This window comes from Cupressus sempervirens, chromosome 10, assembly GCF_028749045.1.
Source record: "Cupressus sempervirens isolate cs-2001-9-10 chromosome 10, ASM2874904v1, whole genome shotgun sequence".
Classification (NCBI taxonomy): domain Eukaryota; kingdom Viridiplantae; phylum Streptophyta; class Pinopsida; order Cupressales; family Cupressaceae; genus Cupressus; species Cupressus sempervirens.
In genome coordinates, this window is record NC_143127.1 from 817,405,387 (window position 1) to 817,549,565 (window position 144,179).

The window sequence follows — 144,179 nt, forward strand, 5'->3', positions numbered from 1 at the left end:
TCTTACATTTTATTTGTGCCCATAAGACCCTTATTTAGAGAAATTATGCATACGGTTATTTACCTTTGTTGGGATCATCCCTCCTTTCCCTTGCTTTACATGTATGTTTGTGACTAAATATTTCTTATATTTGTATTACATGATAATATTTCTTACCATAATTATGTGAAGTTTTCATGATTGTATATTTTCTTATTTCTTCTTTTTTTTTGCATTTTTATATGCAATCAATTGGTGAAGATAATACATGTTTGGAATGTTCCCTTTTTAGAGTTATTCATTGTAGTGACAAACTCATATTCGTTCTCATGATTAAGGAAGTTATAAAAACCGATTTACATTGTTAGAATATTTTCTTTGGTTGGAGTTTAGTCATACTTATGCCTACTTAGACCTTTTCCAATTTTCACTTTCATTGAAATCTCTACATTTCTCATTTTTAATCTTATTTTTACAAAAGATGTTTTAAGCAAGTTTTAGGTAGCATCTATTTAAATGTTTAATGAAGGTTTACCTCATGATTTTTATTTTTATTTTGTAAGATCTAAGGCAACACTCCCTATTATGATAATTGTATAATGACCAACCTTATTGATATCCTTTGAGCATATCAATAGTCTTCAAGTGTTTTTCTTTAAAAAAGCTCTATGATATTTCTTTGACAATTAAATTTCACATGCACATAAAAATGAGGGTGAAATGTAATGGTAAAATATACATATTCATGGCCTTTCCTTGTCTCAGGCCTACTTTGATTAGTAAGTCATATATGTATTATCAAGCCTTCACAAGACATGTTCTTTTAACATATTCAACTTGTGAGACCATCCTCTCTTAACCCAATCATCATTATGCCTAGAGGTTGATCTCAACTCTTAGATCTTCCATTCACCAACCAAGATTAGATCCATGAGTCTAGATTTTACCTTCATCATTTTTTGTAGTCACAAACTTGAACCTTAAACTTCTAATTCAAATGAAATTTCATGTTTTCTCTCTTATTAGAGGTTTGTCAGTTGACCTAGTGCATGTTTGTGAATTGATTATGCATTATGTTGTATTTACAAGCATTTATTTATTCATTTCAAAATTTCAAAAAAATCATTAGAATACCATGTTAGGATTCATTCATATAAATAATGAATAAAAAATACTAAGATAATGTAGAAATAGAGAAGAAGAAAATGCATAACATAAATATTTAACATAACTCGTCCAATATGGGCTACATCCACTAGAAACAACTGTCCTCTTATCTTATTATCAAACAAAGAGAAAATAGCAATATGATAAATTTCTATTACACTAAAATTTATTTATAGGCCTTTTAGGTGGTTTACCAATGTTACTTAACAAATTAATTCTAAAAATTGCTTAACAAGTTAGCCTAGGGAGATGCTTGATGAGTTAACTAAATTTTTTTTTGTTACATGATGAGTATACAATACTTTCTTGATCTATCACAACAAAAAAAATACCATTAATATATATCTATCACAATGTTTCCAGACTTTCAATCTATTCCTTTTGAGCTTCTAGTTTGATGGTTTTCATCGCAATTATATTCAGTTGCTTGTCTAGACTGCCCCTAGGTGGCTCTCTTCTCATCAAGCTTCCTAAGGCTCTCACTTTGTGTCTTTTCTAGATTTTCCTTACTCCACTTCCACTTATACCTTCATGTGGGATTCTTATCATTCCACTGTATTAAGGCCTTAGGTGATTTAGGTATGGATGGGATGTTGTATGAGCATCGTCCTGATGAGAAGAGAGTCGTACTTATTTCCACAATTCTATTCCTACCTTAGAAGGCGTGTTTGCTACAAATCCATTCAGCTAGTTATCTACCTTTGCCAAAATTCATCGAGTAGGAATCTAAAGAATAGAATTATGACAGCATCTGCAAATATACACCCACTCATTTTATGGTGAAAAGACCAAGAGAAGAAAAGGCATAGAGCTAAGAAAATCTCATATCAAAATTCATTTTTGTGCAGAAAATTGCGCTTCATGTTTTTAGTTGGTCATCCACTGGAAACAAACATTTTCTATGTTGTTCCCGAAGCTAAGAAATCCCACACTCCATTCAAAATATTTCATGCATTAATTAGAACCCAGGTGTAGTGTTGTAGAAGAATTTTATTCATGCCCTTGATATGCATCACTAAGATGATGAGTCCACAGTCAACAATTCATTTCTAGGATATATAGGTAAGCGGCCAAATCAAAGGAAAATACTTCAAAATGTTTCTCTCTTTGGAAAGTGAAGGTCTCAATGGTAGTTTTTCATCCTTTGGAAATGTCCAAGGCTTCTTTTCCAAAAGACAAGAAAGGTAAAGAATTATGCAAGCATAAAATAAAGAGATTCTATGGAGATTCCAAAAAGATGCTTCTAGTGAAGTCAGTCATAAAGGTGTGTCCCCGATGTAAAAGAAATCAAGTTTTCAAATGCTCAATGCAGAGAATCCATTTCGTGGCTTCCCTAAATTAGGTTGTGAAATTAAGAGAAAGAAGACTTGCGCAAAAAACAACAAAACAAAGTGCCTACGGTATCAAAGGAGTATTTTTTATGCTACAATCTCGAATCAAAGAAGAAGGCAAGCTTGCAGAAAGATAATTTTATGCTTTCTCCTCTGCATATAAAGAATTGTTGTGTAAGCCCTTATTTAGGATTCAAAAGTAAATAAGGGAGTTCCCATTAAATTAAAAATCAATTGATTCAATAAGTGGCTAATCTCACTACTATATGACTTTTAAGTGAGTAATATGATTATTGAATTTATGAATCCTCATATGAGTGGAAGTGGAAAGTTTTAAATAGTCATTAACTATCAAGTTTATTACAAATCCTACCATTACGATCATTGGTTATGATTTATATCATTTGTGTGGAGCCAACGTTTAGATTTCTGCATGTATATAATCAATTTTTTCTCAAACATACTTCCTCATTATTTTAATGGTTGTTTATCGAGCAATTTGTCCCCTCTATGAAATTGTAAGAAAATAACAATCAGAGAAGCAGGGTATGATCAACTAATTGGCTTGGAAAGTGAATTGAAAAACTTCATGGATACTTCATTCAAATTTTATGATTTCGGTGATCTCCATAGAAGGCTCAATTCTTAACCTATTCACCCAATAACCCAGAAATTGAAGGAAAGTGGATTGGTTGAAGTTGTCGAATTCCCCATGGTCATGCAAGCACTAGAGATAGTAAAAGAATGTATCAAAAAATATAATCCATAGACAAAGAAAATATTGCTACCTAATTAGTCTATTCTTCTCTCTATAAATAAGGCCTTGATGCAATATGCATTTAGCATACTGGTGAAGGAAGAACACTATGACATCGAATTCTCATCCTCTTAATCGATGTTTAATGAAAAGAAAAATCTAAGAAGAGAGGATATGCATGAAACCTATTTTCAGACAACCCATTCCAAAAAGAGTAAAATGCGAAGGACTCTTTTTGGAATAAATTTAAAAAGAGAGATTGTTGACATCTTGACATTATTGTTGAGATTGAAAGGAAAGGAAGAAATTTTAGATTTCATTGGGCATCACTTATTCTTGGTGCAAGCCATATGCACCGAGGGACTACAGATCAACTAGGCCCAAATCATATGTGAAGAGCTTGCTTCATGGTTAAATCCAGCTAAGGCATTTAGGCAATTCTATATATCTTCATATTTGATGTATGCCTTAGCCACACATCGCCTCTAGCTAGGTCTTCCCAGTATCAAAGACTGAGATGAGAATAAGAGGGTGTATGAGTTCTATCCCCACCTATAGCTACAAAGGAGTTTCAAAGAGTATGTGAAAGTTAATGATGCCTTCACAATGAGGTTGTGTTGAGACTTGCAAGGCTACTCCAAATGAAGATTTTCACTTGAAGCTATTTTAGCTATAGGCCAGTTTAGATGTTCTTTCATCCAATTCCTGACCTTCTCCTACTTGAGGATTGGTGAATTTGATGGTTTTTCCAAAAGGCTTCCCAGATATCTTGAGGACATGGTTGTTCTTGCTAAATTATGTCAAAAAATAGTAGAAGTGAACACCTTCTATTCCAATGAGAAGAAGATAGCCAGGATTTCCTTTCCAATAATGGTTGGACCTTACTCCTGTGCTTTTATATCTAATGCCCAGAATCTAGTTAAAATTTTTGAGAACAAGATTAAACTAGTTGATTATGAGGTGATTAGCCCTTGGTGTGACCCAGTGAACTTTGTGAGAGATCATTTGAAGCTTGGATACATTCATAGACATGTTCCAGTTATTGAAGACTATTGGGGTGGATGCTATGATGAATATCAGACCAAGAAGAGGTATTGGTCCAGGCTAACCATTGATGCAGGTAAAATGTATAATGACAATGTTGATGTTTTTGATCTTGCAAATGATGTCTCCTACATGAATCCCTCATCCCATGAGAAAATCAAGAAGACACCCATTGTGTCAATTCCACTTGAAGGTCCTACTGTTAATACAATGGAGGTCCTAATGCATGGGATCATCAAAAAGAAAAATAAGTGGGTTGAATGGACCAGAGCAAGGAAGAAAACATGGGAAGTATAGGCTCTACTGGTGGAGTAGCTTCTGGGACTTCTTAGTCAATTATGGCTACATCCACGACCGTTGCTACCTCGACATCAGTACGTCCAACCTAGTCTGTCGGTGGAGGGGGAGATCAACCTCCTAAAAAGAATTTCTAGATTACCCCAACTTGTGGAGGAGGATCTCTATCGGACATAGAAAAGGTTGGGGATAATGAGAAGAACAAAGAGGAGTGGGAGAAGTTAGTGGCTAAGCCTTCCTCCCCTATGCAAGTCATCAATCTTGATGGTGAAAACAATCCCCTAAATGGTCAAGAGAAAGATGCATCTTAGTAAGGTGATACTCTAGCCCTCTTAGTTACCAAGGTAACTACTTTCCCCACTACCACTCAGAGCAAGGAAATAGCCCCAATGGCAAGGAAGCTCTTCAACCCCACAACCCTTTAGTCAGTAATCAATGTCCTTTCAACTAAGTCATGGTTGAAAGAGACTATTGATCGGAAGAAGCGAAGATGTGAGGAAGATGCCCCATCCAAAGACCTCATCATGAAGAAAATTTGTCTCAACCACAATGAAAGAAGATGAGGAAGTAGAAGACTCTAGTAGCATTGGTCATTGATTCTTATACTGGTCATATGCTAATGAAGATAGCAGAATCTCAGAAGGAGGGTAAGTTTCATGAGCTAACTGCTAATGATTTCCATATTAGAACTATCGATATTGGTATTCATGTACATGATTCCATGGTCAACATATGAATCAACCAATGAGAAGATCAAAGATAGACTAGAAGAGTTAAGGGTAGAGAAATAAGTACTCAAGGCCTCGAATAGGGAGCTGATGAATTACATTAGAGTTGCACTTGGAAGCACCTCTACAAGTACATTTGACCCAAGTGTAGAGGAGAACAAGAATATGTTATTGAAGCTACAACATGAGAGGCAATTTGGTCAAGTTGGTCATGCATGGATTGATCAAATGAAGGCCCAAGGTTCCCCTCTCATTGAGAACCTTGGAAAAATTTTGTTAGACACTGACAAATTGAGGAAAGCAATGTCCAGTCATCAAATTACAATGCACAAAGTATTAGAGAATTTGACAAAGAAATTGGCTTTGTTGCAAGAGGTGATTTATATGAAAACTAATGTCGCCATGACCCATGGGATTCTCAAAATAGGCTAAGAACCATTTCTTATTTGGAAGAAATCATTGGAATTCATAGTGGAGAGCTCGGTAAGATCTGCAAATGAGCTAAAGGATGTACATGATTTAGCACAGAAAGTCATGGAAAAGATATTTGAGCATCTAAAGGTCTTACATATTGAACCATATGTTCTTAGTAATGGTCAATTGGTTGACATCAAGTGAATGAAAACTAAATTCCTAGCATTTGTAAAAGAATATGCCAATCCATCCAACACCCATATATCAAAGATCTTGGAGCTTTTAATGGTAGATTCCATTCTAAGGTGTGCATCAGAAAAGCTCCAATCAAAGATCACCAGAGTTGAAAATTTGATAGAGATGCATGATTACTGGATGATTTGAGCTGATAACATTATCATCTCAGGCATCAATGAACTAAACAATGTAGCTGATGCAATGAGAGAATATAGAGCTAAGGTTGTGACCCCATAGAAAATTTGATACTCTGAGCTCTCTTTGACAAGTGTCACCTCTTCTCTTTCTCAAATTATACTATTGTAGTCATTTTTGGCATTCTCCTCATAAGCTTAAACTCTGTAACGAATGATGACTCGATCAAATCCTATTTTTAGTAGCTATCTATTGAAATATTGTCTACAATATAATCATCAAATGTAAATGGTCATCCCTAAGAGGCCTATAAATGTAACTTTTTGAGAAATTAATAAGATGGAAAAAATTATTTTGTGGGAAAACCCCAATATCTGGGACTATTGTGTGAGACTCTGAGTCTACATTTTAATTTTGTTGTTCGTTTAGTTTCTATATTGTACTTGGGATGAAATGTGTTGTAAATAAAAATTGAAAGATTGCAAATAAACTTGGTTTTGTTTCTTTCATTTCAGTAGATTGTAAGCTTTACTATCTTTGCTATAGTATTACTTTATTCCCCTATGTTGTTTGTGTTAGTTCATATGCATTTCATTGTTGTATGAGAAGTTTGGGATTTGGTTAATGAAAGAAACTAAGTAGGAAGCAATTTGGGTATTGTCAAATCTAAGTCACTTGAGCAATCCAAGCATTGTCAAGTTAATCATTCTTTCTCCTATCATGCAGTGGTAGATAATCTTGCATTGTTACAATGTTGCATTCAAAGGTAGAATAGATTGAATTTTACGTATTAAATCTAAAATTGCCTAGATTGCTTGAAACGTTAGGCAATCTAGTTATACCTCTTAAGCTCTATGGTTAAGAGCATACCCTAAAATCTAAACAAATTCATTGCAAACATTTGAATCATAAGGGAGTTGTACTGTTCAATTCAGGGATCTCTGATAGATCACTACATTGACCCATTATGTCGTTAACTATTTTTTTCCCATCACTATTGGGCACATTAAGAGTCAAGGTACAAACCAAGAAACTAAGAAAGACAAACTATTAACCAACACACAACAAACAAAAAAATCATTAGAATACCATGTTAGGATTCATTCATATATATGATCAATACAATTTTTTAGATAATCTAGAAATAGAGAAGAAAAAAATGCATAACATTAAGATTTAACATGACTCGCCCAATATGGGCTACATCCTCCAGAAACAACATTCCCCTTATCTTATTATCGAACAAAGAGAAAATATTAATATGATAATTTTGCATTATACCACCACTTATTTATAGGCCTTTTAGGTGGTTTACCAATGTTACTTAAAAAATTGACTCTAAAAATTGCTTAACAAGTTAACCTAGGGAAATGCTTGACGAGTTGACCATTTTTTATTTATACATGACAAGTATACAATACTTGCTTGATCTATCACAACAAACAAATATACCATTAATATAATATCATAATTAAATCCTAAAACATTATAGTTTTATCATCAACTTTTATAATTATGTTAAGCATATTTATCTTAGTTTATTATTATTCGAGTGGTTTTTTATAGATTTAAAAAAGGAAATAAATATCTTTTTCATTCATACAATCACCTTGATTTTTTATATTAAATATGAAAACTTCTTATTGTGATCTAGACATCAAACGATTAATGCAAATCAATTTTAAAAATTAAACTTATACCAATTTATTCTTGTAATAACTCACATTCATGTTCATGCATCAATTCAATTAGGTGTAATAGGTATAGACTTGAACCACACTGAAACACAAATAATTTTTATATTTTGAGATATTCATTTGATTAAACTTAACAAATACAATGCAAAAAAAGTTAATTTGAATGTCTTTAATCTCATTTTTATCAAATTTCTCATTCATCATCATTAGATGGGTTCTTATGAATGCTGACCTTGTGAAACATGGGTCAGTGAGTTTGACTCAAAAACTACATAGTTGAATCTTGATATCAATATCACAATTTGTATTGTTGTGAAAAAACCCACTTATAAATTGATGAGATAAAAGGGAATCGATAATGAATTATTCTTAAGCCATAACACTTTTTGAAGGTTTTGTAAATGGGGTAGCAAGATAACTTGGAGTAAATTTCATGGTTAAGTGCACTTGAGCTAGAGCAATATTGAGGTGGCTGAGCTCCTATGAAAGCCCATTGCTTCGCCCATGTGAGAACCACCTAGATGAAATGAGTTCTAAATATTCTATTCATTCTCATAAGAAATGGGTTCTTGTGAACCACTACTTATGAAACATGGATTTTTGAGTTTGAATCAAAAACTACAAAATTGAATCTTGATAGCGATATCAAAATTTGACTTTTGGAAAACTCTTACATACTAATCATTTTCATCTTTTTTTTTAATCAATCAACATCCCCTACCCCCTTATAAAGTTATTAACCAAAAAGGCCATAACTGGGGGACCTTATTCCAGTACGAACATAACAATCTAAACTTGCAAGCACAATAGGCTAGTAGGGGCATAAAACCTGCAAGCATACCAATCTAGTGATGGAATGAAGCATAGATATGAACACTTTTCAATAATAACACCAAAACTAAAAACTACAAATCATATTGAATCAACAAAGGAACAAGCCTATAATTACAATAAGCCAACAAGGATTTGAACATTTTTTACCAAAACAATATGACCACCGCTTAACCATTATCCTATAAGATGAACCCCAAAATTTTCTCTAGATTTTAAGTAGTTAAATTCAATTCACTTGAATACCATTCCTCATATATTATTGTAATTCAATTTATTAATGATTATAATTTAATTATGTAACTAAAAATGAGGAACACCCCATAGCACAACAATAGGTTATGAGGCTCTCATTTGAGAGGTCTTGGTTTTGACATTACTTGAGCCTCATGTTTATATTGACTTTTTTCCATTACTGATCCAAAAAATATATCTAACTAAAAATATTTTTTATATAAAATTTCATTTTAATTATCACCATAAACCAATCAATTGATGCAATATATTCAAGTGATTTATGATAGACAAATTCTACTCTATTTGATGACATTTTTTCCTCCTTTATAACACACATAGATATGCAAAAACCTAAATCTCCTGAGATATAAAGAGAATCTAGAAAGAAAAGAAGTGTCCCCTTTTGTAAGATATTCTTTTTCATTTTTTGCTTAGATGTTTCCCTTTATAACTATTAAATTAGAAGAAGGAAAATTTAAGAATCACTAGATGGGTAGAAATTGAGAATAAAAGAGCTAAAGGGTAGCCTAGTTTTGACAAAAAACATTTCACTGCTGATCATCATGTTACCCTTATATTCATAGTTGAAAAAATATGGAACACCCTTGATATGTTGAGATCTTTTGTTGTTTTGTAGACATTAGCAAGGTCGTTGACACATTATAGTGTTACAAGCTTTGGGATAGAATAGAAGAGATGAAAACTATTAAGGAGCTCACAAATAGTAGGCACACCAACTACCCAATCATTAAAACATATACCATGTCCTCTTTAGTTAGTAGACAATTATAGTTCACACTTAAAGTGACCCTACTACATATACCATGAAAAATATAAAATAATGATCCAATCATTAATACCCATATACCATACACCCTTCAAATAGTAGGCATCAAGAAATACACATGCCATACCAAATCTAGTAATATTTTGCACTTAAAAGGTATCAACTATTAGACAAGTGGAAAGTGGTATTATGTACTTTGAAAAGTCAACACTAAAATTAGAACCATAGATAGGATGTCAAAATGATGCAACAACAATATTGGGTTCAAACAAAACTGCCTTCTTTCTCCAAATTTCTCTAGGATTTTATGTAGTGCCTTTCGTGTTTGCATTTTGTAACACTAACACTAACACTAAAACTAACAGTAATTATAACCCTAACCCTAATGCTAACCCTAACTCTAACCATAACCCTTATGCTAACCATAATCCTAGCCCTAATTCTAACCCTACCTCTAACTCCAACTCTTGTTCTAATTCTAATTCTATCTCTAAATCTAGCTCAAATCCTACCTCTAAATCTAACCCTAACTTTATTTGTAACCCTAATTCTTGCCCTAACCCTAATTATTACCCTTACCCTAACTCTAGCTCTAACTCAATATGTAACCTAATTCTAACTCTAACTCTAATTGTAACTCTAATTCTACCCCTAATCTTAACCCAAACCTATATAACCCTAACTCTAACCCTAATTCTAACCCTAACCCCAATTCTAGCTCTAACCCTAACCTAATTGTAACCCTAACTATAACTCTGCTCCTAACTCTAACCCTAACTATAACTCTAACTCTAATTCTTACCCTAACCCCAACCCTAACCCTAACCCTAACTCTAACTCTAATGCTAATTCTAATCCTAACCCTGATTCTTACCCTAAATCTAACTCTAACTCTAACTCTAACCCTAACTCCAACTCTAACTTTATCCCTGATTCTAACCCTACCTCTAATTCTAACCCTAACTCTAACTTTGACACTTTTTGTAACCCTAAACCCAATATTAACCCTCACCCTAACTTTGACTATAAACCTACCCCTAATCCTAACCCTAACACTATATATAACTCTAACTCTAACACTAACCCTAATTCTAATCCTAATCCTAGCCCTAACTCTTACCCTAACCCTAAATCTAATAAGGTAACTTTAACCCTAACCCTAATCTAACCCTGATCACAATTCTATCTCTAACTTTAACTCTAACTCTAACTTGAACCCTAACTCTAATTCTAATTCTAACTCTAACTCTAATTCTAATTCTAACTCTAACTCTAATTCTAATTCTAATTCTAACTCTAATTCTAATTCTAATTCTAAATCTAACTCTAATTCTAATTCTAACTCTAATTCTAATTCTAACTCTAATTCTAATTCTAATTCTAACTCTAACCCTAACTCTAATTCTAACCCTAACCCTAATCTAACCCTGATCACAATTCTATCTCTAACTTTAACTCTAACTCTAACTTGACCCTAACTCTAACTCTAATTCTAACTCTAACTCTAATTCTAATTCTAACTCTAACTCTAACTCTAATTCTAATTCTAACTCTAACTCTAATTCTAATTCTAATTCTAATTCTAACTCTAACTCTAATTCTAACTCTAATTCTAATTCTAACTCTAATTCTAATTCTAACTCTAATTCTAATTCTAATTCTAATTCTAACCCTAACTCTAATTCTAACTCTAACTCTAACTCTAACACTAATTCTAACTCTAACTCTAATTCTAACTCTAATTCTAACTCTAATTCTAACTCTAATTATTTCTCCATGATGATGTGAGAACATTATATATTGTTGAATTTTTAATAATGCTAATGCAATTTTTATTGCAATGATTAAGAATTGTAATCAATAAATCTCCCTATCATTCTAACCCTAACCCTAATTTAACCCTAATTTAACTCTAATTCTAACCCTAACCCTAATTTAACCCTGATCACAATTCTATCTCTAACTTTAACTCTAACTCTAACTTGACCCCTAACTCTAACTCTAATTCTAACTCTAACCCTAATTCTAATTCTAACTCTAACTCTAATTCTAATTCTAACTCTAACTCTAATTCTAATTCTAATTCTAACTCTAACTCTAATTCTAATTCTAATTCTAATTCTAATTCTAACTCTAACTCTAATTCTAAGTCTAACTCTAATTCTAATTCTAACTCTAATTCTAACTCTAATTCTAATTCTAACTCTAATTCTAATTCTAATTCTAATTCTAACCCTAACTCTAATTCTAATTCTAACTCTAACTCTAACTCTAATTCTAACTCTAACTCTAATTCTAATTCTAACTCTAATTCTAACTCTAACTCTAATTCTAACTCTAATTCTAACTCTAACTCTAACTCTAATTCTAACTCTAACTCTAATTCTAACTCTAATTATTTCTCCATGATGATGTGAGAACATTATATATTGTTGAATTTTTAATAATGCTAATGCAATTTTTATTGCAATGATTAAGAATTGTAATCAATAAATCTCCCTATCATTAAGGAATCTATTTAGACTTATGATTTTCTTTCTTAATTAATATATTTAGTAGCCACATATATAATCTAATTAAATAATGACAATATAAACTAAATATATGATTCGTTTATTTTAAATTAATCACTAACTTTAATAAAATACAAATTTTATTGATAAGGTGAACTTCTTGTCAGCATCAACGATTAAATTTAATTATGAAACATTAAAAATATAAATATTTTGAAACATGCAAATATAAAACTATTATGAAACATACAAATCTAAACATGGAAACCAAAAGTATTTTGAAATATGTAAATCTAAAACTAATTCTTACCCTACCCCTAACCCTAACCCTAACCCTAACCCTAACCCTAATTCTAACCCTAGCTCTAACTCTAATGCTAATTCTAATCCTAACCTTGATTCTTACCCTAAATCTAACTCTAACTCTAACTCTAACCCTAACTCCAACTCTAACTTTGTCCCTGATTCTAACCCTGCCTCTAATTCTAACCCTAACTCTAACTTTGACACTTTTTGTAACCCTAACCCCAATATTAACCCTCACCCTAACTTTGACTATAAACCTACCCCTAATCCTAACCCTAACACTATATATAACTCTAACTCTAACACTAACCCTAATTTTAATCCTAATCCTAGCCCTAACTCTTACCCTAACCCTAAATCTAATAAGGTAACTTTAACCCTAACCCTAATCTAACCCTGATCACAATTCTATCTCTAACTTTAACTCTAACTCTAACTTGAACCCTAACTCTAACTCTAATGCTAACTCTAACTCTAATTCTAATTCTAACTCTAACTCTAATTCTAATTCTAATTCTAATTCTAATTCTAACTCTAACTCTAATTCTAATTCTAACTCTAATTCTAACTCTAATTCTAATTCTAACTCTAACTCTAACCCTAACTCTAATTCTAACCCTAACCCTAATCTAACCCTGATCACAATTCTATCTCTAACTTGAACCCTAACTCTAACTCTAATTCTAACTCTAACTCTAATTCTAATTCTAACTCTAACTCTAATTCTAATTCTAACTCTAACTCTAACTCTAACTCTAATTCTAATTCTAATTCTAATTCTAATTCTAATTCTATCTCTAATTCTAATTCTAACTCTAACTCTAATTCTAACTCTAACTCTAATTCTAATTCTAACTCTAACTCTAATTCTAATTCTAATTCTAATTCTAACTCTAACTCTAACTCTAACTCTAATTCTAACTCTAACTCTAATTCTAACTCTAATTCTAATTCTAATTCTAATTCTAATTCTAATTCTAATTCTAATTCTAATTCTAATTCTAACCCTAACTCTAATTCTAATTCTAACTCTAACTCTAATTCTAACTCTAATGCTAATTCTAACTCTAACTCTAATTCTAACTCTAATTATTTCTCCATGATGATGTGAGAACATTATATATTGTTGAATTTTTAATAATGCTAATGCAATTTTTATTGCAATGATTAAGAATTGTAATCAATAAATCTCCCTATCATTAAGGAATCTATTTAGACTTATGATTTTCTTTCTTAATTAATATATTTAGTAGCCACATATATAATCTAATTAAATAATGACAATATAAACTAAATATATGATTCGTTTATTTTAAATTAATCACTAACTTTAATAAAATACAAATTGTATTGATAAGGTGAACTTCTTGTCCACATCAACGATTAAATTTAATTATGAAACATTAAAAATATAAATATTTTGAAACATGCAAATATAAAACTATTATGAAACATACAAATCTAAACATGGAAACCAAAAGTATTTTGAAATATGCAAATCTAAAACTAATTCTTACCCTAACCCTAACCCTAACCCTAACCCTAACCCTAGCTCTAACTCTAATGCTAATTCTAATCCTAACCCTAATTCTTACCCTAAATCTAACTCTAACTCTAACTCTAACCCTAACTCCAACTCTAACTTTATCCCTGATTCTAACCTTACCTCTAATTCTAACCCTAACTCTAACTTTGACACTTTTTGTAACCCTAACCCCAATATTAACCCTCACCCTAACTTTGACTATAAACCTACCCGTAATCCTAACCCTAACACTATATATAACTCTAACTCTAACACTAACCCTAATTTTAATCCTAATCCTAGCCCTAACTCTTACCCTAACCCTAAATCTAATAAGGTAACTTTAACCCTAACCCTAATCTAACCCTGATCACAATTCTATCTCTAACTTTGACTCTAACTCTAACTTGAACCCTAACTCTAACTCTAATGCTAACTCTAACTCTAATTCTAATTCTAACTCTAACTCTAATTCTAATTCTAACTCTAACTCTAACTCTAACTCTAATTCTAATTCTAATTCTAATTCTAATTCTAACTCTAACTCTAATTCTAATTCTAACTCTAATTCTAATTCTAACTCTAACCCTAACCCTAATCTAACCCTGATCACAATTGTATCTCTAACTTGAACCCTAACTCTCACTCTAATTCTAATTCTAATTCTAACTCTAACTCTAACTCTAACTCTAACTCTAATTCTAACTCTAACTCTAATTCTAATTCTAACTCTAACTCTAACTCTAATTCTAACTCTAACTCTAACTCTAACTCTAACTCTAATTCTAATTTTAATTCTAATTCTAATTCTAACCCTAACTCTAATTCTAATTCTAACTCTAACTCTAATTCTAACTCTAATTCTAACTCTAACTCTAATTCTAACTCTAACTCTAACTCTAATTCTAACTCTAATGCTAATTCTAACTCTAACTCTAATTCTAACTCTAATTATTTCTCCATGATGATGTGAGAACATTATATATTGTTGAATTTTTAATAATGCTAATGCAATTTTTATTGCAATGATTAAGAATTGTAATCAATAAATCTCCCTATCATTCTAACCCTAACCCTAATTTAACCCTAATTTAACCCTGATCACAATTCTATCTCTAACTTTAACTCTAACTCTAACTTGAACCCTAACTCTAACTCTAATTCTAACTCTAACTCTAATTCTAACTCTAACTCTAACTCTAACTCTAATTCTAACTCTAACTCTAACTCTAACTCTAATTCGAATTCTAATTTTAATTCTAATTCTAATTCTAATTCTAATTCTAACTCTAACTCTAATTCTAAGTCTAATTCTAAGTCTAATTCTAACTCTAATTCTAATTCTAACTCTAACTCTAATTCTAATTCTAACTCTAACTCTAACTCTAATTCTAACTCTAACTCTAATTATTTCTCCATGATGATGTGAGAACATTATATATTGTTGAATTTTTAATAATGCTAATGCAATTTTTATTGCAATGATTAAGAATTGTAATCAATAAATCTCCCTATCATTAAGGAATCTATTTAGACTTATGATTTTCTTTCTTAATTAATATATTTAGTAGCCACATATATAATCTAATTAAATAATGACAATATAAACTAAATATATGATTCGTTTATTTTAAATTAATCACTAACTTTAATAAAATACAAATTTTATTGATAAGGTGAACTTCTTGTCAGCATCAACGATTAAATTTAATTATGAAACATTAAAAATATAAATATTTTGAAACATGCAAAGATAAAACTATTATGAAACATACAAATCTAAACATGGAAACCAAAAGTATTTTAAAATATGCAAATCTAAAACTAATGTAAAACATGCAAATGTAAAACTAAATTGAAACATGCACATTAAAAATTTGCAAAAGAAATGTATTATCAAATATCTAAATCAAAAAGTTTTTGAATCCTAAATCTAAATCAAACATACAAGGCTAAACTATATGAAACTTTAATCTACTCCTGTTAAAAAACTCTAATTGCTCCAATAATCTCCATCTCTTCCTCTCTGCAAAAACACAAAATGAAAATGAAATGAGGAGCATTTGTTTTATAATTTATGAGAGAACCCTCATATCTCCCAATAGATGTCTTTTGACATTCCATGAATTTGTTTCAAATTCCCCCACTCCTCACAAAAAAAAGCATGAATGTGCATGCAAAAATATATTTAACAAAAAGAAAATGTTTTATATTTAAAATTTTAATTAAGTTATTTCAGCTTTATTTTCTTGCATTCTATTTTTTTGGCCTTATTTTTTCAAGTTCTATTATTTCAGCATCCATTTGGCTTAATATTATTTTGGCTAGCTATTATTTTGAAAATTTTATTTTATTTTATAATTCAATAATGTTAAAATATATACTAAATATATGCTTTATCTACTTTAAATAAATCATTAACTTTAATAAACTATAAATTGTATTGATATGGTGGCATTCTCATCCAGATTAATGATAAAATTATGTTTTGAAATATGAAAATATAAATACTTAGAAACATGCAAATGTAAAACTATTGTGAAACATTCAAATCTAAAACATGCAAACCAAAACTATTTTGAAATATGAAAATCTAAAACTAATATGAAACATGCAAATATAAAACTAATTTGAAACATGCACTTTTAAAATATGTAAATGAGAAGTATTATAAAATATATAAATCAAATAGATTTTGAATACAAATCTAACTCTAAATCAAACATGCAAGACTAAACTATTAAATGCAAGCCTAAATAGTTATGAACAGAATTCTAAATCTAAATGAAATTAATTAAAATTGAAATCTAAATCAAAGTAGAATATTATAACTAATTTTGAATTTCAATTTATATTTACATCTAAATCTAAATGAAAATGTAAATAAAAAATAGAAATTTCACCTACAAAAATGTTACTCCAAAACTTCAATCTACTCCTATTCAAAAACTCCAATCTAATCCTCCAATAACCTCCACCTCTTCCTTCCTGCAAAAACATAAAATGAAAATGAAATGGTGAGCCTTGGTTTTATAACTTCTGAGAGGCTCCTCATATCCCCCAACAGACGTCTCTTCACATTCTACAAATTTGTTTCAAATTCCCCCACTCCCCACAAAAAATAAGTATGAATGTGCATGCAAAATTATATTTAACAAAAAAAAAATCATATTGAAATTATTTCGCCCCTATTTTTTCAGGCCCTATTTTTTCGGGCCCTATTTTTTCGGGTCCTACTTTTTCGGGCCTATTATTTCGTTTGTAACTCTCACCAAATCTTTTTGATTGCCAAATGGCATTCCATATTTTACTTTCGTTTGTAACTCTCACCAAATCTTTTTGATTGCCAAATGGCATTCCATATTTTAATTTCGTTTGTAACTCTCACCAAATCTTTTTTCCTTACACGGATTATTCTTTGGAATATTCTTTGTGTTGGGAAGTGTTGCTGCCATTGTATATGCCTCTCGGCATAATTAGGTTTATATAAACTAAGTATTAAAATTAAATAGTAATATTTTATTTCTTATTTATTACATCATATTTATTCATCAACATCAAATTTATATGTATTACATCTATTTATTATTTATAAATGTACATATTAAATTATATAGATATTATTTCATAATTAAAAATTACTTAATTTTATTAAAAATTTGGAAATACAAAACATTAAATAGTAAACCTTCTCTAATTGTGTAAAATTAAACAATTAGTTTTACTTATAAAATATTTTAATATTTCAATACATTTCATTTTTTCTTATAAAAATGTGAGTTTTAATATAAATATTAAATTCTTAGTTTTATTAATTAAAATATAATATATTTTAATTCTTTATTATAACCATGATTTTATTTTGACTATTTGTTTTATTAAGAAAATTAATTATATTTAATTCTCTCTCTCACACACACAACTTATGTTGGTATCGCTCTATCTTACTATTTTCTCTCTTCCTCTTCCTCCTATATATTATCCATCCTTTTTTCCTCTGCATATATGTTTATGTTGTTATTGTTGTATACTATTATTTATCTCTATCTATATCTTTATCCTAGTTTTTGTCCAGTGCTAATGATAAAAAATAGTGTGAGTTCCATTTGATAATCAAGATGAGAATAATACATAGTTGGAGGAGTTATTCCAACTACTTATGGTTGTCTAGTAGCATGCATAGTATGCTTAAACATATAATGTGATACTCCAAATGCTTCATCACTTCTTTAAGTTCTATAATTCAAATATTGGTATGTATATCTTTCCTCATTGCACATAATTTAAGTTGTCAACTTAGAAAGTGCAAATTTGTCTAAAGCATATGTATTGATCATAGTATGATATTAAGTACTTAGTGCCATATTGGAAACTTTGGCCTCTTATTCTTGGGCTTAAATGCCCAAAGATATAATAATATAGCACGAAAACTTAACAACAAAATATTAGACATCCTATCAAATCACAAGTGCATTTCTAGGATGAGAATTTAACAACAAAATATGAGCAATCCTATTAGATCACAAGTGCATTTCTAGGCAAAAATTAATGCATTCATAATGTTAATTTAGATTCTCACTCATCTACACCTCTACAACCATTATGCGTTAGGCAGGAACTATGACGCATTGTTTCTCTTGTTTTAATATAGATACAATAAAGATTGAAGTTGATAGTGCTCTAATATATCTACAAATGTTTTTTCAATAAATCAAAAGACTTTTATAATACATGACTATTGACATAATCTTTTATTGTTATTATTATTTTTCTTTAAATCATCAACTTACAATAAAAATCACATAATTTGATATTATATTGGAAAAAAATATTTTCATACTTAAAACACTATAGATAATTTTAATTTTTTTTTAAAATAATATAATAAAAAGTTATATCAAATAATAAATATCGCTAAATATTCATACAAATAAGTATCTACTTAGGGGGAGCCACAAAACCAAAATGAAGTATTTACTCATGGGGAGTAACATAACAAAGTATTGGGAACATTTTTTGCAAATTTTGAAGATTCTGAATTTTTTTATATAGATCGAGCAAAAGATTATACATTGTCTGACTTATGCATGAAGTAAGATTGTATATGCCATAAAGTGTTTTTTGACTCATATCAAAGGGAGAGATTGTTAATCTCATTATGGTTTTGACAAAGTAGTGACAAAACCCTTAATCATCATTTAGCATAGTTGGTTGGTCATCACTACAATTGAGCCACTACTTAGGCCAAGTGCATAGTGTATGTCGAGCATAAGTGCCTAGACAATATATGCCAAGTGATATGACAGCTAGTGTCGAGCAATCAGTGTGTGTTGAGTCACTTAGGTGCTGAGCAAACAATGTGTGCCAAGTGATTCAAGTGCCGAGAAATAGTATGTGCTAAGCCATTTAGAAGCTGAGTTATAGCATAAAGAGCACAGTTAAGGCCAAGCATTAGAAGTCTATTGATGTTGAGTAACTAGTTAATGACATAGATGTTTGTAATAGAACAAAATCCTATGTAAACCATTTTTGGCTGACATGGACGTTAAATTTTGATATTAAGAGATAAATATCAAGTCATATTACACATCCCTATGCAATACATGCAACCAATCAGAAAAAGGGAAGTATTAAGCAGCAATAACAATCAACCAGAGTCGTTGATTAAGATCTAGATCATCTCCATGATGCCTAGTTAAGAGGTAAACCCTAAGGGGAGTAGTATGAGTGAAGAGAGATACTAAGGAGAGTATCATGTGCAAAGAAAAGCATGGAGAGGATGCTTAATTAAAGGTTATGCATTGCAAAACCAGTTAATCATAACATATCAGTTCTGAAGACAAGCACTAAAAGGACAGAGAAGATATATTAGATCACAAGGATAAGGATACAAATAGTAAAGACGAGATTTGACATCTAGCAAAGAGGTGCTAACCAAAGGATCAATTATTTATTCATTTTAACAGGTGATACAAGGTAAATCTCTTAACAGAGTAGTCCTAATAGGCTTTTGTAAATCTCCTAAGAGGGTGCTTAATTGTGAGTTAAAATCGTTTAGTCAAGGTGAGATCTAATAGTCTTTGTAAGTCTTTAATAGGGCAAACCTTTCACAGGGTAGTGTAAGGAAACTTAGGTGTGGAAACAGCTTCCTACACTAATCTCATAAGGAAAGTATGATGCAAATCCTATTAAAATCTTCTTCACTTACAGATTCAATATCATGTAAACAACAATATTGCAGCCAACCATGCATACAGAAAATAGACAGAGAAAGGAACACATAACACAAGGATTTGCCGATGGGGAAAAACCTTTCGGTAAAACAACCCCACCCCTTCAGAACCTGCACAATGTATTATCTTCAACACAAGGTTACAATACACTTGAAATGCAAGTTCAACATCGACAAAAGAAGACTCTAGTAGCTACTCGCAGTACCAACAATACACCTTTTTTTGCATCGCATCTCTTCACAACCCTAAAATCACTTATAACATGCGCTTCACTTTTAGGGCTACTCCCAAAGGTAAAACCGTATTAGGGTTTTACCATTCTTCGAGAAAATAGGAACCCCAAAAAATTTTAGTTGCCACATGTCTTCACTTGTCATTGAATCTTCCTAACATAGCTCTTGCGTCTCATAGGAATCCGTCATAACCGTTTTAGTCATGATCTCCTTATACATAATTCAAGATGTCGACACATCAACATTATTTGAAAGAAATACATTTTACAAAACAAATAATAAGAATAGGAATTATACAAGGTTGAGACACCTTATTCCTAACATTCTCCCACTTGTCAAACACCTTGTAAGAGCAATAGGAACATAACAGGAACTAACCGCTATAGGCCGAAAGGCCCATAGACTCTGAACACCATATAAACTTCTTAGTGCCCACTGGTTTTGTTAATGCATCTGTAACATTCTTCACAGTATCTACCTTTTCCAAATTTACCTTTCTATCTTCCACCATATCTCTCACAAAGTGATACTGCACATCAATGTGCTTCATTCTAGCATGGAAAGTTGGATTCTTTGCAAGGCAAATAGCACTCTGACTGTCACACCAAACAGTAATCTGTTCTGCATCAACACCAACATCAGAACACAATCTCTTAAGCCAAATGGCTTCCTTACAAGCATGAGTAGCAGCCATGTACTCAGCTTCTATAGTGGACAAAGCAACCACAGGTTGTCGCTTGCTCATCCAACTGATGGCACCACCAAACATAGTGAACACATAAGCACTGGTGGATCTCCTATGGTCAATATCACCTGCCCAATTTGAATCCACAAACCCATGAATACAAACTGAATGCGGAGATCTAGAAGAGCTACCATGATAACATATGGAGTAATCTGATGTACCCCTCAAATATCTGAATACTCACTTAACTGCATCCCAATGTATCCGTCCAGGATTAGCCATAAATCGACTCAGGACTCCCACTGCTTGGGCAATGTCTGGTCTAGTACAGACCATAGCATACATAAGACTGCCAACTACACTAGCATAAGGTACTCTACTCATGTCCTCCATCTCACTAGGAGATTTTGGACAATCATCTACAGATAACTTTGTTCCCACAGGAATAGGAACACATAGTGCTCTACAATCTACCATGCTGAACCTGTCCAACACAGACTTCACATACTTACTTTGGCTCAACCAAAGTTTTTTGTTAGACCTATCTCTACTGATTTCCATACCCAAGATGTACCTAGCTGCCCCAAGATCTTTCATCTCAAATTGTGCTGACAACTGAGATTTAAAATCAGAAATCATACCCTTACCCTTCCCAAATAGCAACATATCATCAACATATAATGCAACAATAAGAAGACGATCATTTTCAACTCTGAAATAAACACAATGATCTGATTTCAATCTTACAAATCCAATTGACAACAAAAAGGCATCAAACTTAAGGTACCACATCCTAGGAGATTGCTTCAAACCATATAGAGATTTCTTTAATCTGCAAACTAAGAATTCTTTACCTTTAACAATGTAGTGCTCAGGCTGTGACATATAAATCTCTTCCTCCAAATCACCATGAAGGAAAATTGTCTTCACATCCATTTGTTCTATCTCTAAATCATATGATGCAACAAGAGATAATAGAAATCTAATGGATGTCAACTTTGCAACAGGAGAGAATATTTCACCATAATCTATTCCCTCTACCCGTGAATACCCCTTTGCAACCAATCAAGCTTTGTACCTTTCAACACTGCCATCTGCACATAATTTCTTCTTGAACACCCATTTACAGCCAACAGATTTTCTCCCTTTAGGCAAAGGTACAAGGTTCCATGTTTTGTTTTTCTCTAATGAAGCCATCTCATCATCCATAGCCTCAATCCAAGAACCTGCATCTTCCATGCCCAAAGCCTCTTTCACAGATCTAGGCTCATCAGTGTTAGTAATCAAAGCAAAAGCACAACTGGAATCTAACATAGAATAACCAAACCTTTCTAGTTGCTTTCTTTCTCTCGTGGATCTCCTCAAGGGCTGAGGTTGACGTTGTTCTTCCTCTTCTTCTGAACTATCAGAGCTGCTAGAGCTCTCCTCATCATTAGACCCAACATGGTCTCTCTGTTCAGTCTTCTCAGGGGTAGGAGGCAACTAAACAACATCTTTTTCCTTTTCTTTTTCATCTGGTTGTAGCACAATAGGAGAAGATGTTGCTCTCTAAAAATAACATTTCTACTATACAACACCTTACTAGTCACAGGATCCCAAAGCTTGTATCCTTTCACACCAGCATTGTACCCGATGAAAATACATTTAACAGCTTTGTTTTCCAACTTAGATCTTTTCTCCATTGGAACATGTGCATAAGCTTCACAACCAAAAACACAAAGATGTCTAATTGAAGGCTTCTTACTAGACCACACCTCCATGGGTGTCTTACCAACAAGGGCTGATGTAGGAGATCTGTTAACCAGATAGCAAGCAGTGGCCACAGCTTCGGCCCAAAACCTTTGTTCTAAACCACCTCCACTAAGCATACTCCTAGCCTTCTCCATCAGTGTCTTGTTCATTCTCTCTGCAACTCCATTTTGCTGTGGGGTATATGGAGTTGTCTCATGCCTCTCAATACCTTGTTCTTTACAGAACTATTCTAACTCTGTTGAGCAAAACTCACCACCATTATCAATTCTCACACACTTAATCTTCTTACTAGTCTGATTCTCTACAAAGGCTTTAAATTCCTTGAATCGACTAAAGACTTGTGTCTTACTTTTAAGGAAATAAATCCATGTCCTTCTACTGTAATCATCTATGAAAGATACAAAAAATACAGACTTGGAGATTGAAGGAACTTTTACATGACCAAATACATTAGAATGAATAAGATCCAAAACATCAAAAGATTTGTGAGAACTAGAGTAAAACTGAACACGATTTTGTTTACCATAGACACAGTGTTCACAAAAGTCAAACTCGAGATTGCAATCGTTTAACCCCTCAACAAGATTTTTATTTTTTAGGGTTCTCAGACCCTTTTCACCAATGTGGCCAAATCTCAAATGCCATAACAATGTCTTTTTTGCAGGAAGCTTACCTTCCAAAGTGTTTGCATTGCCATCAGAACCAATAACCACAGTATTCTTCACTGCTCATTCAGATTGTGAGGATGAACAACTATTACATAGAGGAATACATGCATCTAGCTAAAATAAGGTACTTCTCCTAGTACCCCTTGCAAGCACTATTGATCCTCTTATCATCTTGCATCCTTCTTTCAAAAAAACAACTTGCACACCTACATCGTTTAGCATACTTACATATAATAGGTTTCGTGTCAAACCTGGAATGTGCATAACTCCATTGATTCTCTTTACTCGTCCATCAGGAAATTTGATAGTGACCCTTTTGCGTCCAACTATCTTTAGGTGAGAATCATCACCCAAGTACACCTTTCCACCATTGAACTCTTCATATCTTAAGAACCAGTTTCGATGAGAGGTCATGTGAAAAGATGCACTCGAGTCAACCAACCACACATCATCAGATGCATGGGTTGCCAAAGCTACAATGAATGCATCGCCATCTTCTTGAGATTTTTCAGAACCAGAATCTGAGGCTTTCTTCTTCTTCTTAGGGTCTTTACAGTCTTTACGGAAGTGCCCAGTCTTATCATAGTTCCAACATTTTGCCTTGGACTTATTGGAAGTCTTTGACTTCCCACGGGATTTGGATCTACCCTTATTGTCAGACTTATTGTCATTTTTCTTCCCTCTTTCTGTGGATCTCCCACGAATAGCAAGGGCTCCTTTTTTTTGAAACAGAAGCCTTTCTCCGCATCTCCTCTAATAGCAGCGAAGACACCACATCATCCATTTTGAAGGTGACTAATGTGCTTCGAAGAGCCATCACAAGATGGTCCCATGAATCCGATAAAGAACACAAAAGTGTGTAGCAACGATCCTCCTCCTCTAAATTGACACCAGCTGATGTCAACTGTGCAGCCATCAGATTAAATGCATTTAAATGATCCGTTAAGGATCCACCTTCCTCCATTCGCAGAGAATACAACTTCTTCCTCAAGAACAACTTGTTCACCAAAGATTTGGCCCGATACATGGCCCCAAGTCTCTCCCACAAACTATATGCAGTTTTCTCATCTAGAACATTCAGAAGGACTGCATCGATTAAACAGAGTCTTATGAGACCCTTAGCTTTACGGTCTTTGATATCCCAATTTGCTTGAGCTATAGTTGCTGGTCTTGTAGTCACTTCCCATAGGTCACGATCTTCCAACATGTCTTCCATCTTGAGTTTCCACAACTCAAAATTAGTGTCATTAAATTTCTCCACCTCCATTCTTCCATATGATGAACTCGCCATCTCAATCTGCAAATAAGATTCAGGATGCTCTGCACAAGACTCCCACTCAACTTGAGATTAGCTCAAAAAACCCTACCCAACAACTAGGATCAAAAGTTGATCAAGCTCTGATACCACTTGTAAGGAAACTCAGGTGCAGAAACAGCTTCCTACACTAATTTCATAAGGAAAGTATGATGCAAATCCTATTAAAATCTTCTTCACTTACAGATTCAATATTATGTAAACAACAATATTGCAACCAACCATGCATACAGAAAATAGACAGAGAAAAGAACACATAACACAAGGATTTGCCAGTGGGGAAAAACCTTTCGGTAAAACAACGCCACCCCTTTAGAACCTACACAATGTATTATCTTCAACACAAGGTTACAATACACTTGCAATGCAAGTTCAACATCGACAACAGAAGACTCTAGTAGCTACTCGCAGTACCAACAATACACCTTTTTTCGCATCGCATCTCTTCGCAACCCTAAAAATGCTTATAACATGCGCTTCACTTTTAGGGCTACTCCCAAATATAAACCGTATTAAGGTTTTACCATTCTCCGAGACAATAGGAACCCCAAAAAAATTTTGTTGCCACATGTCTTTACCTGTCATTGAATCTTCCTAACATAGCTCTAACATGTCATAGGAATCCATCATAACTGTTTTAGTCATGATCTCCTTATACACAATTCAAGATGTCGACACATCAACATTATTTGCAAGAAATACATTTTACAAAACAAATAATAAGAATAGGAATTATACAAGGTTGAGACACCTTATTCCTAACAGGTAGATCATAGTTTATGATCAAAACTTTGTAGCCATAATTGGCCACACTTTATTGCTACAGTAGTGAAGAGTTGTGGGTGTCATCCCCACCCCAATTTTACCTTCTCATTGGAGGGTTTTTGGTTAACCAAAATCTTTTGTGTTATGTGTTGATTTATATTATGCTATGGATGTGATGCATGCTTACATTTTTTAGTTTACATGTTAAGTAATGAGATGGATGAATGGTGAAATGTTTTAGTGTATAAGTTTTAAGTATTGATTGAACTTACTTTCTCATTTATATTTCCAACAAGCTGGTGGTAGCTGATCTTCCATCCAACACCACATATGTGATCTTTCAACAATGTCATTGGGAGTATAAACATTAACTATGCCAAAAGAATGATTATTGAATGACAAAAAATCCAAAGGATTCTCTGTATGGGGTCAGAACTATGTGAAATAATAGAAGAAATCAAATGAGGAGAAAGAAGAGTAACAATACCACGTCAACCAACTTCATGCTATGAAGAGAACACAATGCCATTCGACCAAACAACAGGATGAGAAACATTGAGCGTAAACCTAATAATTTTAACTTCTTGGAAATAGAGGATATCTAGGGTACCAAGTTTGTGTCTAGTATCTCTAGCAAAAAACATTTTGGGGGGGTCTAGGAGACCTTGAAAATTCCACGAGAGAATGATAAAAATGCTTGCATGTCATCCTCATCCCCAAGAGAGGAAAGGCTATTTTTCAAGAAAGTTGATTTGGTTTTGAAGTTAGGAGAGGAATCTCCTTCAAAGATGGTTCTCCTCTTCTCCAAGTTGCTATTTGAGTCCTTAGTATGCCTATCCAGGCTACGAGACTGTTGCAAATATTGAGACACTATCACAGAAGTTGATTATAGAGTACATACCCAACCAAGCTGAGGAACACTCATAGATACCTCCATCCCTTGTGAAACAGGGTTTGAAATAAGTGGTAATGGAAGAGGAACCACTAGAGTAATTGGAATAAAAAATGGAACCACTTGAGAGACTTTCGTGGATGGTTGCACCAAGTTGTTAGGGTTTTCTTGGGGGCCAAGATGGCTTTACCCTTATGCACCAAAGTAGTCTATTCATCTTTTTTTTCTGCCTCTATAGGCATGGAAGGAGTCACCTTAGGAGGAGACTTGGTGCGAAGCACAACCAGTGGGCAATCTTTGATCTTGTTTTTGACTGGTTGACACCTATAGCAAGTGTTAGAAATGTTTAAGTAAAGCACCTTCATAGTGAACGTGTGAGCTCCAATTTGAATATCAACCATCTCTTAAGGTCGCATGAAAGGTTGATCTCAACACAAACCCTCTATTGAGGGTGAGTGTTGACAAATTGGTCATGCTCCATGTGCATCACCTTACCAAGGGTTTGTATAATGGCTTGAATGAAAGACCAACATGACAAGGGAAGACGTGAAAACTCAACCCACACAATGACCCTTAGCTTTTAGTCATTTAAGACTGTAAAGTCTCAAGACCAATGCTGTAAAACTAGTAGAGAAGACCTAATTGTCCAAGGCCCACAATTGAACATCGTGTTGGCCCGGGTAGGGTTTTCAAAATGAAAGAAAAAGAATCCCTTGGTGAGGCTTTGAACACCATCAAGTCGAACTCCAAGAGGAGTCTAAGCTTTGGCAATTCATTCTTTTAGCATACTTTTAGGTGGAGTTCTACCCACAAAATATCCTATCAAAGCATGCTTCTCCAACCAATTGCACACACTATCAAACTCTTGAATATTAAGCACAATATTAAGGGAGGGCTTACCTCATGAAACTCTTTTAAACAAACTTGCGAGGGCATTTGTTCACAGGAGGCATCCTTTGCAACAACTCCAACACCACCATCAATTGGTGGGTGAAAGTTGGCTAGAGCCATTATAAAACCCCTAATAGTTCCACAACGGATACAACATGACAGATGCAAAACAAAAAGATAAATTTACAGGAGAGCTGTATACCATGCAAAACCATAAAAAGAACGCATCCAAAAATTTCATCAACCAACTTATCATACACCTATGTTACAACATGAGAGTAGTATAAACAATGTCATTTTATCATAATTTGTTCTAGACAACTTTAAGTTCTTACTTGAAAGAAAAATAATTAGACAAAATAGCAATCCCTATGATTGAAATCTACCGTCTACTTACATAACAAGAGTTCTGATGGAGCTTGAGTCCTTGCCTTTTGTCAAAAACAAAAACAAAAAAGTAGATTTGTGTGATGGTTAAATCATAGTTATTAAATAGTTAAAAGCATAGTAACACAACTCTTACACTAAAACTTCTCACATGTAAATTATACTAATTACACTTGGGACAATCGTTAATGATTTGTAGAAGTTAATGAACATTGTTTCGATACATAATCGACTCCAATGTCTCCTTAAAATGAAACTTCTAAATTATTAGTCCTTGCCTTTAACTAGACATTTTTCTAGTTCATAAAAAACTAGCTTCAATATGATTTTACTTTTTGACATGAATCAATTGACTTTCGACTTAAGAGTCATATGACTCATTAAGAATATGAGTAATGATGATGGATTTGTGATAGGTTTGTTTTTATTTTGTTAAAATCTAATAGATCTATAGAATATTGAGATAATACTTGAGAATTTTTTTGTTAAATGTTTACTAAAAAGGTAAAAAAAGTATATATAAATAATAATAATATAATAATATCTTGATCAGAATTAATATAAGTTATAGTAGCATAATATATATATTTTTTGTTAAAAAATAATAAACAAACATATATCTTTTGACTTGAAATGCATATATTCACTATTATTGTAATAAAGTAGGTTATCTAATTAAATTGACATTAACAAAAATATATATTTTAATTGCTTTAAAATTTGAAAAATTAAATTTATAAATCATAAATATCTTCATCCCAACTCATTCTATTACAATTAAATGATGATTGGTGTCTTTGAATGAGATAGAAATTGAGTACATTTTATATTTAAATAATTTTATCCTCTGTTTGAAAAAAGATCGATTAAAAAACAAAAGGGGAAAAAATAGTTGAGGTGGAGACTGCTAGAAAAAATCAAGAAATTGTGAAATATATAGGTAAATGAGGTTGACTAAAAAACTATGCGTTGAATCTAAATACATATTAATTTTGCACAATGCCAAGAATGCCACTTACTTATCAAGAGAAATAATCACCTTGAAATTATATTATCTATAAATAATGATCAAATTATGCCTTGGGATGTTCTTAAGGATAAATATGCTATCTCGGATTCCCATAGAAGAACTTATAACATGATTGTGCAAGCTTCTGTTGGTCTTCCCACTGTTTGTCACACTGATTCTCTCAGGTTCGTGAAGTGCAAATGGCCTGGTGGTATCACTACTACTCTGCTCAAAGCTAAGAATATTTATAAAATCATTGATTGTAATATTGATATTATCAATCATATTAATGTTGTTTGGTACTGTTCTTATGATGCTGATGCTTTGAAAAAGTATTTTGATATCTTGTGGAAGAATCCTGTGGAACCCAAGATTAGATGTTTCAAATGGTTAGTTTTGTTGGACAAGCTACCTATAAAGAGAGATTTTGTTAATTCTGATATTTGTAACTTGTGTAGAGTTCCTGAAACTGGTAGACATATCCTTCTTGATTGTATTTTTGCTAAAGAAATATGAAAAATGTTTGGCATTGTTTATCCTATTAATGTTAATATTTTTGAGATTATTTCTGGTCATATTAATGGTCTTCCTAAAGATACCAATTTATTTTGGAATATATTGTCGTCTAACATTCTCTGGCAGATTTGGAAGTGCAGGAACGAGGAAAGGTATCAAAGTAAGCATAGGGATCTTACTGAGTTTTTTCGAAAACTCACTTACTTTAAAATCTTCTTATAGATGCAGACTACTATGATGATTGAACGAGACAATATGAGGAGGTTCCTTCGTGATGGGCATGTTGCGCTTTACTACCTTGAGCTTAAGCATGGGTACCAGTGTCGTAATACTTTGGATGATCTGCATGTTTTTGAGCAAGCTTGCAATAGATTGAACAAAGATATTAGAGAAAAAGGGAATGCTAAAAAAGAAGAGTTATTTATGATAGTGCAGATTCAAGGGCATAAAAGTATAGTTTGGATGGAAGGTCCCTTAGGCTGGACTGCCTAGGTTGACAATCATTATGATCTTCTCAGCTAGATAGTTTTGCTTTTCCTCCTTTTGTTGCTTTGTGTGTTCAACTGATACTTTCTCTTCTGGGTGAGGCTTGGCCTCCTTGTGTTTATTCGTATTGATACTCTAGTGTTTTTTTCTGGTTCTGAAACTCTTATTTCTAATATAAAAAAAAAACTTGCAATCTCTAAAATTAAATTGTAATTTTTATAACAATTTGTTTAACATATAATTGTTTAAACTTGAATTCTAAAGTCTAAATCATCAAATATTTCATATCAAACATTCAAATATATAAAATGTATAAATTTTTTATTACAATTTGATATGTACCAAATGTTTATATAAACAATAACTATTATGAAAAAAGAAACAATTATAATACTTATCTTTAAATTATAAATAAATAAATATAATTTTCTTATCCTTACCATTTAATTACTTGAATTATTTATCTAATTTACATTATCTATCTAATTTACATTATCTTTAATACTTAATAACAAATTAAACATATCTTTAAATTAGAAATAAAGAAATATATTTTTCTTATCCTAACGTGAACCATTTATATAATCTACATTATCTTTAAATACTTAAATAACAAAATAAACATGCAATTTAAAAGTTATACACGTTATACACCAAATACTTTTTACTTAAATTTATTATTTTAGTTACATATTTTATTAAACTAAAGCCCTAACTGTAAAAAGTATCCTAGGTTTGCTCTAAGCAAGATCTTGGTTATGGCAATTTGAGATCTTCAACCCAAAAATTGTTAATGTTGACTTCCAATGATTCCTCATGGGGAAAAACTATAGTGAACCCAATGATGTGAGGAGTACAGTGAAATGGCAACAAAAGCAATGGAGTTGAGCACACGTCATGTAGACAAGATATTTCTTTTTTATCATTTTGTTGATTTCATTCCGCCAACTATTTTCTTAAAACTTTTTTCATCTATTCGCCCCAACCATTCCAAGGAATGAAAGCACCTAGGTGTATCCACAAACATGTCTCTTCCTTCGTCCAAGTGAGTGCCGAGGAAGAAGGGTCCCCGACATGGCATCAGCGGATCACAAATGTGATGGAAAATGTGGTTGTGGGAGTGTTCAGCAGTTGCTACTGTCATCCAATAAAATCTAGTAACTAAGATTTTCTAGTGAAATACAGTGCGAAGGAGCTGGTGAAGGCCAGGATCAAGTTCAAATCGTTCAATGACCAAGGTGATAAAATCAGATTTAACACGAATGCATTTGTAATAAATGCAATTGTAGAATTGCTGACAGTTAAATAAATTCCTTCTTTATCACTACACTTTTTTTCAAAATTTTTGTATTTAAAAATAAAATTAACCCCAGCAAAAATGCTTTTAGCCAATAAAAAAGAATTTATATCTTGAAAAAATGATTTTAAGAATAAAACCTTGTGTCAAATTTTTTGCCATGCCAGTTAATCAAAAGAGGGGTCCCTAGACTAATTTACAACGTAATTAAGATTCTTGGTAAGAGAGTGATAATTTTTGTAATTCATTCGTTGAAAAAGCTTTATGCCATGAAAAATTGAGCCCACATTTTATATCAATGCCCCATACCCTCTTTCTCAAACAACCCCCGTCAACAAGAACTAATGACGTTATCATCAAAACAATCGACGACAAAATTGTCTCTACTATGACACTTCAGATCTTTAAAGAAATTTGCTTTGCGTGGCACTTTTAAACGACTACGTGTGGCATCGACCTGTCTCCTGTTCGAATTCCACCCTATTGCTTTGCGCTATGATTTATTTGAGCTTTGAACTCTGGACTGAAATTTCTTAGGTACTTCAGGTAAGCTGCTTACTCCGGTCTTCGCTGTTGAGACAGGCTATCTACTGACTGCCTCAAATTACTCAAATTCTACTAATATATATTGTTTTTCCTACTGTGCTTACATCTGATGAATTGAGGTCATGAAGAAGTGATTTCTGTTTTAAGCGGAATTCTGCTCAGAAATTTGAGGGTTTCGATGGAGAGGGAATCGAAAAGACAGTTGGTAGTGGCACAGGATGGTCGCGGGGACTTCAGCAGTGTACAGGACGCCATAGACGCCGTGCCGCTGCCCAACAGGGACAGAATTATTATTGAGGTTTTGCCTGGGGTTTACAAACAGCCAGTTCATGTGCCCAAGACTAAGGATTTTATCACACTGCGGGGGTTTTGTGCAGAGGATACGATTTTGACATGGAAAAACACCGCCACTTGCATCGAACATCATCAGGTACCAAACATATCGTATTCTCAGCCCGCTGATGTATCGTGTAATATGGTATGGTACACACTTTTAATTTAGCCATGGATCACTCAGTCTTGTACTAAACGCATCAACGAGATTGTGACAATGGATAACATAATGTGATAGAAATGCATTCACCATGAATCATGTATTTTGATACGCAGAAACCCACTATTGTCCAATAGGGAATCCTGTACACATCCTCTCACTGTTATCTATTGGATACCTGTACACATCTTTATATTGGTGATGAATTGCCAAGTGCAATAGAGATGATCTCATCGTCACATTCTGATGATTAATCATGTAGTTTGAGTAGGAACTCATGTTTGTGCCGAAGATGGCTATTACAGACATACATCCTAATCCCTAAGATTGTTGATACAGAGAGAAATCCACATCCTGATGATGTATGATGTATCCTGATACAAAGACCTACATAATGTAATAGGAGAATATCCCCATCCTGATGGGCTAACAGTAGTTTGTTAAGAGACAACTCGTCCTGATGACGAATTACTTAGTGGAATAGTTGACAACCTTGTCCCGATGATGGACCACCCCTTGTCACGATGAATGATCATACAGTTGCTGATGGATCATGTTGTGTCATGCAAAAATCCTTTTTCGCTGGATTACATTGTGTGTGTAAACATTGATCAATTGAAGATTGTCAGTTACTTTTCACCTCGTCAGTATGCTACACTCGTTTCTTTTTTTAGGATTGTTGTGCTGCAAGTTACATATAGGTAATCATGAATTTCATTTTTGGTAATGTTGACATGTGGAAACACAAAAACTTTATTTCTTTGTTTTGTTTAATTTGGATCACACTCAGATGTACTCAACTGGACACACTCCATGTGTCACTGGAATGTATCCCACATCAGATCCACTATAAGAGAACAATGTTGAACTTGGGTCACACTCAGATATAGCCTATTTAGTGTTAGGATATAACCTAGATACGTTTTTGATGGGATATGCACAGCCTTTATTGTATTGAGGGCATAGTAGTATTTTATTTACAGGACAATGTCATGGTATTCTAAAAGTATATTTGGATTTCAGTTAGATTCAAAATGGTAAAATCCCAACACAAAACTATGGAATTAAAAAACAATGTTTCATTTGTAAACTTAGAGATTTTTATTTTCTCACTCAAGATTTTTTTGTCGGCCACATGATCTGGGTGGTCTTGGCCTTACTAATATTTACACGCAGGATCTGACCTTGTGTGCCCAATGGCTGATTTGTGCCCTAGAAGTTAGAAGGTCGGGAAACCTGCAAAATCCTTCAATTATTGTGCTACTTTTGGGCCTTGATTCAATCCTCACCATGGACGAGCTGGTGCAAATTCAAGGCACTTTTGTTGATAAAAGTATATGGAAGGCTTGGAAAGTCATCAAGTTATGGCATACCAAGAAAGCAATGATTTTATGATTGGGATCTCCTTCTGCCAGGAATTATTTTGGTGATCTCCTGTGGTCACTTGCTTGGATTGACCTCTTGTCAAAGTTCCCTATGTCTATATGATTATTTTTTAGTTAGCGGGATTGTTTCAAACTTATTCAAAGACACTGTGAATTATTTATCTTGGCAGGAATTTAAGGTTAAATATAGGCTTGGCAATCAAGATTCTGAATCCTTTTATACCATTATGGAGGCTGTGCCTCTAGGAATATTATATAAGGTTGTGATTTAATGTACAACTTGGTGGAAGGATTGGAAGTGGCATTTAGATATTCCATGTAGTAACTACACACACTTCCAAAGGTATTCTTGGTCTTCTCCTCAGTTGCTCATGGTTGAAAAACTCAATTTTGAAGTGGAACATATAGTTCACTTGAACTGAATGTTGCCACATGTTTCAGTTAGTTTGGTCTGCCATTTTTGAGCCCAAATTGGTTCATTTTTCTTGGTGTCTCCTATATCAAGGTCTTCACAGTGGATTGTGTTATTAATTCGGTTGTTTCCAGACCCCATTGGCTTTTCCACAGACATTTGAAAAGCATTCAAGCATCTTGTTTGGTTTTGCCCACAAGCTCAAGTTGCACAAAATTGGATAGGTTATTTTGTCAAGCCTTTCCAGCCAAACTTTTTCCCTAGCATATGACTATTTTAAGGGATTGGTCTTGGATGCTTGTGAGATTTACCCAAGTTTATAATTCGTTTAGAGTCAGAAATCTATTAAGCATATGGAAAGATAGAAATATTGCCTTATTTTATATTTCTGACATGGATTGTCATTTCTTTACATACATTAAAGCCATCGTATGTTCTAATGTTATATCATACATCTAGGTCCAGCTCATTAAAGTTGCTGTGGAGATTTCCCACCTGTAGACACTTGCTGAGTGTTAGTAAATAGATTTGTCCTTCAAAGAAATAATGAAATAAACTGACTTTTAAATGCCCACAAAGAAGAACAAACAAAACTAAAAGTTGGATGAGTTATCATAGGCTGATAACCGTCCTCTGAATTGAGAGGTACAACTCCCTCGTTGACAGATTTACAACGAATCGAATAATAGGATGTATCTTTAACCTGAAGATACCAAGGGTTTCTGACATTCATTCATAAACATGAAATGAATGCGATTGCTAGATTTATAGGTTAGAATAAAGAGAGAAAGATCAGCAAACAGCCACACGACCATTCATTCAATCCTTCTTTAAATTGCAGAGGAAATGAAGGATTATGTTATTTATTCTACAAACTATGAGCAACACAGGATTGCATTCAAAACACGAAAGATATGACCACATGATCAATATCAATCCAAGAAAGATATATTCAGATTGCGCCATCTGATAAATATAAACTTCTCTTCGCTTTATACACAAAACACAAGAAACCACGCGATTTCCCTGTCCCTGTGAATACGATCAACATTTGCAGAAAAATAAATAAAATCTTCTCCTATCTCCCTATTACAAACAGAAAATGTGCCCCCTCCCTTGGCAGCCACCTGACATGTAGAAAAAGGACCCCGTCTTTGTTTCTCTTTTGCATATTTATCTTTTTCTCTGCCGGATAAGTCTTCCTCTTCAGTTTATTAAACTGATTCTTGCCAAACTCTTCATTTCCTTTCTTTTAACTTTTCCATCCCTTAATGTGGTTATGGGTTCTTATAATTATCTCTTTTCAATAACCATAGATTAAATGGTTAATCACACCTATGTTAGAGACTTCCGGAATGAGTACTGAGGCGTCTCTCATTCTCGTATTTGAAACAGGTGTCGACAACCCCTGCTTAACAATTATGACACTCTTAATCATTTATTAGTGAGGATATTCCAAAACCTGAAATTGGCTTAAACATGGATCTGCGGTATTTGGCATGATTTAATCACAGCTCCGTTCTCCTTATGTATTGTATTTTGATTTAGAATGGATTTTGCAGAGTGAAGGAGATCAATCACAAACATATTGGGCATTGGATGGATACTATTTAGTGATGCTTCTTTCCTAAATGGCCACCTTGCGGGTTGTCAGAAATTTAGCTCAACACACTTGGGTTCCTTCTAAAATGATGTCATTTGTACCAAAATATTGCCTAAAGTAAAACAATTCTTCAGCGCCCACAAAGTATTCACGAACGCTGCACTCCATATTGACCATCAAATGTCTGAATTCCATATTGCGGTTCTGTGAGGTTCCCATTGGAATTGACTCTTGCGAAAGCGATGAGGTTCATACTTTGGCATCGAACTTCACACTATTTGAATATGGAGACCGGGGGACATTACCTTCGCACTTACGATATCATTAGACTTTCGCCACGGATTTGCATGAAGAGGCAGTTATGAGTTTGAGTCTTTAAGTTCCAATTTAGAGGAAACCATGTTCAGGCATTTTGTCGAATAGTTCACATGCATTGGCTATGTTTTGTGATTTAACAAACATATGCTCGTCTTGACTGATAGGTTGATCCTTCTCCACAACAACTTCTAATGGATGATCTCCTTAACAAACCAATCGCATGTAAACATACACCAAAGCTTTTTTTAAAAATTGAATTGCAAGTTGATGTTTTATCCTCCATGCCGAGAGAATATTGCTCTGTTTGTGGAAATAGCCACCTATCGAGACAACTTCCATCTTGAAATTGTGACCACACTCCTAATTCTCTACCTGTCAATGAACTTTTCCCAATAATGTAGCGACTATTGATGCTGGGATCAAGTCCATACCGAGATACATTTCGATCCATACTTTACACATGAGTCCACATGCAGTGCTTAGCATTTGGTCAAATAGTTCTTAAGCCTCCTCATGAGTTTTCACCAATATCATAAGGACCTTATGCGAGCTGTGATACCAAACCCGAGGTCCATCTTTGTACCTTTATTTACACTTTTTATGAATTTAGGTTCGATGACCCATCATCAAACATGTAGCTCATCCATGGCTTTTGTCCCTTCCTGCAAGTATTCATATATTTCAACGAACACACAATACTAATAATATGCTACGTGTGTCCTTAGGTAGAGGCTCCGAACTATGGAAGAATCCACTTGGAGACCTAAAACACATCTTTCCCTGCAATCTGAAATGGGTGGGTTGAGAGTCTCTGATTCATTCTTTATATAGCCACAGGACCCCTTTGGTGACATGTACGTGTTCCTTCCCAATCAGTATAATGCTCAGGTTCCTGTCAGTAACTAAGCAAGGAGTACTGACAATATAGATACCAGATGTAACAACACATCCTTGTTTTGAAGGTTTTGCATACAAGTTGACCTCGAATATGCTGATAAAAATGACTTAAGAGTTGTGGAACTGCCTTGTTTAGAAAGAAAGAGCTGGATAGCTAGGAATGGATCCACTATTGTTGCTACTTTGTGCTTGTGGATTGAATTCTAATCATAAAACCAATCTACATGCTATGTATAAGTGTTTCTTAGTATTTTTGCACTTCGAAATCTGACTTGGCATTTTGTTGGACAAGCTACCACATCACTAATGCTCTTGGACAAACATTCTTACAAGGCTCCTGACCCCCAATCCATAAGCACCAAAGTCATCCCATTGGAAATCATGACCTGTCTCCAACTGTTTGGATTTGCAATTGTGATGTTGAGTCATAGAGTTTTTATTTAGGAAGCTAGACGTTGAATCTTTTAACCACTGAACCTGAATCTGTATTCTTCTGAACTGGTGAAACTTGAACCTCTGAATTTTGCTTATACACTTTGATCTTTGAACTTAGAACCACTGAATTTGAACTAGGATTTGAACCTTGATTCTCTGAACTGCAAGCTCAATTTTGAACTTTGAAGTTGAACCTCTGAACTTTGAGTTTCAAAGTTTAAGTTCAACATAACCTCAAAACACTGCCCTCTTTACAAACCGAGATTTACAACAGCATCATTAGCAATAAAAATCACTGGAAATTCTTCCTATGGGGAAATTTTGAAATTTAAAATTCGGGTGTGGCGTGCTAACAGCTAGCTCTGACTGGGAGTGTGTGTTGTAAGGGACATGAAGAATTCAGCAATCTCTGGTAAAAGACCAGTGTCTATCCATTGGGAAACAGAGACATGGGTAAAACAGAGATCAAAGGGGCTACCTGTGGAGAGGGGAAGAGCAGGAGGACAAGGAACACCAAACACCTAAACTACCAACAACACAAAAGCGACAAACTAAAACCAAAACCAACAAAGCAAACAAAACCAACCAGCAAAACTAAACAGCACCAAAAGCTCAGAGAGCAGCAAGCTATTTACAAGTATATACAGGTGAGAGGAACTCATCACAAGAACCAGAGCTGGGAGAACTTACACAAAGCCATTCACCGACTGAGAGAAGAAAGATCCCTTTTGGAATAATGGGCAACTCCTGAATGAGATAGCTTGGCGTGACCTACACGTGACAACTTCCTTATTGTTGCAAGCTGAGCAGAATACGTGGAAGAGCCTTGTGAACCAATGCTCAGCTCCAAATAAACATAGCTCATCATAGACCTCTGCCTTTACTTGAGTCTCCAGTATAGAACTCTCGAGACCATCTTCAATTGGTGACTGAAAAATATTAGGCTTAAAGATTTTCACAAAGAAATTCATTTCATCTATATTGTTAGCATCCGTGAAAACTTGACTTTTGGAAAGACTTTCAGCATTAGTGACATACTCAGAATAGGGAAATGCTTCATCTAGCATACGATCAGCTTGAAATAGGTAGGCTTCATCAAATTTTGCTGCTACTACTTCAGAAAATATTTCATCCAAGCCAAATGTATCAATCAAATCAGCATTTAGATTTTTATCTCTGGAATCTTCATACTTGATCACTGACAGGAGTTCTTCAACAATTTCTTCCTCATTTGAAAAAATATTATCACTTGTAGCTGCTAGATTTGGAACTCTCCTTGCGTGCTACTTGTCTCAGCTCTTTCTATCCTGAGAGAAAAGAGACAGTCTTCCTCATCTAAATATGATAGCTGGAATAGAGGGTTATCTACGTGTTCATAAGATTTATTGGCAGGTATAAAGGATTAGGACTGCTCTAGGTAACCCTATCCTTTAGTTCTATGCACAATTCCTCTACCTTGCTTGCTGCTGCATCTGGACTTGAAAACTCCTTGACCAGGCGGGCTGCATCATTATTATCAAAGCATTTACCTTTGGAATCTTCTCTGTTGATTGCTAACAAGAACCCTTCGATAATCTCATCTTCATTCAAAGAATCACCACCCAACTGAGTTGTGGATGCTTGAGCATGCTCAACCTTCTTTCCATCACACAATACTACATACACCTTAGCTTTTTCTTTTGCTATTAAACTCATGGAATCTAAAGGACTAATATTTTTAGATTGCATGAGTGGCTGAAAATATTCATTTTTGAGTTGGTGAGAGGAAGAAGAAATACCAACACTTTTATCCTTAGGAAGAGGAATGGACTCAGGAAGATTTCCTCCACTTATGCACTCAAACCTTGCTGGTGGTTGATATTCATGAGGCTGCACCATTTCTTTGTTGGTGGGCATGAGCATCTTCTTTGCAATTTCATCTTCACCACAAGCCTCATCAAAAGAATGCGAGAGAGCATAATCAAGAAGGTCAGAAATCTTATTATCTTCAAAGGAGAAAGATTCTAGAATATGGTCATTATAGACCTTTATGCTAGGAGGACTCTCTGTATTATTACCTTTGCGTTGTGGAAGTAGAAAAGGGTCACATGCAACATTCTCTTCCAAGCTTACTGTGTTATCAGAACCTTGCTGATTTGGCTTCACCAATGCTTGTTCTTCGGGAGTTTCAAAGATTTCTTGCTGAACCTCTCTTTCATTCATAATGAGGTAGCTGTATGAGAGGGAGGAGATTTGAATAACTGGGGCTTCAACGTCATCCATTTCTAGTTCTTTTTGAAACTGTAATACTCTTTTCTTATATTCTTTTAGGTCTTTCAATTTGTGGAACCTGTGACACAAGCTCCTCCATAGAAAGGTATAAGTATGATCGTCTTCAAGGCTAAGATTGGTTTTCACAGCATGTGAAATACTCTCTTTGCAATGCTTCCAGAAGTCTTGCAACACTTTGTCATTGATCTTGTTGATGTCCAAGATGGTAGGGTCGGGTCTTTTCCTCTTTAAGACCCTTCTTTCAGGCATGGTTCTTATACAGAGTCGCTAGTCTCCTATACATAGAGACGAAATAAAATCCAAGAAACCAAAAGACAGACACAAAATCCTTGTTTCCAGTTCCCAGTAGTCGCCAAAAATTTGTTAGTAAATAGATTTGTCCTTCAAAGAAATAACGAAATAAACTGACTCTTAAATGCCCAAAAAGAAGAACAAATAGAACTAAAAGTTGGATGAGTTATCATAGGTTGATAACCCTCCTCGAGATTGAGAGGTATAGTTCCCTCGTTGAAAGATTTACAATGAATCGAATAATAGGATGTATCTTTGACCTGAAGATACCAAGGGTTTTTGACATTCATTCATAAACATGAAATGAATAGGATTGCTATATTTATAGGTTAGAATAAAGAGAGAAAGATCAGCAAACAGCCACACGACCATTCATTCTATCCTTCTTTAAATTGCAGAGAAAATGAAGGATTATGTTATTTATTCTACAAACTATGAGCAACACAGGACTGCATTCAAAACACAAAAGATATGACCACACGATCAGTATCAATCCAAGAAAGATATATTCAGATTGCATGATCTGATAAATATAAAGTTCTCTTTGCTTTATACACAAAACAAAAGAAACCACAAGATTTACCTGTCCCTGTGAATACAATCAACATTTGCAGAAAAATAAATACAATATTTTCCTATCTCTCTATTACAAATAGAAAATGCGCCCCCTCCCTTGGTAGCCACCCGAATGCAAAAAAAGGACCTCGTCTTTGTTTCTCTTTGGCATATTTATCTTTTTCTCTACCCGATAAGTCTTCCTGTTCAGTTTATTAAATTGATTCTTGCCAAACTCTTCATTTCCTTTCTTATAACTTTTCCATCCCTTCATGTGGTTATGGGTTCTTATGATTATCTCTTTTCAATAACCATAGATTAAATGGTTATCACACCTATGTTAGAGACTTCCAGAATGAGGAGTGAGGTCTCTCTCATTCTCTTAATTGAAACAGGTGTCGACAAACCCGGCTTAACAATTATGACACTCTTAATCATTTATTAGTGAGGATATTCCAAAACCTGAAATTGGCTTGAACATGAATCTGTGGTATTTGGCATGATTTAATCACATCTCTGTTCTTATGTATTGTATTTTGATTTAAAATGGATTTTGCAGAGTGAAGGAGATCAATCACAAACATATCGGGCATTGGATGGATACTATTTAGTGATGCTTCTTTCCTAAATGGCTACCTTGTGGGTTGTCAGAAATTTAGCTCAAGACACTTGGGTTCCTTTTAAAATAATGTTCTTTGTACCAAAATATTGCCTAAAGTAAAACAATTCTTCAACGCTGACAAAGTATTCATGAACGTTGCACTCCATATTGGCCATCGAATGTCTGAATTCCATATTGCGGTTTTGTGAGGTTCCCATTGGAATTGACTCTCGCGCAAACGATAAGGTTCATACTTTGGCATCAAACTTCACACTATTTGAATATGGAGACCGGGAGACATTACCCTCGCACTTGCGATATCATTAGACTTTCGCCACTGATTTGCATGAAGAGACAATTATGAGTTTTGAGTCTTTAAGTTCCAATGTAGAGGAAACCATGTTCAGGCATTCTGTCGAATAGTTCACATGCACTGACTGTGTTTTGTGATTTAACAAACATATGCTCGTCTTGACTGATAGGTCGATCCTTCTCCACAACAACTTCTAATGGACAATCTCCTTAACAGCACCAGTCGCATGTAAACATAGACCAAAGCTTTTAAAAAAAAATTGAATTGCAAGTTGATGTTTTATCCTCCACACCGAGAGAATATTGCACTGTTTGTGGAAATAGCCACCTATCGAGACAACTTCCATCTCAAAATTGTGACCACGCTCCTAATTCTCTACCTATCAACAAACTTTTCCCAATAATGTAGTGGCTATTGATGTTGGGATCAAGTCCATACCGAGATACATTTCGATCCATACTTTACACACGGGTGCATCTGCAGTGCTTAGCATTTGGTCAAACAGTTCTTGAGCCTCCTTCTCATGAGTTTTCACCAATATCATAAGAACCTTATGCGAGCTGTGATACCAGACCCGAGGTCCATCTTTGTACCTTTATTTACAGTTTTTATTAATTTAGGTTCGATGACCCATCATCGCTTTTGCCCCTTCCTGCAAGTATTCATATATTTCAACAAACACGCAATACTAATATATATGCTACATGTGTCCTTAGGCAGAGGCTCCGAACTATGGAAGAATCCACTTGGAGACCTAAAACACATCTTTCCCTGCAATCTGAAATGGGTGGGTCGAGAGTCTCTGATTCATTTTTTATACAGCTACAAGACCCCCTTTGGTGACACGTATGTGTTCCTTCCCAATCAGTATAATGCTCGGGTTCCTGTCAGTAACTAAGCAAGGAGTACCGACAATATAGATACCAGATGTAACAACACATTCTTGTTTTGAAGGTTTTGCATACAAGTTGGCCTCGAATATGCTGATAAAAATGACTTCAGAGTTGTGGAACCACCCTGTTTAGAAAGAAAGAGCTAGATAGCTAGAAATGAATTCACTATTGTTGCTACTTTGTGCTTGTGGATTGAACTCTAATTATAAAACCAATCGACCTACTATGCATAAGTGTTTCTTAGTATTTTTGCACTTCGAAATCTGACTTGGCATTTTGTTGGACAAGCTACAACATCACTAATGCTCTTGGATAGACATTCTTACAAGGCTCTTGACCCCCAATCCATAAGCACCGAAGTCATTCCATTGGAAATTATGACCTGTCTCCAACTGTTTGGATTTGCAGTTGTGATGTTGAGTCACAGAGTTTCTAGTTAGGAAGCTAGACGTTGAATCTTTTAAGCATTGAACATGAATCTGCATTCTTCTGAACTGGTGAAACTTGAACCTTTGAGCTTTGCTTATACACTTCGATCTTTGAACTTAGAACCACTGAATTTAAACTAGGCTTTGAACCTTGATTCTCTGAATTGCAAGCTCAATTTCGAAGTTTGAACTTGAACCTCTGAACTTTGAGGTTCAAAGTTTAAGTTCAACATAACCTCAAAACACTACCCTCTTTACAAACCCAGATTTACAACAACATCATTAGCAATAAAAATCACCAAAAATTCTTCCTATGGGTAAATTCTGAAATTTAAAATTCGGGTGTGAAAGCATGCTAACATTGAGCATTGGGCCAGTGGCCTTTAAACTAGTGCTTTTGTATCAATGTTTTCTTTGTTTTAGTGTCATTGTTGCCATAGCCACAATGATTTTTCAACACATGGCTCTCATGGGTCTCAAGGATCCTCTCAATTTTGACATTATGATTGGTGTCCCCCACCATGTGAATAGTCTGTTACCCCTCAGCTCGATTGTGATTTCCCTCGTTGGCATTGATAGTGGGAAATTCCCTTGATTGGACCTTGCTAGTTTATTGGTTCACACAACTCTTGTTGAACTAGAAAAAGAAATTGACAAAGAGGACACCATTATGGGTTTGGAAGCCATTTCTGATGAATATGAACTCCTAGATGTTTGGGTAAACCCCTTCATAATGCCCTCCTCCTTTTGCTACTATAGCTCCTATTGTTTAGTAAGGTTTCTGCTTTAGTTTGTTTTAGGGCTCTAGCTTTGACTTTTGGGGGTGGATTCCATTCCACTCATCTTTATGCAACAAACGGATTTTCATAACAAAATAAAGGTAATCTAGAAAGAGCTTTCCTCAACTATAAATTGAATTCCTTTTCATGAGACATTAACTGCTTTAACTACCAACGATTATCTGAGATAACGAAGCTCAACTAAAATAACTATAACAATGATCAACTGAAATATGTGTAACAATGATCAACTGTAATAACTATAATAACGATTAACTGAAATAACTGAAATAACTATAACAATGATCAACTGAAATAACTGCAACAATGATCAACTATAATAACGATTTACTGAAATAACTATGATAACGTTCAATTGTAATAACTGTAACAATGATCAACTGTAATAATGATTTACTATCCTTTCATGCATATAAGTGAAGTAAATGCATAACATGAAAAAGAAGAACATACAAGAAGTATCCGGTGAGTCTTTAATTGGTTGTGCAAGCCTCGGCTTTCGGTAAGAGGAGAAGCATTGACTTAGGCTTAACCTCCCAACCTCAGACCATATTTATCCGCACATAATCTATTGAATAGAAAGGCCCTCCCTACCCCAAGATCAGGCTTGGGATAATTTTAGTGCAGCCACCTGAGCATTTCGGTGTTTAGAATGTCCGCATAGTTATCGATGGAGATGTCTAAATAACTAGCTCTACTGACATCAAGTGATCATAGATGGCAAACATGCCTTAAAATGACCTTGGCCAAGGTTTTTTAATGGGTTCAATGACCTGATCACTACCACTTGACTTGACAACAGGGAAACATTAATATGAACGAGCATGGGCTATTAAATGAAATTAATTTAGATTTATTGTGTCATGTCTGACTTTTATTTCCATGTCATTGCAGATTCCATCTCACCTCTTCACCTTTTCCATGGCTATACAGTCGGTGAGTCCTAGGTGCTCGAATCTCAGAGCAATTGGCTCTGTCTGTTGATGCTCAACCAATTCGTGAATATTATATGTTTCTAGCTTATCACAATCTATGATTTGAAGAATGTGTTCTTAAAGACTTGTAGAAAATGTTCATTTGATTATGACTATCAATGGCATAAATAAATTATGATATCATGTCATGGATACTTGACTTTTATTTGTCATAAACAACTCATAAACAACTCCTTCCTAGAGAGGGTCTAACCGATGATACTGAAGCATGATGAACATAAACTGTAGCTTAGTGCTATGGTAATTGGAATGCAATAACAACCAATAATGAAAAATATATAACAATACTTGGAATAAGATTGACCACATAACCTGGTATAATCTCGAAAAGAATGGAGTCTTGCTAGATGCTAATGATTCAACTCTTCCTCGGAATAATCTCCAAGTGCAAACTAATTGTGACTTATAATCATGTCTTCAGCAGGGAAAATTAATAAAAGGCGAAATGTGGAAGAGATTGGCAATGTTTATAATGCAAAGATATTGTGTGATATCTGCAGAGGTATCGGGCAGTAAAAAGAATAGAGATCGGGTGATAGAAAAGGAAGTCGGGTGATGAGAAGGAAGTCGGATGATGAGTTAATGCCTTCTATCTCTCTTGACTTCATGATATAAGAAGGTTCTAAGTATCTTTGGCTTCCAAGAAGCCGTAACTCCTAAAGAAGAGACTTGGCTCTTAGCAAGAAAATGAATAAATATGGAAAAAGATTTGAAGGTTATAAATCGAGAATAATTATAGTTTATATCTATCTACTTGCACCTAGATATATTACAATAATAGATAAGACGTCTATTATTAGTTAATGGTTATCTTGTAAATATCTTTAGCTTTAGTTTGCTTTCGTTTTTTGCTTTCTCTGGAATAGAATGTTTCTATTCTTTACGATCGTTTCCTAAGGAAACATCGTCTCTTCCTTTTGTATAAATTGACCTTTCGGTCTCTGTTATTAATAAGCAAGTATTTACCAATTACCTCGTAATATGGTATCAGAGCTAAATACTTAAATTTTTTCGGAAAAATTTATAATTTCTTCTTGAAATTATTTGTTTAAATTTTTCTAAAATTATTTCAGCTAATTTCTCCAAAACCCACCTAGGGTTTTTCTGCTTGGAGAAATTCTCGAATTACGGGTCTGCAAATCGCGTGGAAATCGTGGCCATTTTTTGAAGACTCGCGTTTTAGGGGTGAAAATCTGCATGTTTCTGTATCAAATCTTCATGCTCTTAGCCGTCTCAGTCTGTCATCGTGCTCTTGGAAGCAGATTCGACCATTTTTCATCAAGAAATCTGAAATTTTTTCAAGCTTTTTTCAGCTAGGGCCATTTTTTTTCGAAACCCTAATTTTTGGGGTCGAAATTTTTTTTTGTTTGCAAATTCTTGGTGGGTTTTTCGAGAGCTCAACTGGGTTGTCGTCCGTTGTTTTTGGGTGCCTCGATTTTTGTGCCTCGATTTTCGAGCCAGCGGATTTAGAAAACGACAGCAGATTCCTTCTGGGTTTTTCAAGCTCTCTTTTGGGTCATTCTCTGATTCTTCTGGGTCTTCCGTATTTTTGCCTCGAAGGACGTGCCTTCACAGATTTTCACAGTTTTTCATTGAACAACGTGCCATGGCATCTCTGACAAATATTCTGCTCAAGCATAATTCCAAATTCAATGGTCGCAATTATGGAACCTGGAAGCAACGCATCATCGCAATCTTCGAATATCGAAACACCGATCAACTTGTTCCGGGTGTTAAGCAGCGTCCGACTTCTCCGGGTCCTGATCAAGATACATGGGATCTGAACAATCGAGAGGCAGTAATGCTTCTCAAACTATCCGTAGCTGATGACCAGCTTTCTCAGATTCCATCCGGCAAGACAGCGGCCAAAATCTGGACACATCTAAAAGGTCTTCATGAGACTTCCGACAAGAGCAGAGCCTTCTTTTTGAAAAACACTCTGTTTTCTATTGTCATGGATGAGCGCACCTCGCTCCAGGCACACCTGAATCGGATTCAGGAAATCCGTGATCAGTTACTTGCCATCGGTCGCAAGATGGAGGAAGAGGATATTGTGGTAATCACTCTTCGGAGTTTACCAAATTCCTATGAGCATTTTATCGAGACTCTCAACATCACATCTACTGGTGTTGATCTAAAGTTTACTAATCTCTGCACTCTGCTACTTCAGCAAGATCGGTGGAAACAACAGTTCGGTAGCAGCTCCAGTTCCACCTCCACTGAGCAAGCCTTTGCTGCGAAATCCTTTCAGAAGGATAAGGGCAAGTTTCAGCAACCATCTCAGCAGAAGTCTTCTGCTCCAGCATCCGATGGTACCAAAAAGAAGAACATTCAATGCAATTATTGCCACAAGTATGGTCACATGAAGGTTGCATGTCGGAAACGCTTAGCTGCCCAGTCTAAGCAATCAGGTTCGCAACTCAAAGCGAACAGTGCAGAGCACACTGAGTAGGCGGAATCTGCCTTTTACGCCTTCATGGCTAAAAGACCCGCAGATCATGTACAGTCATCTGCCTGGTACATTGATTCAGGTGCCTCTCGACATTTTGCTCACCGCAGAGATTGGTTTACTGACTACTAGCCTTATTCAGATTCTGTTATCTTTGGTGGTGGAGAAGAGTACACGGTTGTTGGTAAAGGCAACATTCAAATTTAGTCTGTTGGGAGGAAGCTCATATTCCTTGATGTGTACTACGTTCCAGGGATGGAACTAAATCTACTCTCGGTCAGTCAGTTGCTGCGACATTCTCCACACTTGGCAGTCACCTTCAGTTCACATCAGTGCACCATCACTGATCGGGCGACTAAGTCTACTATTGCAGTTGGTCTTGAGGATCATGGTCTTTTCAGACTTATTGATTCTGGTGATTCTCAGGATTTAGCTATGGCTGCTCGGCGATCTTCCATCAGCACACTTTGGCATCAGCAATATGGGCACTTAAATGTGCATTATCTCTCACAACTTGCTCGGGATGAGCTTGTTCTTGGTTTGCCAGAGATTCAAACCCAACACCTTGGAGTTTGTGACGCATGTCAGGCTGGGAAGCAACATCGCACACCTTTCCCCAGTGGCGATTCTTGGCGAGCTTCTCAAGTACTTCAGCTTGTTCATGCTGATATCTGCGGCCCTATGGCCACTCCTTCTGTTCTTGGGTACAGGTATTTTCTGTTGTTTGTAGATGATTTCAGTAGAAAAATGTGGGTGTATTTCCTTAAAAAGAAATCCGATGCATTTATTGTATTTCAAAATTTTAAACCCTTAGTTGAAAAAGAGTCTGAGAAATCTATTATTACTCTTAGATCAGACAATGGGGGGGAATTTTGTTCTAATGTTTTCTCCAGCTTCTTGGATACACATGGCATCCAACGCCAGTTCACCACACCCCACACGCCACAACAGAACAGTTTAGTTGAACGTCGGAACAGGACAATCACCGAGATGGCTCGTTCCATGTTCGAACACAGACATATTCTGAAGCGTTTTTGGGCAGAAGCAGTTAACACTGCAGTTTATCTATTGAACCGGTCACCCACAGTGGCGGTCAAAGGTAAAACTCCGGAAGAGGCCTGGTCAGGTCGCAAGCCCAGAATCAGTCACTTGAAGGTTTTTGGCTCTCTTGCTTTTGTTTGGATCCCTGATGCTTCACGCACCAAGTTGGATGCCAAGAGTCAAAAACTGATGCTTGCTGGATATAGCAGTCTTCACAAAGCCTACCGCCTTATTGATGTTGAGACATCTCGTCTCATATACAGCCGCGATGTAGTCTTTGATGAGCAGCGAGGACCATTCATGCCTGTTTCTCCTGTTCCGGATCCAGCAGACCAGCCTATGCAAGTTCATGATTTGGGAGTTCGGCTTCCATTAGGTCCACCTGATGGGAGGGCTCCAGTAGCTCCTACAGCTCCAGTCCTGCCAGTGATACCTGTACAGCCACCTTCGGCTTCTCCTGCAGGATCACCTTGTTTTGAAGATGCTTCACCTGAGTTTGATCCAGATTCTTCTGATCAGGATCCTGCTGATCAAGCATCTCCTAGTACTACTGTTGGTCATTCTCCTCTCCGGCCTAAGTGGTGGGCTAAGACACTTGCTGATCTTCATGATGATGAGCTCATTGATGGGAGAACTACTCGGAAAAAGAGCAAAACTATAGATTTTGTTAACTTTGCTCTTATGGCCAACATTCACAGTGTGTTTGAACCTCAAACATATTCCGAGGCTAAAGGAATTCCAGAGTGGGAACAGGCCATGCAATTTGAACACCAGAGCCTGCTGAAGAACAACACTTGGGTCCTTTCTGATCTTCCCCCAGGGAAGAAACCCATTAGCTGCAAATGGGTCTACAAAATCAAATACAAATCAGATGGTACTTTGGATAAATACAAAGCTCGTTTAGTGGCAAAGGGCTTTTCTCAGCGTCAGGGCATTGATTATGAGGAGACCTTTGCTCCTACTGCAAAGATGAGCACCATCAGATTAGTCCTAGCCATGGCAGCACAGTTTGGCTGGAAGGTCCATCAGATGGACGTAAAGAGTGCTTTCCTGAATGGTGATCTCCATGAAGAGGTCTACATGACGCAGCCTCCTGGTTTCAAGGTTGCTGGTAAAGACCATCAGGTTCTCAGATTGGTAAAAGCTCTCTATGGTTTGAAGCAGGCCCCTCGGGCATGGTACATCAAGATTGATACATACCTCAGTGATCAAGGCTTCAAGAGGAGTTCTTTAGACTCAAATCTGTACATCAAGACTACTGACAGTGACATCATCCTTTTGGTTATCTATGTGGATGATTTGATCATCACTGGCAGTTCGGCATCTTTGATTCAGGGAATCAAACAACACTTATGCCAGTCTTTTGATATGATTGACCTTGGCCTCATGCATTATTGCTTAGGTGTTGAAGTTTGGCAACAGTCTTCTGGTATATTCATCTCTCAGTCCAAATATGCCAGAGCTTTGTTAGACAAATTCCGAATGTAGGATTGGAAACTTGCATCTACACCTATGGAGAAAGGTCTCAAGTTATCAGCCAAGTCTGATTCTCCTTCCGTTGATGATACTACGTATAGGCAACTAGTAGGCAGCCTCATCTACCTATCTGCTACTAGGCCTGATATCAGCTTTGCAGTCAGCTATATTTCATGCTTTATGACAGCTCCTAAGGCTGATCATTGGATGGCAGCAAAGCGTGTGCTTCGTTATGTGAAGGGCACTTCTGATTATGGACTTCTGTATTCTCGGAGTTCTAATCCTAAACTCAGTGGGTTCACAGATTCAGATTGGGCAGGCTCTGTTGATGATAAAAAGTCAACATCTGGATATGTGTTCAGTTTGGGATCCGGTGCAGTCACATGGACCAGCAAGAAGCAGCAGGCAGTTTCTCTCTCTTCTAAAGAGGTTGAATATAGAGGGACTGTTAAGGCAGGATGTGAAGCTGTCTGGCTTCGTCGGATGCTTGGGGATATGCAGATGTCACCAGCAGGACCGACTACTCTATTTGTTGATAACGAAGGCGTTATCAAGTTAGCACGGAATCCAGTCTTCCATGAACGAACCAAGCATGTGGATGTTCATTGTCATTACATACGACAGCTGGTTGAAGACGGGACTATAGATCTGCAGTATGTTCTTACTTCAGATCAGATTGCAGACATTCTCACCAAGCCTCTTGGTCCTGATAAGTTTGTCAAATTCAGAGGACAGCTTGGTGTGTTAGATAGATTAACCATTAAGGGAGGGTATTACAATAATAGATAAGACGTCTATTATTAGTTAATGGTTATCTTGTAAATATCTTTAGCTTTAGTTTGCTTTCGTTTTTTGCTTTCTCTGGAATAGAATGTTTCTATTCTTTACGATCGTTTCCTAAGGAAACATCGTCTCTTCCTTTTGTATAAATTGACCTTTCGGTCTCTGTTATTAATAAGCAAGTATTTACCAATTACCTCGTAATAAGATATACTTATGAGGTGGCATCATATTATTTATAAAAATAATATTATAGTGTCACTTTATTCTTATATCTATGTGTACGTACATAGGTATACATTATAATGATGTGGTGGAAAGATTAATCAAATTTTTTTTGAGGTACGTATTATTTTTAATTAAATTAATTTATGTTTTAAAATGTTTATTTAATAGCTCATGCGGGTCCATCAATTGTATCCCGAAGTTCAAGTTGCTAGGTCCTTACCAAGGCAATTTAAGGTCATACTTGTCAACCTAATAATTGGACTAAGCTAGTATCCCATTCCGTTGATCCTGTTTAGCAATGCTTCCCCCCTTCATCTTCTCCTACAATCACTCGTGCAATATTTCCACGATAATAACAAGGTCCATAATAATTTCATAATAACATTTAATATAGATAAAGAATTTAATTACTAACCATAATTCCAAAATCAAGCAACATCACATGATAAATAATGGATAACAACCATCTTCATTAAACAGTTAACATAATGAATACAATGGATATATTTAAGTACCTTTTTCACATGATTATGAAAGAAATTTTGTTTAATCTAACAACTATAAATAAATTTAAAATTAGGTCAAAATTTGGAATGTAACATACCCTTCCCCTTAAGTATTTCATCGTCCTCAATGAATATCACAACAAAACTTAAAACAATATCTATTCAGATCATTTCAAGAAAATAAAAGTTCAGGCTCTAGCCCTGGAGAAAAGATGAGGGTATTTTTGATAAATTTCGTGATAATCTCCCTAGGTAGCATTATCCTTTGCATATTGATCCCACTGGACCTTGCATTGAGTAACCTCTCGATTTCGTAAGTGTAGCTTACACACCTTGAGTGGTTCTATTTCCACCACCTCTGGTTCTCGCACCTGTAATAGTTTCCAATCAATTATATGATCATGATGAGTGATGTATTTCTTAAGGTGTAACACATGGAAGACGTCATGCATCCTTGCAAGAGCTGGTGGTAAGGCAATTTTGTAGGCTATCGCGTTCATAATTTCCAATATTTCAAAGGATCCCACATACCTTGGCGAGCTTCTCAAGTACTTCAGCTTGTTCATGCTGATATCTGCGGCCCTATGGCCACTCCTTCTGTTCTTGGGTACAGGTATTTTCTGTTGTTTGTAGATGATTTCAGTAGAAAAATGTGGGTGTATTTCCTTAAAAAGAAATCCGATGCATTTATTGTATTTCAAAATTTTAAACCCTTAGTTGAAAAAGAGTCTGAGAAATCTATTATTACTCTTAGATCAGACAATGGGGGGGAATTTTGTTCTAATGTTTTCTCCAGCTTCTTGGATACACATGGCATCCAACGCCAGTTCACCACACCCCACACGCCACAACAGAACAGTTTAGTTGAACGTCGGAACAGGACAATCACCGAGATGGCTCGTTCCATGCTCGAACACAGACATATTCTGAAGCGTTTTTGGGCAGAAGCAGTTAACACTGCAGTTTATCTATTGAACCGGTCACCCACAGTGGCGGTCAAAGGTAAAACTCCGGAAGAGGCCTGGTCAGGTCGCAAGCCCAGAATCAGTCACTTGAAGGTTTTTGGCTCTCTTGCTTTTGTTTGGATCCCTGATGCTTCACGCACCAAGTTGGATGCCAAGAGTCAAAAACTGATGCTTGCTGGATATAGCAGTCTTCACAAAGCCTACCGCCTTATTGATGTTGAGACATCTCGTCTCATATACAGCCGCGATGTAGTCTTTGATGAGCAGCGAGGACCATTCATGCCTGTTTCTCCTGTTCCGGATCCAGCAGACCAGCCTATGCAAGTTCATGATTTGGGAGTTCGGCTTCCATTAGGTCCACCTGATGGGAGGGCTCCAGTAGCTCCTACAGCTCCAGTCCTGCCAGTGATACCTGTACAGCCACCTTCGGCTTCTCCTGCAGGATCACCTTGTTTTGAAGATGCTTCACCTGAGTTTGATCCAGATTCTTCTGATCAGGATCCTGCTGATCAAGCATCTCCTAGTACTACTGTTGGTCATTCTCCTCTCCGGCCTAAGTGGTGGGCTAAGACACTTGCTGATCTTCATGATGATGAGCTCATTGATGGGAGAACTACTCGGAAAAAGAGCAAAACTATAGATTTTGTTAACTTTGCTCTTATGGCCAACATTCACAGTGTGTTTGAACCTCAAACATATTCCGAGGCTAAAGGAATTCCAGAGTGGGAACAGGCCATGCAATTTGAACACCAGAGCCTGCTGAAGAACAACACTTGGGTCCTTTCTGATCTTCCCCCAGGGAAGAAACCCATTAGCTGCAAATGGGTCTACAAAATCAAATACAAATCAGATGGTACTTTGGATAAATACAAAGCTCGTTTAGTGGCAAAGGGCTTTTCTCAGCGTCAGGGCATTGATTATGAGGAGACCTTTGCTCCTACTGCAAAGATGAGCACCATCAGATTAGTCCTAGCCATGGCAGCACAGTTTGGCTGGAAGGTCCATCAGATGGACGTAAAGAGTGCTTTCCTGAATGGTGATCTCCATGAAGAGGTCTACATGACGCAGCCTCCTGGTTTCAAGGTTGCTGGTAAAGACCATCAGGTTCTCAGATTGGTAAAAGCTCTCTATGGTTTGAAGCAGGCCCCTCGGGCATGGTACATCAAGATTGATACATACCTCAGTGATCAAGGCTTCAAGAGGAGTTCTTTAGACTCAAATCTGTACATCAAGACTACTGACAGTGACATCATCCTTTTGGTTATCTATGTGGATGATTTGATCATCACTGGCAGTTCGGCATCTTTGATTCAGGGAATCAAACAACACTTATGCCAGTCTTTTGATATGATTGACCTTGGCCTCATGCATTATTGCTTAGGTGTTGAAGTTTGGCAACAGTCTTCTGGTATATTCATCTCTCAGTCCAAATATGCCAGAGCTTTGTTAGACAAATTCCGAATGTAGGATTGGAAACTTGCATCTACACCTATGGAGAAAGGTCTCAAGTTATCAGCCAAGTCTGATTCTCCTTCCGTTGATGATACTACGTATAGGCAACTAGTAGGCAGCCTCATCTACCTATCTGCTACTAGGCCTGATATCAGCTTTGCAGTCAGCTATATTTCATGCTTTATGACAGCTCCTAAGGCTGATCATTGGATGGCAGCAAAGCGTGTGCTTCGTTATGTGAAGGGCACTTCTGATTATGGACTTCTGTATTCTCGGAGTTCTAATCCTAAACTCAGTGGGTTCACAGATTCAGATTGGGCAGGCTCTGTTGATGATAAAAAGTCAACATCTGGATATGTGTTCAGTTTGGGATCCGGTGCAGTCACATGGACCAGCAAGAAGCAGCAGGCAGTTTCTCTCTCTTCTAAAGAGGTTGAATATAGAGGGACTGTTAAGGCAGGATGTGAAGCTGTCTGGCTTCGTCGGATGCTTGGGGATATGCAGATGTCACCAGCAGGACCGACTACTCTATTTGTTGATAACGAAGGCGTTATCAAGTTAGCACGGAATCCAGTCTTCCATGAACGAACCAAGCATGTGGATGTTCATTGTCATTACATACGACAGCTGGTTGAAGACGGGACTATAGATCTGCAGTATGTTCTTACTTCAGATCAGATTGCAGACATTCTCACCAAGCCTCTTGGTCCTGATAAGTTTGTCAAATTCAGAGGACAGCTTGGTGTGTTAGATAGATTAACCATTAAGGGAGGGTATTACAATAATAGATAAGACGTCTATTATTAGTTAATGGTTATCTTGTAAATATCTTTAGCTTTAGTTTGCTTTCGTTTTTTGCTTTCTCTGGAATAGAATGTTTCTATTCTTTACGATCGTTTCCTAAGGAAACATCGTCTCTTCCTTTTGTATAAATTGACCTTTCGGTCTCTGTTATTAATAAGCAAGTATTTACCAATTACCTCGTAATAAGATATACTTATGAGGTGGCATCATATTATTTATAAAAATAATATTATAGTGTCACTTTATTCTTATATCTATGTGTACGTACATAGGTATACATTATAATGATGTGGTGGAAAGATTAATCAAATTTTTTTTGAGGTACGTATTATTTTTAATTAAATTAATTTATGTTTTAAAATGTTTATTTAATAGCTCATGCGGGTCCATCAATTGTATCCCGAAGTTCAAGTTGCTAGGTCCTTACCAAGGCAATTTAAGGTCATACTTGTCAACCTAATAATTGGACTAAGCTAGTATCCCATTCCGTTGATCCTGTTTAGCAATGCTTCCCCCCTTCATCTTCTCCTACAATCACTCGTGCAATATTTCCACGATAATAACAAGGTCCATAATAATTTCATAATAACATTTAATATAGATAAAGAATTTAATTACTAACCATAATTCCAAAATCAAGCAACATCACATGATAAATAATGGATAACAACCATCTTCATTAAACAGTTAACATAATGAATACAATGGATATATTTAAGTACCTTTTTCACATGATTATGAAAGAAATTTTGTTTAATCTAACAACTATAAATAAATTTAAAATTAGGTCAAAATTTGGAATGTAACATACCCTTCCCCTTAAGTATTTCATCGTCCTCAATGAATATCACAACAAAACTTAAAACAATATCTATTCAGATCATTTCAAGAAAATAAAAGTTCAGGCTCTAGCCCTGGAGAAAAGATGAGGGTATTTTTGATAAATTTCGTGATAATCTCCCTAGGTAGCATTATCCTTTGCATATTGATCCCACTGGACCTTGCATTGAGTAACCTCTCGATTTCGTAAGTGTAGCTTACACACCTTGAGTGGTTCTATTTCCACCACCTCTGGTTCTCGCACCTGTAATAGTTTCCAATCAATTATATGATCATGATGAGTGATGTATTTCTTAAGGTGTAACACATGGAAGACGTCATGCATCCTTGCAAGAGCTGGTGGTAAGGCAATTTTGTAGGCTATCGCGTTCATAATTTCCAATATTTCAAAGGATCCCACATACCTTGGCGAGCTTCTCAAGTACTTCAGCTTGTTCATGCTGATATCTGCGGCCCTATGGCCACTCCTTCTGTTCTTGGGTACAGGTATTTTCTGTTGTTTGTAGATGATTTCAGTAGAAAAATGTGGGTGTATTTCCTTAAAAAGAAATCCGATGCATTTATTGTATTTCAAAATTTTAAACCCTTAGTTGAAAAAGAGTCTGAGAAATCTATTATTACTCTTAGATCAGACAATGGGGGGGAATTTTGTTCTAATGTTTTCTCCAGCTTCTTGGATACACATGGCATCCAACGCCAGTTCACCACACCCCACACGCCACAACAGAACAGTTTAGTTGAACGTCGGAACAGGACAATCACCGAGATGGCTCGTTCCATGCTCGAACACAGACATATTCTGAAGCGTTTTTGGGCAGAAGCAGTTAACACTGCAGTTTATCTATTGAACCGGTCACCCACAGTGGCGGTCAAAGGTAAAACTCCGGAAGAGGCCTGGTCAGGTCGCAAGCCCAGAATCAGTCACTTGAAGGTTTTTGGCTCTCTTGCTTTTGTTTGGATCCCTGATGCTTCACGCACCAAGTTGGATGCCAAGAGTCAAAAACTGATGCTTGCTGGATATAGCAGTCTTCACAAAGCCTACCGCCTTATTGATGTTGAGACATCTCGTCTCATATACAGCCGCGATGTAGTCTTTGATGAGCAGCGAGGACCATTCATGCCTGTTTCTCCTGTTCCGGATCCAGCAGACCAGCCTATGCAAGTTCATGATTTGGGAGTTCGGCTTCCATTAGGTCCACCTGATGGGAGGGCTCCAGTAGCTCCTACAGCTCCAGTCCTGCCAGTGATACCTGTACAGCCACCTTCGGCTTCTCCTGCAGGATCACCTTGTTTTGAAGATGCTTCACCTGAGTTTGATCCAGATTCTTCTGATCAGGATCCTGCTGATCAAGCATCTCCTAGTACTACTGTTGGTCATTCTCCTCTCCGGCCTAAGTGGTGGGCTAAGACACTTGCTGATCTTCATGATGATGAGCTCATTGATGGGAGAACTACTCGGAAAAAGAGCAAAACTATAGATTTTGTTAACTTTGCTCTTATGGCCAACATTCACAGTGTGTTTGAACCTCAAACATATTCCGAGGCTAAAGGAATTCCAGAGTGGGAACAGGCCATGCAATTTGAACACCAGAGCCTGCTGAAGAACAACACTTGGGTCCTTTCTGATCTTCCCCCAGGGAAGAAACCCATTAGCTGCAAATGGGTCTACAAAATCAAATACAAATCAGATGGTACTTTGGATAAATACAAAGCTCGTTTAGTGGCAAAGGGCTTTTCTCAGCGTCAGGGCATTGATTATGAGGAGACCTTTGCTCCTACTGCAAAGATGAGCACCATCAGATTAGTCCTAGCCATGGCAGCACAGTTTGGCTGGAAGGTCCATCAGATGGACGTAAAGAGTGCTTTCCTGAATGGTGATCTCCATGAAGAGGTCTACATGACGCAGCCTCCTGGTTTCAAGGTTGCTGGTAAAGACCATCAGGTTCTCAGATTGGTAAAAGCTCTCTATGGTTTGAAGCAGGCCCCTCGGGCATGGTACATCAAGATTGATACATACCTCAGTGATCAAGGCTTCAAGAGGAGTTCTTTAGACTCAAATCTGTACATCAAGACTACTGACAGTGACATCATCCTTTTGGTTATCTATGTGGATGATTTGATCATCACTGGCAGTTCGGCATCTTTGATTCAGGGAATCAAACAACACTTATGCCAGTCTTTTGATATGATTGACCTTGGCCTCATGCATTATTGCTTAGGTGTTGAAGTTTGGCAACAGTCTTCTGGTATATTCATCTCTCAGTCCAAATATGCCAGAGCTTTGTTAGACAAATTCCGAATGTAGGATTGGAAACTTGCATCTACACCTATGGAGAAAGGTCTCAAGTTATCAGCCAAGTCTGATTCTCCTTCCGTTGATGATACTACGTATAGGCAACTAGTAGGCAGCCTCATCTACCTATCTGCTACTAGGCCTGATATCAGCTTTGCAGTCAGCTATATTTCATGCTTTATGACAGCTCCTAAGGCTGATCATTGGATGGCAGCAAAGCGTGTGCTTCGTTATGTGAAGGGCACTTCTGATTATGGACTTCTGTATTCTCGGAGTTCTAATCCTAAACTCAGTGGGTTCACAGATTCAGATTGGGCAGGCTCTGTTGATGATAAAAAGTCAACATCTGGATATGTGTTCAGTTTGGGATCCGGTGCAGTCACATGGACCAGCAAGAAGCAGCAGGCAGTTTCTCTCTCTTCTAAAGAGGTTGAATATAGAGGGACTGTTAAGGCAGGATGTGAAGCTGTCTGGCTTCGTCGGATGCTTGGGGATATGCAGATGTCACCAGCAGGACCGACTACTCTATTTGTTGATAACGAAGGCGTTATCAAGTTAGCACGGAATCCAGTCTTCCATGAACGAACCAAGCATGTGGATGTTCATTGTCATTACATACGACAGCTGGTTGAAGACGGGACTATAGATCTGCAGTATGTTCTTACTTCAGATCAGATTGCAGACATTCTCACCAAGCCTCTTGGTCCTGATAAGTTTGTCAAATTCAGAGGACAGCTTGGTGTGTTAGATAGATTAACCATTAAGGGAGGGTATTACAATAATAGATAAGACGTCTATTATTAGTTAATGGTTATCTTGTAAATATCTTTAGCTTTAGTTTGCTTTCGTTTTTTGCTTTCTCTGGAATAGAATGTTTCTATTCTTTACGATCGTTTCCTAAGGAAACATCGTCTCTTCCTTTTGTATAAATTGACCTTTCGGTCTCTGTTATTAATAAGCAAGTATTTACCAATTACCTCGTAATAAGATATACTTATGAGGTGGCATCATATTATTTATAAAAATAATATTATAGTGTCACTTTATTCTTATATCTATGTGTACGTACATAGGTATACATTATAATGATGTGGTGGAAAGATTAATCAAATTTTTTTTGAGGTACGTATTATTTTTAATTAAATTAATTTATGTTTTAAAATGTTTATTTAATAGCTCATGCGGGTCCATCAATTGTATCCCGAAGTTCAAGTTGCTAGGTCCTTACCAAGGCAATTTAAGGTCATACTTGTCAACCTAATAATTGGACTAAGCTAGTATCCCATTCCGTTGATCCTGTTTAGCAATGCTTCCCCCCTTCATCTTCTCCTACAATCACTCGTGCAATATTTCCACGATAATAACAAGGTCCATAATAATTTCATAATAACATTTAATATAGATAAAGAATTTAATTACTAACCATAATTCCAAAATCAAGCAACATCACATGATAAATAATGGATAACAACCATCTTCATTAAACAGTTAACATAATGAATACAATGGATATATTTAAGTACCTTTTTCACATGATTATGAAAGAAATTTTGTTTAATCTAACAACTATAAATAAATTTAAAATTAGGTCAAAATTTGGAATGTAACATACCCTTCCCCTTAAGTATTTCATCGTCCTCAATGAATATCACAACAAAACTTAAAACAATATCTATTCAGATCATTTCAAGAAAATAAAAGTTCAGGCTCTAGCCCTGGAGAAAAGATGAGGGTATTTTTGATAAATTTCGTGATAATCTCCCTAGGTAGCATTATCCTTTGCATATTGATCCCACTGGACCTTGCATTGAGTAACCTCTCGATTTCGTAAGTGTAGCTTACACACCTTGAGTGGTTCTATTTCCACCACCTCTGGTTCTCGCACCTGTAATAGTTTCCAATCAATTATATGATCATGATGAGTGATGTATTTCTTAAGGTGTAACACATGGAAGACGTCATGCATCCTTGCAAGAGCTGGTGGTAAGGCAATTTTGTAGGCTATCGCGTTCATAATTTCCAATATTTCAAAGGATCCCACATACCTTGGCGAGCTTCTCAAGTACTTCAGCTTGTTCATGCTGATATCTGCGGCCCTATGGCCACTCCTTCTGTTCTTGGGTACAGGTATTTTCTGTTGTTTGTAGATGATTTCAGTAGAAAAATGTGGGTGTATTTCCTTAAAAAGAAATCCGATGCATTTATTGTATTTCAAAATTTTAAACCCTTAGTTGAAAAAGAGTCTGAGAAATCTATTATTACTCTTAGATCAGACAATGGGGGGGAATTTTGTTCTAATGTTTTCTCCAGCTTCTTGGATACACATGGCATCCAACGCCAGTTCACCACACCCCACACGCCACAACAGAACAGTTTAGTTGAACGTCGGAACAGGACAATCACCGAGATGGCTCGTTCCATGCTCGAACACAGACATATTCTGAAGCGTTTTTGGGCAGAAGCAGTTAACACTGCAGTTTATCTATTGAACCGGTCACCCACAGTGGCGGTCAAAGGTAAAACTCCGGAAGAGGCCTGGTCAGGTCGCAAGCCCAGAATCAGTCACTTGAAGGTTTTTGGCTCTCTTGCTTTTGTTTGGATCCCTGATGCTTCACGCACCAAGTTGGATGCCAAGAGTCAAAAACTGATGCTTGCTGGATATAGCAGTCTTCACAAAGCCTACCGCCTTATTGATGTTGAGACATCTCGTCTCATATACAGCCGCGATGTAGTCTTTGATGAGCAGCGAGGACCATTCATGCCTGTTTCTCCTGTTCCGGATCCAACAGACCAGCCTATGCAAGTTCATGATTTGGGAGTTCGGCTTCCATTAGGTCCACCTGATGGGAGGGCTCCAGTAGCTCCTACAGCTCCAGTCCTGCCAGTGATACCTGTACAGCCACCTTCGGCTTCTCCTGCAGGATCACCTTGTTTTGAAGATGCTTCACCTGAGTTTGATCCAGATTCTTCTGATCAGGATCCTGCTGATCAAGCATCTCCTAGTACTACTGTTGGTCATTCTCCTCTCCGGCCTAAGTGGTGGGCTAAGACACTTGCTGATCTTCATGATGATGAGCTCATTGATGGGAGAACTACTCGGAAAAAGAGCAAAACTATAGATTTTGTTAACTTTGCTCTTATGGCCAACATTCACAGTGTGTTTGAACCTCAAACATATTCCGAGGCTAAAGGAATTCCAGAGTGGGAACAGGCCATGCAATTTGAACACCAGAGCCTGCTGAAGAACAACACTTGGGTCCTTTCTGATCTTCCCCCAGGGAAGAAACCCATTAGCTGCAAATGGGTCTACAAAATCAAATACAAATCAGATGGTACTTTGGATAAATACAAAGCTCGTTTAGTGGCAAAGGGCTTTTCTCAGCGTCAGGGCATTGATTATGAGGAGACCTTTGCTCCTACTGCAAAGATGAGCACCATCAGATTAGTCCTAGCCATGGCAGCACAGTTTGGCTGGAAGGTCCATCAGATGGACGTAAAGAGTGCTTTCCTGAATGGTGATCTCCATGAAGAGGTCTACATGACGCAGCCTCCTGGTTTCAAGGTTGCTGGTAAAGACCATCAGGTTCTCAGATTGGTAAAAGCTCTCTATGGTTTGAAGCAGGCCCCTCGGGCATGGTACATCAAGATTGATACATACCTCAGTGATCAAGGCTTCAAGAGGAGTTCTTTAGACTCAAATCTGTACATCAAGACTACTGACAGTGACATCATCCTTTTGGTTATCTATGTGGATGATTTGATCATCACTGGCAGTTCGGCATCTTTGATTCAGGGAATCAAACAACACTTATGCCAGTCTTTTGATATGATTGACCTTGGCCTCATGCATTATTGCTTAGGTGTTGAAGTTTGGCAACAGTCTTCTGGTATATTCATCTCTCAGTCCAAATATGCCAGAGCTTTGTTAGACAAATTCCGAATGCAGGATTGGAAACTTGCATCTACACCTATGGAGAAAGGTCTCAAGTTATCAGCCAAGTCTGATTCTCCTTCCGTTGATGATACTACGTATAGGCAACTAGTAGGCAGCCTCATCTACCTATCTGCTACTAGGCCTGATATCAGCTTTGCAGTCAGCTATATTTCATGCTTTATGACAGCTCCTAAGGCTGATCATTGGATGGCAGCAAAGCGTGTGCTTCGTTATGTGAAGGGCACTTCTGATTATGGACTTCTGTATTCTCGGAGTTCTAATCCTAAACTCAGTGGGTTCACAGATTCAGATTGGGCAGGCTCTGTTGATGATAAAAAGTCAACATCTGGATATGTGTTCAGTTTGGGATCCGGTGCAGTCACATGGACCAGCAAGAAGCAGCAGGCAGTTTCTCTCTCTTCTAAAGAGGTTGAATATAGAGGGACTGTTAAGGCAGGATGTGAAGCTGTCTGGCTTCGTCGGATGCTTGGGGATATGCAGATGTCACCAGCAGGACCGACTACTCTATTTGTTGATAACGAAGGCGTTATCAAGTTAGCACGGAATCCAGTCTTCCATGAACGAACCAAGCATGTGGATGTTCATTGTCATTACATACGACAGCTGGTTGAAGACGGGACTATAGATCTGCAGTATGTTCTTACTTCAGATCAGATTGCAGACATTCTCACCAAGCCTCTTGGTCCTGATAAGTTTGTCAAATTCAGAGGACAGCTTGGTGTGTTAGATAGATTAACCATTAAGGGAGGGTATTACAATAATAGATAAGACGTCTATTATTAGTTAATGGTTATCTTGTAAATATCTTTAGCTTTAGTTTGCTTTCGTTTTTTGCTTTCTCTGGAATAGAATGTTTCTATTCTTTACGATCGTTTCCTAAGGAAACATCGTCTCTTCCTTTTGTATAAATTGACCTTTCGGTCTCTGTTATTAATAAGCAAGTATTTACCAATTACCTCGTAATAAGATATACTTATGAGGTGGCATCATATTATTTATAAAAATAATATTATAGTGTCACTTTATTCTTATATCTATGTGTACGTACATAGGTATACATTATAATGATGTGGTGGAAAGATTAATCAAATTTTTTTTGAGGTACGTATTATTTTTAATTAAATTAATTTATGTTTTAAAATGTTTATTTAATAGCTCATGCGGGTCCATCAATTGTATCCCGAAGTTCAAGTTGCTAGGTCCTTACCAAGGCAATTTAAGGTCATACTTGTCAACCTAATAATTGGACTAAGCTAGTATCCCATTCCGTTGATCCTGTTTAGCAATGCTTCCCCCCTTCATCTTCTCCTACAATCACTCGTGCAATATTTCCACGATAATAACAAGGTCCATAATAATTTCATAATAACATTTAATATAGATAAAGAATTTAATTACTAACCATAATTCCAAAATCAAGCAACATCACATGATAAATAATGGATAACAACCATCTTCATTAAACAGTTAACATAATGAATACAATGGATATATTTAAGTACCTTTTTCACATGATTATGAAAGAAATTTTGTTTAATCTAACAACTATAAATAAATTTAAAATTAGGTCAAAATTTGGAATGTAACATACCCTTCCCCTTAAGTATTTCATCGTCCTCAATGAATATCACAACAAAACTTAAAACAATATCTATTCAGATCATTTCAAGAAAATAAAAGTTCAGGCTCTAGCCCTGGAGAAAAGATGAGGGTATTTTTGATAAATTTCGTGATAATCTCCCTAGGTAGCATTATCCTTTGCATATTGATCCCACTGGACCTTGCATTGAGTAACCTCTCGATTTCGTAAGTGTAGCTTACACACCTTGAGTGTTTCTATTTCCACCACCTCTGGTTCTCGCACCTGTAATAGTTTCCAATCAATTATATGATCATGATGAGTGATGTATTTCTTAAGGTGTAACACATGGAAGACGTCATGCATCCTTGCAAGAGCTGGTGGTAAGGCAATTTTGTAGGCTATCGCGTTCATAATTTCCAATATTTCAAAGGATCCCACATACCTTGGGGTTAACTTGGCATTCTTACCAAACTTGATGGTACTCTTCTAAGGTTACTCTTAATAGCACCTTTTCTCCCACTTAGAATTCTCTAAGTGTTCTTTTTGCATCTGCATAACTTTTTTGTCTGTCATTGGCTTCTTTCAATCTCTGACGAATTTGGATTATCTGCTCTTCCATTTTCTTAAGCATTTTGGGTCTAACAATAATTCTATCCTCCAATTGATTCCAACTCATAGGAGTTCTACATTTGCAGCCATATAGAGCCTTAAAGGGGGCCATTTTAATGGTGGATTGATAGGAACTATTATAAGCAAATTCTGCCAAGGGTAAATACATTTCCCACTAGTATTGCCAATCCATACAGTAAACTCTTAAAAGATCTTCTAATACCTAGTTTACTCTTTTTGTTTGATCATCAGTCTCAGGATGATAAGTTGAGCTGATGTTTAGTTTAGTTCCTAATGCTGAAAATAATGTTTGCCAAAATTTAGAAGTTATCCTAGCATCCCAATTTGAGATAATTTTCTCTGGAACTCTATGTAATCTGAAAATCTCCTTTATGAATCTATGAGCGATTTTTGGTGCTCCATCGGTTAGATTTTCTGGTATAAAGTGAGCAACTTTTGTCAATCTGTCTACTACTAGTAGAATGGTGTTGTGTCTATCCCGTGTCATAGCTAATCCTTATATAAAATCCATGTAAATTATCTGTCATTTCCATTCTTGTACCTCATTTGGGTGTAAAAGGCCAGTTGAGTAATGATTTTTTACTTTTACTCTTTGGCATTCCAGACATCCTGCCACAAATTCTGTTATTTCCTTTTTCATTCCTTTCCAAAAATATAGGGGTTTCATATCTGACAACATTTTAGTTACTCCAGGGTGTCCCGAATATGGAGCTGAATGAGATTCTTCCAGAATCATTCTCCGAAGTTCAATTTTGTTGGGTATATAAATCCTTTCATGATATCTTAACAAACCATCCTCTTCTATCCTAATCTTGTCATGATATCTTAACAATCCATCCTCTTCTATCCTAAATTTTGAATACTTGGGATTTTGTAGGTCTCTAATGAGAGCTAGGCTGATCTCTATATAAAATTCATCATGCTCTAGATGTTGTAAAATTTGATCCATTAATCTAAAGTTTATAGTAGCCATTGCAAAAATGTGTCTCCTCCTACTTAAGGCATCTGTCACTTTGTTTTCCTTGCCCTTGATGTAATTTATGTCAAATTCATAGTTTGCTAGAAATTCCAGCCATCTCCTTTGTCTAGCATTAAGATTGGGTTGAGTAAAAATGTATTTTAGGCTGTGGTGGTTAGATCAAAGATCAAAAGGTTTTCCAATCAAATAATGTCTCCACATCTGGAGAGCATGTACAATAGCTACTAATTCTAGATCATGAGGGGCATAATTCTACTCATAATTCTTCAATTACCTAGACTCGTAGGCAATTAATTGCTCATCGTGCATTAGCACACCTCCTACTCCTCATGATGCATAAGTTCTAACAACAAATTTCTTTTGTGGGTTAGGTACTCTTAGTATGGGTGCTATAGTTAACTTTTCTTTCAAACATTCAAAAGGTGATTGACATTTTTTAGTCCATAGAAACTTCCTTCCCTTTCTTTGAAGTGATGTGATTGGGTAAGCTATCTTGGAGAAATTTTTGACAAAATTCCTATAGAACCCTGCCAATCCTATGAAACTTTTGACTTCTGTCACATTTTTAGGTATAGGCCATTCCTTAATTGCCTTGATTTTTGATGGATCTACAACTATTCCCTGAGCTGATATAATGTGTCCTAAGTATTGGATTTCCTCTTGATAGAAAGTACACTTAGACAATTTTCCATATAATTTATGTTCTCTCAGCCTTTGTAAGAGTTTTTCCAGATGTTCTTGATGTTCTTTCTCGTTCTTCGAATAGATTAGGATATCATCTATAAAGACTAGTACAAACTTATCTAGACAATCCTGAAATATGCTATTCATTAAGTTCATAAAAGTTGTTGGAGCATTGGTTAACCCAAAAGGTAGCACTGTGAATTCATAATGCCCATACCTAGTTCTGAATGCAGTTTTGTGAATATCTTCGTCCTTAATACGAAGTTGGTGATATCTTGACCTCAAATCAATCTTTGAAAATACTGTAGCACCTTTCATTTGATCAAAAAGGTCGTCAATCTTAGGGAGTGGGTATCGGTTCTTGATAGTAACCTTGTTGAGCATTCTGTAATCTATGCATAATCTCATAGTTCCGTCCTTCTTCCTAACAAACAATAGTGGAGCTCCCCATGGTGAAACATTGGGCCGAATCAATTTCTTATTTAACATATGCTGCAATTGTATTTGCAACTCCATTAATTTTGTGGTGGTCATTCGATAAGGTGCTCGAGAGATGGGTTCTGCTCCTAGCAACAAATCTATAGTAAAATCAAAGACTCGAGATGGAGGTAAACTAGGGAGTTCTTTAGGAAACACATCTTAATAATTCTTTAGGTAGGGATACTTTTCTTCGAAAGATTCCTTTAATTTTTCTCTGATTTCCCCATCTTCAAGAATGTAGTCATCTCCATATGTGGTGTATATAGGATCTCTCATGTCTTCAACTCTGACTGCAAAAATCTCGCAGCCTTTTCTTCCACATTTCTTAAGTTGCATGGCAAATATCTGTTTTGATTTAATTTTATGTTTAATCTCTATAATGCTTGTAGGTTTGCCTTGGTCATCCAAACAATCTACGGTTTAGCAAGACAATCAACCTTGGCCTTATTCTCACTGAGCCAATTAATGCCCCTGTAATAATATCGCAAGACCCAAGAGGTGCTACATACAGATTCAATCCAGTGGAGAAACTTGGCAAAACAACCCGAGCCTCAAATAGACACCGCTCTACCTTAGCTCTTGACTGGTTTGCATACTCGACTGTCCATGGTTTGGCCATAAAACCAGATCTCTTTGGAAATCTACTTAATAGTCTAGGCGATATAAAACATTCAAAAGCTCCAGTATCAATTAAAATAGAAACGGAGTTTCCGTAGATCTTACTCGAAGTTTCGATTGGGCCTATCTGTTGTTCTGCTTGTCTATTGTCAAGGGCTGCGTGGATCCTTTGCTGATAAACATGCTGCTGTTGTGGAAGGGGTGGTCGGTGCGGCTGATTGGTGTTGGCCTTGATAGGGCATTTATTAGCATAATAATCTCCATAATTGAAACATCCTGAAGATGGCCCCTTCTTTTCATTGCTCTTATTATTCTTACTTTGTACTGAAATTACTTTTAAAATCCTTGATTCCATTCCCTTTTGATTCTGGTTTGCTAAATTTATAATCCTTAAACTGTTTCTTCTGAGATCCACTATTTGTACCTTCTGTATTCCAGTTTGTTTTTCTTTTATCATCTTGGATGGAGTCATCTCTCTTGATTTTATATTCCTGTCGAACAACCTTCTCTAAAGCTTCTTCCATGGTTCGAGGAGTGAGAACATCAACTGTTCCTCCTATTCTATTATTCATACCCATGATGAATTTCCTCACTTTCAAATTCTTATTTTGTTGATATGGTGGTACATAGTTCAGTAATCAGGTAAATTTCTCCTAGTAGTACAGTCATATCTCCTTGCTTCAGGTTTTGGAAATCCAACAACTTTTGGTCATAAAAGGTTTGAGGTAACCAACGGTTCCTAAAAGTGGTTACAAATTTTTCCCAAGTAATCTTAGTGGTTTTAATGTTTAGCTCAACCTTGGTGTTTCCCCACCATCTAGCAGCTTCTCCAATAAAGTGGTATATTCCCCAAACTGCTTTTGGGGTTTCTGAAAAGCTCCTAATTTCAAAGTATTGTTCCATTTCGGTTAACTAGGCCTCTGCATCCTCTCCGGATTTAGAAACAACAAATTTGGGTGGTTTGATCTTCTTAATATCTACGGACATGTCACTCACTATCTCTTGTTTCTTTTATTTTTTGGTTTGAGTGGGTGAAGCTTGTGAGGTTTTCTTGTTGTGTTCAAAGACTTCTGTCTCCATTTTGGGAGGAGGCGAGGATTGCATTTCCTCTTGGTTCTACCCCATCTGGGCTACCATCTCATTCATTCTTTTTTTGATATTAACATCCAACTTCAGTTGTGTTTCTTGCAAAATCTGAAGTAATAAATCAGTGGACGATTGTGTGTAATTTTTGGACCATGTCATGACCTGCAACGTTCTCATCGTTGCTCATTTTGTTTGTTTACTGGTTTAACCTGGAAATTACAAAATATTTGTGTCAATTTGTTGTATATGTAATTTATTTATTTTAATATGTCTACAACAAATTAAAAGAGTTTTGCGAGCGGATATAACACATGAATAAACCAATTTATTTAATCAACTTTAATACTTTTGTTGCTGCATTTATAGCAGCCTTTATTTACAAAAAAATCCTCTTTTGAGGATGTTTACATTATGAAATCTAAATTCTGCTTCTCAGCATATAGTTCTGATTCAGATTTGTACATATCCCGCACCATCCAAGATCTATGGAAGTGCATAAGAGAATTGCCTTGATGAGTGTTCCAATTTTGAATTAGTTTGTTTCTATATGTTGCTTTACTAGCAGGAGTCCACCTAACTCTTTCCTTCATTTGTTGCAAGGCTTGTTTCAGAGTTTGATTGTCTTGAGGCATGGAACAACAAGTGTAGTCGAAGTTTGGCATGTTCTTAATTAGGTGCAAGAAGATGGGATGTCGTGCCTTCTTGTGAGGTGTTTTACGTACTTGCATCTTGTACAATTATTCTAGGAATTTTCAGGGTTACTAGAAGTAGTGTGCCCTAGGTTCAGTGTCGAACCCAACGCTTTGATACCATATGTAACAAACAGATTTTCATAACAAAAGAAATGTAATCTAGAAAGAGCTTTCCTCAACTATAAATTGAATTCCTTTTCACGAGACATTAACTGCTTTTAACTACCAATGATTATTTGAGATAACGCAGCTCAATTGAAATAACTATAACAATGATCAACTAAAGTAATTAAAATAACTATAACAATGATCAATTGAAATATTTGTAACAACGATCAACTGTAATAACTATAATAATGATTAACTGAAATAATTGAAATAACTATAACAATGATCAATTGAAATAACTGCAACAATGGTCAACTATAATAACGATTTACTGAAATAACTATGATAATGTTCAATTGTAATAATGTAACAATGATCAACTGTAATAATGATTTACTATCCTTTCATGCATATAAGTAAAGTAAATGCATAACATGAAAAAGAAGAACATACGAGAAGTATCCGGTGAGTCTTTAATTGGTTGTGCAAGCCTCGGCTTTCGGAAAGAGGAGAAGCATTGACTTAAGCTTAACCTCTCAACCTCGGACCATATTTATCCTCACACAATCTATTGAATAGAAAGGCCCTCCCTATCTCGAGATCAGGCTTGGGATACTTTTAGTTTAGCGACTTGAGCATTCTGGTGTTTAGAATGTCTGCATAGTTATGGACGGACATGTCTGAATAACTAGCTCTACTAACATCAAGTGATCGTAGATGGAAAACATGCCTTAAAACGACCTTGGCCAAGGTTTTTTGACGGGTTCAATGACCCGATCACCACCGCTCGACTTGACAATAGGGAAACAATAATTTGAATGAGCATGAGCTATTAAATGAAATTAATTTAGATTTATTGTGTCATGTTTGACTTTTATTTCCATGTCATTGTAGATTCCATCTCACCTCTTCACCTTTTCCATGGCTATATAGCCGGTGAGTCCTAGGTGCTCGAATCTCAGAGCAATCGGCTCTGTCCATTGATCCTCAATTGATTCATGAATATTATATGTTTCCAGCTTATCACAATTTGTGATTTGAAGAATGTGTTCCTAAAGACTTGCAAAAAAATATCATTTGATTATGACTATCAATGGCATAAATAAATTATGATATCATGTCATGGATACTTGACTTTTATTTGTCATAAACAACTCCTTCCTAGAGAGAGTCTAACCAGTGATACTTAAGCATGATGAATATAAACTGTAGCTTACTACTATGGTAATCAGAATGCAGTTTGACACTTGCTCGGTGCTGGAAGGAGAAGTGTAGCTTCAAATGGAAGCCTCGGTAAACGGCGGTAGTAACTCTAACTGTCCTAAGGTAGCGAAATTCCTTGTCGCATAAGTAGTGACCTGCACAAATGGTGTAACGACTGCCCCGCTGTCTCCAACATGGACCCAGTGAAATTGAATTCTCCGTGAAGATAAGGAGTACCAACGGCTACTTGGAATAAGATTGATCACATAACTTGGTATAATCTGGAAAAGAATGGGGTCTTGCTAGACGCTAATGATTCAGCTCTTCCTCGGAATAATCTCTAGGCGCAAACTCAATGTGACTTAACCATGTCTTCAACAAGGAAAATTAATAAAAAGCGGAATGTGGAAGACATTGGCAATGTTTATAATGTAGAGATATCGTGTGATATCTGCAGAGGTATCGGGCAGTAAAAGGAATAGAGATCGGGTGATAGAAAAGGAAGTTGGGTGATGAGAAGGAAGTCGGATGATGAGTTAATGCCTTCCATCTCTCTCGACTACATGATATAAGAAGGTTCTAAGTCTCTTTGGCTCTCAAGAAGCCGTAACTCCTAAAGAACAGACTTGACTCTTGGACGCCAAATAAATATGCCAAATGTTCATTCGGTTTTTAGCAAGCAAATGAATAAATATGGAAAAAGATTTGAAGGTTATAAATCGAGAATAATTATAATTTATATCTATCTACTTGTATGTAGATATACTTATGAGGTGGCATCATATTATTTTTAAAAATAATATTATGGTGTCACTTTATTCTTATATCTATGTGTACATACATAGGTATACATTATAATGATGTGGTGGAAAGATCAATAAAAAACCTTTTGAGGTACATATTATATTTAATTAAATTAATTTATGTTTTAAAATGTTTATTTAATAGCTCATGCAGGTCCATCAATTATATCCTGAAGTTCAAGTTGCTAGGTTCTTACCAAAGCAATTTAAGGTCATACCTGTCAACCTGATAATTGCACTAAGCTAGTATCCCATTCCGTTGATCTGTTCAGCAATGCATTCCCCCTTCATCTTCTCTTGCAATCACCCATCCAATATTTCCTCGATAATAACAAGTTCCATAATAATTTCATAATAACATTTAATATAGATAAATAATTTAATTATTAACCATAATTCCAAAATCAAGCAACATCACATGACAAATAATGGATAATGACCATCTTCATTAAACAGTTAACATAATGAATACAATAGATATATTTAACTAGCTTTTCCACATGATTATGAAAGAAAATCTGTTTAATCTAACAGCTATAAATAAATTTAAAATTAGGTCAAAATTTGGGATGTAACACTTTGTGAATCGTGTTTTTCATTTTTATATTTTTAATATAGAACTCGACAGTTCATTTTGAATAATAGTGCTTATGAACACGTATTGGTCACTTTTATTTGCTGCTTATTTTTTGACTTCCCTACTGAGAGGTATTTTGTAGCCAATTTGCTTGCTAGCAATACCAGTTTTATATTTAAACAGATCTCTTCCTAGTTATGCATGAAATGGAATGATTGAGCAATAAATAACATTTGCCAAAACACTTAAAGTACAATGATTAATTCATAGTTACAAGACTTGGACTCACCTCGGACTTGGCAAGCTGATTTTTGTCTCGGACTCGGACTTGATGTCCAGACCCAGCAAAATCTCAGCGAATTGAAAAACTCAAGAAATTCAAAGATTTAAAACTTTTTCATGCATCATTTAATCAATTAACATCAATGACACAATAATTCAGATAAACAGAAGATACTTTGCACACACAAGTTTACATTGATCATATAAGTATAAATGCGTTTTTTTGAAGGAAATAATTTAAATTAAATAACACATTAGAAATAGAATTGTGTCACTGTCAAATGTCTCAACCTCAGTGTCCTCCACTGGGTCTCCTTGCACACAAACAATCAGCAACTGATATATGAGAGCCTCTTCCTTGTGTTTGCAAATGAAGGAATGACCTTTTTAGGCTTTAGAGAAGCCAATAAGGCAAAAAAATGTCAAACCAAACTTTAAAAAATATTTTTTTTTGCCTTTTAGTGGCTGACTGGGGGGGGCAAAGCCCAGGTCACAGGACTCGGCGAGTCAGCTGAGTCTGGCTGACTCAGTGAGTCAGCCAGAACTCGACCTGACTTGGCTGAGTCAGAGTCCAGAGGCAAAAAGATTCTGGAGGCCTGGTTCGGCTTGGGACTTGCAAAGTCCTGGAACAGTGCCCTGTATCTATGGTTTAATTAAGGATTCCAATGACACAAGTGCTGATAAATGAGATCAGAATTTCCAGAACTAATCTGATTGTAGTTTCTCTGGTTCAATCATTACATCATACATTTGAAATAGATAATGGCTGCAAAGAGAAATAGGATTCAGACCTGACCTTTTCTTTGTGAGACTCAGCTATAAAGAACATACAACATTCAGAAACATAGATCAGCAGATAAACTTTATAAACATAAATAAGTAAATATTATTGTTGTGCTCATAAATGATGGACAGCTGGTTCAATCATCCAAAGATATCCACCCTCTACATCCAACCCTCAAAATAAGCCTTCATTCCAGATTTGTTGCAGCAATACAAATTGCAGTCAGTCATTGGCCACATAAGATGTTTCAAGATCCATTAGCCCTTGCAAGCATCCTGGGTTAGTGATAGGATCTTTAGGCTCTCCTAACCTCACTAAGCTCTTTAAATATGTCTAGAAATATGAAACAACTTTGCCCACTTCAATAAATTTGTCCGAAAGTTTGAGAACTTACTCAGAATATCTGTTGCAGTTAAAAAGGATCTAAGAATGTAAAGCGCGAGGGTTGATCCTTTGAAAACCACAGCAAAGGTTTAGGAACCCCCAACAAACAAGAAGTGATTGCATCTCCAAATTCAATGCCAAAAAAAAAGGTTCACAAGCCCTCAAAATATCTAACACCAGGAAAGATAATCTGAAACCTGCACTTCATCCACTGAAAGAAACCACCAAAGATCTCAAACTACATGAACTGTGAGATATGTTCAACAAGCACCAGCTGGGGTAGATCTTCCACCACTGAAACTGTTTTCCAAAAGAGTGTTTTCATCCTCCAAAGGCCTGAGATAAATTACGTTTGATCTCTGAACCATGTTGGAGTAATTAGGACATTATCTAATCATTTAATTATTAAGATCTTTTAATTACTTTATTTTCTTATATTAAACTTGGGTGCTTGTTTCTTTAATTAAATTATAATAGCTTCAGTTGTCTTTCATCATTTTCACAAGGATTCATTCACTCATTGTAACATATTCTTTTGTAATTAGCATAGAATTCTGAAGCTGTTGAGTAAAATATTCTTGCCTGATCTCCATTTTGGGCAAGTGGCGTGCTTGCAGATGATTCACGAGCTTTTGGGGTTGAATAATCAAGTTCAACATGGTACTAGAGCAAATCTACTAAACTCTTGTCCAAGTTCTTGAGGAATCCAACCTTGAAAGAATTTTCTGTGCACTTGGGGCTCAAACAAGTGTTCAATTGCATTTGCAGAATCCCAAATCCTACACAATTTAGAAGAAAGAATATTTCAGAACCATGTTCAATCTCTAAAGCACACACAGTTTTTCTTGTCAGCCAGAGATAAAATATTAGAAAATAATAACTTTAACACAAAAAAATGGGAGTCAAAACTCCCATTTATAATATCTCTTAGAAATATAGGCAACACAAGTTAGGGCAACAACCCTTTAACTCTCCTTAATTGGACGTCCCATTTTGCACTTAAAATATCATTTAAATCGTTTAGCTTCTTTTTCTCCAATTCCCTCGACCTCCTTTGAGGGTAAAATAAATCAATAAAAAAATATTATTCTATCCTTAGCTTTTACATCCACTTTATTTCACCTACAGTTAGAAAGTCACTTTCTTAAAATATTTAAGTGAAATATTAAATATTCTCTCTTAGCCTGAATTCGCCAAACCTTGAAACTGAAGATATTGCACTTTGTGCTCGAGGAGGAGAGACTGAGACTAGGCCTAATTACCAGAAACAGCACTTATTATAAAAAATAATATTTCAAAAATAGAAATGTTCCTCAAAAATCCTAAAATTGTTTCTAGTTGCACAATATAGTTGAGAGGATACCGGAGCTAAGACCAGCTGCCAAAAATAGTGGTTACTATATTTTAACTTCTAAGAGTAGCAACTGCTCAATTTAGTATGTCAGCCAAAACTCCTACCTGACCATACTGACACTATAAATAATAACTTACTAAAACTAGTAAGTCCCAAACAAGATGTCAGAAATCACTTCAGAAAGTGTCTTTTGTCACCATTGATCCGTCTAAACACATTGGCAACAGAAAAATACCCGTCTGATTGTTCTGACACCAACCCAGAAAGTCAACACCAGTTGCACTACAAGAGAACCAGAAAATGGAGAAATCACAGAATTATATAATTAACATGCTACTTGTAAAAAAAATACATAGTAGTCCAAAAGATTCTATTTTATTTTCATATGAGAGAGTGTACGTTATCTACAAATGGCTACAAGAATAATGCTCATTGTGGTTTGAAATTAGACTTACAAAAAAATCTATTTAAATTAAAAAAAAATTGAATACCGGAATTTGAACATTAAACCAAAAATGTCTGGACTATCTTTTCTTTGTATCTTTGTTTGTTAAATTTAACATAATAATATGTATATTAACAAGTTAAAAGTACTTCTTGAAAAGCTTGAGAAATGGCATGATAAACATGGCAGGTTGTGATTACTTGGGAAAACCTGACAGTAAAGTTACTTAGGTTGACAGTAATTTGAACTGGGTACTGTCATAGGGATGTTTTGTTTTTATGATTTCCCTACGATTTTTTTAACTACCAATGAGTTTTCTAATGTGTTTTGGTTCATTTAAAAGTTTTAGATATTTTTTGGTTTCAAACTTTTTTCATTTCACTGGAGAGATTTTATAGATTGATCTAATGAATTTGATTTGGTATGCTTGGAAATGCATCTGAAATTACTGCTTCGCCTGCAGTTTTGCAAAGCTCATTTATTAACTAAAAATTAAAATGATAAATTATTAACATAAAGATTTCACAATAAACATCAATAAATAATACAGTTTTTGGAAAAGGCTGTATGGTAGATTTTAGTATCAACAATCTGGGTTACCCAGTGATCCATCATCAGGATAACTGAGTGTTTTGGATCATACTGTGTGATCCATCAGGATGATAACAAAATTGAGTGAGGAAGGCAAACTCATTCAAGGAGTTTTTGCATTGCAAGTTTGAAGCCAGATTTGTATTTGTTTCTTTCAAATAAGAATTATTATGGAGTATACTGTAGTTTATTTTGTGGGCAGCTTTCATGATTCCCACTTGTGCTTCAAATTTCAGATATTTTTGGATAATAAAATATGTTTTTTTGGCCCGATTTTTATCCTGTTGAACCTATTAATTGTTATGTTTTCATCTCATCAAATTTTTATTTCATGTATTCCAGTTCCACTGGAAGTATTTTTTTGATCAAATTGATAATGCTATATTGTGTGAGCTTGGACAATTAGAAGTGGTATCCTTGAGTACTTTATACTATTTTATCTGGATTAAATCAATAACTTTTACCTGCACATATTTATTCATGTCAGAACTAGGGAACTTGTGCAACATTTTTATTGTACATGCTTTTCATGCAGGCAGCACGTGTGATAGGTACAGGAACTTTTGGATGTGGTACTATGATTGTAGAAGGACACGATTTTATAGCTGAGGGAATTACATTTGAAAATTCTTCACCACAGGTATGAGCATCCACTTTTGACTCATTTTTCTCTAAGTTATGGTTACAGTTTCTTGGTGTAATCTGACAGTGGTGATGGCTTTCCTTCTTCCTACAAGTTTTGACTAGAAGATAATCATGTCCATTTCAGACCTCCCGTGCATATAACAAACTTCCAGAATGGTTTCTGACATTCCATTGGAAGAGTAAGAAAACTCAAGAGGTTACACTTATAAACAGAATGCTATTCAGAACAAATAGTGAAGGGGACTATTTACTAAAATTATAGCCTATCGTCTGTTGGTATCTCTCTGATTTGACAACACACATCCAGTTTAGAAGTTATGAGATGTTTTCAGGATCTTTCTGCCACGATTTTGTAGGAAAGGGTGGTAAATATCAATTAACTGGGAGCTACTGTTGGTGGTTGATAGGCACCAAGTAGTCATTGATTTATCAGACCAAGATTTTTTCTTATCTGACATATAACTTTGTATCTGATCATCTGTAATATTTCCTTTAAGTCTGTTGATTATATCCTTTTGAACAATGAAGGAAGCAATACAACCAGCATTTATTTTCATAAGTTATTTACTAAGGTTAAATATTTCATCATTCTGTTTCATAAGAGAAGGCAATTTATTTGTTTTCATTTCTTGTCCATTGTTATATGAAGTCATTTTTGAACAATTTGAAGTTTATGGTTGCTGTTTGTTAAATGACAATCACATAAAAAACAAATGAGTTGTGCTGTATGTTTGCTCTGCTGATTTTCTCGAACTACTATACATATAATTTTTTTTGTTTCAGCAGCTATAGTATAAGAACTTTTTTGATAGTGCCACACTATTTTTGACTGCAGTCTAATAAGAAATGCCAATTCATGCATCTTTTATGGAAATCTTAGGAATACTTGAAAGCTGGATTGGATGCCTATTAAACTTGCTGGATATTGTTTTCTTTTGGGCTGTTTCAGTTGGCCTTTCATTCCATGCATGTAATGTTATAGATTATTTCAGTTTATTTATATGCTCTTTTTAAATGTATAATTGGAATTATGATATGGGATTGATTGGACATGATTTGTGTTATGACATTTAATTATTTTTAAATGAGTAAATTACAAATGGAGATTGTGGTCTCCTTATATAGAGAATAACTGAGAACAAAATATTAAATTTCTAAAATGCAAGAAGAATGTTTCTATGTTATTGAAAAACTAAGTAAGTATGTCTAAATGACCATTAATATAATATTAAATACTTTATTGCCCTCCCATAATGGTCATTTTACTGACTACCCTATAAAAGACGCAATCTCTTTTGTTCACGAATACAAAGAAGGATAACCCCTTCTCATTAGAACATTCTGTTACAGCTGAGACCCTCAGATCTACAAAATGTTAATGACCAAGAATCTGTCCAACCTGATGCTGGGTAACAAAGCTATCCCTCTGAGATCAGCTGCTAAAACCTAAAACCGCGATTTTGTGCAATAATCATTAAACCCTTATGTGCAAACCACTTTTCTAGAAAATCTAGGTACAATCCAAAACAACTAGAAAACCAAACATGAATATCAAGGAGAAAAATTGATCAAAACCAGAAATGATTTTTGAGGGTTTAAACAATCAAAACTCAACACAAAATCTGAGATAGACCAGAATACAAAACTTTGTTTTTGAGGAAAACCGGTAAAATTCTTTTACAAAACAGTTTTTGAGGCAAAAAATTGCACTAAACCCACAATATTTTTTCATGGACAAAATATATAAAAGCAACCCAATTTTTTTTGAGAAATGGTTTTTTGAAAAACCCATCCAAAATCTTTTTAAGGAGATTTAAAAAAGATAAAAAACTCGAGCACTATTTTATTTTCTGGAAAAATATTAGAAAATCCACCAAAAAAACCTTCACGTGGGAAAATACAAGACTTGCATGGTAAAAATGGGGTAAAAAAATGAAAATATTTTGCACGAAAAACAACACATGAAAGCAACATGCAACTCACATGCAAGCACATGGAAGTACATGCAACCCATAAAATTCGTAAACTTTTGCTCAAATCAAGAAATCACACAGCGAAAACCGTCAATTAGGCTCGCAATTTCCAGCAAAAAGTCCTCAAATCTCCCAATGAATGTGCAAATTTTTTTCATAAAAAATGATTAAAAATCCCTTAGAATAAATTCCACAACAAAAGGGCTGTGAGTTTTCCTTTTAATAATTTGCCAAATCTTAAAGAAGCCTATTGACTCGTTCTGATGCCATGTTACAAAATTTCAGTATTCATAAATGAGTAATTACAAATGGAGATGTAGTCTCCTTATATAGAGAGTAACTGAGAATGAAATAGAAACTTGCTAAAAGGCTGACATGAATGTTACCTTGTTATTTTAAAAACTAAATAATGAACTAAATATGCCTAAATGACCATTAATATAAGATTAAATACTTTATTAATCCTCTTTATCAACGAAACTGTTTGCAATAGGATAAAAAAATATACAATTATGTGCTCTGATTCCTTTGGCTGCTATTATTATAGGGTTCAGGTCAAGCTGTGGCCATTCGTGTGACAGCTGACAGGTGTGCTTTCTACAGCTGCAGATTTCTGGGGTGGCAGGTATCTATATGTGTTCAGTTTTACAGGAAAAATGCTGCAATTTATTTTTTTCAGACATATGTATGATCATACACATGAAGTGCTTTTAATCCATTTGTTTTGCAGGACACTGCTTATGATCATACACATGAAGTGCTTTTAATGCATTTGTTTTGCAGGACACTGCTTATCTACATTATGGGAATCACTATTTGAGAGATTGCTACGTTGAAGGCAGTGTAGACTTTATTTTTGGCAATTCCACAGCACTGCTAGAGCATTGCCACATTCACTGCAAGTCACAAGGGTTTGTCACTGCTCACAGCCGAAAATCTGCAGAAGAATCAACAGGCTATGTATTCCTCAGGTAACTTTACAAATCTTTAATGGACCTTAACATCAGTTCACATGTCCTCACTTCTATTGTGAGTTTTGTAGCGAATTGTAGTGTTCTATTGGATGATGATTCCAATGCAATGAACCGTATAGAAGTTAATTCATTGGTTTATATAGTAATTTTTGACCGTCACTATTGCATCTTGATTATGGATCCTTCTGGTGGAAGTTTGGAGCTGATTCTGTAATACTCCCTTATTGAAATAGTATTTAATAAAAAAAATAAAACCAAAAAACAAAAAATATAATATAATTACAACTTAATTAAGTTTAATGAAAGGTCAAGAGGCATGACATGAAGAGTTGTGACTCCCTCAAACATAAGATATAAAAGGGAGAAGAGTTCATTTGATAGGGAGAAAGCAAGAAAGGTGCATAGGAATTATGGAAGGATTAATGGAAGAAGAGAGGAAAGGGAAGAGAATAAGGAAGTAACTTCCAAAAGGGCAGCAATGATGAAGGTTCGTGACTCATTCAAAGCGTGGTAATTGTGAAATGTTGTGACCATTTGTTGATGTGTTAGTTTGATAAGGATATAAAACATCCTTAATGTTTTACTTTATTTTATTTGTTGACATGAGATATGTATATAATCGAATATATATATATGTATATATTTATATATTAAATTGACTGAGTGTCATATTCAATCTAGGATCATTTCATATTGCTTATGAGTAAGTAAATCATCGCCAAAGTAAGGTTATGTTTTAAGTCCCATCGGGAGTCACGTGCCCAATGGGATGTGACTCCAATGTGGAGTCACGTCCCATTGGGGACATGACTCAGTCCTCATGTGAATACTTCCTTGCCCAGCAAAATGTCAACTACGGAATTCAGATAACATCCAAACACGCTTTCATTACACCGAACATATTGAATTACGTCATCCTCAAGTGTTGATAAAGCTTTTAGTCTTCACCCAATCAAATCAAAGGTCAACGAATTTTCTTTGTATTGATAAAGATCGAACATATACATCATGACTGTTAAAGTCTTTGACTACTGGTCAACAGTGTGGTACAGCTTTCCTTTACATCAAATGCAACAGTGATCATACAAGCGTTTACAACTGACTCCAGTCTGTCAGGACTGGTTGTCAATAACTCCATGTCAGATAATCATATGAAAGTCAGACCATACAAAATCAAGTAAATTTTCTTAAAGTACCGAGTGAGTGGGCTCATAACCTGTGGTCTACAAAATCAGGATAAAGATAAGCAAGGTCTCTTTGTGTAAAGTTCCAATCAAGATCAATATATATAAGACTTTATATATTTAATTATATCTATTAAAAGTCTTTAAGTAAATAGTGAGATAATTTGGATAAATCTGATTATCAAATTTAACGTGCTATCAGAGCTAGGTTAAGAGACGATCATAATCAGATTTATCTAAGAGCAATCAAGTTTTCTTAAATCTCACATTTGCAAAATGATGAGCGGTATGAGGCTAGAAGATAGGCTCAAGGGCGATTCGGATTTTGTGGGATGGAAATTGTGAATGAAGTTAACCTTGAAAGAGAACGGGTTAAAACAATTCATTGAAAAATCCGAATCACCACCCAAAGGAAGTAATGAATTGGAAAAGTGGGAAAGCGATAACACCAAAGCCATGAAGTTAATTGTGGACGGTGTTAGAAACCATTTACTTCCAATCATCTCAGAGCTAGACACAACATATTAAATGTTTAAAGCACTTCAAGAAATGTTTGATATACACAATACCACTAGACTTCTAGCTCTGAAAGACAATCTCTGCAACATTAAGATGAACAAAGGAGAATCTGCCGCTTCATATTTCATGAAGATAACTGAACTAAGGAACCAACTTCTTTCTACGATCGGGCAAATCTATGATGAGATAGAATTAACCATGATTGCTTTAAAGGGACTGCCACCATCATAGAAAACCTTTAGACAAGGAGTATGCGCTCGTTCCAAACTTCCTAACCTTGCTTGACTAAAGGCTGATTGTATACAAGAGGAGGGTATGTTAATGTCTCAAGATGATATGTCTATTGGATGTGATGTTCAGGTTTTCACAGCCCAAGTCAATAAAAAGAAGAAACCTAAATTCAATGGAAAAAGGAAACATATGGACTACTCTAAAATACAATGCTTTAGATGTGACAATGTCGGTTACTTAGCATCTCATTGCCCTGATAAACTGAAACATCAAGCACCCTTTGCCAAAATCAGCAATCCGGATATAGATTAAGAGAGATATCTATTCTAAAAGAACTTCAAAATATCCATAACATGTGTGAAATATTGGACTAAGAGGGAGTTCTCTATTTTTCTTATCATCTTCATCAAACTGTGAAATAAATGTGAAGTGACTTCAAAGTGAACTTGGCATGGTTACAATTTCTAAGATAAGAGTCTTAGAATACCAAATTATTGTAATATATCTTTTATAAATCTATTTTTAAATCACATTTATTTGGTTGTTTTTTTGATACATACTATAAGAGTCATGTGCTTTGATTTTTCTTCTGAGAATGTTATTGCAGGAATAGGGAATCTGATACTTCTTCAAAGGCAATCTTGAATGAAGAGCTTAGATGATTGATATTAAGAGGGAGTTCAAAGTCTTTGTGAGTGACTATGATTTTAATGGGCCTCTCCCTTGTGTACATCACGAGGAAGTGACTACTTTCAAATGATGTCACTTATATTTGTAGAAGTTATTGAAAGGTGACAATCTTACAATAACTTAATTTTCTATTATGATGGATATCTTACGATGTCTATGTAGATCATGATAGATTATACTTTAAATGGTAGATGTTTATATGGTATGCATTATGAGAATGCGTGTGCACATACCTTATAAACATTTTATGGTGAATGTTGTTTGAATTGATGTTCTAGAGGCCATTACATAGAGCATGTGGTGAATATCATACGATTTGATATTCAGGAGACCATTACTCACAGTACTTGGTGAATATCTTACATCTCATTCTGGAGGCCATTACTCAAAGAGTATTTGGTGAATATCATATGTTGATATTCTGGAGACTAATACTCAAATGTGATAGCAATGGTAAATATCGTATGTTGATATTCTACAAACCATTGCCTTATTGAGTATATGGTGAATATCAAATGTTGATATTCTGGACACCATTACTCAAGAGTACTTGGTGAATATCATTCGATTGATGTTCTGATAAGCCAGTGCTCATGTCACTGATATCAAAAGTGTATTTGGTGAATGTCATGTGTTAACATTCTGATAGGCCAATACCATATGATATCATGTAAAATAAGTCTTCTAATCAAAGACTTCTTGAGATAGTTCACATCAAATTGTGTCTTATTTTTCATGTGTTATCCTTCCAAAACTAAGAGGGAGTGTTGATGTGTTAGTTTGAGCGTTATCCTTAATGTTTTACTTCATTTTATTTGTTGACATGATACATATATATATATAAAATTGGCTGAGTAACGGAGATATTAAAATTATATATTTAATTATATCTAATAAAAGTCTTAAGTATATAGTGAGATAATGTGGATAAATTTGATAGGGAGAAAGCATGAAAGGTGCATAGGAATTATGAAAGGATTAGTGGAAGAAGAGAGGAAAGGGAAGAGAATAAGGAAGTAACTTCCAAAGAGGCAGCAATGATGAAGGGTCGTTATTTATTCAAAGTGTGGTAATTGTGAAATGTTGTGACCATTGACCATTGCAAAATGATGGTTTTTGCAAGGAAAGTTGGAGATGAGGAAGGGAAGTTCAAAAAAGAGGAGCAGCAATAAAATAATATTTTTCAGATTTTAAGAGCAGATTGTGAAGATGAGCAAGACCAGTGAGCAAGACCAGGCATTAAGGAAAGAAAATATAAGAACTCCATTTGATGAAGGAGATCGATCCAATCAGCATAAGCATTCATCCAAAGAGCAGTGACTAGCATCCAACAAGTGAATCAGTGTAAAGTGAGATCTGCCTAAATTTTAACAGCATATTGAAAGGCAAGATTTTAGGGCAATCCCTAAAGGGACACTACAAGTGGTATAAGAGCATCATTCCTGCCAGCCCGAGAGACAGACTGTGGTTAATGCAACTTAGTCAAAGAGCATTAAGGGCTCTAGAAAGTGAAACAAAAGAAAATTACACTATACCAAAGATGAGCTGTTAATTCCACAATTTCCATTAAATGGAGAGCCAAATGAAAAAGGATGTATTTGAAACAAAATTTCTGAAAGAAATGGACTTAAAAGGATTGAAATTGGTTTAGAAGTGCTTGGTTGAAAATTAGATTCTAAAACCAAGGAATGTGAGGTAAAGTTACAGATATCCCTTGACCAATGTAAAAGTTCATAGAAACATTTTATTGGGAATCTTATGAAGAAAAATTCTCTTAACATATAAAAATGATGTGTCTCTTTGTAATAAAAAACAAGATTTAGGATAGAAAAATCTGTGAAAGAGGCAAAAGTAAAGACAAACACCATCCACTAAAAACCAGGAATGACTGCAACACCCTCTTTATAGTAAAACAACTTTGTTGGAGGCCAGGAATATTTTGATTTATAACTTATGCATTTGGAAATGCTGGTAACTGATGTAAAGACAACCCCAGATGTTCATATGAAGAGTGGAAGATATCATATAATTTTGCAACAAAAGTATTTGAAAGAAATGGAAGAGGATCCGTGAAGTAGGCCTGATGCAAATTGACCTAGTCAATATTCTGTGACCAATCTATCTCATAAGATTGCCAACTTGAGGGTTAGATATAAAAGGTTATAGAATTATAATAAGTAAGCTTGAGGGTTATGTCAAGAAGGACGCTCCTCAATATAAAATACTGCTGAGCCCCTTTTTGTTTGTAAAGGAAATGAAATCATGGCCTAGAAACAAGAAGGAATCTTCATCGGTGTGGGGAAAAGAAATAGAGCGAATGGGATGTACGAACCACTTATCCCATCCTCTTGAACAAATTAGAAACAAACAAAAAAAAAACCATCCCAGGAAGTTGGGACTTAACAGTAGCTTCGAGAATAAGGAAAGACACTAATGACACTCCAGTGTCCTTGTGAATGAGAGTGCAAATCCTTGCTCCAATGAGGCCAAAGGGAAAAAAAATTGCAGAATTACAGTACATTCGCGAACCCGAATTGGTATTCAGAAGATTTCTGTAATATTGTTAATGCAATATGTCAAATTTAGTATGTGAAGTTTTAAAATTGAAAAGTAGAAACAAAAGAGAGAGATTTTTAATTTCTGGATTTGATTGTGTGGAGTTTTTTTAACCATCAATGTTTCAGATCATACTACATGATCCATCATTAGGATGCAAGATAACATGAAGAACAAAAAATGATAGGTTGCAGATCTAGCAAACCACATAAAGATAACAGGGGGGGGGGTGGGCGGGGAGTGAGGAGAGAGAAAAAGGTACAAAGGTGACAAGACAAGACTCTGACCTCAAAATAAAAAAAACATTTATGTGGTCTGCTAGATCTGCAACCTATCATTTTTTGTTCTTCATGTTCTTTTGCATCCTGATGATGGATCATGTAGTATGATCTAAAACGTTGATGGTAAAAGAAAAACTCTACACGATCAAATCCAAAAATTAAAAATCTCATTTTCATGGAATGTGGAAATCTAATAGATCTGAGAAACAAAAGAGTCGAAATAATGATAATCACAGCATACAAGACAATTATGAATGCTAAATTATATATGCTTAGTAGTATGAGAGGAAGAAGACATTTTAGCATTTTATAACTCAGTAACAAAAATATGACAAATTGAAAAAATATTCTAAATTTATGCTGCTTGTGGGATAAGAAGCAAGATAGATTACCCCAAGAGATGGATCTAGTCCTAGTTGGACAGTCCTTCCTCTTGTAGGCTAAGTGATGAATTGATTACCCTAAGAGATGGATCTAGTCCTGATTGAATGTTCTTGTCTCTTGTGGGCTAACTGATGAATTGATTACCCAAGAGGTGGATGTGGTGTTGATTGGATGTTCCTGCCTCTTGTGGGCTAAGTGATGAAATGATTATCCCCCAATAAGAGGGACAACCCCCCTAAACAGAGAGAAAAAATGCCCCCCTTCCAAAAGTTATAGAGATAGAATGAAAGACTAAGGAGCCCCTTTTGAAATAGACACCTATTGCATCCCAAGGAAATCTCACAAATGAAGGAACTTGCTTTTGGTGAAGGGTTCTGTGAGGATGTCCATTGTTTGCTTCCTTGTATAATAATATTGCATGTAGTGCATATGCATCTCAATGTGTTTTGTCATTTGATGATGAACTGGATATCTTGAGATCTGTATGGTACTTTGATTATCACAAAAGATGATTGTAGGCTTCCTAACTGGTAACCAAACTTAGCTAGAATATTTAGAAACCAAATAGCCTTACTGGTGACATTAACTGCTCCTCGGTACACAAACACTGTAGATAAAAGAGAAATTGTGGACTACTTGCTCGGCCAACAAAATGATCAGAAGCAAGTGAGAAGCAATACCTTGAAGTAGACCTACAATCTCGAGAATCACTAGCCCAATTTGAATTTTTATTCATGCAACACCAGTACAAGGGTATGTCGGGTGGCGAGACGCTGTGACGAGTTTCCAGGATGGGGAAAAATAAGCCTCATTTTTGGGACGACGGGGGACAACCAAGGGATGGCGACAAGGGGAGGACGGGGAAGGAAGGGAGGGGTGTTGTATAGAATACATATGGAACTTGAAATGCTAGTTATGAAATGATGTTGTAGTAGAACATACCAATTTAAAATACTTGAATATAGAAAAATTGTAACATGAACTAAAACCATTGAGCATTCAACGTAGTAATATATTACATACCCAATAGTAACATCCAAAAATCAAAATTCATGTACCTATCCCAGCGGTGGCATGGTTGCGGAATGGCAGAGGAGGGGGTACTTGGGTACTCAAGTACCTAGTGTGGGGATGTCTTGGGGACGAGTACTTCGAGGTTTGGGAGGGGGGTGCGAGTCCCCATGTTACATTGATTTTTATATCTCACCAAGTCAATATCCAAACTTGTTGCATATTGAACTCCATAAATGGGAGTGTTCTAAATATAGTGGAGGATTTGCCTAGCTTCTTTCTAATGCAACTCATGTGGTTCCTATATGAAACGATTGACCATGACCACAATATATGAAATGTTTGGTCTTATGAGTCAAGTGGATGAGACTTGACATAAGCCATCCGCATAAATTGCCATCAACCAAGGGTGAAGAGAACTTAGCCTCAAGTTTGACCCCAAGAAAAATTGGAGTTAGTTCAAGCTTACAATTAGCCATTCGAAATCTATAGAACATATCAAATGCATACTTAGGTTGCCAAAGGAAGTTTGAAGGCAATTAAGCAATCTCAATACCCAAGAAATAATGCATGAGACACAAGTTAGGCTTAATTTTTTTATCATGTAGAGTAGTTTTTGCTACCTACCTAGTGGATGAGTGACTTCTTGTGATCAACTAGTCATCAACATAGAGAACCAAAATGTGAGTGTTAATCTTGTTGTAGAATGTGTAAGTTTGAATGAGAATGACATCAAGTGAAATCAATTGTTGGAAAGAATGAGTCCATCTTGGCATACCAAGGTCAAGGAACCTGTTTGAGGCTATGAAGAGATTTTCAAAGTTAGGACACTAGTGAAGGATCTTGAACAAACCCCTACGGCCAATCCATTTGGATTCCCTCCTGAAGATCACCATTAAGAAAGACACTCTTCACACTGATTTAATGAACATCCCATTGAGATGCTTTAACTATATCTGGGACAAGTTAGATGCAATTCATCTTAGCAACTTGTGCAAGAGTCTCAAAATAGTCAATCGCAGGAACTTGGGAGAACCTTTTGCTACCAAGCGAGCCTTGTGCTTATCAATTAGATATCGAAGATCTTATGACAGTGATTGACCAAATCAGACTTGAGGCATAATCTGATTAAAAGAGATGTCATAAACATCAGATTACATGAATTGACAAGGAATAACAATTAAGAAGTATAGACCAACGACTATCAACTAATCATAATCTATTGTTAAGATAATGATTGGAGTGATTAACGAAGAATGATTGTATTAGTCATAGTGATGTACTATTTGAATTTAAATTAATTTTGGATTTCGGTGCATAAGGCATCTATTTTCTTTTTAATTGGTAATATTGGTTTGTATTAATATTGATAAAAAGAGTACATTATATCGGCATGGCATCAAGCCTTACATTTGAAGCTACCCTTCCCCCTACATAAAACATTAGGTAAATATAATCCAAAAAAGAGTATTAACACTCTAAAACTACCTACACCCATCCATACATTAACCTAAGAAACAGTGCCACCATCTCCATCGCTAGCTACACCTTGAACCAGTTGGCCACTTCCTCGCGAGTAAATGTTGGGGTAGCATGATCATCCTCCACCGATAGTCCTAGCCCCATCCTGCGCTTCTTTCCCTTGCCTTTTCCCTCCTCTGGCAGCAAAGAAGCATCAACCCACATCCCCTCTGTAGTTGACACCCCTTCATTCAGTTGAGATTTCTTCACAATCTGATGGTGGATTTTTTGTCCAGGGGCCAAAGTGCTTTTCCTCGCCGTTGCCTTCATAAAATCGTGCCCCTCCTCCTTTGGCTCCCAAAGGTTCTTAGCCATGTAATCCAGGATCAATTTCCATCCCTCGACAGTTTTTGGGGCATGCACTCCCTGCGGGTTTGAAGACGGCCAAACCACCAACGGTTGGATAGAGGAATCCCCTCCGCCAATCAATCGCTAGGGTTCGGTGCCCATTTCAATTCCCACCCCCAAAACCGCTTGTTCAATGATTTTGTCTAGTCCCAGAAGCCATTGCCTGTCAATGCTTGCAGCAACCATCATTCGAAATTCATCTTTTGATCCCCCCACCAATAGAGCAAGCGCCACAAACAGAGAGGCCACGTCCAGATTGGACTGCCTCTTCAAGAAATCGTCCAAATAATTTGGCCCAAAAAGCAATTGAACACCCTTCATAAAGCTTGGGTCCTTAATAACAAAGATGTGTTTTTGTCCCTCCAGAGAAATCCGACCTTCATAAGTTTGAATTTGCGAATTCGAACCAAGAGCAAAATTCGCCTCCATTTTTGTCTCTGTGAAAAACAATGACCTTTTCTTAACTTCCGCTTGAATTTAACATCCTCGGAACTCTTTGGAAAATGTACCAAAGCCAACCATACACTTCTTTGACACGAATGAGGGATGCTTTGATATCATGATCAATTCTACTTACCTTGGGGTGGTTAATTCCTCGTGAGTGTAAATCATAATGTTTCAGACATCAAATTGTGGTACCATGAGTGGGATATTTACACTAATGTTCATCTAATTTCCTTTCTTCATTTACTCTCCAAGGTGGCGGAAGTCCTTACAAATTACATATTGAGGACCCAATGTTGAATTGGCACCTAAATTGACTAGCCGATCTGCCACTTTATTTGCTTCCCTGTAACAGTGGGAAACTTCAAAGTCCTCAAAGTCCAGCAACAACTCCTTGATTTGTCATATACTTTGATCCAAATACCATGCTTCCATCTTTCCTTTCTTGATACCATTGATGATTTCTGAATCACCTTCCAAATGTATACGTTGACCTCCAATTTTTACTCATAATCCCAAAGCTTCCTTGGCAGCTAAACATTTTGCAATATTATTTGTTTCGTCCGGCAATCTTTTGGCTGTAAATGCAATTATATTGCCTTTGTGGTCTCTTGCCACACATCCACACCCTGATACACCTGGGTTGCCCCTTGCAGCCCCATCAAAATTAATTTTGATCCATCCCTCCTTTGGAGGTATCCATAACGCCTTCTCCCTTTTCGAGATTCGATTAACCCCAATACACTCATGAACAAGCCTAAGATAAGGCATCTATTATTACCACTCAGCAAGACTTGTTAATGAAGAAGTCAGTGGTCCAAAAAGTTATATTAATCTTGAATTTCATGCTGTAATACTGTCCACACAATCATATCATCACCAATAATAGTCAGCGATTATTATAATGGAGCAAATGGTAGCAATTTTGATGGAATAGCAATAAGTTATGAAGAGGTGTGATTGAAGTAAACAAATTGATCTACTATGAAATGGTGTGTTTAAGAAAAGATATGCCTCTTAAATGGTTTAAGAGTGGAACTCTTCATGTCCACATCTCCTCATCGCATATAAAAGAGACTTTAAACACATTCAGTAAAACACCATTGGTTTGGAAAATGGAAAGATCAATAATTATATAATTACGACCCATCAAAGGAGATAAATCATATTATATTGCTGGAAAGCATTGTGTGATCGAAAATTAGTATGTTGTAACCTATCTATGCATGAATACTGATTTATAGAATACTGTATTAGAATGCAATTAGGAATAAGGAGCCTATATGGTCTAGCATATATGTATTGTAGCTTTAACATCAGTTATAATAGTAAAATCAGATTCTATCTAGTACAGTCGTAGCCTATTTGTTAATCATTCTCTCTTGCCCCATAAGAGGATAGGTTGGTTCTGTTATCTTCACAAGGTAGATAAGTCTCAAGATGGGGAAAAGACATGCATTTTGAAGCAATGGGGGAGAAGTCCAATCCTGAGATGGGTATGCAAATGGGTTCCCAAAACCTTGAGGGAGCCTATTTGTAGATTAGTTTCCAACTGCCCTATGAAAAGTGATTCTTCGTCCTTAGGGTTGATGATTAGAAGGGAAGTAAAGAATTAGGGCTCAGGTATGTTAATTGTTAGATGTATTATGAATCGTTAATTGTTTCTTAGTTTAATATGACTTAATGCATAGTAATGTATCTTAATCACTAGAAATCAATAGCCTCCCAATAAGGTATATAACACAGGCTAATTTAAATTTCCATTTCCAAGCACAATCTAAACTCTAGTTGGGAATTTTAGGGTAAATCAAGTAAAGTCCCAGTATAGGACATTACAACACAAAATCTTGATGAACTTCCCATATTGTTTTTACACAAAAGCTTTGAAGTCCAGAAGATTTTCAAAGAGCCTAGACTTTTGTTTGAGAAAGTAAACTCATTTGTATACAGAAAAGTCTTTAATAAATGCCAATACATATCTAGCCCTACTCAAAGATGGCTTTGGAAATGGTCCTGCCAAGTCTCTATGTACTGCTCCAATAATTGTGTATTCTCCATGCTTTACTTTATCATATATCCTTTTGGGTCCTTTTAGGATGCTTACTAAGAATCCATCCTTGGAAAACTCCATCAGAAAACCAAATAGAAGGCAACCTTGAAACCATTTCTTGTTGATTGAGCTATTGCTGGTAATGGTAGTTCAAATGCCCAAATTGCTAATGCCACAAACGACTCAGCTCATTTGCATGACTAAGATTGTCAAGGGAGAGCCAGGAAAAAAGTGAGAAAATTAGTATAATCTGGATTGCTATTTTATTTTCCCACAAGAATACTAGGCCCATTATGCATTTTGCTAATTAGCACTAATCTGTGCGATCTCAACTCGCTTGTCTGAACCAAAGTGAGTGATCTAATAAAGTTATAGGAGATTATCTGCTAAAGATGGAATAGAAATGACATCCTCAAATGTTCCTTCACCCACATCAACATGCCCTCAGTTGTGCACTTTAACAAGAATATCATCACCCATTAGTATGGTAGGCATAGAACATACTTCTAAAGAGGTGAAATCATCTTTTGAAGAAGCTATGTGGTGCAAAGATCTGAGTGAATTATTCAAGAATTTGATTGAGAAGAAGCAACAACTAGTGTCTTACCCTTTCCTCTCCCCTTGCTTTTGTTTGTGTCCCTAGAAGATCCTTCTGATGAACATTGTTTAAGTCATTCATCTTGATACTGTTCCTTTCTTGATATGAAAGGTGATCTATTTGTTTCTTTAAACACTAATATTTATCACGATCGGACCTTTTATAGTAAGAACACTTGGCCTTCTTTTTCTTAGGTTGTTCACCTTTGATGAAGAGGTTTGATTGCTTGCTTTTGTATTATGTAACATCCACATTTTTCAGGTCTTAACTAACAACTAACATATCAAAGAAATACAGTTATTACTTCATTTTCATAGGAAAACAGTTATATCAGTTACGTTCATGTAAATGAGATTAACGGTTACAATCAGTTAAACGGAAATTTCATAATTAACAATTGAAAACACCATCAATGAATTTACCAAGGAATTTAAAATCTACATACTGTAGAATTCAAAACTGAAAACCATCTAGGGATGCTTTTGTAAAACCCAGGTTAGTCCATAAAATACCTCTTAAGGAACAAATAGCTATACTACTTTATCGTAATGACAAATACCAATGTTTCATTTAGGGCATCAAATACCACTGTATCAATTAGGGCATCAATTACCATTGGATCATTTAGGGCATTAGATGCCACTGTATCATTTGGAGCGTCAGATACCACTATCATTTAGAGCATCAAATACCACTTTATCATTTAGGACATTAGATACCACTGTATCATTTGGGGTGTCAGATACCTCAGTTTCATTCCTTTTCTTCCTATTGCTAATTGTGGCAATAACATAAGATTAGAAGATAGGCTCATAATCAGTATTTTTATAAATGAAAGACTGAAATAACAATCCTATAGATATATTCCATATTCAGTTGGAAGGTCAACCGATCTAATTACATTGACAAGAAAGGTTGCTTTTATCAAAGGAAATAACTAAATTCAATGATATAAATTAATCCATCATATCTTCTACTTTTATAAATATCATAAAAGTAAAAATTCCTATTACCAATAAATGTTTGAATGTTCAACTTATCTTTATCTAATACACGTCTTGACATCTTGTGGAGAGGGGAAACATTGTCAAGGGCTTAACCTCCCAACAAACTTATCCCCACACTTTCTCTAACTAGAAAGGCCCTCCCACTCGGAATAGACATAGAACACGTGGTCAACCACTGAGCATTTTGGTACTTAATCACACCACTCGACTTGACAACAGAGAATGAATTGGACATGCATGCGCTATTAAATATTTTTTTAAAATGTAATAAATTTATTATTCTCTTCAGATTCATATTTCATGTTCAGGCAGATTCTCTCTCATCTTTTCACCCTTTGTCTTGGCTATTCAGCCGGGTGAGTCCTAGGCGTTAAATCTCAGAGTAATTCAACTCCTTCACTGAGCTTCAGCTGGTGAAAGAATAATATGGTTCCATATTGTCATAATACAATTCCTATCACACGAGAACTTCTTCTCAAGAATTTACAGATCAACAGATTGATAATGGAATCCGATTGGAAAAAAGAGACATCTTGGCATAACATTACATTTAACTTAGACTTAACTCAGGGAGAAAATGATTGATCGAATACTCAAGTCGATATACAGTCAATAGTGAGACATCGATTAATTCTTACATTTGCAATTTCAAATGCATAAATAAAGCAATACGAAAGGGAAACACAAACCACATAACCTGATCACAAAAGTATGAGTTCGGTTTGATTTCTGAATAGTCGGCTCCTTTGAGTTATGTATCCAATGCAGAGGTTATATTAGATAAGACTATGACTTGGTTTATCCTCCAACCAAACGTAGCAAATAAGAATAATGAGATAAAAGGAGGGAAGTGGATGTAACAATGCAGAAGTCTCATTTTCTCTGCTCTTCCGACTGGTATATAAAAGAAGACATGAGCCTTGGCTTAATTCTAAGCAATTGGTTCCTTAGATGTGAGCAATCCCAATGCAAAACTCAGAGTAGATATGGATTACAACTAGTCTGAATCACTTGCAACATAAGGCTAAAAGCAGGAAATAATCGTAAGAGAGCAGAGGTAAAATCGTGGGAAAGAATATCTCTTTGGCCTCACCCGACTTCCATAAATAAGGAGGCATTCAAAAATACCAAAGGCTTCCAAGAAGTCGTACTTTTGAGCAGTTAAAAGATTTGTCTTTTTGACTCACTGATATCATATGCCAAGTGTACATTTCAGCCTCTTATAAGGAAAAACATAAATATGAAAAAGAACTTGAAGGTTATATATCAAAAGGATAAATTATAAGCATATTTGTTTACTTGCTCGTAAATATTTTTTTATTAAGATGACACCATATTAAATGTTTATCCAAGGTCATACCTTTTAAATATGTATATCTAAATACATGTTTCATCTGGAAGATTATTTTATCTTCTTGTACATGCATTTAAATGTACGGATTAAATAGATAAAATCTTGTATAAAAATAATACTATGGTGTCATTTTAATTTTTATATCTATGTGCACACACATAAATATTTATTATAATGAAGTGATGGAAATGTCAACCATAATCCAATAAAGGTATGTACTTTAATTAAGTTAAGATCATTAATATTTTTAATGTTTATCTAATAGCTCATGTGTGTCTAATGTGTGTATCTTGTTATGCAATCGTTAGGTCGTCAACCATGGTAATTCATGATTCATAACCATTTGCCTAGTGATGGTGATGCTCTTGTGCCCAATTCTTTTCTAACAATGCTTCCACCCCTTTGACGTGCTCTCGACAAGGAAATTTTCCACAGTTAAATCGTATTACCATAACAAGTTATTAATTATAAATAATCATAACGGCTAACCGCCTTTTCAATTCCATGAATTCATGATAAATAATCAATTAGCATGTTATATAAAATTATAATGACTAACCATCTTACCATTTCATAGGATTATATAAAATTTAACTATCAACTGACTTCATGTGAACCTCAACGGCTATATGAACATTGTAAATTGGGTCGAAAATTGGGATGTAACATATTAGCATATTTTTGATCTTTCTTCTTCTCTCCTTGGTTCTTTTGTTTCTTATCTTGCTTGGTAGACCTTTTCTATTCTTATGTGCCTTAATGGTAACTTAAAGGGTTTGATTGTACCCATTTGAACCTATTTGTCCTACTCTGTAGTGAGTTTTGCAGCAAATTCATTCTAGAGAATGCATTTTGTACATTGAACCTAGACCATAATTTTTCTGTCTAAAGGCTAAGATTAATCTTCATGCTATCATATTACTTTGCATAATTGCTCTCCACTTTTCTCACTAGAATAAGATTTTGTTGTAAAGCAAATTAAATTAGCTTGTTTGTTTCTTTGTTTCTCTTTCATTTATATTTTGTTAGTAATTGGAGCATTTTTAGTGTGTAGAGGCGTATTATGCTATTTGTAATCAAAATAACACTTTTTTTAGTAAATCCAAGAGTATAATAAAACCTTGTTCCAAAACGCGGTGTTAGTTGTCGACGGTTGGCCAACTTAATCGATTGCCAAGCATTATTTGTTGGAGGTTAGAACAACTCATGGTGTTGTGGATTGTAGGGAAATACTATGCTATGAAAAGATCTATAAATCTGTTACCTATTGTACTCTGTTATTTTGTGATATCTTTGGTTGTTCATGTTATGCCATTTATGAGTTATACTTATTCATGACTATTTGAATGATTATTGTTGCATTGTACGAAACAATACATTTATAGTTAGGTAACTAACATTTTGGCTTTATTGCCTACTTCGAATCTGGAGGTCTAAGGAAGTCAAAATAGGCAAGATGGAGGAATAATGGGTCACACCTTTTGATGTAGGAGTATCCTAGGTGTAAGGGCAATCTTGCATCACACAAAAATATTTCTATTTCTGTCTTTTCAATACTGGTCATTTTAGTGCATAGTTCAGTGCAAAGTTACTATTTGTGGAAGCTTACTATTTAGTAAGTTGGTCATATGAGCTCATAATGTTCTAATTTCATAGGTGGAGGTCCATCTAGTATATATTAGCCTGCCAAACGAGTTTCATTGCCATATTTTATGTATTGGTGAAGTTATTGCAGATTTTTAGTACAAGGTATGAAATTTTGGTATAAAAACTTCAGGCTTAGTTTTAAAGGCCTAAATGGCTTTGAAACGAGGTCAAACCTCTGTTAATGGACGCTTGCGCTATAAATAGTTGTAGAAGAGGAGTTTCCATTTCCAAAAAAGGGTTATAATAGCTAATTAGGACAATAGTTTGTAAGTTATGGTCTCCAAAAGTTGGGCTGCTTGGAAATGTAATTTGTAAATTGTCTTGAGCTGATTCTATGTAACAAAATGTAATAAAATAATATAATTTTAGGTTGGTCGGCCTCAAGAGTTAGGTCTATGTGTTTAGAACCTTCCTGGGTAGTGGAAAACACCTATATAAGGAAGGCCTGTAGGTTGTCGAGGGTAGTTTTGGGTGGTGGTTTGCAACTCTATCTTGCAGAATATTGTAAGGAAGGTGCCCATGTGGCTTTGCATATTGTATTTCAGAAATTTGTAATTCCATTCTTTTGGAGATAATAAGCCCATTTTGAGTTCTTGCAAAATTCTTTTGTTTCTCTATTTTCTGTCGTGTGTTTGTGGTATTAAGGGGAACACCCTTCATCACCTTCAACCAACAAGTAGTGTTAACTGATAGTGATGGACAATGATGAAGTGACCTAAGAAGACCAATTGACATAGGATCTAGTGTAGGTGAGGGACGTTTTGTGTATAGAGGGAGGCTCAAGAGAGCGGTCCTGACTAACACAGTACGTGCGGAACTTTCGACGAGCACCCTTGTGATGTCTTGAGTAGCCTTCCAAGATTATTGACTTTCACATTTTCTAGTTTTCCAAGAACAATGTGAGGCAAGAGAGGGAACATTGTAGGGTAACAAATACTACAACAATATGAATAGAGGAGTCATGTGACACAAGTAGGTGCCACAACTCCAACTCCAATAATTAATTCCCCTTCTGCTAAATAAGGACAAAAGGTGACATACGAGGGAAGAGACACAAATAGAAACAAAAGTAGAAATTGCAGTAAGGAGGTCCCTGTAGATTGAAGAATAGATTGAGAGGCAACAATGGTTGTAATAACTAGCAAAAAAATGTCTCAGTCCTTGCAAACAAAATTGTACTTGTATGAACATTGAAGGTGGAACACAACCCATGAGATCAAAGTGGGAAGAGGTTGTGAGAGAACTACCAGTACTGGGCATTCCTTGGGTAGAAGAAGGGTTTGACACAAATAGTTGGAAGGGTGACTTGGTATCAACCAAACCATCTATACACTTTGAGGAAGACAATAACGAGGAGAGAAATATTGAAGGAGAGGTAGCCGACTTGTTTGAAAGTACCTTGCGGGCATTGGAAATCTCACTAAATAGAAGAGCGGAGAATGGGGAGAGTAGAACTAGAAATGTCGGGGAGGAGGAAGTACTCACACTGTAGGGGAGGATACCAAGGCATATACGATAGAGGTGGGGGAAGAAGACTTGTGCATGCTTGAAGGTGTAAGAGAAACACAAGGATGTGAGTAGCAGCCGATCCACATGAGTCTAACACCGCATATAGTGCTAACATAGGAGAAAAATATTGAACACCCCACAAAAACATACACTTGCCAAATTTAGTGTGGATGGATTGGAGGACCTGACCTGCCATTGTAAAACGTGCTTGACAACTAAGATGACTAGGAATATTGGATGAAGGCTTTCCTTGCTACCTTACAAGGAGTAGCAATTGACTAGTACATAGTCTTGCTAATAGGCCCCAAAACAACTTGGAATAATTGAATCAAGCATTTCAAATAGAATTCAAATTATTTTGTGATCATGGCGAAGTGGTAGTGAAAAATTATAATACTTGCCAGGTGAAATATGAGATTGGATGGACCTTACCATCATAGGTGGAAGGAACTCATTGACAAGTTAGATAATGAGCCAACAAATGGCTTGAAGAAAAAATGACTCATCGAGAGATTGACTTTGTTCATTTGAAAAAAAATAAAGGTGGTACCCTTGTCGTCTTACATAAAGGCTTACAGGTGGGTGATAGATATTGATAGCGTGAATAAGAGATCTAGAGGGAAGAAGAAAATCAGCAATGATGAGTGTTATGATGGATACCTTGAGGGGGAGTCCCAGACCATATAGACACTCCAGAAGGATACAATGTGAAAAATCAAAGAGATGTGAGGAGAGAAGGAAACAAAGGAGGGCAAGGAATTGTGGTGCATCGATTGCAAAAATGAAGGACTTCCCGAGGCCAATTTTTGAAGAAATCTTTCCGTGACATCTGCCAAGTAATAAGACACTCCAGTAAGGAGTGCCCCTACAACATAAAGGCGAGTAGCCCTCGAGTGCTCTTCACCCAGGGAGAATAGGCAATGCCACCCACCACAACACCAAGATTGATAAATTCTATTGCCTCTATATCAACTGATGAGGAAGCAATAATAACAACATTAACAAACCAAGAAGCCACATCCAATACAATGTGAAAGGACTTCCGATGATACAATGCCGTAGATGCGATGAGTGGGGCCACTTTGCGTGAGACTATTTGAGTGAGTAAGGTGGAAAAAGCATGCTTTTCAAACGATGTAGTCCAAAAAACCAAGAGGATGCTGATTGTCCCAAGGGAAAGCAAGTGAACATAATATATGTCACACATCCAGAGGAAGAAGTCCTAGCAATCAGAAGGTTGTAGGCAAAAACAGCCACGCATCTTTACCCTCGCACATGGAAAGAGAGATTGAAGGAAGTGAGCAAGGACATTGAACGAGCAACAAAAGAATGGATTGGTCACCTGACATTGTTAGTACAACCCTATGATCAACATCCGAAGAAAACATCATACAACAAATGTTACAAGCCACTATACCAGTATGAGTGGCAGAGCTCCTGGAGACATTACCATAACTAAAGGTGGTAAACACCTATGTAGCTGATAGAAATGGCGATCAAGAGAACGACAAGCCCATTAACAAATGTTGGACAAATGAGGCACAAAATGAAGACTCCATAAATGGTACTTCCACAAATGGACCACAAATTTGATGTTGTTGGCAGTCAGTGTTGGAAAGACCTCGAAAATAGTCGAGATGGAAATCATGGAGTGTACATTGACCAACACCATTGCGGATGGTGGATCTAGCATAAATTTATTGCTAGAGGAGACTTGGAAGGCCCTTGGCAAGCCAACACTCTAGTCGCCAACCTTCTATTTGTTGGGTGTCAACCAACACAACATTAAACAAATTGGAACACTTATGGCCCAAAAGGTTATTATTGGGACCCAATAATTCTTCCTAGACATTGTCATCATCTCGCTGGAAAAGAAGGGGTATGACGTGTAAAGTTTTAATATGTTGAAGTCTTCTTATTGGTGTAAATCTCAATTTCAATAGATTTAGAATATGCAGGATTTGAATCACAGTGAAGGACTGCTTACACTATAATCTCGTGTTGCTGATTGTTGAAAGGGTTAATGAATTCGGAAAATAGAAGACTGAAATGATAATAAAATAGATATTCAAATATTAATCTGTGATAAGAGAGTTTGAGTGCCGTGTTGATTGTTCAAACTTCCATCGCAGATTATATCATATAAATAAGGGCACGGGAGGTGGACAATTGCCAAATAGTCACGATGGTCTGGGATAGTCACGTCAGAAGGAACCCGATCATACATGGCAATCATGATTGTTTCTTAGTATTTACGTGATTATCATCATTTGCCCAAAACAAACACTTCACGGTAAATATAATGTGCGGTTGGTAATATGATTAATATTAATATTGCATTATTTTAATTCTCAACATAATCTCATGTATATATATATAATCAAGGTTGCATGGGTACGTGGGTACGGGAACGGGAAGGGTATGGGTACGCATATTTTTCAAAATAGGGGACAGGAGTACGTGTGTATGCCTAATTTTTTCTATATTATTAATATTTTATAAAAAATATAAAATCAAAAAATATATATATGCTATTGCTGAATGTTTAATGTTTAAAGTATTTTTCATAATAGGGGACGGAGGTACTTGGGTATGTCAAACTTATTCAAAAATTATACTTTTATATTTATAAAAAATCTGAAATTATTAGTCATGACAATGGTTTTTCAAAACAAGAACACTGATAAAGTTTGCAAATGTAATGTATTGTTTTCAGTTTTAGATTTGCTATATGTTTGAAATAATACATGATAAATGCTTAGATGCATAACAAAGAAGGCAGAAAACTTATGACTTGAACAGTGATAAAGTTTATTGTTAATGAGTATCAAAGTTTCAAACTGATTTGGTATCGAATTAAGTTTGATAAACAACAAGATAATACAAAAATAAAAAACTAAAAAAAAAATCAGAATCTTAATCAAGGTCCTTAGCTATGATGCTCTCCACCGAGTACCCGGTACATGGGATACGTGTACCCGGTACTTGGGTACGTGGGTACGAGTACCCATGCAACCTTGTATATAATTAATGAATCAATTATGTAATATAAAACTTGAGTATAGATCTATAGGCACAATAGTATAGATTCAATTTCTCACATAGGTAACATTCTTAACACTCCCTCTTTAGCAAGGGAAATTGAAATAAATTTAACTTACACAATAAGGTGTAATCATCATAATGTTTTAAACTAATAGAGAAAAAAACACAATGGATTTTCATGGTGTCCGGCAAAATCCGGCCCGAAGAACAAGGATAACCGTAACTTCAAAACAATGGGTTTTCATGGTGTCCGGCAAAATCCGGCCCGAAGAACAAAGATAACACTAACTTCAACCATTGTTTGAAGACAGATCAACTAAAATAAAGTCGTCACTTTATAATAGGATCAGAACACATGAAAGGTCGTCACCTTTCATAAGAAAAGTCGTCACTTTTCACAATACAAGCTTGCAAGAAAAAACAATTTATATTCATGAATATTAGATAATAAATGCATTTACAACAATGTCATACCAAGTTTTCCTCTGAAGTACACAATTTTCAACTTCGCAAGAGGTTTGGTGAAAATATGAGCATTTTGTTCATTTGTACTTATAAAACTTAATTTAATAATATCTTTGCCAACCATGTCTCTTATGTAGTGATAAGGAGTCTTGATATGCTTTGATCGATTGTGGAAAATTGGATTTTTTGACAGCTTGATACAACTTTGATTATCGCAATGAATCACTGGGGGATTTAGAGGTTTTCCAAATAGCCCAAATAGTAGTTTCCTTAACCAAACTGCTTCACGTGCTCCAATGGAAGCAACTACATACTCAGCTTTAGTAGAACTCAAGGCAACAATTGGTTGTTTTCTGCTGAACCAAGATATCATTGCTGATCCAAGACTAAAGCAACAACCTGTAGTGCTTTTGCGGTTAGAGGAGCAATCTGCCCAATCTGAGTCAGTATATCCTTCCAGATTTATCTCAATGTTTTCATACTTTAGTCTAAAGCCAATAGATCCTCGTAAATATCTTAAGATATGTTTTGCAGCCATTAGGTGAATCTTCTCAGGTTTACACATAAAATGACTAAGGACATTGGTAGCATAGCATATGTCTAGTTTGGTATTCACAAGATACATAAGAGATCCAATTATCTGTCTGAAGAGAGTAGGATCAATGTCCTCAGATTTTGTTGCTTCTTCTTTTAGCTTGTGTAAGTTTGTTTCCATCGGAGTAGATAAGGGCTTACTATCCATCATTCCAAATCTAGTCAGAATATCTTGAGTGTACTTTCCTTGATGTAAGAAAATGTAGTCCTTCTTTTGATTAACTTCTAATCTCAAGAAGTAGTGTAGTAACCCTAAATCTTTCATTTCAAATTCAGCTTATCAAATCTTGTTTACATTTTTCAATTAATTTATCATCTCTTGTTATTAGTAAATCATCAATGTGTAGAACAAGTATTAACATCTCATCATTTGAGGTTTTGAAGTATATGTTTGAGTCGGCTTCATTCTTTGAGTATCCAAGTTTGGATAGATAGTTGTCTATCCTTTCATACCAAGCTTGAGGGGCCTGTTTGAGACCATAGAATGCTTTCTTGAGTTTACATACATACAATTTTTTATCCTTCACGGTGAACCCTTCAGGTTGTTCTATGTAAACTTCTTCATTAATGACCCCATTTAGGAATGCAGTTTTTACATCTATTTGATGAATTGTTCATCCTTTGGATGCTGCAACTGCAATAATTGTTCTTACAGAAGTGTAACAAGCTACTGGAGCAAAAGTTTCTTCATAGTCAATGCCAACTTTTTGAGAAAATCCTCGAGTAACAAATCTAGCTTTGTGTTTTTCAATGCTTCCATCTGTGGCGTATTTGATTTTGTATAACCATTTTGAAGATACAACTGATTTGTCTTTAGGCCTAGGTACAATATCCCAGACATCATTCTGCATTATGGAATTGTATTCTTCCACCATGGCATCTTTTCACTCTTGTGAATTTAGAGCTTCTTTAGTTGTTGAAGGTTCAATTTTGTTTAGTTTAGTTATAAGAGCAGTGTAACATGATTGATTTCGAGTTCTCTTGCTTTCTTTTGAGATCTCATCTGGTTCTACATTGCTTTCTTCAATCATCTTCCTTGCCCATAATGGTCTTTGCTTCCCATTAGTTATATCTAGTTCTCTTTCTTCAGATGTGTGCTCCCTCTAATTTTCAGTTTGTCTAATTTCCTCATCATCTGAGTTTGGTTCATCTTCTATGCCAGTTGAAAGTTTTCAAGCAGAGTGCTCTTCAAAAATTACATCTCTACTTATTTCAACTGATCTTTGTCCAGGAATATAAATTCTATAACCCTTGGAATTTTCACTATATCCTATAAATATACTTCTCTTCCCAAAAGGTTTGAGTTTAGTCCTCTTTTCTTTGGGTATGTGTATATAGATTGGACATCCGAATATTCTGAGATGACTTAAATCTGGTTTGGTCCCTGAGAAGACTTCTTTAGGTGTGGCATTCTTTAGAATTGAATGTGGACATCTGTTTTGAATGTATACTGCAGTATTAGAGGCTTCTGCCCAAAATGAGGCATGCATATTTTGATCATGTAACATAGCTTTTGTAGCTTCAACAATGGCTCTATTTTTTCTTTTTGCGACTCCATTTTGTTGAGGATTATAGGGTACTGTGTACTCCCTCTTAATCCCAATAGAATTGCAAAAACTTTTGAAGATTTCAGATGTATATTCCCCTTCATTGTCTGATCTTAATGTTTTAATCCTTTTACCTGTCTGATTTTCTACTAATGCTCTAAAGGTTTTGAATTTTGATAGAATTTCATTTGATTCTTTGACTTTCGAGAAATAGATCCAAGTCTTCCTAGAAGAATCATCAATGAAGGATATATAATAAAGGAATCCTCCTAGAGATGGTGTGGGCATGGGTCCACAAAGGTCTAAGTGGACTAGTTCCAAAACTGATTTTGACTTATGTTCACTAGAGGGAAAAGGTCGTTTTATGATTTCCCCTAGGGCACACCCTTTGCATGATCCTATATGAGTTGAGTCTAGTTTAGGAGTACCATAAGTGATCTTATCTAAGTTTGGAAGTGAACTAAACCCAGTGTGCCCAAGTCGTCTATGCCATAACTCATTAACATTTGATGTTTCATGATTGAGGGCTTGCATTTGAATATTGCTTAATCTATATAATGTTCCAAATCTAGACCTTATGGTAATAGCATGTTTCATATTTGAGTTATTAGGCCAGTATAGTACTTTGTCTTTGTTGAAGGTGACATGATATCCATCATTGGTTAGACTTGAGATAGAAATTAGATTTCTCTTTATACCTGGTACAAACAAAACATCTTTAAGATTAAGTGTAGTTTCATCTTTTAATTTGATAGAACAGGTCCCAATATCTTTTACAGGATAGGTGGAGTTGTCTCCAATTGTAACTCCTTCAATGATACAAGTTCCAATTCTATCAAACATATCTCTGAATCCAGAGATGTGACGAGATGCACCATTGTCTACGATCCAAGTTTCTTTATTTGAATTTACTTCACTTGAAAGTGTGGAATAGTATAGTTGATTTTCATTTTCTTTTGTTTTAGCAAGGGAGGCTAGAATTTTCTCTCCGGACAGTTTTTGAAGGTATGTCCCATCTTGTCACACTTATCACACTTAACTTGAGAGTAATCTTTATTTTAAAAATTTCTTTTATTATTATTGAATTTCCTTTTATTGAATTTTCTCTTTTGTTTATTCGAGATAGTGTGAAGAGCTTGATTTTCTCCCTCTTGATTTGAAGTGATTCCTGTGGAGATTAACCTTGATTCTTCTGCTATGCATTCATTTTTCAATTGATTAAAAGTAGGAATTGAAGGTCTGCTTACCACTTGTATGAAGGTATCCCAAGACATTGGTAGCCCTCTCAGAATTATTAATGAAAGTTTTTGATCTTCTATTTTGTTTCCAATGGACGATAATTGTTTCTTCATTTCAAAAATTTTCTCGAAATAAGATTGAATAGAATCTCCTTTTTCCATTTTAATATTCAGTAATTGAGATTTTAAGGTTATCATTCTACTTGAATTATTTATCTCAAATGTATTTTTTATGATCTTGAATACTTCATATGCACTTTTGATATTTGATATAGAGGGAAGAATGTGATCCTTTACTGAATCGACAATTATTTTCCTTGCTTTATTATTTCGTCTTTTCCAAGTGAGTTTTTCTGATTCATTTTGAGGTACTAGGATTTCTTCTTCAATGTAGGTTTCTAGTTCTAGTTCTTCCAAAATTGTAGTAATACGAGTTTTCCAAGAGAAAAAATTTGATGCACCTTCAAGTCTATCTTCCACTCTGACGTTATTTGACATTATTTCTTTCCTTTAATTGAAATTTGAGATTTCTCTACCAATTTGGCTCTGATACCATGTAAAGTTTTAATATGTTGAAGTCTTCTTATTGGTGTAAATCTCAATTTCAATAGATTTAGAATATGCAGGATTTGAATCACAGTGAAGAACTGCTTACACTATAATCTCTTATTGCTGATTGTTGAAAGGGTTAATGAATTCGGAAAATAGAGGACTAAAATGATAATAAAACAGATATTCGAATATTAATCTGTGATAAGAGAGTTTGAGTGCTGTGTTGATTGTTCAAACTTCCATCGCAAATTATATCATATAAATAAGGGCACAGGAGGTTGACAGTTGCCAAACAGTCACGATGGTCTCGGACAGTCACGTCAGAAGGAACCTGATCATACATGGCAATCACGATGGTTACATTAGAGAACCTCATATTTGAAAGTGTTACACAAAGCGAGTGTAGGGCTTGGTGGGAAGGACTCCAGACAACCACCCTCTAAAGGATTCACTCAGAAAAGCGAAGATAGACATAATCATCTTATGCCCATTTTCAGCCTCAAGAAGTTTGAGCCTGTGTTGTGCACTATGGTCTATGGATATAATCAGGATACACAAAAGTCCTCCATATAGTACTTTCACTAGACAATGGTAGTATCTTTTATTCTCAAAGAATTCAATAAGGTATTTGATGTGCCATATAAAGGGCACTCGACAACAAAGCCCTCTTCGAAGATGTTGGCAGAGGATAGGAAATTATTATTGAAAATAATTAGCAGGCAAGACCTCTCTAAGCAACAATGAGACAACTCGTGGAGTAGCAACATTGGCAGGGGGTTGAAGAAATCTTTTCATAACTTCCCCCGAATGGAAGTGCATGATGAATGTTCTATAAAGAAAACTCACGGCAGCAAGTAGGGCATCAAATATTGCTATATGGATGCTTAGGTTGATGAATGGCCTTAGTAATGGCATGGTTTATAACTGGGGTTATGTCTTGTTTGATTGCATCAAAGACTTCTTGTAGTTGAAGCATAAAACTTTCTACATGTCACACCACACCATTGCTTTAGTTTTGGAGGCATTGCGTAATCAAGTGGCACCAGAGCATAAGGGGAAGCTCATCCTAGCCAACCTTGTGGAGCTTTATAAGCCCACCATGCACTACTGGCTCCACCTTGATACCCTCACTCCGGGCAGTTACGAACCACTTAGGAAAAGGATTAGTCAAGAAGTTACAAGTAGCGCTGAGTGAGAGGGGAAGAGGATGAAAACTCCGAGGAAGAGGAAGAAACATCAATTGGAGGGACAATTTCCCCTTTAGAGAGTGACAACTTAAAGGATGAAGGGTTCCTCATGGAACCATGCCATAGGGACCTTATGCGGGCAGCAAAAGTGTGGGCACAGGCACACGCAAAAGAGGCCATGGGTGTACAAAACAATAAAGTATGGTAAACATCGAAAGAAGTAGAGTTTGTGCCAATACGAGAACGACCCTTGCCCTAGCTAGTCCCAAAAGTGGAATGTGTATGAGAGGAAGAATTTGGACAGGAGGCCACACATGAGATTGCATAGGAGGTTGTGCAGACGAAAGGTGTATTGAAGGAGGTTGTATGTGTGGAAGCCGTACGGGTAAAGACTCCAAAGGGGGTTACACATGAGGTTGTACATGAAGTTCCACAAGAGGTTGTACAGGGAGTTAAACCAATTGTTGCAGAAAGGTCATTGGTAGTGCCTAACTTAGGGAAAAGATATTTGCAGTGCCTAATACTCCACCCTAGTTGTCATCCATGACATGCTTAGGCAGTTACGAACCACTCAGGAAAAGGATTAGGCAAGAAGTTACAAGCGCTGAGGAAGGAGGGGAAGAGGATGAAAACTCGGAGGAAGAAGAAGAAACAACAACTAAGTATTATAAGTAAACTTAAAGGATGAAGGGTTCCTCATGGAACCATGTCGTAGGGACCTCATGAGGGTAGAAGAAGTATAGGCACAGGCACACGCAAAAGAGGCCATGGGTAGCCAAAACAACGAAGTATGGTAAACATCAAAAGAAGTAGAGTTTGTGCCAATACGGGAACAACCCCTACCCTAGCTAGTCCCAAAAGTGGAATGCGTAGAAGAGGAAGAATCTGGACAGGAGGCTATACATGAGACTGTATAGGAGATTGTGCAAACAGAAGGTGTATTGAAGGAGGTTGTGCGTGTGGAAGTCGTACGGGCAAAGACTCCAAAGGGGGTGACGCATGAGGTTGTACATGAAGTTCCACAAGAGGTCGTATAAGGAGTTCCACCAATTGTTGCAGAAAGGTCACTAGTGGGTCGTGCTTAACATAGGGCAGAGATATTTGCAGTGCCTAATACTCCACCCTATTGTCATCCATGACATGCTTAGTTCCACTACAACAAATACCACTTATCAAATTTGTTGATCTCAGAAAACATAAGGGAGGCTCACACTATTTGCATCACCATTGAATATAGAACAGAGAGAGCACAACCTATTGCAGTTGTAGTCACTTCGACACCCCCAATTGGAGTAGTTATCCCAACCACTATAGTCACAACTTTAGTTCTAGCTACAAAGGTGGTAGAGGCCCCTAGGGTGACAACAATCAACTAGGACAGGGGAGACATGTATGCAGAAGTAGATAGCTTGTTGGTGACATTTCAGATGGAAGTGAATGACACTTCCACTTCACCAACATTGCTAATGGGACACTATGTTGAAGGAGAAAGTAAGGAGGTACCATCAATCACCCAAGCTCAACTAGAAGTTGTGGTGGGAGGGAGGCAACATAGGGAAGAAGTAGGGGTTGGAGCCATGGAAGGTGGCAGAGCAGAGAGTTCCATCCCTAGATTTGGAGATTCTACACAACAATTCTCTTTGGAGCTAGAGGCCATGGAAACTACATAGGATATGGAAGACCAGGCAAGAGAGTTGGATAGGGGCCAGTTACCATGGTAGTGGAGGCACCTCTGAGATGTGTGACAAAGGAGTGTGAAAGGGAATTCACTAAATGCCTCACAGTGCAAGGGTGGCTAGAGATGGAGATACCAAAAAGGGTAGAGGCATGGAGTATGCCGCATGTTCTCGCATGACACAGAGGGCACACAAGGATAAGTACCCTTTCTAGGATGGAGTAGACATTTTGCGCAATATTCCTATAGCTACAACACATGACATGGATGGCTCCAAAGGAAAAGGAGGAAAATACTGTCACCGTGGAGAGAGGGGCAATCCTATAGGGGAGAGTAAGGGAGCTCAAGAACGATCTGACACGAGAAGATAGCTCGTGTGGGAAAGGAACAACAATTGGCAATTGCCTAGAAGGATTTGACGAATGCCTTGAGATTATTGAAGGCGGCATGTGAAAAGGAAATGGTAGCAAATGGGGACTTGAGGATCCTTTGCTAGCAACTTCCACATGCCACATCCTCGACTATGCCAAGGACGTCTTCTCACCCATTCCAATAGATTTACTTTATATATTTTTTGCCCCATTTTTTTCTATCATCTAGAAGATGATAAGATTTGTGGGGGAGATGGTGTAAACCAAGTAGTATAATAAAATAGTTGTTCCAAAATGGTGTTAGTTGACAATGGTCGGTAGACTTAACCAACTACTGAGCATTATTGATATGGTCAGAACAATTCATAGCATCATAGATTGTATGGAAATACTATGCTGTGAACAGATCTATCATTTTGCCACCTGTTGTACTGTGTTATTTTGTGATCTCTGGTTGTTCATGCTATAACATTTATGATCTGAGTTATTCATGATTACTTTGCATTGTACAAAACAATACATTTATAGTTAGCCAGCTAACACTGTGTAGTATTCATTAGATATTTTTATTTCATGGCATCTTTTCCTATGTAAAGTATTTAATATTAAATCAAAAAATTGTGAAGTAATGGACCCCACAAGCAACAAACACCTCCAAGCGTTGGTTGGTAAGAGGATGAAGGTGAAGCAAGCTGATTTCTTGAAAATTCACTGCTTTGAGTTTTCATCCTTTTGCCTCTTCCAATCGGCAAAGTTCTTGGTTTATGCTATACCTTATAAAATATAAACCTATCTCGATCCTTGGTCGTTATCAGTGAGATATTTGTACTCAGTATCTTCTTTGCAATAAGATGGACTTCCATATCATAGAACTGGTGAGATTTGCTTGATTTGTTTTTCAGTGTGGAGTACTTTTAATGTTTAATTATCTTTGTGATGATTTCTTTCCATGATTAGTCATTTCTCTTTGACCCTTTTCGCTCTGTACCTTGGGGAATAATCACAATAGATGGAGACCTACAAAGCACACTCACACCTTTAAACATGTGTTAGTATGGGAGAGGAATGGTGATTCTGAAAAGAGTCCTTGGTTTATGTAACGCATTATAATTTATAAACCTACCTTGATTCTCAGTCATTATCAGTCTTAGATATTTCTACCCAATATATTATTTTCAAAAAGATAAGTATTGAATTAGTTAGATATTTTTAATTTGTTTTTCACTATGTGGAGTATTTTTAATGTTTAATTATCACAGTGATGATTATTTTCCATGATTAGTCATTTCTCTGTGACCTTTTAGCTCTGTACTTTGTTGAATAATCACAGGGGACCTTCAAAGCACATCTTCAAAAAATTGTTAGTACGGGAGAGGAATGCTGATTTCTGCAAAAATTGACTGTTTCGGGCTTTTTACTCTCCAGCTTCTTTCCTAATTGACAAAGCTTTATCCTCAAATATTTCATCTTTATTAAATTTACCTTAATCCAATGTTAAAAAATGATGAACTATTATTGCACATCATCGTGTTTCAAATACATCTGACTTGGTTTACAAAATCTGTCTTTTCCAAAAATGCAAATTTGTGGTTCCCATATGGTAGCAGTGCAAAAACTTTACTGCTCTGTTTTGTTGTGTTGGATAATGAAAAGAAGGCTGAGATGTGTAAAATTATTGCAACATTTAGGTGTATCATCACTGGTAGTGGAGGAAACTGTTGCATGCATCTTGGACGGCCATGGGCACCATTTGCCAGAGTGGTATTTGCATATACATGGATGGACACATGCATCAAACCAGAGGGCTGGAATAACTGGAATAAACCTGAAAATGAAAGAAGTGCTTGCTTCTATGAATACAGGTATGCTGAAGTGATTTTTGACAGGGTTTCTTTTTGATAAAATGGCAAGCTATTCACTCATACACTGTTCTTGTTGATGTTGTAGGTGTTCAGGCCCAGGAAGCGACCCATCAAAAAGAGTCCATTGGGCAAGGCAGCTGATGGATGATGAGGCAGCACAATTTGTTGCTTACTATTTTGTTGATCCAGATCAACAAAGGCCTTGGTTGAAGAACAAACATTCTGTCAAAATGCCCCTCTCAGCTTAGTTTTATGACCAATATAAGGACAATTGCTTAAGCTTGTTTTTTGTCAAAAGAATCTAATCACAATAAGACTATTTGCCCTCCATGATAAGTCTAGATTTATATCAATAAATTTTGGGTTAAGGTTAAACCTTCTGCAATGTTCTCAGCCAACCCTCTTTGGCTGTGATCATAGGGGAAAGTTGTAAGAATCCCAGCCAGTTCCAACACCAACAACATCAAATACTTCACTTTTTAGATGTTGACATTTCGTCAAACACTTTGCATGACACCTTTATCTTGCTGCACTTTATTTTCAGTTGATAATGATTGCTTGAAATGATGTCAAATGCGATTTAAATACTTCCAAATGATTTCTAAGTTGTCTAGGCAGATAATGATAGTACCATTACAATTCTTTTGACCTTTTGAATGCATATAGATGTCACACACAAGGTAAATTTGCAGTTACAACAGCTAGACATTAATGCAGATAGTTGGCATGATAACTGAATATTAATGGAGTAGCTCTTGACATTCAAGTAATTGTGACTCCAATGATATTAGACTTTAATGCAATTGATTACAAACTAAATTTTCAATCAAAGCCAATGATTTGTAATTCTATTCTCAAATTATTACAAGAACTCTCAAATACATGTCAATTGTAATAAAGAAACGTGCTAGATAAGACGCCAATTTGCTTGCAGTAGTTTGAAAATCCAAAGCCCATTCCACACTAGGCAAATCGTGGCTGTTAGGATTTACGCCACAACAATTGTGATACCCAAACGACAACAGGAAATACTCACGTCTAATGATGTGGGAAGGAGACAAAACACCCCTGTTGGCGTTCGAATAACATCAAACCAATCGGGGTTTTAGGCACACAGTTGTAGTGCCAAACGCCAAGTAGAAATGCCATCCAACTAATTAAAAAGTCATATGATTATCAACACCAATTTGCAGCCAAACGCACCCTCAAATCATAGTTGCCAGTTTTGAAGGCTGAGAATTCCAAAAGCCCAATTAAGTAAAAAAAATTGCTGCAAATGTAGAACTAATCTTGGAACAGCACCAAGATCGTGATCAGAATAATCAGAAATATTTTACCAGATAATCATAGCACAATTTGCCATGTCTTTCAATGGCTCAAAGTGTGAATTGGGCTTTAAGAAATCCTTGTTAAACACCTTCAACAACTTCACAAAATAATTAAAACAATAAATAAGAAAGAATTATTTTTCTCCATCAAGTTTATTTTATAATGCAACTTGACTTCTTCCTCACACTTTTCTCTAAAGAACCTTCATCAATACACCTTTCATTTAATATTATAATAATAATTTGGTCATTAAAATAATAATAACTTCTAAAATACTTATCCTTTAAAAATGTCATCTGAGATAGGTTTCACACTTTTTATTTTCCCATGTGACCAAATGCACTTCTTTAAATAGAAAGAGTCTATCTCAATCATCACCAAACTTGCCATAAATAGCATGTCATCAAACTTGCCATAAATAGTAAGTGCACGAAACTAAGCCCAAACGAAGTCCAATTTGAGTCAAAGGAAGACAAAATTGTAACATACTAAATTGTGGAGAAGACAAGACCCTTTTTGTAACCAAGCCTTTGCCTTTGAAAACCTTTTGTCCCCAGTAAATAGCCTATGAGGATTATAGTAATAGTCTAATCCTTTAAACTCTAATGTTGGTAAAAATGGGGGTATTATAGAAGTGAAAATCATGTTGGTCATAATGATTGGTAGATGATACTATTGAAACATGCACTTCAAAATACTAAATAGATGGTAGTGAAAAAAATGTATAAGAAAACATAATCCAAATAGCAGAATTTTCAATGCAATGATTTTACTTGCAATTAAAACATGATTGTATGTATATTTAAAGTACTTGCTGACAATAGCTTGAGAAATTGGAAGCCCCTGGATGTTTTTAGCTTCTGATTTTTCATTTGGATAGTATAGGTGTCATGCAGACATAGAAATATCGTGATAGTAGTTGATTGCAAAACTCTAATACAACTATAATATTCCAAAATAGGGATATGCATGATTTTTTTGCCTCAAGTAATAGTTCCGAAACATAATTTGTTTACAAATAGTATTTGTAATTTAATCATATAATTGCTTTTGAACTTTTAAGTAAATAAGCAATAGCATCACATACTTTAAACTATAGCTTCACCCCAATAGTCCACCACAGTAAGGATTAGAGAGGAGATCACAATAGGGTGCCTAGAGAATTCAATGTAACTATAAGCCTAAGGGCATGATATAACACCTATAATGTCCATCCATAGTTTGTTCTTCTATTTTGATTGCCAAACTCTTTTAGGCCTATTTCATGCATTGGTTAGTTTTAGAAATATTTGATTTACAGTTATATGATATTGTTTCATAACTTGGATTATAGATATATTAGTGATGGTTACTTAGTTGAGTATATTTCACGTGTTGTATAATGACTATGATTACTTGTGCTTGATTTTTGAGTGATTCTCAATTAGTGAATGTGATTTACTTCCATAAATGTCATATGATGTCTTTAATGAGAATTATTTTACATTCATAATGGTGCATTGTTATATTTGAGCACTCGATGTTTTGACTTGTGATTTATTATGATACTTACCTCACACTTGCATGTGTACGGTGCATGTCTATTTTACCTTTCTGTTTGACATGGTTAAGGGAGGGGGTTGTAGTCACCTACTAGCCAAGATCTGCATGATGTATCACTCCCTATCATTACTTGTTTATATATATATATATATATATATATATATATATGGTCGTCTTTTATTGAGGATGTAGGTACTAGGCATTGACTTCCTTGAATTGCCAGGATGAGTGTTGCCCTATTGCAATAACTCAATGGTAAGAATGAGAAGATAATGATTAGGTCCAATTGCAACCATAACCTAAATACTTGTCTTATAAGGAGGACTCATAACTATCTGTTTGTGCTTTTTAAACCCGCGAGTCTTTTGTGTGTCCATGGTTTGATTTTCGTTGTGGTGGATTTCCTTATGCATTTCATGTAGTTTGACTTTGTGATTTGCTTAATAGAATGCCGATTTATGATTTTTGGATTAATCATTGATAATTGAATTATTAAATGTTATTGTATTAAAGAGGGGAAAATGTTAAATAAGACGACATTTAATTGTTGGGATTATTTGAATAGTTGTTAAATTAAAATATTCAACTTAAAGCCTTAATTTAGAAAATTATTTTTAAAAGATATTAATAATTAAAATATTAAATATTAAACATTAAATATTTTTAGTGGGATTTTTTAATTCATATTGACTAAAATTAGTTTTACATTTAAAGAATGTGCTTTAATTATTTTATTGATTAAAAATAATAAATAATTATTTTTATGAGTTGCATTAAATAATAAAGTGGGGAAATAAGAATAAAATAACATTTTAATTAAAAAGTGAGTTAAATGTGTATGAAAAGAGTAATAAAATAAAATAAAAACCATTTAGGGATTTTAGAAATAGAAATCCTAAAAGAGATATTAGAATTCTATAATTAGAGGTTTTTGACTCATTGCACACATAAGTTTTGGAGAGTAACTTTGGTGTTTGGAAAAGAAGTGTATTTTGGTGGCTTGAAGGATTTTCTTGCAACTAGAATTTCACCCTATTGCCAGATTATTAGCATCAGGGAGAGGTAGGGTTTGAAAATTCGAGATTGAATATTTCATTGGAAAAGATTTGTTCGCTTCGTGTCTTCTTGGATGCCTATGAATCAAATTGTTGGTTTTAATTAAATAGATATTTGGATCTTAGAAATTTTGATATTAAACGACATATAAACTAGATGGAGAAATGTTCTAAATCTAGCTAGGACTAAAATTTTATGTTGATTAAACCCAGAATATTTCTTCTTCTTCCTTTTGATTAAAACATATATATTGTTTATCAAATTAAAAAAAAAAAAAAATTAATTGCTGAAAATTATTCTGCTTGTCAGACTAAAATAGGCGATTCACATTAGAAACCTATCAGAGTCTTGTACTTATCGCCTTTGTGATTTAAATCACCTATGTACTATATTTAAGGGAGGAGATGCCTATTTATTTGATTTTGATCACTTTGTGTTGATTGTTCACAATTTTCTATTCTGATGCCAATCTTGAAAAAGCACGATACTTCATTTTGCTCTTTTTATTTAAATAAAAGAAATCTCTTTGACAACAACGCCAAACCCAATGGAAACCAACATTGAAATAGAGTGCCTCGTTTGGTTGTTAGAATTAGACAAGAATTGGCATGCCCAATCCCTGAAAATTTTAACTCCATTGTTTGGGTGTGCAAAATAGGAATTGAGATTTGGAGAAATGTGGATTTGGTATCCCCATTTGACTCCCAAAACAAGAATTCCATCTCCCCTCAAAATACTTGTTATTTGGAATCCACGTTTTAAATCCCATGTTAAATCCCACTTTTTTAAAATGAAGATTTCAAATAAAATAAAATTTAATTGGATTTTACATCCACCAATGCTGCTCAGAAACAATTTTCTCTGCGAGCGCATGAAGCATAAATTCCTGTCAAGAGCAGAGATCTTTTGATACAACCTGTCGTTACATTATCGAGAGCAGAGAACATCTTTCACACCATTTCTCACACAATAAAACCCAAACAAGGAAGGGCAAAGAGGACAAAGTCTTTCAAAATGCAAAAACAACAATCCACATATGTGTGCATCGCCTTTGCAGAAACCCAAAACAACTTCATAACATCACTTGCATCGAAGATAGATTTGGTATATGTGGATTCTCATAGTGGCACCATTGTCATGTATGATAAAGGCATAGATGGATTTGTTGAGTTTTGCCCAAATAGAGTGTAATGCCCCTGTAAATGCTCCTGTAAGGTCCATTATACCTGACAACTATGTAAAGACTGATACCACCACAATAGACTCTGGAGTAGACATGTCAATGTTGTTAGCTGCCTAGCTCTTTCTCTTGAAGATGGGATCTTGTATTCGTGAGTTGTGGGATAAGGGTGAAATTGTGGAAATTGTCTAATTTTTAATGTGTGGAGTCCATCCACACTCACGAGGATGCAGTGAATGAAATTAGTTGTGTGAGGAAGGGTGGAAGTTTCTTCATTGGCTCTGTCAATGATATCGTTTAAGTGTGAAGGAGTGATCATCATCGCCATCAAAGAAGACATGGCAGACACATATATGAAAAAATTGTAGGTTTCTTGAACAATTCAACTATTGTGGATATGGAATGTCTAGTTTCAACCAAACAGGTTTGGAGTATCAAATTCAGAATATAAAATATTTTTGGGTTTGAAACAAACAATTCCAAACTAAATTTCCAAAACTGTAATCTGGATTCAAGGTTCCAGAATCCCAAATCTAGGATTCAGAACACCGATTCTCAAATCATATTCCAACAACCAAACATGCTTATTGTTTTAAAATCCATTTTATCTCCATTGATGTTTAAAAGGAAGATTGACTTTTTTTTATACGATTTTTTTTAATGCCATAACTCCCAAGTACTAATGCACAGTATCCTAATATCAAATTGGGAATGGTTGCTTCCATTTCTCACTTTCTCCAAAATAAGAGTTACCATAATTACATGGGCCCATGATCTTTATCCAATACTTAGTTTTGGATTTGCCTCTCCTTAAATTATTTTTCATAAATAGTGGCTTCCCATAATTTTATTTATGTTCTTTCTTTCATTAATAAGAATCTTAGGTGAAAGTTAAAAGAAGTTATATAAATGGATAGTACGTGTAGTTTTATTAAAATACATTTTATTATGAATTTATATTTGTTTTAATGTTATTTCACATTAATAATTTTCAATTTATTTAGTTTTTTTTTAAAGTGACTATTTAGTTTTTTAAAAAATTATTATTACTATTATATATATGATTTCTTTAATATAAGATTTAAGTTTTTTTAATATTGCATGAATTTAAATAAAATATCTAATATACTTTAAATTTTGAATTATGATTAAAAATGAGATGAGTTTATAATAAAATGAATTGTAATTAAACTAGGTTATATATTTTATGTTAATTGTAGTGCGTGGTTATTTGGAAATTATATGCTCATGTATTTTAAGTTTTAGTTTGTGAGTGGTTGATTGTCATTCACATGTATAATGTCTCACTAGGAAGGACCTTAATTTTGAACTTGAAATATTTTTGTGCATACTTATTTTCTTAAGATGCATTATGTGGAAAATTATAACTGAGTAATGTCACAATCATGTATGTGTTTACTTGAGGGTTTGTGATATTTGCTTATGATTTTTTTTGTGGTTTTCATTTGTGATAGTTTTCATGTGAATTGTTTAGCTTGCCAAACTAGGATGCGCATTAGAGGCATTTTTGAGTTTTATTTTATGATGATTATTTGACTGTATATCATGATGTATTTATGATTCAAATTGAGATTTATTTGAGCATTTATGAGAGCTTGGGTTTTGAGAACCATTGCTATTTTTGGATTTCCTGTTAAGGAACCGAGTCTGATCATTATGGGTGTTGTGGTATGGGACACAACTACGATTTATATGCTTAGAAGAGGTTGTCTAGGTGCATGTCTTTGGGATTGGCTTGTAGTAGGGCTTCAGGACCCTAAGTGGTCAGTGTCAGGGTAACTTATTGTAGTAATTAATATTTGGGAAATAGACTAAAAAGATAAGTTAGAGATATTTGCCTCACCCATGCCTTGAGTGCCTGTATAGACTAAGGATGGGAATGGGATGATACCTAGTGAGAGGTATGACTGGTTTTTCTAATCTTCATGAGAGGGTATTTTGGTTCTATATGGGTCACGTTGAGGGTCCAAGGTCCAAAGTGACCAGTCCAAGGTAACTCAAGGCTTGAGGGTCTGAGGTCTAATGAGAGACCAATCTAGAGTAACTCAAGTTGTTTGACCATACAATGACACTCCTTAAAATGTAGCCTGAGTCTCCTCCGTAGATTTTGTTTTGCCTCTGGAGGTGTAGTTATTGGTTGTGTACTCATCACTATATGTATTTAATGTTGTTATTTACTTTCATTGATGGTGATTGGTGATTCATGAATGATGTACTTTTGACACGTGGCTTTTGACTTGAGCTAAATATCTTTCATTGACTTCATCTCATGATTTTGGTAATTCAACTTATATTTGGTATATGTATGTTGTTTTGTTTTGTGATGTTGATATTGAATTGAGTGTTCATTCTATTTGGATTATCTTTTCTTCTTGAGTAGTTGTGTTACCCTTGAGGTAGTTTTGGCTATTAGGATTTCTTGCCTAGGAATTTTTTATGATTGATTAGTTGTATGTGGATCATTCATTATCTTCCCTGCACAGTGGGAGTGGAAGCTTGACTAGGTGACCACACCATCGGGAGGTAGTATCTTCTTATGATTTGGGTCCCCCTCACATTGCCATCTATTAGATGATTTAGATGTACCTTCATCATTCTTATTTCTATCTCAAAGACTTCTATTCAATTGATGTATATATGTTATCATGTATTCTGATGTACTTGTATCTATTCTCGCATACCCTATGACATGTTTAGTGGATGTTATTCATTGGAGGTACCAAGACCAAATGATATGAATGTGATATGAATAAAGTGGGTATTCAAAAACAAATTGAATGAGAGGTGAAGTCACAAGGAACAAAGCAAGACTAGTTTGTAAGGGATATGCACAAGAGGAAGGAATTGACTATGGAGAGACATTTTCCCTAGTTGTAAGGTTGGAAGCAGTGAGAACTATGCTTGCATATGCTAGTTACAAAGGTTTCAAAGTATACCAAATGGATACCAAATATACATTTCTTTATGGAATCTTAGAAGAAGAAGTCTACATTGATAAACCTAAAGGATTTTTCGATCCTATGAAGAATAATATGGTATGTAAGTTACACAAAGCATTATATGGTTTGAAACAAGACCCTAGAGCATTATATGAAATGTTACACACTTATTTGGTTAAAATTGGTTTTGCAAGAACTAATGATAATAAGATTCTGTATTTGAAATGTGAATCTAAGAACAAAATATTGCTAGTTGAAAGATTTGTTGATGATATCATATTTGGATGATATGATTTTTGTGCAAATCATTTGTTAATGAGGTGAAGAAAGAATTTGAGATGTCAATGTTTGGAAAGATTAAGTTCTTTGTTGGTTTGTATAAGTTTATAAGATGAAGAAAGACATATACATTACCCAGTCAAAGTATATCAAGGAGATATTGAAGACTTTTGGAATGAAAGATTCAAGAGTAGTTGGAACACCTATGGTTACTGGTCATAGACTTTCAAAGAATCATGATTATGCTAAAGTGAATCAAAGATTGCACAGGTCAATGATTGGAAAATTTCAATATGATGCACATAGAAAGCCTTACATTGCATTAGCAGTACAAGTGGAGGCACTTTATTTCTAGGCAAGAGACTAGTTACATGGACAAGCAAGAAGCAAAATTGTATTTGTTAATCCACAACAAAGGCCAAGTATGTTGCTATAGCAGTGGATTGTTCTGACATTGTGTGGATCAAGAAATTGTTGAAAGGTGTGAAGGAAGAGATTATTGAACTTGTTGTGATATATTATAACAACACAAGTTCTATAAACATATCCAAGAATCCTATGATGCACACAAAGACCAAACACATTGCTATCAAGTAGCATTACTTAAGAGAGTTGGTATAAGACAAAGAAGTGAAATTGGAGTATGTGAACACAAAGGAGTATATAACTGATATATTCACTAAGGCATTACCTAAGGATACTTTTGAATATTTAAGAGGTAAATTAGGGGCCGTTCTCCTATTTGAGGAAAACTAAGAAGCGATGCAACATTACATCAAATGTTATGACTAGAATATCTTACACATTGATACATGTGGTCGCACTTTAGAAGCTTCCTAAAGATATGAAAAGATGGATAGAAGAAGGAGAAGATGAGATTGCAAGAAGTCAAATCAAGATGCCAAAGGAAGTGATCTTTCAATATTAATTAAATAGTGATAAGTCAAATAGTGAAAAATAAAATATGATATGTATGATAAAACCGAAGTGGGATGATGAATGATGTCTTTGGCATTGTTGTCAAAGAGGGAGATAAGTATTGATAGTTAACATCCAATATCAGAATAAGTGAGGGAGATTTGTATGTAGTTACCAACCAGTGAAAGAGGGAGAAGTTGAATTACAAGCAAAGATGTCAAAGAGGGATTTTTTTGAAAAGATGAGAATTAGATTGAAACAAAGGATCTTAATGAAGATCTATATCAAATCACAGAGGAAGATGATAATGATAGGTCTTGAGCAAGTCTTTTTTATTTGGATGGTAACTATAAATGTTGCCATCAATGCCAAAGAGGGAGATTGTTGGAAACTACAATTAGAAAAATCATTATGTTGTCATTGATGTCAAAACTTACTGGCAAGACATTTACTAATAGTGTAGAGTGCCACATATATTGATTGATGAATAAGATTTGAAAAGAGAGATAACTAGATGAATTAGTGAAGTTGTTGAGTAAAGAGGAGCAAGTATGTTGGAATAATAATGGAAAATTGATCAGTTAGTCTTTGACAAGATAATGTGTTGTTTAATCATTATATGAAGTAAAGAAAACAGTTGAATTGATGTATAGAAGGAAAGAAAAATTGTTGAGCAAAATACTAAGCTTGATCAAGTGATAGTTCTTCTAGGTTAATGAAGCAAAAGATTAAGGAACTTAAGAGATAGCTAAGAAAATAGTATCAGTTAAGTGATAGTTATGGCCAAAAAAATAATAAATAAAACATACTAGCAACTAAGAATAGTGAAGACAGAGAAAGCCAGTGAAATTCAAGTGAGACAAAACAATAGAGATCGAGCTACATAGTGTTGATTGAGCAAAAGAACGAAGTGATGACCAAGTGTTAGCAAAATAATAGTTTGTGAAAGAATCAATATTGTGGCTGACATAGTTGAATTTTTGGATTAGTCAAAATGCATGGATGATAAGGATTGATGAAATGTCATATTTAATGCACAAATTGAGTTTGTTATGCAAATAAAAGAAAAGATTTAAAGAGAAGTTTCAAGAAGTATCAAGAAAGGAGTAGAAGGACAAAATGATGGATAGATTCATTGAACCTAATCAAACCCTAAGATCTAAGGTGATGTTTAAGAAACCAACGATTAAAACTACATATTTTAATGAGGCATAAGGAATTTTTGGTAAGGTTGGTTCATTTTTGATTGGAGATTTTGTGCACCTGTGAAGAATAGCGTAGCAGAGAAAAAGTGAGAAGATTGGTGAATTGTGATTGCTTGAAGGGTTTCCAAGAAGATCAAAGAAGGAGATTATAATGAAGTCTAGTCAATGAACTAAAAAATGAGTTGAATGGAGATCTAAATTTGAAAAGTGAGTTGTATCTAAACAGATCAAACCTAGATGTTACTTTCCAATCATTATGGCAATTAAAATCCTTTAATCAAGGTTGACCTAACAATCATTTGTACATCCTTTAATCAAGGTGACATTCTAATGGAATGATCCAAATTTCTCTAGCCATGACACTCCTAATAGGGTGATTAAATCCTTTAAAAGGGTTACACCTAACAATGGGTTTTGTAAACAAGGTTGGCTCTTAACCATGTTCACTTCAAAAGAGTGAAAATTGGTAGCATGTTACTTGGTTGTTTTTCTCAAATTGGGTTTCCACATTAAATTTTAGTGTCAAATATGTGTGAATGTTATATGAGTGATGCATATTATTTACTATTTTTTATTTGCTAGTAGTCAACATATACTGAACATAGAGCTCAGTGATGAATGACTAAGTTATTTTGTTGATGAGTTGCTATATGGACCAAGTGGTTTCATGAGTTTTTTCTAATCTATTTGAAGTTAGTAAAAGTTGAATTGGTACATCTAGACCTGAGGATAATAGATTCGACCTCCCTCTCATTTATTCTATCATTCTAACACTCTTAACTCTAACTAGGTATATTTTTTTATGGTTGAACTTGCTTCATTTTTTATTAGCTCCAAGATGAGGTTTCATTACTACCTTATAATAGGCATTTTAACGAATATTTAAAGTTGTCCCCTACTTTATTTTGTCAAGAGGTGTAAATTATAACTAATTATGGGGGTAGGTAGTGTATTGTCCCTTATATCAATTAATTATTTAAGGCCGATAGTTCTTCTCTACAACTTAGGGACAAGGTTATCTTAAATAGTGTTCATTTGTTGCTACAAGTTACATCTAATTTCTAATGACTATGGTAAACTTGAGATGGAAGTGATACTAAGTGAAAACTAAGAGGTTTTACTACACTAGTATAACATGATAACATTATAAAAATAATGATTAACATGTCATTACAGAGTGAAAATAGGTTTCCTTTAAATCATTTTGAAATTGTGGATTCAGAAAAGAGTACAAGGAGGCAAATCCAAAATCAAAATCGATGGTCACTGTAAGTTTGTTTTGGATTCTAATTCTTTGATTTTGCATTCAGTTTATTATCAATTTTATCTCATTATTTTAAAAATTGATGAACTGTGTTTTTCTTTTGATAGGTTGTGAAATTTGGAGGAGAAAAATGGTAGTCAATGAGTGAAGCTATTGGTTCTATTTCTTTGTATTGTAATTAATGATAGGAAATGCGTATTTCTATTAATCCTTGAACGGAGTCCTTGTTATCTTTGTAAGAATAGGTTCCAATTGAAGCCATTTTTATAAAGAAAAAAGTTGAATATCAGATTGCAATAAACACAAGTTATTTTCCTAGAAACTCAATGCATGTATTTACCTTTTTTTTTTCTTAGAAAATATTTTCTTTGTTCCTAAATATTTATACTGTTTCACAAGGCTTGCATGGCTAAAATTATTAAAATATTGACATCAAATATTAAGATAAAAAAAATAACGAGGATGCTTCTTCTAACGCAGAAAATATTAACTTGAAAACTATGCTTATATAGGGACAAAAAGTCAAGGAAAAATTTGCTAGAACATTTGATGTGTAACACCATCTTCCTCTAATGTCAAACCTTCAGCACAAGCAACCACAATCAAATTGGTCAAACGTATCATCATGTTGTCCAAAATGTGTTATGCTCTTTATCTCCCTTGTAATGCTGAATTTCTAATGGCATGTTTGACGATACAATTAGAAATTTCCTATTATGATCAATTAATTATTCCTTTCATCATTCTAATCCATCAAATTCGACACAATAAATATCTCAAATCCTATATCTACAATAGTTTATGAAAATTACATATATTAATCCTTTCTCTTGGTTGTCGTCATCTCCCCTTCTTCAAAATCTTAAATATTATTGTTGTTTTAATCATTTCTTTTTAGATTAACATTATTGTATAGTATGGGTCTTTGCCATATAATCATATTTTCAATAGCGTAATAAATCAATCAGATTTGGTTGATAGAAATAAAAATAAAAAGTCTCTACAAACAACTACATGGAAATAAACATTTGTTTGTTCATATTCCTTGTTGCTGAAGAATGTCGTAACATATTCATCTATCATCATAGCATTTGCAGTGTGTATTTTGTTGATCCTTGAGATGCATGCATCTTACATTGTTATATCGATTAATAAAAAGTATAAGAATTTATTAACAAACTCTCTTTGGAATATGATCTTTGGGCTGCATGTAGCATGACTCCTCTTTTTTAACATTTGTTAAGTGACATTTGCATCAACCCCTTCTCACTACATTCTATAAAACATTGAATAATTCTCTCTTCGGGTCAAGGGAATGTAGAGGAGGAGAAATGAATGTGTTTGGTTGTATATTTTCAATGGAAATGTGGTTTATTTGTGTAAATATTCTATCTTCATGGTTGTACCTTAGTCAATTTGGAGGATCTTTCATAATCCGGGGTGAGAGATCTAAGTATTTCTTTAAAAATAGTTAAGAAACCCCCATTTCTAGGGTCTTGATACAAATTTCTCTATAAACCCTTGTTTCCATCATTGGATAAATTTGATTCTATGGTATTTTGTAGTATTTTCAATAACCTTTCAAATGGTGTAATTCTCGGGTTGGGTACCTTTGTTTATTGGGAGAAATGTCAAGCCTTAGGATGACTGTACCAATGAATTTTACTTGTTTTTATGACAGTCATTAGTAGTTTTGGTAAAAAGTCCATAATTTTAATTTGCAACACTGGATATTTATATAAATTGGATATGATATCTATAACTAGGTCATCTACAAATGAATAGGAGCGATTGGGAGATAGTCAATATTGTAGAAGTTATTAATGATCTATCTCTAGCTCATTGTGAAAATCAAAATGCATATGACAGTTTCAAGTGTTGATTAGAAAATGCTTCATAGTAGAAGATGAATAGTTCATGTCTTGTGGTGTCTTTTGGATTAGGAGTAAGGTAGGATCTTAAGGAATGGTGATAAATCCTTATAAGGTAAAGAGGAAAATAGTGACAATCCTTATTGTCCCTTGTCAAGATGGTGCATCAAGATGAATCTTATTTTTGAGCAAATGGTTTGAGATAATTTGTGAACTTGAGGGAGATGTTTGTATTAGGTATTTTGAGTCTATCAATGGTTGGATAAGGAGCCTTTAGGAGTAGTGGTCAACATATTGTTTAGGGAATTGTGAGTAGTCAAAGTTTGAATGTGGGGAGTCAAGGAAATGTAGGGTACAAGTGCTTGGAGCATGTGATTGGATTAGTCTTTGAGTCTATTTCTCTGATTCTCTTTGATATAGTTGATACAAGTTAGTGAGTGTCTATCCAATATCAAGTTGAATAGCCTTTTAGGGAGGTTGAAGGTCATCGAGAAACTTAGTTGCAAAGAAGTAGTTTTTTATCCTAAGAATCCAATTAGGTAAATATTGTTACAAAAAATAGTTTGAGGAAATGACATTGTGTCATGGTGAATGTTGTGCTTCCCTGTGCCTCTACATCACCACCTATAGTGGGCCACCCTTTGAAAAAATCACCTTAGTCATTTTTTCCATGAGACTTAGCTTCTCCATGGTTTTTCCCATATTAATGATCTAAGTTTTTCCCTTTCAAATGTTGGTAAAATATTTAAGGGGGCCCCTTTACTATTGTAGGTCGGGCTAGCTAGGCCCTTATAAATAGTAGGGGGTAGGGGTAGGGGCCCTTTCTTCCTTTAATAGTAGGGGGTAGGGCCCCCCTTTCATATTATTGCCATAGAAGCCCTCCCGCCATAGAATAATAGGGGGAATAGTAGCTCTCTACACCTAAATGATATATAACCTTGCATCTGAACCAGGTTTCAATACAAGCAAGTCATAGCCCTCCTAACTTCTAAGATAACCTTGCATTTGAACCAAAATATAGTGAGAATGCAAGGGGCCCTTACAATAATCTATTTAGGGGTAAATAGTAGGTCCCTTCTATATTATTTCCATTGAACCCTCAATTCTATAGAAGAGGGGCAACTCGGGGGGGGGTGGGTGTGCAGATGCAGGGCTCCCACAGCCCCTACAAGCCGGTATAGATGAAAGCAGGGTGCCCCTAAAATAGTAGGGCAATTGCTGATGCATGTAGATGTAGGGCTACCCCCTACCCCCTACTATTTTAAGAGTAGATTATTGATTGGGTAAGGGATTTCTTGTGAATGCACAAGGAGAGTGAAATGACCCCTACCCCTACAGGTCGGGCCCCTAGACAAATTATTGGTTGGGTAATAGGTGAAGGGCTTCCCCCTACCCATACGATAATATAGAAGGGCCCCCTACCCCTACCCTACCCTATATTTGAAGGGGAAGGGGAAGGGGTCCCTACAATAATATAGAAAGAGCCCCCTTTTTATATAATTTAAGGGAAGGCCCCTTTTGAGATTATTCACCACTTTGGCATTTCTCTATCAACCAGATGCCTCTATTATTTAGGGGCTAGAAAGAAGCTAAACCTGTTATCCATTCACCCATCTAGTGATTGAAATGATCCAAATGTGCATTGTATATTGACACATTTCTTTTCCCCTCTATCTCTCAGGAATTGGTCTGCCCTACTATCTATAGGCTGTGGAAAGATTAGAGAGCCCTACTATTCTAAGGGCCCTCCATAGCCTATAAAATGATAGGCCCCTCAATAATATGAAGGGGGGCCCCTCCCCTAAAATATGATTGATTGATTACCATAGAACCATATTATAGTAGGAGGGCCCATAGAATTGTAGGGTAGGGGCCTCCACATTAGAAGACTGTCTCCTCTACGTAGACTAGCAGGGCCCCCTATGCATGCACAATGTCCCTATTGAGTTCTATTATAGGGGACCCCATATGCATAATGGCCCTATTGAGTTCCATTGTGGGGGAATTTGGTCCCTTAGAATAGTAGGGCTAAATAAACAATAGGACCTAGCCTAAAGAAACAATAGGCCTGTACAGGACTATAAAATTGTAGGACGGGCACCATAGAATTTGAGGTCATATATTATAGATGTAACATGCCCACCCACTCGACGTGTAACAGTTGGCATGTTACCCCCACCCTACCCTATATTGAGTGGGGAGTGGGAAATTTTTCTTAACATCCTATAGTTATATTTGTGAGTTAATACACTAGGAGGGCCTTCATAATAGTGGGTTATCATTCTTGAAATATTTCATGCCTAAATTATTAGAGGAATATCACCCTAGAAAGGGTTGTGTTCCCACTTTATTAATTAAATGAATAGATGGTTAGGTACTCAAAGTATCAAATTATGAAGTCTTTGAGTGTAAATATGTGGAAGGTCATCGATGATGAGCCCCCAAGAATTAGGTGTAATCTCCTAGGGTTTTTCCTTTGTTTGAATGTAGTTGTCTTATCTCTTGTCAAAAAATGTCATATAACCAAGATATCAAAAAAGTTTTTATTTATGATCATACATCTAATATTATGTACCTAGTTGTTGAGACATGTTATAGATATTGGAAGATGTTGGACGTAGTGGTCAAAATATAATATAAAGAAATAATCAGGTATGGAATGATTGTTATTTTTGAGTGCATTAATTAGTATTATACTCAAGAATTATTTTTCTACAAAGTATGTTTATCTACATTAAAATAGCGTCTTACTATTAATTATGGTATTTCATACCGCCATCTTCTAGAAGATCACTTTCAAAATGTCAAGCTTGAATGTGATACAAATAACTTTATGTATTTCATCTTTTATCCGCTTGCAATGGCAAAAATTTGAGAGTCATGAGAGGCATCTGTCATCTCTTGCAAGGTAAAAAATGCAACAAGTATGGACACATGCAAGATTATAATTAGGCTTTGCAATTTTTTGATAGAGCTTGATTATATTCTTGCACATGTTCATACTTGTTACCACAAATTTTACCTTATAGTAGGGAGTGGTTGACTCTCATTAGTGTCAAATTTTAGCCACTGCAGGGGGATCAAAGGCTAATGATAGAAACCTATATGTTTTACATTGAAGCTTGGCTTTCTAAAAGTAATCTTCTAGAAGGTGGGGGCCCTATACAAGACTTTAAACTAGGCATTATAATTATGATGATGAAGGGAAAGGTGTGATGCTTGTTATGATAGACTTGTTGTACTTGTGATAAAAAGCCCATCACAACCTATAATACTTATCTGACGTAATTGTGATGATAATGGGTTATTTGCGACACCTCTTTTGATGGATTTTCTATGCTTGCAACAACTATCCTATTGAAATCTATGACACATATTTATCAAAATTTATAACATAAATTGGTGTTTTGAGATGCCTATTGCAATGGGTCTATTGTGCTTGTGATGATAATTTCTATTGAAATTTGCATGAAAATAAAATTTTCATGATGCTAGTTGTGATAATTTTCTTTTCTTTTGATAGTAAACCCTTCACAACCTATGACACCAAACTATTGCAAAATTGATGCAGGAGAATTTTGGGCCTTTGAGTAGACTTGCATCAACAAAAAATATTTCCAATTTTCTGTAAAAGTCTATTGTTCATGAAGTAGTCATTATTTCTTTTGTTTCCATGTTATGCACAATTGTCATCATATCAAGGACCTTTCCTAGATCCTTGTCCTAAGCATGCAAATTCTTAGGTTCTATAATTCTTGAGTTTTGTGGTATTCTTTGCAGTTCTATTTTCCTATTGTTTCCACCTTGCATAGGATGTTGTTTTCATTGGTACAGTTTCAATTAATTACATGGCATCTTGTGTAGTTGGGGGTCAAATCCCAACACATGTGTGGACCTACCTTCAAATGTGCATCAGTTTATATGACCGTTTGTGCAAGTTTTTGTTTAGTCTTCCAAGTATGGACCTAAATTGTAAATAAATGCATAAGTAGTCAACTTGTGACTTAGTAGACTATAAAATAAGCTTGGTTAGATGTAGGAATGTATCATTCTTAGAGAGTAGAAAGATAGAAGATGTGATTCAAGGCATTGAGATTGGAGATTTCTTATTTTGTATAAGGTTGCAACTTGGAAGGCCTCACAACTATACATGTTGTGGTTGCCTTATATGTGAAGTAAAATTTTACTTCACATCAACTAGATGTATTTATAAAAGTATTTATCTCTGAGTATGTCCCTTGTTTTGTTCTGATCAACTAGATGTATAAATGCTACCCTTTCCACTAAGTCTTTTCTCTTCACATTGAAATTTTGCTATAATCTCCCTTTATGTTACTTTCTTCTACACATACAATGGTGCATTCATTCTCCTTCTAAAGAATGCGAAGACTTAGGGTTAGGTATCGATCTACGATCCATATTGAATCTCAAATTTTTACTCATACTTTGCATTTTTCGTATTGGTTGCATGCCTTCACCATTTTTTTGATTGGTTGCATGCAGATTGCATAGGGAATGTAAATGATTTGTCCTTTTCCTTTTTCTCCTTCAAAATTTCTCTAAGTCGGCTCCAAAAACATTTCACATCTTAGTTTGTGCAAATACAAACTCTTATGCTAATCCTGAATTGCTCAACACATGAAGTATTACTGATGCTTGACACATACTATTTTTGGATTGCTTGGCATTAACTACATTTTTTGGTTTGCTCGGCACCTATTATATCCTGTATTGCTTGGCATATGTTGTTTTGAATTGCTTTGCATTTGAATGATTCTATTGCTCAGCACATGAACAATTCTATATGACTCGACACATGAATATTTCTTGTTTTGCTCGACACATACTACATTGTAATCTGCTCGGCACTAACTGTGACTCAACACCTATTGAAATTCTGGCTCAGCATACATTGTGTACTCGGCATGTATGACGAAAATGGTTAAGTGTGTTGACACTCATTTGTCAATACTATTTATTTGACCAAAAATCTCCCCCTTTGACATGAGTGTCAAAAACACTTAACTTATGAATCCCCCTGAGTTGATTATGCCTTTGAAATTGAAATTCTATGCCAATGTGCCTGATCCTCTCTGTCCTTTGACTTGTTTTTGCATTCTGAGCCTGTATGCTGTATCTAATCTGTGTGATGTTCCTGTATTCCATGTGATTACCAAAATTTTACATCTTTCCTTCACTCCTTTATTCCTTGTCTCCCCCTTTTTGGCTATTTACAATCATTCCACTTTATTCTCAAAATGAATGAAAGAATGGAGTGAAAGAATGTCATAAAAATTTGTCAAAATTTGGTAATTACCCATAGTATCTACATATCTCCTCCTTTGCTTACTCCCCCTATAATATATCTCCCCCTTTTTTGACACTGATGTCAAAGGGTTCTATGGTGTAATACCATGTTTAGCCAAAAATGAGTTGTTAACTTCTAGGAGTATTTTTAGAGTTGCATCCCAGTTGTTTAATGCAATATCCAATGACTTGTGTTAGATTGCAAGCTCTGTTGCTAGGTCTACAAGTCCGTCATGTGTAGAAAGATTGGGATATTTCTTCAGGACTATCTCTGCATACATCTACTCCTTGTGAAGTACCTCCAAGTGAGGGGTGATGGAGGATTGAATTTGCATTAGCTTGGCTTTTATATTGGCCTCTTCTGCTATTAATACAACTAGTTCCCTTTGAGTGTGAAGCATCTGAGAAAAATGCTTCTCACTTTGAGCTAGATTGGTAGGAAGTTGGTAGGAAGTTGCATGCTAGATATCTTTAGATTTCTTTCCTTGCTCAATATCTTCTGGTCAGTTTCTTGTGTGAAATTGGAAAAATCACACAACTTGTTGTAAAGGGAGAATATATTCCCAAGTACAACTTTGACTCTCTAATTTCTTAGCCAGGTCAACTTGTCCCAAAATGATGTCATTTGATATCTTCTGATTGACCTTACCTTGGAACTTCTTCTCTGACCATTCCATTAATTTTGCATTGGTGTCATGGTCCTCATTTGTCACTTGATCAACTATATCTGATGGTTGCTCGATAATTGGTCTTGAATCATCTGGAGATTGTAGGCTGAAGGCATCCATGCATATGTCCTTGATTTCATTTAATGCTTTCCTATATTTGTAATCTTTTCTAAGTGCCTCTTGTCTCCTTCTTCATGAACTTTGTATTTCATTCATCTTTTTTCTGTGAGAGTACTGGATTCATAATAGGGTATCTTTATTTCTTCATCAAGCTCAGGAATTCCATAATGAAGTTTCCTGGCTACTTTTGTTGAGCTCGAGCTTGGTGTTCTAATTTGAAATGCTAGCGTTTCAGTGCTCAGCTACTGAAGAGTTTGAGTGGGAGTACCTATTTTGGGTAGTTCAACCAAAGTTTGTATTGCATATTGCTCCTCATCTCTTGTCTCTTCCTTCTCTTCAGCTTGTTTCTCTTCTGTTGTCATTCTGGTTGGGGGTGTAGTTGTTGATGGTACTAATTTTTCTTTATCATCCCCTACTACTACACTTGACTCCTAAAGTGCTTGTGTGATTTCTTTTGGTGGAGATGGAGGTGGAAGGAGTAGAAGTCCAGTAGATTGTGTGGTCATAGGTGGTTCTTGTGTTTGCACCTTGACTTCCTTTGATTTCACTACTGCCTTTTGCAACTCATCAACACTGACTAGTATTGGGCTTGAGCATAGTCTAGCTGCTTGTGTTGATTGGTTAAGGATCTTTGCTAGATCCTCTGTAGTTAATGGATTAATGTTTTGACCAAAAGTGTCAATAACATCCTTTATCCATGTTTTTTCTGTAGGTGTGATGGTAGAATGAGGAGGGCTTGGAGGTGGCATTTGTGTGTCCTACACACTCTATTCTTGTTGCTCATCAGCTCGCTTTTCCTCTTCTTTATTCATTTCCTCCTCCTTTTCTTCTTCATCCTTCTTTTCTTCCTCCACTTTCTTCTCTTCTACTTTCTTCCTTCTTGCTTCTTTTATTTCCTTTGTTTAGGCACTTGCTTCTGTTTTGTATTCTTCATCAAATACATAATCAATTTTCTTATAAATAATCTTCCACACTTTTGTGGATTTTCTCACAACCTCTTCAATTTTGTTTTGTAGAATACTAAATGCCCTATATTTGGGAGTAAATCTGTTGTTGTGTCTCTTGACTGCATTTGTTATTTGGCTTTTAGTCAAATCAGGAAACATTCTTGCTAAGGTAGACTCCCTTATTTCCTTCTTAGTTTGCAAACAAAAATGCCATTTATCCTCTACAATCTTATATAATTCCTTTGGAAATGAGCTATCCAATTCAAGAGGTGTATGTTTATATTTTGCCACCATACTATAGATAGATTTCTCTATTTTATTTTGCTCATGCTTTGTGAGCTTATTAAAATCTACATTCTTCAAACCATTCAAGTCACCATTCCTAATCTTAGCACATAATTTGTCAATTGGAGACTTAGGTGGATGACTTACCACTTTAAATTGACTGTTGTCTTCTGATTTTGTCCTTTCTTCATCTAAATTAGGTTGAGCCACAAATTTTCTCCTCTTCTTTGGCTCATCTGCAATCTTCTCAATTGATATCTTCCTCTTTGTTGGCTCTTCTTTTGCCTTTTGTGTAGTAGCTCTTGTAGTAGGCTTCTTAGGTGCAAGCTTTTCCACTTTCTTTGGCTTGGGTTGAGGAGTGGGTGGTGCTTTTGCCATCTTTTAGTGACCTTGGTTTGGATAGATGTTTGCTTGGCTTGTCCTTCCTTGACACTCTCCTCGTCGTCTTCACCTAGGCCTTGGGTTAACTGAAGTGGCCCTTGTTCTAGCTCATCCTCATCTTTCTCATTGTCATCCTCTTCTTCATCATTGCTTATTTACTTTGCTTCTTCTGCAATGCCTATCTCTCCAATATCTACCCCAAATTTCTTTTTGATCTTCTTGACCAATTTATCCTTCTTCTTCACTATTGTAGCTGCTTTAAGGTCTATTACAACCCTTGATTTAATAATGTCATAGGTTCCAAAATACTTTGCAATTGTATCAATTTCCTCTACAAGTAGAGCTATTATTGTAGCTGAGGCTTGATCAATTTGACTCTAGGGATGACTGCTTGTATGTAAGTATAGTCAATATCCACTAGAAAACAAATGTCCTTTTCATGCTTCTCAACCAGTGAGACTGGTATCCTCATTCTTTGTTTCATGGACTTCTTGAAGTCCTCAAAATAGCTAGTCATTTGGGCATCAAAATTCTCACCCGTTTGATCAATGAATCCATTTATTTGGTCAACAATGGTCTTATTTGGATCCCATTTCACCTTGCCTACTGAAGGGAATTCTTTCATAATGTAGAAAAACATGCAAACCAAAATTGAGCTGAATTTGCATTGAGCCCCTTTTGATTTCCTTATGGCTCCCAAGTTTTCATTGATTCGATGCATCATCAACTCTACAAGATCATAAGTATGATCCTTTTTCACTTGCTTGTAGGCAACATCTACTGCTATGCAGGGTACACTATTCAACTTGCTGGATTGGTAAAATTTGTGAGATATAATCCTTACAACAAAATCTAGTAGGGGGTCTTTGATGGTGTCAATTTTCATACCCCTATTGTTCCACTTGGCACCAGTGTTTTTCTCAATTGCCTCCCTCTTATCACTCCTTAGGGTCTTGGGCTGATCTAGGGTTGGGATACCAGTAACCCTATGTACAATTTTCTTTGTAAACTTTACTGGCCCTATTTCTAACCAAAAATCTTCGTCATGGATTCTGCTCAACACAATGCATATCCATTCCATTTTGATAACAATAGGGAAAACTAGGGTTTTGGTCATACCCTTCTTCTCAACTATGGAGAATTCATCTTTAAGTTTCCCATTTTCACAGAGTTTATCAAATGCATTAAAAATCTCCAAATCTCCTATTGCTCCAATTTTATAGTTGTAGCATTTGCATACATCCTAAACCATTACTACTTTATCAGGAATCATGGATAGGGCACTAGTGGGATCATTTTTGTAGGCAAACTCTAGGATTGGCTTGAACTTAGGTTGTTTTACTTCGTTGCTAACTAATTGAATTTCCAAATCTTCCTTTCCCTTTGCAGACTTAGAACCATATGCCATTTCTAACAGAACTAGAGTTTATTGTTTAAACAAACTTTTCAAACTACGTAACTTGGCACTTGAATGAAATACTTGGTAAATTGATGAAACAGAGTTGGGTTGCTATTGAATCATTGCAAATCATCTTTTGATCACTGGGAAATTTCTCAATTGCTCTGCTTATCTTTGCTCTTTGTTTGAATGATAAAAAAATGAATAATTTTCACTTTTATTAGGCTTGAAACCTAGCATTTATTGCATTCATGCTTACAGCTGTCACTCGGCTTCCAAAGGATTTTTCAACTCGACATCAACTCTATTTCATTCACTCAGAAGCTACTATCTTGTTTCACTCGACATCTACTGATCTTGTTAATTTCTCGACAGCCACTATCAAGTCTTACTCGATAGCTACTATATTGTTCAACTCGACATGTACTAGAGTTTTATTTGGCAATTAAAGGTAGCTCGACATCATCTTCTAACTTTTATCCTGACATCTTAACTTATGTAAATTTCTTCTTTGCAGGGCTCTTATGTTCTTTTGGGATGATGTATGATACATCTTTGTATGTATCAGCCCCATGTGCCTTTCTAATGCTTAATTTGATGAGCTGTGATCACTTGACCTAAGTGATTTCTCCATTTGATGTGCTACATTCACCTTTCTTCTACCATGTCTTCTTCATATCTTCCCTGATGTGTTCCACATCAACTTTTTCTTTGCCCTTGTTAACTTTAGTCTTGGGTGCCTTGACCTTTGTTGGACAGTTTCTGCTGATATGACCAATCTTCAAGCAACTAAAACATGTAGTTTGGTTTAGCCACCTACTATAACTTCCCTTGAAATGTGTCCTTATGCAATTTTTGGGAATGTGTCCATACTCTTGACAATAGTGACAGCTATACCTGGTATTGCAATCCCAATTGTAGTGATGTGCATGATTGATTCCTCTTGCAAGCTCATTGGGTGTCCACATAGGATTTGATCTAAATTCAAATGCTCTATGTCCATATATTTTGTAGTTGTAGCAGTGACCCTCAAATCTTGGTGTCCTTATGGTCTTGGTTCTATAATCTTGTGTTAAATGTCCTTGCTTTTTGTACTTGTGATAGAAATTTGCATTTGTAGACTTATCATGCTGATGACTATTCTTGCTTCTACACACATTAGAGGCATGTCCCTTTTTACCACAGAAATGACAAGTAGGTTTAGTGGTCTTACCTTTGTTGCTTCTTTGTTCTGCAGCCTTGGATGATTCTCCTTGTTCAGTGCTGATGTAGCCAAGTCCTATAGTGTCATTACTAGCCCTTGGTGATTTCAGCAATTGCTCAAAATACTTGATGGCCTCATTGGGTTTGTTGTAACTTTTTGCTATTTCCTTTTCTCTCTTTAATTCATTCTGCAATTGTTCATTTTGTATCTTCAAGGTCGAGATCTCAATATCCTTCATGTTTAGCTCATGATGAGCATTCATCATTTGGCTTAAAGTGTCTAACTGCATGTTTAAAATCCTTTCAAATTCAATTGTCTTGTCTTCCAACCTATTAATGAGATTTTTCTTGTCGTCTTCTACCATGGCCTTGTCTTCAATAGATCTCTTCTTTTGTTTAGTCACTTCACAAAGCATTATGGCTTGTGATTCTTGTTCAAGCTTGAGTAATCTAATTTCTTTAGCTTGTGCTCTATTTTTCTCCATTAATTCTACTATTGCCGCATCAAATTCCTTGGAGTCTCCATTGGAAAACACTTGTGAGGTGTCAATCTCCTTGTAGTGTATGTCATTTTCAGCTATGGTTATCTCTTTTCTTCTTTTCAAAGATTTTCTCAATTCCTCCTTGGCTTCCTTTACTTTGTGTAGAGCAAGTTGCACATCAATCACTTGATTGTCAATGATCTTCCCAAGTTTGAAAACTTCCATCTTTTGACCTTTTTCTCCAAGCTGTTAAGCTTCTCCTTGTGAGAACTTAGCTTTGATACCAATTTTTGGAATGTTCAAATGGAAAGAGTACTTCTGAGAGGGGGGGTGAATCAGAAGTACCCAATTTATTCTATCAAACCCTTATTAACACATATCTAAAAAATAATTTGCATGCATGTAAAAATATAAACAAACATGAAATGAAAGCATGCATCAACACATAACACAAAGATTTGATAACCCAGAAACCCTCCAGGAATAAGAAGGTAAAATTGGGGTGGGAATGACACCCACAAAAGATTACTGCAACAATGAGTTCAACCACTTCTGATGGTTTTCCCTGTTAAAGGCCTTCCCTATTAAAGGATACAACACACTGTTAAATGTGACTTGTTGAAGTGTCACCCTGTTAAAGGATTTACATAAAGGTTGTTAAACCCACCTAATACATATGATTTTCTTGACCTTATCCAAAGGTTCTCCTACCTAGCTATTAAGCTAACCTATCACCATAGGATTTCAACCTCTAATACAATTGTGAGAGAGTATTAGAACATTTGACCTAATTGAATGCAATCTCAAATTGCTTGATTCAGACACTTGATCTGCTCTTCCTCTTCTGATCTCTACTAGATCTGATCTTTGAGTATGTCCCCTGTTCTGTTCTGATCAACTAGATGTATAAATGCTACCCTTTCCACTAAGTGTTTTCTCTTCACACTAAAATTTCACTATAATCTCCCCTTATGCTGCTTTCTTCCACACATACAATGGTGCATTCATTCCCCTTATAAAGAATGCAAAGACTTAGGGTTAGGTATGGATCTACTATCCATATTGAATCTCAAATTCTCACTCATACTTTGCATTTTTCTCATTGGTTGCATGCCTTCACCATTTTTTTGATTGGTTGCATGCAGATTGCATAGGGAATGTAAATGATTCGTCCTTATCATTTTTCTCCTTTGAAATTTCTCTAAGTCAGCTCCAAAAATGGTTCACATCTTAGTTTGTGCAAATACAAACTCTTATGCTGATCCTACATTGCTCGGCACATGAAGTATTACTAATGCTCGACACATACTATTTCTAGATTGCTCGGCATTAACTACATTTTTTGGTTTGCTTGACACCTGTAATATCCTGTATTGCTCAGCATATGTTGTTCTAAATTTCTTGACATTTGAATGATTCTATTACTCGGCACATGAACAATTCTATATCACTCGACACATGAATATTTCATATTTTGCTCAACACATACTACATTGTATTCTGCTCAGCACTAACTTTGACTCGGTGCCTATTGAAATTTTGGCTCAGCATACATTATGTACTTGGCATGTATGATGAAAATAGTTAAGTGTTTTGACACTCATTTGTCAATACCATTTATTTGACCAACACAAACATGTTTTAAAATATGTAATGAACATAAAAATATCCTATTGTGTGAAGAAAACATGTTCTTGCTCCAAAAACCTCCGATTTTGATCATAAATTTTAATTTTCTCCATGGATTTGGATGAATCCACTTGCATTCAAAACATTTTGGAGTGATAATCATTTTTACCTCATCAAAAATCAAATTTTTGCACCCAAAAACATGTTTAAATCTCCCAATCTAGGGCACGAGTTTGCATAAAACTCCATAAATCTATAAAATTTGATCATGTTTTTGTATGGAATTAAGTCATTTTGGCCCTATTTGCTAATTACATTGCTTGAGGATCATTATTTTGGTGTTAAAACTTCAAATCGACTTGCTTGGAAGATCACATTTATTGCTTATTTTGGCAAAAACATCTCAAGAACATACGATCTTCAAAACGTTGGAAGTTGGAGCCAATCTAGGGCACGTGTTGGCATTTTGCTAACTAATCTTCTTGTTTTCTGCCCTTCATAATTAGAATTTTGATGATTTGAAAAGTTCTCACCATTTTAGAAGAAGACTTCAAACAAAGAGCACCTTTTCCTTCATTTTTGGCACATATTTTTCATGTAAGTGGACCTCTTCTTTCTTGCATTTTAATTCATGCTTAACCTTGCTGATTTAATGCATGAAATTGTTGAATGTATGCCATTTGTGAAAGTATTTTCCTTAGAATGTGCATTTTTCCTTTAAATATGAATTTCTTCTTCATTTTGATGTCTTTGGTTCTTCCCCAAGTTCCAAATTCAAATTTCATCTTTGGAATGCATTGCATCTTGGCATGTTTTGAGTTGTTTTCAAAGGTATGTTTTTTTTCTTTTGTTTTGGTTTTGTGTGTTTGTTTGCCGGTTTTTCTCCATTTGGAGAAATTGCAACTTTTTTCTCAAAAACTTGTTTTTCCTTCATTACATGCAAAAGAATTATCATTTTTCACATTCCATTTCCATGTCATTACATCTCACATCTCATCTAACAAATGCGATTACATGTTTTTCACTTCATTTTCCATTCACACACGCATGTAATCCCATTTTCTGCTTCCATCTTCATCAATTTCATTTTTTGCTTCCATTCACACAAAACTATTACATGAAATGCCTTACGTGTAATTGCATCCAAAAGGTCTGATTTTTATCAAAAGTCATATTTTGAAAAGACAAAAAGGTGTCATTTTTGTTTTTTGTGTACTTTGACTTCTTCCTCCAGAAGTGGCTATATAATTCATTATCTCACCTCCATTGTTTCATTTCCATCTTCATATATGTAGTCACACTTACATGAATAAGTACATGTTTACATACTTGTTTCCACCTTATAACATATTTTACATGTTACCTTTCATTCGCATCTGCATATACACGTAAAGTGTACCTTTCATTTGCACTTACATCTCATGTCACTTTCCACTTTTTGTTACTTATTGCATTTACATATATGCATGATTCATTCAATAAAACCTTGAAAACTTTAAGTCACTTTTGAAATCAGCAATTTTCACTTTGCAAGCATTTCCATGCATTTCACTTTCGCACATTTTCATTCCATTCCATTTCATTTTCCATATCCACACTTTCATTTCATTTCATTCCACATTCCATTCATTTCATTTCAATTTTCATTCTATTGCATATGCATATGCTTTCTCTTCGAAAGTCTTTCCTTTTCGAATCTTCACTACTACTCTGAATTTCACTTGCATGAAGATTCCTTATGATGATGTATTTTTGTTTTGGGATTTTTGTGTTTTAGTACAAACACAAGAAATTTCCTCACCTTCCAAATCCAAGGGAAAGATGAAATACCAATATTACAAAGAATTGGCTCATGCAGTTCCTTCTTCAGTTATGTCTATTCTTGATAACGTGCTAGACACCAAGATTGGTCACATAGATGTAGCTAATTTTATACAAAGGATTGAAGCTCCAGCTACACATGAGATGAAACCTATTAAAAGAAGCAATATCCATTTGGTTTCTACATTTCCCATGGTGGTCATAGAACCTGATTTTGTCTACGAATGTGCTCGACACTTCACTCCAAAGAAAAGGAATATTAAAGACGCTGACGGTAAGGTTATCATTAGCCTTGATCTTGAAGTGATTGAACAAATCTTCAAAGTTTCTCAAAAATCAAAATGTGTTGATTTGACTAAAGAATCATCATTAGCTTGCTGGAATGAACAAAAAAGAAACTATCAAAATTATGTCAACCTTTACTGGTTAGACAACAAAAGAAGCAATTTTTCCAAGTGGCCAAAGACTCTTCATCAGTCTAGTTTTAAATAAGAATACAAGGATCTCATCATCCTTCTCAACAGGATTTGTGGTCTTAAGGATTCTTCCAATTTTGAGCCATGGATGTACAAATTTATGTTTCAAATCATAGAGAACAAAAAACACATCTTTTGGGGAGAGCTTATCAGTACTGCAATCTGTCAATAGATATGCAAGGTAGGAACATCAGTACCTTTTTACATGAATTCATATCTAGTTTACATTACTATTGCTATGGGGTCTTTTTTAGGTCTTTCCACCAAAGGTGATCATCTTCAAGTACCTGTTTGGGAATACTATGACCAAATCACTTTTCCTAACAGTAAATACCATTACAGAAGAGTCCAAGATGCCTTCTTTGGACATTACAGGTGTCTTTTGACAAACAATTATCTATCAAAAGAGTATCTGATGCAACATGGGAAAAGGTAAACTAGTACAGCTGCAATTTTCTTCAATTTCCCACTTTCACATACTTGAGAGTTGGATGTTTCAAAGGAGAGTTGTATACCTTACCTAGGTATGCTACAGATTGAATCATTCTAATGGAGTTAGCTACACAACTCATGGACATGAAGAATAATCAGTATGCATCACATAGGCCCAGATTTGGCATCACTTCAACTAGACCTTTAACTATTGGCAATGATTCAATTATTTTTGTGCCTAAAGTGAAGAATATGGAAGTAGAGTTGGAATTGATTACATTGAAGAGGTTCAAGGCTAGATTTGATTTTGATTATTGAGAGATGAACTCTTAGATAAAGAGGGCCTATACTCATGTTCATCACATTGAAGATATTTAGATTGACATGAGAACAGAGCTTGATATTATGAAGATGGATTATTGTAGGTTAACCTTGCAATAAATAATCGATCTTAATATGTTGGAAATTCCTCCAAATTTCCAAGTTGAAGATGATGGTGACATTCTTGATCCAGAATTCCATCAAGCTAGTTTTGATAAAATGTGCCCTTTTCCTATTCAATGGCAATAAAAAGAAGGTACATCTATTATGGATAGGTTTCAATCCATCTTAGCAAACACTAACAAGTGGTTGAAAAGTAAAGGCCTAAAAAGAGTAAATCCTAAGATGGGTCTGGATTGTAGAAGTTTTGGTCCTCTTGAAAGGAAGTCACAACTAGAAATTACAGAGAAAGATGGTGCTTCATCTTCAAATATCAAGAGTATTCTCAAATTCAAATTAAAGGGTGGAAAAGGAACTAAATCATCCCAAGTTCCTGAACCAATTCAAGAATCAATGACAGAATCAAAAGAAGAATTGGAAATAGAATATGAGAAAGAAGATTTAGATGAAGAGGGAGAAATTAGAATCACATCTCCTCCCAAGCTTGCATGAGCTTGCACATCTCCTCCACATGAAGAGCCCTTTTTGCATGAGGTTGATGATGATGTAGATTCATTCTCTACTATTTTCACTCACTCCATTCCAGTCTTAGAAGTTAACACCATGGCTCTTCTGATTTCATCTGTTGCTCCTTGTGTTATTACACATGATCAATTTGAACACTTAACATATGTGTTTGAAGATTTTCCAACTCTTACTAGTGGTCAAGTTTCCCAACATGATACATCTTTGATAGGATTTGAACTTTTCATGATAGAATCTTCACAACATGTACCTATGCCTACAATAGTGAAAACTGAATCTTGTTCAGTCACTATTGACATATAATCTAGATCAATGCCAATGGTCTCCACTGTGCCTGCTTCTATAAATGAAAGTTTCAACCTACCTGCATGGTTGAGTAGAATAATAATGAAGAGAAGGAAGGTGGTTGTTCCTCCTGGTAATCTTCCTGTGAAGAAGACTAAATCCAAATCTCTGAAGGACAAGATTATTTCTAGAATTTTGGTTGATTCTAACAAAACCAAGTATGTTGAGGTTGTTGAGCACTTAGTAGATAAACCTATTCAATAACTCACTAGCTCTAATTATAAATTTACTAAGATTGGAGTTGGAAAGAAATCTCGTTTGAGTTCTTTACAAGATGCTCATGATGGATTGGAAAATGTAACAAAAAGCAATCATGAGCTTTGGGAAAAGAAGAATGAATTGAAACAGGAAATAACTCATTTGAATGAGGTCTTCTAGAAGCAATCTTCTCAAAATGTTATTATTGCATCACAAAAATTTAAAGAGAGAAGGTTGATTGAAGTTTCTAAGTCTTGGATATAGGAAATCATTGCTGAAAGAGTTCAAGCCATCACAGAAACACTTGCAGTTCTAAGGTGTGTTAAAGAGATGAATAGAATGGAACTAAGCTTAATTTATTCTCTAACTCAAGAGGCAGATAACCTGAAGGAAATCCTTGAGGATTTGGATGAAATGATTAAGTTTGATCTGAATGCTATGGTCTCATGTGACATTCTTCTATCATGTGAAATGTTTTTCAGATTTCAAGGACTCATTGGTTACAAGGAAGAGACCTTAAGAAAGTTGATCACAAAATTGCAAGTGGCTCTTGAAGATTGTCAAGCAGTTGAAACAAGCCTTACTTGTGATTTGGAGAAATTGGGATGTCATGTTACTAATAATCTTGGTAATATTTTGGAAACAGAGAGAGTGAATTTAGAATATACAATCAGGATCAATGCTGATGTAGATTCTGAAGATTTTGGTTCACACAGAATAAACAAGTTCATTTTGTACAAATCCTTAACAAAACACTTGTTAGATAATACAACAAAAAATTCAAAAGTTGTCCAATCAGCATATGAAAATATAGTGAGAATTGAAGCCATATCAAAGACTATGGAGATTGTTGATCTTCCTATAGTACATGATGTCATTGTGAAATTCAAGGCATTAAGAAGCAATCTTTAAGATTTTTGTGTAATTTCTATTTCATAGTTGTTTAGAATGAATTACATGAAAAAGTGTAATTGCATGTAATGTGAATTACATGTATGCAAAAGATGTAATGCGAGTTGCATGTGTAGTTGCATGTAACCCTTTAGTTTCTATAGTTTGACTTGGTCAAAGTTGGTTGAGTTACTTCCACTTTTTCCTCCCCTTTTTTCTGAACCTCTTTGCCTATATAAAGGATTTCCCCCCTCATTGTAAAATCATCATTATCTTTATGCAAGAGAGCTCTGGAGAAATTGTGCTAGCAAAACTTTGTTTGTGTAGCACTATTTTGAGAGAAAGTGAATACAAAGGAGCATTTGAGACTTAAATTTGATTAAGTGAAATTGTTGCTTGTATGAATTGTAAGCTTTGTCTATAATTCATTAAAGTTATCTTTGATTCATACTATCTTTTTTTATTGATATTGTATCTTGTGATTGATAGAAAAGAGTTAAGAAACAATTGAAGCCCAAGCTTTGACCAAGAGCAATTGTGAAAATCCATAGCTAGAAGCTTTGTCTGTATCTTGTATTTTCATCTTGATTCACATAATAGTTAGATTGTTCTTACTTTTAGGAGTCTTTGTGCTCTAATTGTAGATATTTTACCATATAGAATTACAATAGGACTTAGAGCCAAACTGGTATGTTTTGGCTAGCCTTTGAGTTAATTAAAATTTATCGGTATCACTGTTTCTAGCTTGTGATTGAAGTGTAATTAGAGATTCACCTTGCCCATTATTCACCTTACAAATAAGTGGATCCTTTCTTGAAAGTTAAGAAGAAATGATAATAGTAACATGCTATTCATAAATCTCTCAATTTCTTGCTTATCTTGAGTTGATCTAAGTAATAGTGAGAAGGGGGAGCCTTCCCTTTAAAGTAGGAGAGACTTTGTCTCACATGCTGTGGCTGGTCATCCTATTTTGCGACTGGATTTTTATCCAAAACTATCGGTTGCAAAATATACATCCAAAAGTTACCTTTGGTAGAGAAACATGAGGAGAATCATTGTACTACTGTCATTGGTTGAAGGTAATTAATTTGCTAGAGATGTGAAAGAATAAAATGTTTGTTTTTCTTTGATTCCTAGAGAGACTGAGAAACAAGATGAGTTAGTGGATTCAACTGAGATTGAGTCTTTGTTAGAAAAAATTCAAGACATAATTTATGATAATGTACTTGATGGTTTACCACTTGTGAGAAGTATAAGTCATTGTATGGATTTGATACTTGGAGCTAGTTTTCCTAATAAAACACCACATAGATTGGCACTTGATAAAAATGCTGAATTAAATAGGCATGTGCAAAAATTGCTTGAGAAGGGTTTGATTTGAGAAATTTTAAGTCCTTGTGAAGTACCTATTTTGTTAGCACCTAAGGGGAATAGGAAATGGAGAATGTGAACCAATCCTAGAGCTATAAATAAGGTAACAATAAAATATAGATTTCCTTTGCATAGGATGGATGCCATAATGGATAGTTTGAGTGGAGTGAAGTATTTTACCAAGATTGATTTGAAAAATGGTTATCATCATATCAAAATTAGAGAAGGGGATGAATGGAAAACTGCTTTTAAGACTAATAAAGGTTTGTATGAGTGGTTGGTTATGCCATTTGGTTTAACTAATGTACCTAGTACCTTTATGAGATTAATGAATGAGGTTTTGAAAATATTCTTGGGTAAATTTGTGATTATATATTTGGATGACATTTTGATATTCAGTAAGAATGAGGAAGAGCATCTTGAACATGTTAGACAAGTATTGCAGAGATTGAAAGATGAGAAATTACAAATTAACCTAATGAAATGTTAATTTATGAAGGAAGAGATTGTGTATCTTGGTTTTTTTATTTCAGCCAATGGTTTGAATATGGATCATGAGAAGGTGAAAGTTATTCTTGATTGGCATACACCTGAGAATGTTGGAGATGTAAGATCATTTCATGGATTGGAAAGTTCTTATAAAAAGTTCATCATAAATTCATGTTCTATTTGTAATTCTATGACTAGAACTTTGAGAGGACATAAAAAGAATTTTAAATGGACACATGACACACAAAAGTGCTTTGAAACATTGAAATAATAGATTGTAGAATTGCATATTCTTGCTTTGCCTGATTTTAGTAAAGTTCCTCAAGTCAAATGTGATGCTAGTGGAAGTGCTTTTGGAGCTTTTTTGAGTCAAGATGGAAGATGTGTAGCTTTCTTTAGTGAGAAATTGAATGATGCTAAGAGGAAATATTTAGTTTATGATCAAGAATTCTATGCTATTGTTCAAGCTCTAAAGAAATGGAGAAATTATTTAAATCCTAAGGATTTTGTGTTGTATATTGACCATAAAGCTTTGCAGTATTTGGGAAATTAGAATAAGTTGAATCAAAGACATATAAAGTGGGTTGATTTTTTTCAAAACTTTTCCTTTTCTTGAAACATAAGAGAGGATAGTAAAAAATGGTTTTTGATGCTTTGAGATGAAGAAGGAATTTTTTGACATAAACGAGAATTGAGGTCCTTGGTTTTAATTATTTGAAGTATTTGTATGAAATTCATCCTAATTTTGTAGAACCTTGAAAATATTGTAAGGAACAGATGGTGAGGGACAAGTGGATTGATTATTTCATTCAGAAAGGCATGTTGTTTAAAGGCATTCAATTGTGCATACCTAGAGGATCTATGAGAGAGAACATCATAAAAAAGAATCATATTGGTGGATTTGATGGACACTTTGGGATTGATAAAATAATGAAGTTGATTTTAGACATGTATTTTTGGATGCAGATTATAAAGATTTTCATAAAATGGTTAAAAGTTGTAGAATTTGTCAAACAACAAAAGGGGCTAGTCAAAATTTTGGATTCTATTCATCATTTCCTATACTTGATAAGCCTTGGGAAGATATCAATGTGGATTTTGTTCTTGGTTTTCCTAAACCCTAGTGAGGAAATGATTCTATTTTGGTGATAGTTGACATATTTTCAAAAAATGACTCATTTCATACCTTGTAGTGTTGGAACTACAATTGGAACAATTGTTATGTTGTCAAACCTTATTGGTAAGAGATTTTATATTTGAGTAGAGTGTCATATCAAGATGATTGATAAAGAGAATTTTAGAAGAAGAGATAATAAAGGGACCGAGAGGAAAGGTTGAGCTATGAGAAACTACAATGAGAACTTAATTAGTTAGACTATGACAAGATAATGTGATTGTTTAATCATAACTTAAGTGGAGAAGATATGAAGCCTAGAAGGAATGATAAAAGGAAGACCAAATGCATAGGCTTTATCGAGAAAAAGAAAAATATATTAAGGAACTAGAAGTATATGTCGAGTGATGCTAGTGTTGACTGAGAGACAATATAAGATGAGAAGAACATAGTGTCAACCGAGTATCAGTATCGATTGAGTACCATAAAGTATGTTGATTAGAATAGTTAGTATCAAACGAGTAATTAAGTGATGAATGAGTTTTAGAAGACTATGTTGGCCAAGTGTCAACATTTGACAATTTGGGAGGAAATCTTGATTTTCAATTGACACAATTAAATTATTGAAAAATGTAAAATGTGTTGAAGATAAGGATGGATGACTTGGAGCATTTAATTCAAGGGATACCGTGTTGATTTTTTCTAGGCATGAATTCAAAGAGAAGTTTTGAGAATTTTTTTTAAAGAGAAAGGAGTAAATAAAATTATGAAAGGATTTGATGAATTTGACCAAACCCTAAGATCAATGGTGATGTTTAAGCAAAAAAAGATCAGAACTACCTATTTAGGGAGGCATAAGGGTAACCTAATCACGATGGAGAAGTAGATTTTGATTCTATTGACTGATGAACTTAAGGAGGCTAAGAAGAGTTACGAAGAGGTGAATTATGATCGCTTGAAGGATTTCCAATAAGAAGATTAGAGATAGAGATGATAATGGAGGTTAGTCAGTGAATTAGCATATGAGCTACATTGTGATCTATATTTACAAAGTGAGTTGTATTTATCAGATCAACCTACTGTTACTTTCTAACTATTGTATCAGTATTGAAATCTTTTAATCAAAGTTGACCTAATAGTCATTTGTAAATCCTTTAATCAAGGTGACATTCTAATGGAATATCCTAAAGACCTCTAACTAGGCCACTCGTAACAGGGTGATTAAATCCTTTAACAAGGTCACATTTAACAAAGTATTTTGTAACCTTTAAGAAGATTGGCTCCTCACATAGCTCACTTCAAAAGAGTAAAAATTGGTAGCATGTTACTGGTGGTTTTTCCCAAATTGGATTTCCACATTAAATCTTGGTATCATACTTATGTAGATGTTATTTAAGATGTTTTACTATTAATGTTTTACAAATTGCAAAGTTTGTTACTACTAGGATAGTGAAATGCAAGTTTAATGTTGCTAATTATTTTCTATAGAGATCGAGATACTTAATAATTAGATGAGAAGTAATTAAAGTGATTAAAGTTGAATTGGAACATTTGGATCTAAGGATAACTAATTCATCCTCACTCTCAATTATTCTAAATCATTCTAATAGTAAGAAGATATCTGATATCATACATATAGCTCAATTATTCTTTAAAGAAGTGGTGAGATTGCATGGATTTCCTAAAACTATTGGTTTAGATAGAGGTACTAAATTCACTGGTTGTTTCTGGAGGACACTTTGGAAGAAGTTGGATAGAGAGCTACATTTTAGTTCTACATTTCATCCGCAAATAGATGGACAAACTGAAGTTGTGAACATAGGTTTGGGTAACATGTTGAGATATTTGGTTGGAGATAAGCCTACTAATTAGGACTTAATTTTGGCACAAGAAGAGTTCACATAAAATAACTTTGTGAACATTAGCACTAATAAGACACCTTTAAAGATTTTTACTAGAATAAATCCTAAAGAAACTATTGAATTGAGAAATCTAAACCTTGAGACAAAGAGAAGTGTTGAAGGTGAAGAATTTGCAAATTTCATGAAGGATTTACAACATGAAGTTAAAAGGAACCTAGAAGATAATAATCTTGAATACAAATAGAAAGTAGATAAGTGAAGGAGACATAAATCTTTTGAAGTTGGTGATGAGGTAATGATTCACTT

General features: G+C 35.3%; 1 protein-coding gene across 3 annotated transcripts; it reads left to right on the top strand.

The window, feature by feature from the left end:
* Nucleotides 1–31,591: 31,591 nt before the first annotated feature.
* LOC149536449 (pectinesterase 31-like) lies at nucleotides 31,592–108,457 on the top strand. Of its 3 annotated transcripts, none has more exons than XM_089805404.1 (7): nucleotides 31,592–31,660; nucleotides 31,780–32,090; nucleotides 74,957–75,061; nucleotides 77,587–77,664; nucleotides 77,823–78,010; nucleotides 107,710–107,883; nucleotides 107,969–108,457. In XM_089805404.1, the coding sequence occupies exons 2-7, from the start codon at nucleotides 31,839–31,841 to the stop codon at nucleotides 108,129–108,131; spliced, it is 960 nt and encodes a 319-aa protein (XP_089661530.1). In that variant the 5' UTR covers nucleotides 31,592–31,660; nucleotides 31,780–31,838; the 3' UTR covers nucleotides 108,132–108,457. The 3 variants fall into 3 exon arrangements, with proteins under 3 accessions (XP_089661530.1, XP_089661531.1, XP_089661529.1); XM_089805405.1 differs by having other exon boundaries at nucleotides 31,823–32,090; XM_089805403.1 differs by having other exon boundaries at nucleotides 31,629–31,743; nucleotides 31,774–32,090.
* Nucleotides 108,458–144,179: the final 35,722 nt, after the last annotated feature.

Bases quoted from the DNA above. Each gene is read 5' to 3' on its own strand.
- LOC149536449 (XM_089805404.1), top strand. From the start codon at position 31,839: ATGGAGAGGGAATCGAAAAGACAGTTGGTAGTGGCACAGGATGGTCGC. The intron at 77,665-77,822 runs GTATCTATATGT...TTTGTTTTGCAG, and splicing joins GCAGATTTCTGGGGTGGCAG to GACACTGCTTATCTACATTA. The intron at 107,884-107,968 runs GTATGCTGAAGT...TTGATGTTGTAG, and splicing joins GCTTGCTTCTATGAATACAG to GTGTTCAGGCCCAGGAAGCG.